Source organism: Lineus longissimus, chromosome 9 (genome assembly GCF_910592395.1).
Source record: "Lineus longissimus chromosome 9, tnLinLong1.2, whole genome shotgun sequence".
Taxonomy (NCBI): domain Eukaryota; kingdom Metazoa; phylum Nemertea; class Pilidiophora; order Heteronemertea; family Lineidae; genus Lineus; species Lineus longissimus.
Genome location: NC_088316.1, coordinates 2,263,796 through 2,386,983, shown reverse-complemented (window position 1 = coordinate 2,386,983; position 123,188 = coordinate 2,263,796). Strand labels below are relative to the sequence as shown.

Here is a 123,188-nt window from a genome sequence, read left to right as displayed (position 1 = left end):
GACATAAAATGGCCGCTGCACGTGACTTTTGAGAAAAGATGGCAAACGATCCCGTAAATGCCGGCTTTGCGAAATGCACGAAATGTGTTCATTGCATCAGACTGCACTTTTTTGGCAAAAATAGAATAGCTTTTGGAAGAAATTGATATTTAGATATGAAAAAATTGTTCAATAAGGTTGGTGAGTCGCTTCTGTAGTTAACGCACGTCCGGTAGTGTGTCTGGTCATTCATTTTTACGCTACTATTTTCATGATAGAGCGTTCGAGCTCGATTCATAATGGGCATGCGCTTCAAGGCTCGAGATCCGGTGCCAAACTGTGAGTTCAGACTGTAAATCTTATCCAGGCCGAATTAGTGCAACTGTAATGTCCTTTGATTTGCCTTCTTTGGTACTCGATATACATGATATAGTGAACTAATGAACTTGCAAATCGGCTTTAATTCAACTCGTACTTTATTGTCTCGTCTCGCCCGTCGACTACAATAACAACAACAATGCACCGTTTTCGCCCCGGCCGCAACACGGGCCGAAGACAGACTGGGGTGGCTCGGGACACCACACCATCCCCCACAAAATTTGGTCAGTGTGTAACTGACCACAATGTTACAGAATTCAATTCACTAACATAACAGGGCTTTCATATGTTACCCAAACATAAAACACAAAAATAAGAGTTGGCGTCTTGTTGAGTTGGGTAGGGATTATCCTCCATCATGTCCATCCTCAGTATTGTCTTCTCCAAAATCATGATAATAATAATACTGAAATGATTTTATAATTATCAAATATAAAAAAACACCATTACTAGCTCCGATCCTGAGCAATAAAATACACAAAACTATAGATCCAAGTACACGCAATAGTACATGAAATGAGTCCTGAGTCCATTTCTCTGCATAGAACAAGGATATACAAACACAACAAATATATCCAAAAATAGTCTTAACATGTGTTGATCAAACACACTAAACGAACAGATTGTCTCTATAGGCTTCCCTCAGTGCACTATTAAATGAATTTAAAAGTCTCTTATCCATTTACTAAGTCCTTATTGCTTCAAAACGAAAATCCTCCTGTGAGCGGCAGATCAAAGGCACCTTAGTACCCTGGCATGAGGTAATGTAAATCTACACCTCTCCCTTCCCGGAGTACAGAGCGTCCCAGGTATAGGGGTGCCAGGTTACAAGTTACCAAATTACTTTTCCGTGGCCTCCATGAATTCAGGAATTGTTTAAAGCTACAAACAGGTTTTCACTATTAAGTCGTTGCTGAGATGCGGTTCAATTTTAACTTTCTGGCGCGCTTGAGCCATCGCATTTTGTTCTGTTGCATTGATGCGGAATCGCGTTGGTTTGTGTCACGCGCGGCGCAATCGATTGACAAACGGAAACGTGCAGGCCTCTGCATATCATTACGTGGTCTTAAGCAATATTTGTTCATGGGTACTTCGTCTGCTGGATCATACACAGATGAATCAATTGAAGAGGCGGTGCCATCCAGGTCTGGGTTTGGAATATCTATTGCAGATTCCCCATCTGGTGGATCTACTGCTCCATCTGATGGTCCCATCCCTGGACGTTGCACGTCGGGGGAACCAGATTGAGAGTTAGGGGTACCAAAGCGGCCCTTCCCTTCTGGTGTATCTAAAGCAGCACCAAGAGGGTCCCTCAAATCTGGTCTTGACATCAGCTTGTCTTGTCCACGAGATTCTGGGGTTTCTTCGCAAGACCTTCCTATAGGCAGTTTCAAAAACTCTAAAGGCATAGTTTCTACCTCTTCTTCAGACTCAGTCTCAGAGTTCTCAGCAGCTGACTCCATTTCAAGTTTCTCAATGAAATCCTTCTTCTCTGATGTTTTATTAGGATGATCATCCACCCGACGTGGCTCATCCTCCTTTCTAATGTAGAAGCGCCGCAAGTTGTTCAGATGGACCACTTTTGTTTGCTTGGTTTTCCCATCGAGAGGCACAATCCTATAGTTCACCTCTGATATCTTCTCCTTAATCTTATAAGGTCCCTTCCATGGCTTGTGGAACTTGTTAACCTCATCTGGCCGAAGATGATAGTCTCTCAAGAGGACTAAATCATCCTGCGAAAAAGAAGAATTTTTCATCTTCTGGTCATAGTACTGTCGCTGTCGCCTCTGAGCCGTCTTCAGGTTGTCCCTGGCATTTCGATATGATGTTTCAATTTTCTCTCGGAGATCCTTCACATATACTGTTGTTTCTGGGGAAGCAGAGCCACATGTAGATGTTCCAATCATAAGGTCAAGAGGTATTTGCATTTCAGCTCCGAAAGTCATTGCAAAAGGAGTTTCCTTTGTTGACTCATGTATACTGGACCTATATGCCATGAGTGCTGATGGTAATCTGTCATCCCAATCCCGTCCCTTTTCATCTACAAGGGTTGTTAGCATTTTCTTCAGGCTTTTATTCAGGTTTTCAACCTGACCGTTGCATTGCGGGTGATATGCAGTTGTCCTAGTCTTCTCAATGCCTAATAAGCTGCACATCTCTCCGAAGATTTTTGATTCAAAATTCCCCCCTTGGTCGGAATGTATACCCTCGGGTGCACCAAAACGCGAGACATATTCGTTGACTAGAACTCTTGCACAGGTGGAGACTTTCTGATTTTTCATTGGCCATGCCTCGGGCCACTTGGTGAACGCATCTTCCACCACCATGATATAACGGTTTCCCCTTCTGGAGGGTGGATTAATGGGCCCCACAAAATCGATATGCAACCTTTGGTTTCGTCTGCCCACTGGAATACTCTGTAAGGGGGCTCTTATTCCCTTGGGTGGTGATTTGCATTTCTGACACTTGGGGCATGTGCGAACAAAGTCTTCAACTAAACGCTTTAAGCCTGGTCGCCAGCAGCGAGATCGAAGTTTGGCATAGGTCTTCCTCATTCCCAAATGGCCACCAGCAAAGCCTTCGTGAGCTTGAACTAAGACTGGCTTTATCAATGCTACTGGGAGAACCAAACGGCTTTGGGTTGACTGATCCGGAGACTTGAAATACAAAACTCCCTCCTCTAGTTCCAACAATTGTCTCTGGGCCCAAACTGCCCGTGTCCGAGTACTGCATCCTTGCAAAACACTTTGTGGAATTATTGTCTCTTTGGAAAGGACATGCTGATAAACTTCGTTGATTTCAGGGTCATTGACCTGAGCTTGTCCAATTTTCTCAGCGGTCCAATCCATAGGCAGTTCCACTGGGGTTGGTACTTTTCTCTGTGGCTTGGACTTTGCACTTGGTTTTGCCTGGGTCACTGCTACACTTGCTAGGTTCACCGACTGAGTTTTTCTGTCCATTGGCGTTTGCTGATCGATTCTCTTTTTGTCAGTGGGCCCACATGATGGGCAATCTCCATGTTGTCTGACTCTACTGGGCTTTCTAGACAGGGCATCAGCATTCCCGTGTAGCCTTCCTGCACGATGTTCAATCTTAAAATCAAACTCGGCTAGGCACTCGAGCCATCTGGCCACCTGTCCGGATGGGTCTTTGAAATTAAGCAGCCACCGGAGCGCAATGTTATCTGTTCGGACCAAGAACCTTTTTCCCAGGAGAAAGTACCTGAAATGCTTAACAAATTTCACGAGAGCTAACATTTCCCGCCGTGTGGTGCAGTAATTATTTTCTCCACCTTGCAAACTCTTGCTGCCGTATGCGATCACCCTTTCAGAGCCATCTTCTTGACGCTGGGACAAAACGGCACCTACAGCAAAGTCACTGGCATCAGTGTCCAAGACAAAGAGACCCGCATCTTCGGAGAAGTCAGGGTATGCTAAGACTGGTGCCTCAATCAATGCCTTCTTCAGTTTGGAAAATGACTGTTCACAGGCTTCTGTCCATTCGAAAATTGCATTCTTTCCAGTCAACTGGTGAAGTGGGGCTGCTATCTCTGAGTTGTTCTTCACATACTTTTGATAATATACAGCCAAGCCCATGAAAGATCTTACTTCACCCACATCCTTTGGAGTTGGCCATTCTTGGACCTGACGTATCTTTTCACAGTCAGTGGCGATCCCGTCCTTGGACACAACATGTCCCAACCATTTCAGACTCCGTCGCAGCAACTTACACTTCACTGGCTTCAACTTCATGTTGGCCTTCCTGAGGCGCTCAAAAACCTCTCGTAACTGCTGAATATGCTGGTCAAACGATGGTGTATGTACGATTATGTCATCCAAATACACGAGACAGTACTCTACCCCCCCCTAGCACGATGTTCATGAGCCTGGTAAAAGTTGCTGGGGCTCCAGTCAGACCAAATGGCATGGCCAACCACTCATATTGCTTAACTCCTGTCACAAATCCTGTTTTCTCTCGATCCTCGGGAGCCACGCCCACTTGCCAGTAGCCACTGGCACAATCAAGGCTGCTGAACCAACAGGACCCAGCCAGTCCTCCAAGTGTATCATCTATTCTTGGCAGTGGTTGGGCTGACTTCACAGTGCACTCATTTAGCTTTCGGTAGTCTACACATAGGCGAAAACTCCCATCATGCTTCTTAGCCAGTACGATAGGCGAGCTCCATGGTCCAGTAGACTCCTTTATGAGATTTTTGTCCAAGAGGTCTTTGGTTGTCTCATCAACAAAATGTTGTTGGTGGGGTGGTACCCTCCGCGGCCTCTGCTTTATCGGGACAGCATCTCCGGTGTTTATCCGATGTTCAACCACTGTGGTGTGCCCAATATCCAGATCATCCATTGAGAAAATATCCTGATATTCCGCTATGAGGGAAATCAGCGTGGCACGCTGTGACCCAGTCAGATCTATCTCGTCTATTTCCAATTTTTTCAACAGTTTTCCAAGTCTTTCTGATTGCAAAGGAGATTGGACAGGGTCTGGGGTACAAGGCGTCCCAACACTGGTTACTGCTATGGAAGCTGCAGCCAAGTGTCCCTGTCCGAGTATGGGAGAGTATACAGGGTCTGGGGTACAAAGCGTCCCAGCACTGGTTGCTGCTATATCAGCTGCAGCCAAGTGTTCCTGTTCCTCTCCATTCTCCCTGGCCCCTACATGTTTGTCGTCCTGATGTCCACTTATTTCTGTGACTGGGTGAAACCATCCCAATGTCTGATTGGTCCTCATCCTAATAGGGCTATCTGTGAAATTGGCCACACGAATGGGGAGTTTGCCATGGTTTGACTTCACCAAAGTACGCCCTGTTGTGAACGATGTCGGGCCCCTTTTTGCTTCAATCATTCCTGGTGTCAGATGACTAGCTTCACCTCCCCTAGCAAGTTTTCCTGGCACAATCATCTCAGTCTGTGCAGGGATCTTCACAGATCGCCCAAGGATGACTCGACAAATCTTAAGTTCATCTCTTTGGTGACGCAATGGGATTTCTTCATTGCCAACCTCCAATGTAGCACTTTCATATCGAATGGTACACTGGTGCTTTGCAAAGAAGTCGCTTCCCAAAAGACACGAGTGGCATAGCTTCTTGACCACCACCACTGGATGACAGTAAACATTGGATCCAATCTGTAAATCGGCATCAACCATCCCCATAATGTGCAAGTCTTCCTCGGTGGCTGACATCAGGGATCCCATTGCAGGTTCAAGGGTTTTCTTGGCCGAATCGAGACGGTCCCATAAATCACTACTGATCAGTGTTACTGCTGCTCCAGTATCCAAAAGCATGGACGTTGACTGGTCGTTTACTTTACCACTCAAATAGAGGCTGCTGTCAGCCAGCTGTATACTCCCAATAGTGACGTGTGAATGCCCAGGCTTGGGCTCAAACACTGTCGCCTTGGGGTTCAACATTGAATTCTCCACCAATGTTGAATTTTCTGCTGGGCTAACCTTGTTTTCTTCTTGGACAACGGAATCTACATGTGGGGCCACTACTGCTTCTTCGGGACTGTGCTGCCCCCCGACAATCCCGCCGCCTCGTTTCCCTGCTTGTTGGGGCAATCTTTGGAAATGTGGCCTTTCAAGTGGCATATGAAACACTCGTTTTGAGGGCATCGCCGAAATCTGTGATCACCGCCGCAGGTTTTGCAACCATCTCCCTTACTGGTACTGTGGTTTCCCTTTTGGCCTTCCAATCGCAAGATTCTCTCATTCATGGTGCTCAACAATTCTAATACCTTGGACATATCGGCCATATCGGAGTTCTCCGCCGGCTTTGGCGCAACGCTCGCCACTTTCTGTTTTGGCTTGGCCACCTCCTGCTGGCTCGACTCACTTGCCCCCTTTTTCATCACTAGTTGGGCTGCCTCTAGTTGCCTAACCTTGCGAATGGCCTCGCTCAGGGTGGCGGGTGAACTCATTAGCAGCTGCTGTTTGACTGCATCTTCTGCTGTAACTCCGAGAAGAAACTGGTCAAGGGCCATTTCTTGTTGTAGTTCGAACCCACTACTTGGGTACGCGTTAAGGGCAAGTTCTTGGAGGGCATCTGAGAAAGTCTCGTATGTTTCATTTCCACGCTGTACTCTGGCCCTCATCTGTAACTTGTAATCCTCCCTTGAGGTATTATGAAATCGCTTCATTAGTCGAGTACAAAAATCCTCGTAGGATAGGCTTTCCTCCAGGTGTAAATTGTTGACCGCAACATAAGCCTGATGTTCTAGTCTTGAAAGGAGTTGTTCCCGACGCTGTTCATCAGGGATCTTGGCTAACTTCACAAAGTTGTCAAACCTTTCCAGCCAAATTCGGAAGTTTTGATTTAACTGGAAATTTTTCGGTGCCTGAATTTTCACATTTACGGCGGTGGTTGAAGCTGTAGTTGCCTTCACTGTTTCTGGCCCCATTTTGGTCCTCATCAGGTTGGTGAATGTTTCCAAAAATTCTGTCATAGCATCAGGATTAGCCTCTGCCCCTTTAGGGGTTCCACCTGGCCTCATCAGTTGCCTCGGGGTAGTCGCCCCCCTTCCACGTCCTATTGGAGTATCCATAATCACACTAATAGACCTACTTTCTAACAGAACACACTTTCTGTCTCCAAAAATAAACCCTTCAGACTTGTGAACTCCCACAAAATAGGCCTGCAACCACAGCTCAGTGGACTTAACCTGACCAAAATTTATTTATTGATCTTGCAATAATCTGCTCCCCACTGACACACTATACTACTATCAATGTATCTGTGACGACATGCCAGCGTATCGAACTCACTTCGGAAACTTAGGTCACCACGATTTCAGAACAGTGCATAATAATATCAAAAACAGTTCACCCTAACCGGCCTCCGTACAAAAACAAGCATGGGGTTCAAAAACAGTTTGTCCTAACCGCAACCGGCCTCCGTACAAAAACGAGCATGGGTTGGTCAATACGAACGCATGTACAATTACAAACGCAGTTTTCGGCTCTATTTTTGCTGTCACGAGTCTTTAACTAGCTTACACATCATGTACACATGCTAAATTACCGTAAGCAAGTTTCTATACGCGTTGCTTCATTGTATTTGACGGCACAAACAGGACAAATCTAGCTGTGGTCTCCCATTATGTTTACATGCATTGCATCACAATACGCGGGTCGAGCGCGGCAACCGAGCGCGATGACACAACCATTCCTGCCCTCAAATTTTAATTTGGGTTCTTTTTAAATCCTATACGCTGTCACCACTGTAATGTCCTTTGATTTGCCTTCTTTGGTACTCGATATACATGATATAGTGAACTAATGAACTTGCAAATCGGCTTTAATTCAACTCGTACTTTATTGTCTCGTCTCGCCCGTCGACTACAATAACAACAACAATGCACCGTTTTCGCCCCGGCCGCAACACGGGCCGAAGACAGACTGGGGTGGCTCGGGACACCACACAACTTTCTCTCATAAAACGTTTTATTTTATTAATGAATAACAAAATATGATCTTTATGAATAAAATTTGACACTTGCTAGTGGATTTTAATTGTACGGAGAACTACAAATGCAGCGTGGGGTATCGCGGGCTTTGTGGTGTTGCGATAGCCTCACAGCAAGTTCCAGAGGCGTTGCAAGGAACGAAGCGCCTCTAGTGTCAAGATTGATCCGGTGCTTACCGATGCGCGGCGCTAGAAATCGAACGCGCTACTTGAATGATAATCTCTTCTGGTAAAGAATGCGGTCTGGTTGACCACCGTTTTAGCAGTGTTTAGACAAATGCACTCAACTCCCCCGCTAATACCCCATTGTCTACAGTCCCTCCAACAGTGAGAGGATTAGGCAACGTACCTACTCCGAGTACACTCCGGAGGCAGTGGACCGGCCTCGTCCTGTCAACAGATCAGGATGACAAAATAGGAGTCTAACTCCGAGTCGGGCAATTTCGTGGTCTACTGTGGTGATGGTGCGGCAGGACAGGTGGAAAAGAGATTCGACCCCCCCCCCCCCCCACAAACACACACAGGGTTCGGACGGACCGCACCACGTTCCCGTTCATATATGATGGTCTTATGGTGTTGCTTCTTTAGAGAGGTTCTTTCTGAACAGAGTATGACCGATATATATTTGTGAATGAACTCAGCCAAATGTCTGTATAAAATGTTCAATATATGCTTGAGAAATTGATATGTGCAAGCGTGTATGCGGTACCGGGTATGAGGAAGGTTTACCTCATAGTCTAGATAGTTTGCGGGGGAGGAGCTATTGAAATCTCCGCATAATCAAACTTGTGTTATGTCTCGCTTTATTTGGTTTCAGTATGGATTAATAGTTTGCAAAATAATGATGGTCAAAAACTATGTCATGTGAACCGCGCAATAGTATTTCTTTCCCACGTTTGGTGAGAGATCAACACAGTCATGATGAATGACAGGAAATTCCAGGGGAATCTTAAAGGCGCTACAAAGTCAAGCCCTTTTACCAGGAGGTAGTTTTGTTATACTCCGGCAGAGGCCTCTACTTGCAAGTTAATATAAACCGGCAAATCGAGAGGCCGCGAGTATCATGTAGGGACTCCCGGGAAGTCCATTGAATTGCGTCATCCTCATCGGGAGGGTCGAGGCCGGTCCACTGTGTCCGGAGTGTAGAATCCTGCAGCTCTGCCGATTTATCGGTGGTGCATGACAATCCCAAAGCGTCCGTCGATCTTCCTCGCAGTCTGAGGGAGACCGATGCTCAACGCCAAAAGGTAGGCATGGCACCTTATTCCATTATGGAACAATAGGGTAGGATAATTTTCCAGGGTACATACTTTACTTTCCCATCGCCGGTGGTCAATATGAAATCTATTTGTATACTACTTGTATTCCCAGTTCGGGAAGTCACACCATCGCACAGTCCGGGTCGTCGTGATCTGAGGAAAAAAATCACTGCACCATCCCCAGCCCTTGCACCTATCAGAAAGGTCAGCCTTTGTCCTTGGCGAAACTGAGCAGCATACCGCCTTGAAGGCGAACAGACGACACCCAGAAAAAAGAAACTTCATATTTTACGCTTCAAGAGGGACGTTTAAGAGTTGGTTCAGGGTCAAGAACATTGATAACGATTGATGGTAAGCCAAAGCCACGTCCATTTCGTAAAGTGAGCAATGCCCGGGGGGGGGGGGCAACGGGCGAATGGAGGCCCTGGCCAGGGCTTATTCCCCGCAGGCTCATGCGATCAAAAGATTGCTGGAAATTTGACTTTGCTTCAGGCTGTCGGCCAGCGGGTTCGCACGCGGGCGAAGTCATCGGGCTCAAGGGTCCTTCAAGGAGAAGGAACCTTTGGGGTATTTGTGGCCGAGCCTCGGGACTATCGCACTCACAAATACTCCAATCAGATTAGAGAACTTTCTGATGAAAAGCAAACTTGGCTAATTCGTTGCTTTTTTATTTCTAATGACTCTGGTCCCATTATTATGGTCGTTTAGACTGAATCTTTGAGTGGAATGACTTCATGATTGTGGCCGAACCGACCCGGGACGCATAACTCGTAAGTTTTAACTAATCGTTCCCTGAGGGGATGTTCTTCTCAGTCCGCAGTCGGGGTAGCATCGAGTTCTTCAACTTCCTCCCTCTCTTTACTGCGATAGATGGTGAGATGTCAACCCGGGGCTGAACATCGACGAAGGAGCGCTACTATTAAACGCCCGGCCCATCTTTCCATCCATCTACCGACTGTATCATTTGCGAAAGCAGGAACGAATTCCAAAATAGAGCAATCTGATTGGTTCAGCACAAATGAAGAAACCGGGCGACTTCATGCTAGTAACCACCAGACCACAGCCGAGGATGAAACGCTACTTTCAGAATGCAAGGGCCCACCCATGACAGTGGTCGCTCAGGCTCACCGCTGTCTCACAATAGAGAGGTTTAGTATCTCGAAGCCCGAGTCTAACTCCTCTCCGGACATGCCAGAGCATCAGCCAATCCAATCGTTAGTGTTTCTTTCGCCACGAGGTCAATCCAAATGTAAACGTAGTTGCGCGTTGAAACTGTGATGAAAATGCCACATGCAAACTGAAATAGACTCCCGAGTCAGGGTTTTTCACTTTACTAAAAAATATTTGCGTTGGCCGAAAACCTTTTTTTGGTTTTTTTCAGAAGCTTTAAAACCGTTACTTATAAGAGTGTATAGTCTGCAGAAAGATAAGAAAAACTGGAATGGCGCATGCCCTTTATCAGACGACACCGAGTTAGGCCTAAACTTTAAGAGAGAAAAAAGCCTAATTGCATTGAGCAGGATAAACTAGGGACAAACATTAAGAAAAATGTTTGGCGATTTACGTCTTAAACGCCGGACATTACTGAGAAAATAATTGCCTGAGGGGTTGATCACCAAGGGGTATAATTTGACCAGTCAGTGTTGTATATACTTTGAATCAACCTCACTTATGACTCCTTTGTCAACTGTTGGTAAAGTTTATCTTCTAAATAAGACAGCAGGAATTTTAATTTTAGGGCAATTTTTGGACCGGTCTCGCCTTGTTGAAGGGATTACGCATGTAATCTCACTCAGGGCGATGTAATCTCGTGCAATTCTATGAAGATTTGGGTAAAACATTGTTCGTATGATTTTCGCTGTTTCTGCCTTCTGTCAATCCATGCGGCGTCCTGCTGTCAAAGGAAGAATTCGCCCAAAGGTTGAAGCGAACAACCGGGAGAGCAATCAAAAAGATACCACCACGTCAACGTTTCATTTCGCGAAAAAGGCAGAGAGTGCTACCCATCATCAATGGTGTTACGGTCAAATCTATCACACAAACATTTTAAGTTGTCCGCACAAAAGGTCCTGAAAACTTTCTCCCCCTCGATACAAAAAATCGAGACCACCAGCGCGAAAACGAGGTCCTGTGTATAATCAGACTGGTATAAGCGAAGAGTATTAGAATATTGCACTAATTGCACCTAAAGACATGTCTTCTTCAGTGCTAAATGTCTGGTGTACCTGCTCTGACCCTCCCAGCCATAAAAGCAACGAACTGAGCATATGGAAACAAGGACCACTGCTCCTACGACACCCAGACCCGTGAATGGTTCCCCACGCGAGCGCACTCACTTGCTCCAGACATAGCCTGACCTGAATAGTGGACATATATACCTCGAAATACCATCACGGCAACTCCTGTATGCCAGCTCTGACGGGGCCTCGCAGTGTCATGACGGAGAAAGAACAAACCAAACTAAAAATCCCCGCATAGCTGTCGCTCGTGATAATAACCCGAGAATTCGTTTACAAATAAAACACTCGCGTAGGTGGCCTGTCGGATGAGCATAGATAGACAAATCATCGCATTCACGACTATCTCTTCCTTATAAGCTTTAAAGACCTCCCAATTGGATGCAAACAAATTCATTATAGGTATAATGTATTAGTTTTTCTTGAACTAATTGGTCAACTTTTCCGTCGAGTTGCCCGCCTTTAATTAGCCTCTCTATCCCCTGAAGACGACGGTTGACCACTGAGCACAAAGCAGCAAAGCAGTGGGTAAGCTTTTTGAGAGAGTTGGCTTTTGTGATTCCCCGGATATCTGATTTGTAAACGTATTCTTTTTCCTAGGTTCGATTTGATAGTGATATTCTGTACCCCTTAACCCCTTTATGTGGTGACCTAATTTGGCCTTAGGCAAATGGAATATATATTCGCCCTCAGTCCCATTCCCTTCGCGAAGGAAACTGTTCAGCGCATTTTGAAGTGACTGTAGAAAAAGAAACACCAGCCCCCGACTCATCTTCCCCGGCTTAAACACCTCCGACAGTCCAATTCGTAATCCTATTCATACTGTCTAAATGGTGATGGACGATGCTGGTCCACTGCGACCGGAGTATACCCCGGCTCCGCTGCTGGTCAACCCCACTCGTCTGTTCGTGATTATAAATCTAAAATGGCCGAAGAATCACGTGATCGTACAATGTATTGCAAGAGGCTGAGGACACATGTAGTTGCGTTAATAAAGGTCCGACCGAATTGTGACATGTAATATAACATGTCTTTCTCTCTGCAGACTGGTGTGATGACGAGGCAAGCAGGTATCGTCTAACAACAAATTCTGAAAATTTGAAGTCTGGCGTAAACAAAATCAGATAGCCTAGTTGTTGCGGTTGACGTGTGGAAAACTGACAACCATAGATTTCGATTTGGTAAAAATATCATCAAGGAGACTCCCACATGCCTGTCAATGGTAGATACGTAAGTTGACCATAAGACCGCGGACCATGGCATTTTTGACAGCAAGCATCCGCCCTGTTCATCACCATCACGTGGACGTGTCCTGGTCAAAAGGGGTTGGCAAGGACGCGTTTATGTGAAACCGTAATGGCCTTTGCTCCACCGCCAAGACTTTTTATTCCTCAGCCATTGATGAATGTCACCGTCCCGTCCAAGGCCTATAGGCACCGCATCCTGGTTCAGACAGCTCCTTGACACGGGGAAATCAATCTTCACCGTAATATCTGACTGCGGCGAGCCATCACAGGTACCGGTACCTATGATCTGAAGTCGTAAAAGGGAGATCTTATTGTAAGTTCTATAACTATGCCTACAGTAACTATGCCAAGACCTGCGGCTGAGCTGTTGTGGTGGATGTGGTAGACCGGCCAGGCCCTTCCCAACACACTAGACAAGTGAGTAAATGTCAGCTTATTCCGTCAGCCTCGGTGGACTATGGATGCCGTACCTGTTTCAGTTAGTTTGGGCCGTGGAGGTAACGGATTTGCCGACTCTAAACGCTAAGACAGAATCTGAATGTTGCATCTCGGAGCAGTTTCCACCTGACTCTTCGATTGCATTCCATGTAATCTGTTCGATTACCAATCAATCGTATTTATAATGATATCGTAGTTAGTGAGCTATTATGCGGAAAGTCACCAACAGCGACCCGGTTTAAGTCGCTAACTTGCCGTTAACTCAATGTTATGTCCTCAGTTGCTCAATAAACCTAACGCCGAGTTAGCGACCGGGCCCTGAATCTATTTGCGTTCCTTGGTAGAATGTGCTGTTCGGCGTTGAACCTGACCCCTATCTCAACCTGATGTCGACTTTGCGCCGGGAAGTTTGCTGGTGAATGAACCTGCCCCCAGGCACTCTAGGCCTATAGACCTTCCCCAGTTCGCCCTAGTCATAGGAAGATCAGATGACAAAAAGTATGGATATGGTGTCGAAGTTCTAGAGGCTAAGGGACGAAATTGCGAATGTGCCACCGCTTTCGTGACGCTCTTTTAAGATGGTTACTTCCCTGCACCTTGAAATAAAGGTGTTCGAGCCTTTGAAAAACCTCCAATGATTTTTCGGCCAACACAAATATGTACCCCGTAGTGGTTTTTCAGGGAAATTAAAAATCCCTAATGGTTTTTGAGATTCCGAAGAGCTGAAAAACCTGACAGATCACGCTTGAGATGTTTTGCAATCGGTGTCACTGAGGGCAGTCCTGTCCTGTAAGACTCGTCCCGTGCACCGACCATACCCCCGATAAAACTAATAGCTTGCACTTACCCCTCAAAGACCCCCTCCAGTGATGATAGTGGGAATACAGGTCCTACTCGCAGACAAAACCAATCCTGGGCCTATTAAACAGTCTAAGGGCCAAAGTGACTGTTGGCTGGCCAATGTCATCCGTGGCAAGTTTCAATGAATTCCTCAATTGTACATTGTTTAGAATCTAGGGCATTTATTTTTCATACGAGGGCGTCTTCCCGCTGCGGTCGCCGACGGGCTGTATACCGCAAAAGCCGCTTGCGCCGGCAATTCAACCGTGTGCAGGTATGATGGGGGGGGGGGGGGGGCGATACGGGGCAAAATGATCAATTTCCTTGTTCGTCCTACTCCTCGGTCAACGTGCATCAACAGATAACTTTCAAAACCCCAACGTGAACATGTTAGTTTACGTGTACCGGTACGGTACGTGGAGATTTTTGGCCGGACATAACGAGTTTGAAGTAGAAGATTTGCCGTTATGCCCGCCATCAGGACCAACATCGAGTGATGACGTCAGATCCTTTATTTCCTACTATATATTGTCGTTTCAAGAGAATTAATCCCGCATTTTGATAAGCCCTGACGTCATCACAATCATTCTCCAAGCGTCGTCAATGGTGATCATCGTGCCAAGTCTCACTCGACCTACTGACGATCAAACTGCGGCAGAGGGACTATGTGACAATTTCAGTGGGTGCATGTAAATTGGACATTTGGCCCGGCGCCCGGGAGATTGCACCACAATACGCCACCTGGTTGCGAGAGTTCCTCTGTGTAATTAAAGATGAGAAAATAGAATTAATTCGTATGAAATGCAGTTTATTGCATTGAATAGAACGAAATTCAGCAGTACATTGCAATAGGAAATTATAAAATTTAACATATTTTTGATAGAAAACAATATTTACAACATACAGTTCAGAGGGGCAACGTAACAACAGTGAAGTTTCGCAAGCTTACGATTATAGATAACGTTTGAAATGCTCAAATCATCATAACTTTTCCGATTCATGGAGGAATAGATAATTGAATATTTCGCCTTGACCGATTGACACACCGCATTGCGAAAAAACTTTTGATCACGAGCTCACAAAATTGCTGAAAACGTACAACGTGAGTCAAAACATAAGCTTGCAAAATCTGACTATTGATGGATACTGACTGATTATGTGTACTGGTCACGTGACCGTCCCGAGGCTACACGTGACACATCTGAACACGAGACATCATGGAAGTGTGTGTCACGGTAACCACGGGGTCAAGGCCATGAGGTATACTCGTCCAACAGGAACTGACGTCATCATGACGCGGCGTCCGCCTAAGCTAAAACAAGCGTTTTCGTCAAGTGTTCTAAATACTCTTGTGTGTCAATTTCGAACCACTTTTAACCCCCAACATCAACCCCCGGAAAACCGGTATCGCCAAATACAAAAATATTCTATATCCGGGTGTTGGTGTCGGGTGTGAGGGTGGGGCATCGTTACGTGATCACACAGACAGATCAAAGCTTCCGGCAACAAGTGGAGACAAATTTTAAAAGAGAGGTTAAGAAACTTCCCAGATCCGACCACACGTCAGAGTGCTTCGTTAACTCTCTGAGGTAAAAAATGCAGAATCTAGTTAAATATCGGGTGTCCCAGAAAAAACGTCCCGCAACATAAATTTGGAAATCCGAAGGATTATACCAGATAAAGCAATGGAATTTAACATGATAGCGTTTTTCCTTGGTCATCCGAAATATGATGATCCGCCAAAACTGTTTTTTGGACAAAAATAAGGCAAGTTGCCGAGTTAGTCCATCGCAAGGGGCTGTTGCCGGTTCTTGCATTTATTAACCTCCCTCCGTATTCAACATCGAAACAGTCGCTGACAATTTTCGAAAATCAAAATCGATCATCTTTTCAAATCTCGTCCAGAAGACAGTACGAACATCTCGGACCAAAGTTTGATCATTCGTTGTATTTTTTTTCTTTTTATGTAACGTTACCATTCGCAAGTGACAATGTGAGATGAACTTAAAAGAATCGCGTGAAAAAAATACCTCAGTGCCATCTACAGTCTGGCTCAAAAGTAAATAACCATCACATCAACAAAATCCGTTCTTATCAAGTAGTGCACTGATTTATATCTGTTGTATACCACCCCCACCCCCTTCAAATTGTCCCATGTCAAATTCCTAATATTACATTGACAGAAAATGGGTGGCTATTTTCTTTTGACTACGACCATCCTGAACCAGAGACACACTGCCTCCGAATTGACAACCTTGAAACCCGTTCTATTCAATACTTAACAAGAAACATGGGAAGCACAGGTTGTGTTAAGTTTCTCACAAAAATAAATGTTCCTACTCATATTCTGATATGTATTTTTACGACAGAACGATGAAGTATGACACCTTCATCTGCAGTACCCAAAACCAGATAGAACTACTGTCCCACGAAAGAAACTGGCTCTACCGCCGGTTTCCACAACAGCGACGAGAAGCCGCGTGGTTTTCACGAGCTTTGGATTAATTTCTTATCCACTTAATTGTCTTGGCAATTTGCAACTTGCCACAAAGGCCTGTGACAACCGTACTGGAATCGATCAAGCCTCTATATTACAAGCACCACCAAGATGTCGGCAAGCATCTTACGCTGGCCTCCACAGTAGTTTATATTTGAAACCTCAGCTGAAACCACTCGGTTTTTCTAAAGGATGAAAATCTACTTTTAGTTCCAAGACTAAAAAGCCATATGAATTCCTCACCACAACATGCCGACGGAGGGAAATCTTTCGTTCGGACGGAACACAGACTAATCAGACAAACGCAATCAAGATTTAAGTCATTTTAAAGCATTTGTAACTAGAAATAAGAAAGCGAGGTGTCCAGTGCAGACGATTTTTAGAGAAGTTTTTAAATTACTTCATCGACGTGAATTAACGTCATTGACGAAAAAAAACGCTGACAGTTGACGTCATACTACGTGGTATGGGTACTGAGGATGATGGTATCGCACAAAAATGACAGAATTTCGTTCACTGTTTGTAACATGTACATGGTGTCTGACGATACAGTCTCATTTCTCTATAATAGAATGACTGATGAACACTGTCCAATGGATTATCATGGATTTACATAGTATATGTAAATCCATTGCATTATTTACATCATTTACATGACCAGACTCACTGGCTGAAATTTTGAATTTTACATCTTTCCTTAATTCTTTGATTAGAATATGTTATGACACAAGTACAACAGTGCTGCCATCCTAACTACACCCAAATACCTGTAAAATGTACAGTATATAATGCACAGGTGAATCGGGTCTAGCATGGTGGAACACACTACATTAACTTTACATGTTTCGCTACCTTATGCATCTCAAATGAAATTTGAAGGACGTCATAAAATGTGTAGTTACAATATATGAAATCTACAGGTGACCTTCAATTTTTATTTAGGATATGGTATATGGATATAGATAGCAAAACGGCAGTGAACAGTTCCTGCTCCGGAACAAACAGTACCTCAACGGTCAATGCACCAGCAATGAAATACCCGTGCTTCGAATCCCCGACCCAACCGCTTCTGCCCATTCTCGCGATGCTCCGCCATCAAAAACAATAGGCCAGGTGTTAGCCAAACACCAATATTACTTCAGTCTCACGGGCACAGCTACATGTACGAGCCTACTCGTCCCGTCAGCCACTGAAATCGCATGGCTCTTACCAGACAGGCAAGGATCGCCGTTCTGCGAGTTGTAGCCAATTTAGGGAGTTGTCGCCAAATCGGGCGAAAACCCCCCGGAAACTCCCTGATTCGACTATGCCATGGAGATACCACGGCGTAGCTCGGTCGGCGTTTAAAGGAAATAGCTTGATCGAGCTGTGCCGACACGTGGTCAAATGCACAGTATTTTTCGGCCGTGGATACTACAGTTATACGAGTATCGTACACGGGTATAGCTGATTCCGAATTCTTCTTTTGAACCAATAGTCGAGTACTGAACAGGAAAGCACAAAATCTGCGAACCCAAAACGGCATGACAGCGCTCAACACGGAACAGGTAATCAACGTTACATGACGTTATCTTCAGCATTTCATTTTAAAAGATAACGCCAGGACTAACGCTGCACCTGTTTAGTTTTTTTTAGGTTTGAGATACCCAGCCTCGTCATTAAGAATTAATTTTATCGAATGATATAGGCCTATATACTGTTGATATGAATGTTCCATAAATAAACACACTGTCCTTTAAAAACCCAGTAAATCCGAAACCATACGTGCAAAGGACAGTTTAAGGCGCGATATGGCACCCTTTATCCTGGATTGTTAAAATAGGGGTCGAAATTACACAGCTAATGCCCATTAGTATTACCCGTGGTGCCTAATGGTATTAGGCTAGGTATAGACATACTGAACTTCCAGCGGTGTTACCTTCGCCCGAATCCTTTGAATCTTTCTACCCTGGAACATTTCAAACGAAAACATCACGTGATATTTGACATCATTTGCATAACCAATGAGATTGCAAGGAATGTACAGGTCGCCTACAGCGCCGCCGCCGCGAACTAACACCCCGGATCTACTTCAAGCCTAGTATTATAAGCCCTGGATAACACTGCCTCTTCGGTCCGTCTGTCTGCTTACGACGCGGGAATAATAAATTGTCCCTTGTGCACCGAATTAAAAGATATTGACCTGCCTCGACGGTTTTAGACGAAACTATTTCAAAAGTCTTACTGAAAATTTCGAGGCTGGCCGATTGTGAAACGGACATTCATAGTGAAATAGATGCGAAAATTGTGTGTTTTGTTTATGGTCAAAAGTGCCCATCGTCGATAATTAAAATTCACCAAGTTCAGAGACCGAAGAGGCAATGTCAAGTCGAAATATTACATGATCATCCGCTTCAATAAATACCATAATAAATACACAATAACTTAATTATAGAAGTAAATAAATAAATTAACCGTTGTTGTATAGAGGCACATAAATACATGGTCGTATTTCCGGTCGCGCATGCGCCGGTAGACGGTTACTGAAGCAGACGATGAAACTTTGATATTGAATGTATACGACGCTAGAGATTGCGGCGCTGGTACATGTTCCACTAATGAGGTTTGTCCACCTATGTGGTGGGCTTTGGTTTTTGGCAGTATAAATGACATTTGAGACACTTTTAACAGGTCATCAGATATTCAAATGTTTAGCGTCTATATCACTGTCTGATTTGTTCCGATGTTTCCTTCGGAGTCTTTGCCGCCAAGATGGCGTCCGGGGTCCATTCCCTACAATCAGAACACCTGTTCTAAAATTATCACTATCAGAATTGTCTTTTGACCCATCGGGTCTGTTTCGGCCATTTTGGCTTTCCAATTCCTTCAACACCTTCAGCAAAAGGTCGAATTGCGACGATTCTGCCTTCTTGGCAGGCGATGCCCGTGAGGTAACAAGTTGTTTAGATTCGGCGTCCATTGAATCACTCACCAGATCTGTTTTAAAACCCGTTTCAGATGACTGTGTATCCATCATTTTCAGATCACTTTTTGAGTCCGAGAGAGTCTCGGCTCCCTCTCGCGAGTCCGAGAGCGCACGCTCGTGCCGGCTGCGCCCATCGTCACCATGATGATGTCTGTGTTTATGTTCCACGCCTAAAGAAGCACCACTGACGGTGGATCCAGACCCACCCTGTTGGCCACTATGCCGGCCCGAGCGAAGCATGGAAGCCAAACCGCCGTTCACACTGGAGAAATTCGACAACATCTCCTTATTGTTTATCTGTATCACCTTAATCAAATTTTCAAACACGCTTCTGAAGTCTGTGGCGGCACCATTGGCTGCACTGAAGCGATTAGATTGCAATTTGAGATCAGATTCTGTCGCTGGTGGTAATGACTCTGCCACACTCGTTGTTGTCGTCGTGCTCGTTGTGGTCGTCGTACTCATTGTGGTCGTTGTGCTCGTCGTCGTTACCGGTTTAGGAGTCGTCACCACTTTCACTTCTACACTGGCCGTCGTCACAATGACAGGAGCCACAGGTATCTCCGCTCTTTTCTTCGCTTCTTTCGCCTCCTTTTTCGCCTGTCGATCTTTCAAGCGCTGAATTCTTAACCTGTCCTTGCAGCGTTTTCGCCGCTTTACCGCCGTCTCTTCATCCACGTAATCCTTGCGATTCTTTCTATTCCGCCATCTTCGTTTACAACTCGTTTCGTTCTCATTCTTACTTTTATCTTTCTTTCGTTCCTTGTCGTCTTTCTTCTCTTTGCCCTCCTTTTCTTCAGTATCCCCTTCCTTCTTATCCTTATCTTTTTTCCCCCTGCCACATTTCTTCCCCTTCCTTTTCCCCTTACAGCGTCCCTTTTTCCCCTTCCCCTTTTTCCCTTGTTCCGTTTCCTCCTCTTCGATATCCTTTTCAGTATCTAACCCTCCCCCAATCTTCCCTTCAAAAGTTCCACCTGACGGCGGCCATGTGAACTTAGTGATATCAAAAGGTCCATCCGGTTCAGACACAACAATCTTTTTGCATCTATTTAATAGGAATTTTGTAAACATCTGGTCCATACGACTCCGATGAGCCGGCCGAGATGTCCCGTTTTTATTCAGCGCCACGAACCAGAATTTCGTTCCTTTCTTTTTCCGTCTTCCTCTCCGTCGGTCGCTCTTTTTACTGTATTTATGGCTGGAGTAGTAATTGTAATGATTATCCTCCTGGTGCTCCTGGAATACACATTCATCCGTCATATTCGGCTGAAAAGAGAAAGCAGAAACGCGGGTTAATTACATCAATAAAACACCTTACAAATTCCGTCAGCATTAATCTCAGTGGAACCCAGTCGCCGCGAGGCTCGTTTTCTCGATTATTAGAATAGCGGACTGACTTGAGATAGTTTCTTTTAAAAGAGACTATAGGCATATGCCAGTTAGCTCATGTTAAGCCACACGAAGTCGCAAATAGGGGTCTCTCTACCTATCATGCAATCGTGTAGAGAGCATTAACGATAAATCGAGCCTTGCGGCGGTTCGGTTCATTACATTCCGCGGAAATTTTCTGCTAGCTCAATATGGCACCTGCAATTTGTAACTATCCTGTAAAACCAAGAAGATATTTTTAATGGCGATACGAGCATCCTGGGGCACAGGTTTACCCGTAACTTGAATCAATTGCTGTTTTAAGCTTCCTGAAAATGACGCACTTTAGTACGGATTGATGCAGGTGCAGCCGGTCAAATAGACTGTGTTACAATCGAGTAAAATTATTGAAGATTCTAAATGACTGTGTGAGCCTGTCGGCGACGAGTTCACTGAAAGGATGTTTTGGCTTGTGTTGCGCTAAGTTTGAAGTTTTGCGATAGCGAATGAATATCTATAGACTGTGCGGACCTTTTTCACTTGGAAATCGGTGTGTGTTAGGCTCGGACTTCAGAGTTTGTATTTCGTTGGTGACATTGTTTCGCAGATTGGCGAAGCGCGGAAATTTAGAAAAGGCGTTCTAACAGTCCTTGCATTATATAGTAATTATACCCATCTTGTGTTGTTGTTTTGTCGAAGACTGGATTTTTTGTCAACAGCCCTTTCGGCGATTCATTGAAGCCGTATTTCCCTTACATACCATGTCCCGTTTTCCAGCTAAACCTATACTGATCCGTGTGGAAAGGGCATAGCAAACTTTGAAAATTAAATCTCCTGTTGGACAGAAGGTTTACAAAGTGATATCACAGGCCATGCTTGTCACCCGCGCTTCTTAAATCATTATTTGTCGTTGACATTTAAAAGCGTTGAAATCATGATTTGGCCATTTTAAAGGAATCCGTCATGACGTATGAGAAATGTGAACTTGTTAAGCTCTTATTTAGACACTTCCTTAATTCATTCATAACTCCGACACAAATATGTGTGCTATTAATACAGGTATATATCATAGGCCTTTGAACAGTACATACAGCATTATTCAGGAAGCGCCAGCCCTTTGTGGACTGGCGAATAAACATACAATGAAAATCGGGCCTAATAAAGCTATTGTATTTCAGCCAAACTTTCATTCATAACTTTTTCAGGCTATTCTGTGGCGCTCCTCAGTGCTTTGCAGTGTCTATGGCCAAGCCGTCATAAACCGGCGGATGCATAGGACTTAGCCCAGAGCGCCCATTCAGAAATGTTCAGCTTTTCATTGAGAAATCTAAACGAAGTCCATGCGCCTTTTATTCCTGTTCCATGATGTACTTGGATGGTGGCCACGTGACAAATATCGCAGACAGTCATTCATACATATCAATTCATGCAGAGAGTGCAGGACTATGTAATGTTCAAGTAACTCAAGTGTCAGAAAACATTTTTTAACGAAAGATAATCAAGAAAAATTATATCCCATTTCACATACATGCAGGCTTGCCTGCACAATTAAAAACTTAGTCCAAGTTGACTCCTTCAACTCATTGGTGTCCTTGTCCATGTTTTGACCTGAGATATTTAAAGGTCTAATACAGGCCTAAGCTAACTAAGCCTGTCTCCCAAGGGCCTGGCATTTAGTCATCTAAACAAAGATGTCACACGCAAACAACTGGCAGATGACAGTCAACAACCATCACTCATGCGCAATGAGGGTTTAGAAATCATGAATGAACTGCCGAAGAGTGCAAGCGGTGCTGATGACCTTTGGTGGTGAATTAAGACAAATATCAGAGAGGAATTCAGTAAAATGGAAGAAAAAAATTGTTGACCGTGCAAAGGAAATGTAAATATCTGATATCAAAATTCGAAAAGGGACTGATAAATTTAAATGCTGTTGGTCGACTTCAAAAGGCCAGAATCCAAATGGCAGTTGAACTGAAATTATGCTATTTTCTTTGAAGTAGAATAATCTTAAATGTGGCTTGTAGGATAAACACATTTTGGCCATGGTCAACTGAGTGGCCACTGCCAATGGCTCGAAACTGCATTGCCCGACATTCCAAATGAATTGATTAACCCGGGTGAAAGTACCGTCCCTCCCCGGCCATCAAATTTTATTAAACGTTTTATCAAATGTATTTATAAAAATACATGCACATTAAAATTCACATAGTATATACTTTAAGATTCTTTTTTAATGATAGTGAAAGTGGTCGATATATGTTAGAAAGGTTGAGATGTAATTGAGTCGATGCCTTGCTTTTCAGAGTGACTAACAGGGAATAGACAAGTATGTCCTGTGGTTCATGAGATATGTACCTTAAGCTTACCGTGCCTCGCTAGACCATTGTATTCCTTGCATACATATACATATTTTGAGACGGGCCTATAATATGCCTATTATACCTAAACGACTAGGAATTCTTTGTCATTCAGGTCGGTTCACCCTCGCAAGCACTCCTTGAAGTATTGGCGTGTACAGATGCTCTAAGACTGTCAAAGAAAGAAGGTCACCACACCGGAAAGACGAGTCTAAAAGGGATGCACTGTCTATGAAAGACCGTGCCCTACGCTTTGTCCTAAGGGTATGGCAAACTTATTTATGATATTTCAGTGGAGAAGGCAGACCAATGCGCATTGATTACTGCCAACCTTATATTATACATGTACTGCCTAACTTAAAGATATTGGCTACCAACAAAAAGGATAAGGCTCGCTTATGAATATCTACTGACAAACATGTCGGTCATCCAATCCAAGATATACATGTAGTCAGCTATGATATTGATATAAATGTATTTGACATGATAGCACAATCGATTTTAAACGAACCTTTGTTAAACCATTCCGAAAGTAACAATCATTTTGGAGATGCGAAAATGCACTGAATGCCTCGTTTAATCTGAGCAGGCAACATTAGGCTTCTTGAAATATATCGCCGAATCTAAACCATTTTTCTTATATTATTAGACCAAACCCAACAACACTAATTGTAAAACTCAGATGACGACGAGGATGACGAGGACGACGACGGTGACGACGATGAAAATGGTTATGATGATCATGATGATGTTGAAGATAAAGATGATGATGATGAAGATGATAATGATGAAAGTGATGATGATTTTAATGACGCCACAACATCTTCATTAACATACTGGTGCGAGTTTTGGCGAACCTGCCGATTTTTTCTAATCTTAATCTCGGATATTCTGAATGTTTTGCATTACTTTCCGACAGTCGTCGTTACACAAGTATTTTTCTGAGTGAAAAAAGCGAGTTGACGCCCAATGATAATAATAGACTGAGAGAAGTGTTGATTAGGAACTGTAGATCAATGTATTGCAAGTAACGTTTAAGATGCCGAGTTCCTTCCGGGAGCTATTCGTGGCAGTAACATAATGCAACATTAGCGCCAATCTACCGGCCGCATATTATCATTACATTCTGAGTTATTCCTCCCACCTACACGCGCTCCCACAATCAGGCAGCGTTTGTAAAAATATGAGAGGTTACTAGTATCTTATACAAACACCTGGTCATAGTGCGCTAGCCCTTCGTATCTTCAGCTGATATCTACAAGTATGGCACTTTTAACCCTTACAGTGAATTTCGCACGATCAACATTCGGTTTTAGCCATGCTTTAAGAAAAAAGGAAAGTGCGTGTTCTCCTAAAGTAGATTGTTTACCAGTCGGGAGATAATTATAGCGAACTGAAAAATTAAGTCAAATAAGTGCTAATTTTGTGGATTAGTACATACTGCTTAATCACCTAAAGGTAATGCGCCCGCCCACACAATAAATGATGCATGTGATTACCCGTCTCTGTTCGATCAGCACGATTGCGTGGTCCTTTAGGCCGCCACCCCAAACTAATGCTAAGTCAAGGTTTTGTCACCACAAATCAAGGTTTACTAATTACCCATTTCACCCCTAGAAATCAATAAAGGTTTTTGACCTGATGTTTTTCGGCCATCACAAGTTCTCCAATGTTAATGAGCGTCCAAAAACCTCTGGTGACTTTTCATTTTGCCCCAAAAAACCTCCCGAGGGGTGCATATTTGTGTTGGCGAAAAACCCTAAGGTTATTATTTTCAATGGATCTGATTAGTCCGACGTCTTCAGCTGACAACTCCAGTGGTTGTCTAATTACCACCAGTGAGAATTTTAATCAAACACTTGAATTTTGCATGTTCCTCGTTTATTACTGTTCCGTCCCTCTTCCATTTTTTATATCGCCCCAACCGCCACCGATGCAGACGTCGATGAATAAAAGGCGCTCATTTTCTCGATTGGTCTATATCGCAAAACGATTTTACATACTGTACCGGCGCACCGGCCCTAGATAAACAATGTTTTTTCCTTGACATAGTATTTTAGACTGGTTATTCGTTCCTTCAGGCTAAAGACAGTAGTGTATATACATGAATTCCTGCCATAGGCTTAGTTTCCTAGAGTATTATTTCAGGATGATCAGATATTATATTGAGTACACAGGAACTCGAGGTGGAAAACTATGAGGAAGTGATCGTCGGGAAGAGGCTTATTATAATTAGCAGAACGACCGAACACACAGGACTGATCCACGAAAAAAAAAATCAACCTTGAACCATGAATTAGTACGCCTGTGTAAAGCCACTCAATCATTGATCTTCAGGTCTTTAGAAACGAGGTTAGGCAATGCACTGAGCATGTGGTAATTTATTTTCAAACCAGAAACGATTTTGGGTCATCCTTTTTGGGTCATCCATCCTCAGGGAGTCTCAGGGGCAAGATGGTGATTTCACTTCAACGAAACTGTTGAAGCCAGAACTCAGCAACCTTGAGTCTGGCACGATCGCCACGACTCAGATCCAGACGATGAAGGCCCTTAATCCTCCTTCGGAACTGATGTAAGACGATCAGAACTCTGGGTCGGTTTAATGGGCTAATTTGCAATCCAAACGATTTCTTACGAGATCTGTTTATCAAAGTAAGTATAGACGGAAGGTGTATTCTTACCAATATCCTACTTCAGCTGGCCAATTTTAAGTCAGAATCACTTGAACAAGAATTACCACTGCCTGCTTCATTCACAGTTGCAAGTTTGTGTTGTGTTGAGTTAAGGTTATAACAAACCGGAGGCTCAGAAAAAGGCGGCTGCAATTTCAACTGAGGTGAAATTGTGATGCAACGCAGGGTATTGCAGCAGCGCGCTATACATGTACGTTGAAGGACCGGCGCGACAACTTTATAACATCTCGACAACAACAACAACAACAACAACAACAAAAACAAACTAGCTCTCCAATCATGCCGTCCGATTAGAGCCGAGTTGCCTTTACGATGAAGGAGAAATGCAAGAAATGTACCAAATATACATTATGGCTGAATTGTTTCATTGCCGACCGGCAGACGATTTCAGATAGCTCAGATTCCGTGTCTGTTTATCTTGGAGGGCATTCTCCTGGGTATTATTCATTGGTAATCGCAATAAAGCTAGCAAGGCTGCGAATGTCTGATAGCTAACCATGTTTCGTCAGCAAGGCAATATCAGCAGGGCGATTTCGGCACGGGAATTCGGTGATGGGAATGAATAGGTTATAGGCCGGTTTTGGTGAAGAAAGGATAGTTTAGATGATATTGGACCGACAATGATGGTATGCAAATCACGAACTCAGATGAAACTAGAACCACAACGATGAAATAGAAGTACAGGCGCTTACTTGTGGCTTTTTGACATTCCAACAATTACAATCACAAGCTATCGCCGGCGTTCTTCAAGAAAATCTTCTTTAGGGGACAACTTTGGCGTGGGATTTAGGTGCCCAGGAAGATAAAGTGATGGGAATCTGTGGTACTTTATATTCACATCATACTTGGTCAAAACCAGTTTTTCACGATACTTTGGCAAATCTTTCTAAGGAAAAGCAATGAAAATCAACGCCGCAATAGCCTCATTGATATTCATCATTGGCCGCATAGCTTGGTTGTCCAGGGTCCGCAAACTCCCCGGACCCCTAACAAAGGGGCCCCACAAAGCAAACAGTGCCACGCTTAGGTCAATCGCCGCCGTAATCGTGCCTTCTCCGTTCCCACAAAATTTGTAAGCGGTCAAATCACAAACTGTCAAGCTTGGCATCGGCCATGAATGACAACCAGAATCCGTCCCACCGCGCCGAAGCAAATCACAGGATTCCACAAACTAATTATGGACTGTCTATTCTTGCTCGCAATTGTACCGATGTGAGAGTGTTCCTAGCGCTCTGTTGACACCCCTTATCGTAACGATGAATTAACTAGACCAAATTGCTCCACCATGGTCCACCTTTGATCTGATACCCTCGCCCGTGTACCCATTTAGCTCCCTTGTCATCCTTAAATTGGCCTTTATTTTCGCTGCCAACTTTGCCTCCCTAATCGCATCGATTCTCACACTTTTGGGGGAATATTTTAAGGTGTCTACAGATTTGGACGGGGAGTTATGTAAACTTTCTCCCGGGACTGCGGTGGGTCTCGAGGCAGGGCGACTGCCTTGGCTGCCTGGTCACGAAAAAATGGCCCAGAGTTTGTATGTCAAGATCGCGCAGAATATGTGCTTACTTTCAATTTGAAAACATAAAGGACACCAACAACCCCAATAATGACTAACGGGCGTCAAAAGTCCCTTCCACAAAACAATTGATTGATTACCGACAGATCTCGAGCTAGCATACACCGCACCATCGGACTGAAAAGTTATTGCAAACGCTTGCAAATAAGTCCGATTCGTTTCCTCAAAAAATCATCCGGGGGTAACCAAGCTAATATGACGTTCAATACCTGTCATTAGCCAAGGTTGTTGTCTAAATAGAGAAAACTGCCTTAAAATATGGGGACAGTGATCGCCTCCGATTAAAAAGTATTCAGCTAATTTAAAGGGACGCTTTTTTGCTAGTTTCCGCTACTTTCGCTTGATTCGATCATCGCTGGCACTAAAATAATACCACCAAATTACCATCTGGGGACAGAAACCGTCCCATAGGACAATTCGAATGATGTTATGCAATAAGACAACATATTAGTCATGACTCACGTCAAATTAGTAGTGGAAGTAAAAGTCGTCAACAATGGGAAAGTTATTACCTCTTGTGGGGGAGTAGTATTTTCAGCGCCAGTGTAGAGCATGGGGCGAAAAGCAAAGAATTCGCCCCTGAACGAACTTGACTTCATCACCGTCCACGACGTAACCAAGGCCATCATTTGAATAAGCTATTCAGCCATAGTTAGTCGATAGAGAAAACCTTTCTACATAAACTCATGAGGAAGTAAGATTGTCTCAAATCTTATGAAACTTCGTCGCATGGTGTTTGACAATTGATCAAGGCACCATGTCCAAGTTTGTTTCCCGCCGAAAAGCCCTGTAGTGTTTTACCTAAATATGCCAATTAGTTCAGCATTGGAGAGATCCTCAAGGGACCGCACGACGATTGTACTAAATTACATATCAATATTATGTCGGTTTAAGGCAAATACACTGGGAATGCGTTCATATAGGAGTGTTTTAGGTCAGACTGCGTCTTATATCCACATATGTGTCCTCACTGAGGCCACACGATGGAAAGTTTTAGTTTGTCGCGAGACAGACAGTGAGTTGCTCAGACAGCCTCAGCCTAAATACCAGTAGTGGACCTGCGGCCTTGAACGATCTTTTACAACAGTATAGAAGCAAGTTAGTTAACAGGACTTTGACTACTATTCTGAGCCAACCACATATTTTGAAGTTGAACAACTCAGAAGGCAGATTCCAAGACAAATCGCAAAGTTGGACCCCGCTTTAAAAGAGCCAACATTGGAATCCACAGTGACTAAGAGTTCTTCAGGTGTTGGTATTGGGTGTTAAACTAAAATATTGCTCAGCCTGGCCTATAATGCTAAGGACCATGTACTAGATCAAGCCCAGCTTTTACGGAATGTTATAATATTTGTACCCACGAATTCCTCTCGTCTGAAAATGTGGGGAATCTGATAGGAAAGAACGCAATATGTCATTAATCGGTCTTCCAACGCGTCACTTGACCCCCAAAATAATGGTAACCTTTATTGTTAAGGCTTTCGTCACTTTTTCCTCATGCGTCTTCCTGCACCAGGCTCATATTCATGAGTGAAGACAGAATGAGTGGTATGTAATGAGAAAGCTTAGTTTAAAGAGTGTAAACGCTCACGGATGTGGTCTGGTCTGGTCTGGTCTGGTCTGGTCTGGTCTGGTCTGGTCTGGTCTGGTCTGGTCTGGTCTGGTCTGGTCTGGTCTGGTCTGGTCTGGTCTGGTCTGGTCTGGTCTGGTCTGGTTCGATGTACATGCTTACGTTGCGTGTAAACGTCCCTATTATATAGTGTGATTAACCAATTGGTTGACAAAACGAGAAAGATACTCACATGGCCATATAATATTCCCTTTTTATTCATACAGAGGTAGTTTTTGCTGACTTCGCCTTTGATTCGCACTAGCCCTATAGCCGTTGCTAATCCTATGAACTGTACTATACCTGAAATGAGAAAGAAACACATCGCGTAAATGATTGGTGGAATGATAATCATGTTTAACCACAAAGATAACCGTTTTTGAAAATCTACCAAAAAGAAGAACGAAAGAAGAGAAACTAATGTACATTCTGATTCAAGGGGTTATATAGTGAGGAGTTGTGTTGGCTGTTCTTGAATTTCGCTGTTCTGCAATTTATAATGAGCCCAGTATATTTTGGTTGCAAGAAGCACAGTTAGTAGACAGTATGGCCAAGTGAGGAGGCGTTTTGGCTGTTCTGGTATTTCGCTGTTCTGCCATTTATAATGAGCCCAGTATGGTTGTGAAGCATAATATTTGTCATAGTTGAACTTTCTACGGTGTTTCTTTACGAATTCAGTTTGTTACCCATATGATGTCCTTCTGAGCGCAAACTGAATATTCCTGTTTCCAAGGACGGACAAAATGTCAGTCCTGAAAGTTACAATTGCGAAAAGATACCATTCAAGGTCGTCAAAGAAAACTGTCAACGCTTGGAATAGGACCGCCTGATGTGCAACTTCATTGACATTACAATAAATACTGGGTCGCAATTTCTTCCATATGTACAAATAAGGTTACAGATATAGATGGTAAGTACGTCAGATCAGAAGATGCAAATGCACATCACGAACATTCCCGAGTGCTCAGCTTCGGCCTTACTCGGGAAAGTATATGTGACACCCGTCAGCTTCAAGATGGGTGACAAAGCATGGGTATCCTTATTACATACGTACAATGTGAGTGGTCATATTCAGTTTGCCTTCGTTTCAACACTATGTACACGAAATATACAGCAATGGTAACAAGGTAACGAAATAATAAATTTCGGCAGGTCAGTGTACCTTCATGCTCTTTATCGTATTATCTGTTAAATGAAGACACCACCTTTTCATACCAAGTGCCAATCGGTGTATTTATGGTTCTCCTTTTCTTACCACCCATGTCTGCAGACATCCGTCTGATTGTCAAGATTTCGCTTTTTATGAGATCTTGTGAAGAAAACGTTTGGCGCGTGCTACCCGTTCTGCCATTGTTGCCGCGCATTGTGTGACTTGTTAAAGGATGACACGGTTAATGCATTCGGCGGACGCTCAAAGTTTCATAAAACGATATATCATTATCTCCCCGTAAAGAATATAAGCATTGATTCATAATTGTCGAAAATATATACCTAACCTAACCAATGGTTAAGACAGCGTCAATCAAAATCAATGAATATTGCCTGACATGCCAAAGGTTTGTAACGACAAAATACGATGCTGTTTTTCGATTTGGTTTTCCTTTTTCGATTTGTTTCACCAGATGTTTCAAGTAGATAATCAGCAGACAGGGCGTTTCAATTCCTGACCCCTTGATTTTTTTAGCGGAATAACTACAAATACATACCGTGGCGCATAACTGTCAAGCTAAACACAGCATATTTCAAACCGCTCCGCCATGGCATTTTTACCCCGAAGACCTAAGGCACGCTTGCTTGGGCCGTGCAAGGGAGCACTCCAGTTGAGACATTGTCCCAAATGTCGGGTTCTCTTTCATGTAGGCCTACTGATACCGCCTTAATCTTATAAATATCAATCGAACAAGTCCTTTGACTTGTGTATAACTTGCAGTTCAAACTGACAATAGATTTCTATACTCTAATATGAAGCGGCGCAAACATGAATGCAAACCGCTATCATGGATGCGTCGTAACTTACAGGGCTCCGCTCATATTCTTGACATCTAATCATTCATGGTCCCAAGTTTGAACTGAGGGGGGTGGCCTTCTGCCAGGACCGTCTGCCAACTCTCCAGGCTACTGATATATGACCAAAAGACGCGCATATACAATACATATACAATTCAGCCCAGTGTATAGCGAAACACCCATTTGATCAAAGGTATGACAATGCACATTGTACATTTCGAACATTCAGAATGCACGATATTATTTGAACGAATATTGTACCATTTCGGGCATCACCTGATGGTGTAATGTGCGTGATATTGTGACTTTACTTATGACCAGTACTGGTGTATATCCGTATCAGTATATTTCAGCAACAAGACTGACCGAAGGATGATAAGAAATCAAGTTTCACTTCACTTTCACATACGTTTTGAAATGCCACTACAAGCGGGTAACGAAAGAGACGAATGCGACTGAAACGCTACTACAATTTTCTTGAAAATGATGCAACGCATCGACGATCAAAGATACCTAAACCTCGTCTGCTTCAGCTGGCTTCCTGCCAGTGTTTACATCTTAGACGTTGGTCATGTGACCCGCGAAGATGGCAGAGTCAGATGTTGAAAATAATGGATAGCTGTGCCCCAGTGATTAGTTCTTTATCGATCCGTCCCATTCTGTTGATGACAGCCAATCGATGGCAATGGCACATTCCAGACAAGAATGTGATGTCACTAAGGCCAGGCGAGCAGCGTTCTTCGCAGAGCAGCGAGAGTGTCATCACAGGCAAGATTCTCTGTGGTTCGTATCACAAATATCCCGTAATATAAACTTTGAGGCGCATAAACTGGGCTTCTTGCGTTGCCAAAGACTTGAGTGCGTCAACATGTTGGAGTGTCAGCATTTTTGATGTCAGAGTAATCGCCCTTTTCTAAGTTTTCTGAAGCAAGACTGGCGAGAGGTCGACCCACAAACCAGTTTTTGATTGCATCTTCTGATTGGACGAAGAAGCCACCGGTGTCCAGGAAATTTAAAAAAATGATCTTGTGATTGGTTCATTTGTAATGTCCTAAGTGATGATTGGCCAGAACAGATGCGATCAGATCAGAAGGCTAACATCTGCACTTTTAAGAATATGGGTTTTTGAAAAATCTTTTCAGGACTGAAACACAAATAATATGAGCACACTGAGGTTTTCAGGGAAAAGAAAACCCAGCAAGGTTTTTCGCAAACCTTTCAAGTGTGCATATCTGTGTTGGCTAAAAAACATTAAAAGGTTTTCGAAGCTCAAAAACCTTTTTTTTTCTGAGAAGCGGGTATTAGCCCTTCTTATCTGATTGGCCCATATGACCACGTGGCAAAGACATCACAGGTATATCCTATGTTAAGAAAAGAACATTCCGATTTTTGCACATCTTCCAAAACTTGCGTGAATCGGGGTATAGCAGTCTTGTGGCCGCGCGCCAATCTCCCCGCGAAGTAATGTCATGATGTTGTCCCTGGTAATCGCATGACATCGATCTCCAGTGAAGGGTGGCTAAAGGTTTTAGAAAATAGATACTTCCATCATTAGGTTATGTCTCTCGAGGTAGTTGATTTATGTGCTCGTTTTGATCATGAAGAGATGCTGGGTTCGCCAAGGGATACTGGCACGACATCTTAGCAATTTCGTGGATTATGTAGCTACCAGCGAAAGGAATACATATTGGCAGTAGAGTTGAGATGAACGATCAGAGTTTGGTTCGGAATAAATAGAGCATTAACTCTTCCTGGTCTTGTGGACAACATAGGTCTATTGGTTCACAACTAAACGAGCGACTTAATATCATAAGGCGCGGCATGGTTATACGATGCATTGAAAGGTATAGGTATGCGGATGTCCTTGAAATGCCGGGGTCCGCATACTGGCGGATGCCCTGCATCAGTGACACGGCCAAGGAGGTCCGAGAGGAGAGTCCGCAAACGGGGCTAAAGTCCCGGGATCACGCCCGCACTCGCTGGGCCCACGCTGCGATGAGACCGTCCAAAAACATTACACCGCGCTGTAACGATGTGAATGCCGAGAATAACTTTAGACAAATATTGTTAGAAGATTTTAAATTAGTTGGAATTGTTTTGTCAGGAATAGTATGACATGAGCACCTCCGTCTAGCCAATGTATATTCAATATGAAATTATTATTCCTCATGATATTGTACTTGTGTGGGAGCTGAAGTGATAGTGTAAATGTATATCTCGTGGAGGTCAGGTGTGACATATTTCTGGTCGACAATATTCTTTTTTTTTGTTCCGCATGCCACGCGCTGGCCCAGTCCTGACTCAAAGTTCTTTCGTTCAAAATCTGTATCTGCATTTGAATTTGAGGTACACCAAATGATGTTGATGTGTTACATGTATTACGTGAACTGTTTTGCAAGTTGGGCGCTTCACTGAGGTGAGAGCATGTGACCTTACTTATGACCCGGACCGTCCAGAAACAATGTCTGCTTTTCGGAACTTTCAGCCAGTGGGTTATTTTGGTTACCATCGTCTTAAATCTGCCCTTTAGGTTGGCAACAGATAGGAACATTTCATTCCCAATCACGCCGAGCGCTGAACAATGCTGGCAGTTTTACTATGATCAATATAAGCGAGGGGACACAGCGTACCCACTGCGCAACAAGCCCCAATATGGAGCTACTCTGCCCTTTCTGGCCCGCGGACGCCTCGGGACGTATTTTGGTCCGAGACGGTAAACTTATCCGAGCAAACTGTGACACACGAAACGCACGGGCGGCTCTTTAGCTCTTATTGGGAGTTTGTTTGAACGGCTCGATAGAATACACAGTAGCAGACGATTTATTCAACTGAGGTGCCGAAAAGCGTGGCCAGTAAGGCACCCAGACGTACCGCCATTAAAGCAAGTTTGTTCAACCTCATCGCAATTTCCTCTCCGAGGTTTACGAAGTTAAAGCTTGGTGGAGATCTGAGCGCACCGCGGCCGCGCAAAGGGCTATAGGAGATCGGGTGTCTCATAATCCTTTCCCGAGTCCGTGGGGTTTGTTGCCCCAAGGTCCAGGAGCGGCCAAGTCCGACCTGCCCGGGCATGGTGCGTGACCTCTCCCGGAATCCACCCCCATTGATCATCAGTGAAATCGCAAACTTCTATTGCGAATACATATTAGCTTGGACTTGTTTTGTTGGTTCGAATCAAGCAGAGGAATTGTACCACAATGGTCCCTAGCTTCTGATATGATCGGGCCCTTAAACGCCCACATAAAGGCACCATCACAACATAACTCATTCGGCGAATGTGACATTGGTGTGACCTTGAGGACTTTTCCCTATAACTTGCAAAAGTGCCAAGTATCCTGCTTTCAGTACGTTACTTGACATTCAAATAATGTTACCTAAACTGGGTGCAAGGGTCTCAGATACCAGCTCCAATAACATAAAACAGGACACAAATATAATACAGTTATTATTTGTCCACTTTTTGAGCCAAGTCAAACACTTGCTTTCTTGGTATGCGGCGGTATTGTGGTCGCTTCAAGAATGAAGGAAGATACGGCAAGCGCTGGTTAAACATTTTGATGACCATTAACGTGCGAGTTGTTGCCAATCTGCACCGGTCGTACCAGCACCAAATCACTGAAAACTCAGTTGGGGTGTCGGGTGCTCTGGCTACCTCCTGCAACCAACCATTTCACCCCGGCGTACCTTTGACGTCCTGCCGACTAGCACAGGGCCTCGAGCTATCCAACGAACTAACAAGGGCCTTTGAGCCCCTCAAAAACAATTTACTTAGCGCTTTGCATTCCGAATAAGGTTTCTAAGTTTTCGCATTATTTCCTTCACGGTGAACTGGTGCGTTTTCTTTATAAGTTAATAGTATTTTGGGGATGTTTATATTGGCGGTTTGCTGTTAGTCTATGAAGGACCTGCGCCAACCCAAGTTAATTTACACAGGCTTATAAATACTTCCCTTAATCTGCAATGTCTTTCTAGACCTATAACCTAACACAACAAATTATACACCCTGTTTAGCAGGGAAAATATTGATACGTTGCTTGTGAATTATTCCTCCATTAGACAAGTAGATAAATCTCGCTTCAAAGGACTTCCCCTCTCGTTGGCACGCCGCGGACTGATGACCCGACCGACCCTGACAGCCAGCAGCCAATCTCTATTACTAACAAAAGTGAGACAGATGAATCTGTTTAAGCCCGTAAACCCGTAAAATTTCTTCTCCCAAGGTGCATGCAACGTCACTCTGGTCAAAATAAGTAACGCTTGACTTCCGGTGCGCATGCGCACAATGTATCATAGTGACGAACTTGAAGTTGATGTACCTGTGAAGTTACTAGATATTTACAGATATCGAGAGATCGTGAAAGCCACAACTTCAGACTGTCGGCTTTCCCTCACAACCTCTGAAATAAGCTTCTCGGAGCACCAGACGGAAAGAAACTCACGTCAAGTTGTTTTTGTTGTTGGTGTTATGATTCGTGTTACAAACAAGTGAATCTGATCCCAGGAGGTGTTGTAGTCAATTTTACAACACCTGGCGCGAGATACCTCACCGGGACATCATAAAACAAGAGTTGTTTTCCAAAGAAATGCAATTCGAATTACAGGTATCTCGGCGGTATGGAAAAAGTGAGAAAGAGTGCTGATAGTAAGATTGCTCAACTTGAAAGACTACAGATGTAACGTTTTTTGGTGTTCCCAATATTTCAGTGTCTCTATACAAGAGAGAGCTAGAGAGTCCACTACGACTTTTCAAAAGGGGTGCAGAGAAAAGCGGGCTGGACAGTGTCAATTGCAAGAGTCGGCGAATGGTAGACGAATACGCATACGATCTAGCCCAAAATACTATAGTCTGCCCGCATTCCAATATGTTGTTTTGACCAGCAATTCAAAACAAGGTCCCAGAGGGGCTGAAAGATTTTTCAGCACTGGATTAAGCTGGTTTTTTAACAATAAACATCAAATTAGACCGCATACATGTCATGGAATTTCCAAGTCCGTTCAGAAAGCAGCAGGATGTAAGTGTCCAAATGTCTATTGATGTCGCTCGATGTGGTATTAAGACAAACTATTAGGTACACAAACCCATTAAGTAAGGCACCGGCATTGCGGTGGAAGCTACTTATATATCTAATATCGAGTAACCGACAACGTAATGCAATTAAAATCGGCATTTATGTGGTAATGATTATGTAATATTGTGTTATGATTTGGTATGTAATAAGTTAAGTCTGATCATATGTATAATGGATTACGTGTCGACTTCTTCGTGCAGTATGCGACCATGGCCTCATATTTCTTTCTTTCTGATGTGTATATATACCGAAATTACGTCGTAAATCTATGAGATATTTTGGATAATTTTCATGAAAATACGATATTTCTGAAAAATTGCCGCCACGTTCTGGGTTGATGTGATCGCTTTTAAAGCAACCATGGCCGTTTTCATGTGTTCGAGGTTGCAGCTCTGACTGGACTGCAATCCGTACAATTGGAGACATTGGACGCACGCCTGGGACCACGGCTGCGAATATGAGGGATCTTTTCACTACATTCCTTGACAATTTCGCCCTGTGAAACATTAGGCAAGGCCAGGGGCGAATTTGCAAGAAAAGGACGACTGGAACAGACTAATCCGACCGGCCCACGTCGGTCAGACGAAAACAACACATCCTTAGACGTTTTCAAATTAAATTGTCCCGCTGAGAAGTTTTGGCTGATCTGGTTGCACCTCCCACATCGAATGCGGATCATTTCGTGCCTTCTGGACTTAAAAAGCAGTTCCCTTGGTACCCTGGTGAGGCCTTTACAATATCTAATAGCCTCTGACAAGTGGTACAATATCCTAACTCCGCGACAAGCGCATTACGTCCACGAGTAGCGTTCTTACAACCCTAATCCCACTAGGACATTATTCTTGTGAAAAAGGCACAAGGTTAATAAGCGCAGGGTTGAGCAGAATTCTGTCATTAAAGCGAGAGTTACGTTATATCTGCATTTAGCGTGTGAATGTTACCATTAAATACTTTAAACAAATTTTGAAGCGCCGAGGGGAAAATGAAAAATTATCAAGAGGTGCATTAGTAGTAACACACGTTGCATTTTTAACATTGGGAACATACCACGTTCTCGAACAAAATGCTGCCATTAGGAATAGCGTGTAGCTTATCAGAATAATGATCCATTGCCAGCTTTACTCAAGTCTGGCCTTGGCCTAAATGGCCTAAATGATCACAACAGTCTCCCAATTCCCAGGCCAGGAAGCAAGTGAAGAAAACATGAAAAATCGGGTCTGGACCACGCAAAGGAACTTCAGTTCGTACAAAAGTCAACGCTTGCGATAATGCAAAGCCAACTGTCCATTATAAAGAACATCTTGTAAGCGTCCTCAGCTTTGAGAGGGCATTCATCTGCATACGTCCTCCACCCTCCCCTCGATCGGCTGAAAGGGTTAAAGAAACCCGGAAGACTAAACAGTTAGCAGATGGTAAACGGCCGTGTATACATATCGGTGAAAGATGTGTTTTGCTAATGTCTGGTGGTAAAGTTAGTTGTCTTAAGCATGCTTTTGATTGTAACCATCATCATTTACAGGCTCTACAACTGTTGGCCTCGGTACAATAAAAACATTGAACCTACCTGCTCGATGTGAAGACACACAGAGGGTAGACTGACTTACCTTCGCCTAGTCTACAGAAAGCGTTTTTAAGTTTACCCGATTGCGCGCCAGCAAACTTGCTGTCCCCGTTTACTGCCATAGCATGTGAGGATATAGATACGTGACAAACCAGACAGAATTCAACCGATGTTACGACAAATACAGGATGCTTGTCGTATTTGGAGATTTACCCAATGAAGCTCTCGTCAGTCTCCTCAGCACCAATGTGTTTTTAGTATTGCTGTGTATACGAGTACGTGTACGACAGGGTACGATGCAAATCCGATCTGCAGAAGTTGGACGAATGACAGAGCATGCACTTGAGGCAGCAGTACGCGCTTACCACTGGGTAAGTTGCAAGTCTAATCTGAAGAAGTTGTGACGAAACACAGAGCACGCACATGGTGCAGCAGTTCGACAGTTTACCACAGGATACATGTATACAAATCCGACCTGCTGCAAAAAGTTGTGACACACGCATCGATCATTGAGATGATCGTGGAGCAAAACTCTGATGATCTCTCACAGTTTTACGCCACTTCCGTCGATGGGAAAGACTGGAGTAACAAAAGACAGCGACGCTAGTGTCAGTATCTCTTGTCCAGTTTGAAGATTCTTGTAACATTGTTTTTGCTGGTTGAGAGTTGGGTCACCACATGTCTAAACATCAATACACAAATTACTCGCACTGTTTCCGCATGTTTTGTCATGGGTCTCCTTGAACGAACATCGTATGACTTTCGTTGGGAAGATATGTTTTTTGTGGATTATTGCAAGAACAAGGCAAACCTGCGCTTATACAGGCTGCCGTCTCAGGGGAGGTTAAGTGTGACAAGCCATGTCTTCTTGATGTGACAGTTGACCATCAGAATGTCTGCATGAAAATCACCTGATGGAAGGAAAGGACGATTCTTCTGCGGAAGCTAACACGAGTCATTCGGGTGCCAACCTCTGGCTGACCAGGAAGAATATTACTTTATCTAATACATCTGATTTGCGCAAAGCAGTATTACAAGTGATACCATTTCGATGGATGCAAGTTCTGCATCGAACTGATGAGATACTTCAAAAACTTTACAGAAAATATTAAAGAAGTCTACATCAAGGTTCATACTAGTAATAAGTTAGAAACTTTGCATTTACGTGGTGTTACCTTCTTCGACTACCTGCTCTAGCTGGGGGAGCTATCACTCAATATCAAAGCTTCGCCGCCTCCAGGGGCCTCGCTGTATTATAGTAATGTTATTTTTCAGAAGGAAATCATTAGGCAACGAGATGGCAACGCTTTACTCCATTAGTTTTCCTGGCGCCCAGAACCCGGAACATTACTACTATGCCAAGAAGTGTACCTGTAGGAACCAGCCACGTTGTTAAGAGAGCACGCTTGCTTGGAAGCTCATCAGAATTACCCGGGTCCGTAGAATTCATAGAGCTGGTAATCGCTATTCCAAGCGAAGGGAGACTCGCCTGTGACCGTGACCACTGCTCGGGAACCACTGGATTGGTGTCCCTTGGAACTGAGAAACTCCAAGGAAATGGAAGAACATTGCCACGAAGGCATGAAGAAATGCAAAGCATTGTCCACAAGCCGGAGACTGACTGTACGCTTAGTGATTGGCTGTGTTAACCTAACACAGATTGATTTGAAGGAAAATTGCAGCAGATAGCAAACATTGTCCAGTTAGAGGAACTAAAGTGTAGCATACATATGGGCTGCCATATAACACCAAAAAGGTATGATGCCATTACTTACACTTGGTAACCCCAGCTGGTAACACCAAGAGTAAGTTCAGAAGTTGATATCAAGAGCATCAACCTTCTGTTTTGCTTCTCAAGGTCTCTATACTGCAAGGCCACATGGCGATGCGTGACGAAGCATGATAACCTTGTCGTTCTGGCTGTCTGGTGGTGGCTGCAGACGGCCATAAAAGTAAGAACCACATGGGTCACTTGGTTCAGTCGCAATAAATCTTCTGAAGGCAAAGATGGAGCCAATATGGTACTTGAGTTCTCTACTCCTTGGCGCGGATGGTGTGGCGAATGAATCCTACCACGGAAGCTACAGCTTCTTTCAAAACCTAGAGCTACAACTCGTTCCAGGTTTGGTCACATCGTTTTCAGCAGCCAACTTCTTCGATGCCATGTCCTTCAAAAGTGCTGAACAAATTTTAGAGACGTATATTAGATTGGCACAAACGCGTTTTGTGCGTTGCCTTGACCAACACAGTTGGACTATGAACACTGATACTCTTTCCTCACCAACTCTCCTTTGCTATGCTATAATGTTCCTTAGATATATCTTTCAGTATCCGAGTCCTTTTAATACATCTGACACTGTTCCATCCAATCATCTGCCAGTGTTATAGAAGGACATGGCCAGTATCTACTTTGCATTGGCTGATGTCGATGTCCTTCCAACGTGTTGGAGGTTTCATGCCTATTTGTAGGCTCCAACTTCTCGTCAGGGGGAATTGGCGAAGAGAATCAAAGAACAAGAACAATATATCTTATTGACGGAGCATGGAAGGTATCACGCGAGCTTCAGGCTGATGGCTTGGACATCAGGCAAAGAGCGTTAAAAATACATTTTGGCTTCTTTCCTCTGTCCTGCGGCTCTTGGTCGGTTTTCATTGACCGTCAACGCCAAATGCACAGCATAGCCGTCCTGTTGATAGGAAGTAGCTCCTGCTTGTTATGTTACGCTTAATCCCCACGCGCCACCCGGTCAATAAGCTGCGTCTCCGCATCCCCATTAAATCCGTTTAAAACGACGGTTAACGAGACTAGTAATCGAACGAGTGGCACTCGCACCGGTGGAATGGTCGGTTAATGTGCCAACTGATGGCTATAGACGCGAAGCATCTTTATGAGGATGTAGCTTCGGGCTGCTGGTTAGGAGCATGCCTTTGTTTGTAAACACCTCCTTCTTGAAAATGGTTCTTTGCGGTTCAAGACAGTCTAATCGACATGTGGTTAGAGGATCTTGCTTGAACTGAGCAGTGAAACAGTTATGAGAGGTCGAGAAAGCGTTTGTTTTGAACTTGAGGAAAGAATCAAAACACGTATTGCCAAATAACTTCTTACTGAACAATGTATTTAAGAGATAACGAGTAGCTTTCAAGGGTTCATCTGATGATTAAGTGCAACGAAAGTAAATGAAATACATAAAGGCGGGAAACAACTGAATGGTCACAACGGAACAAAGCTTTAGCCACTGCATGTGGTCATCCCGCAGATGCTATTTTCCAAATACTGGTAGGCATGACCAGTTTTTTTCCGAATTTCGTTAAGCGTAGTTCGGCAGTTTGATTATTGCTGTGGTGTATCACCACGATCATTTTAAAAACGTCATTTTTGTCAAGTGCATCCTGAAGCTCAGACCAGCACTCGGCACTAACGACCGAGCTCAGTAACGTGTGCGAGGGGAGGAGGAGGATACGACAGATCTAATTTGCGAGGGGTGTATGAAGTGATGCCTTGTCACCAGTGGTTCCTGTGAGGTTAGACAGAACGCTCACTGAGGACGAAACTAAGTTTATTGCATGGGCTTCATGGGAGGGAGGGGAAAGAAGAAGGAGGAGAGAAACTGTTGCTTAAAGGGTACTTACTTAATTCGCCTGGGTTTTTTGAGAATTCGCCGTCTACTGTTCCATTTGTATGGATCCTAAGAAACGACCCAACACCCGCGTACATCCTGCACGGTTCACTGGCACGATTTCTTCGCGCCCGTCGTAGTAACCGCTTGTAATTCCTTAATTTGCGTTCCCTTCTTCCCATGGTCGGTGCCTTTACTTGAATAGTCCTAGCTATGTTTGGTATATGTTCACTAAAATGTAATCCTTGGTTTGGTTGAGAAATGATGGGGAGTGCGGTTGTAAAGCCAGGAGAGGCGACTGGACTGCCCGATGACAGAGACACTCCATTCATGACTTTAACCGTCCAGGGGCTTGCACAAAATGTCGCAGAACGTTGATGATAATCATTATTTTCACCGACTTTCCAGTTCAGAGTGTGTTAAAATGAAGTAAGTATCTCTGTAGTACGAATCGCTTCTTTTCATAGCGCACCAAACGCAGTCCCAATTCACGCGTTTCAGAAATGTAGAGTCCAGTTACGCCGCTAGGCTATGCTCCAATCGATCAATAGCAGACGACAATTTCGCTCTTGGATTCTCTAAATATAAAATGGAATTTCAATGGATTAGTTAAGGTATATATCACACATTGTCAATTGCGTAACATGATTGATAAATGAAATTTCAAAGCTTGCCGACCCAATGGGGTAAGATTGATAAATAATAGGAGTGATCCGTAATTAAGTCGGATTTACCTTTTGTTTTTTATGCGTGAGCGGAAAGTACGGCCACTAAGGATAAAGCGCACGGCATGCTTTGTCTATATCAGTCCGTTCTATTAAGGAGGTTATATGCATGACATAGTGGCAAAGTCTCTAATAAATATTCACGCGCGGCACTAATTAGCATGCAGGAATTCTCTGGTTGGTCAGTCTGGTCATTTCCTTATGGCGTCGGATATGCTTGTGCCTTATGGGAACCCGTCGGTGCCTTATGATTTTAGTATAGAGCACCATTCGCGATACAGAGTTTTAGTAAACGAAGACAGGTCCTTATCCTGAAAAGTGCAAGCCCAACCACCCAAGGCAGCAGCACGCAGTCACACTATCAGTACCGCAACAATGTAACCCTATTTAACCCAAATTAGTCCATGTCAGATTTTTTCTCTAATGACACCATGGAGAGAAAAAGTGCTGTGCCGTTTGACACCAGTATAGTAACCGCATATGACGAATCAGCCATTAATTAATGATGGTAATTAATGACCTCATTAGATGAGAATACTTGTCTAGACTTCCGTGCGGAACAAAAGGAAGAGACGAAGTACAAGGTCGGGGAAACTTCATACTTCTCATCTTGGCCACCATATACCCTCCTAAATCATTCACGGAGGGTGTCATTCCCCATTTGAGGCAATGCGCGGAGTGCATGGCCACCATCAATAAGGGCTGTTTCCTGATGACAGTTTATAACTGATACAAGGCACGTGCGTTGGAAATCGGGCCGAATCGACATGCGTGCATCGCTTTTACGTACAGACGCACGGTTAGAATTACTACCCAAAATCACAAATAACGTTTTCGACGCATGACGCGCGTAAACAAGACAACCAATCAATCAATCAGAACAAGCTCTGACGCATGACGCACATTTAGTTACAACCAATCACCACCGTGCTAAGACGCACAATCCGCCAAACTCGCCAAGTGCCGAAATTTACGAAATCAGCGCCTCTAGTGTCAAGATTGACAACGCGGGTGATTGGACCAACTATACGCGCGCGTAAAAATAGAAGTAATGAAATAACGCACCCCTGGCAAATTTATGAGCAATTGCCATGCATGATGAAATTATCAGACATCGCGATTCTTAATACGTATTTATCACAACGTTTGACTCAAACTTTCCAAAAGCGACTATTGCGCAAGAAAGTACACAATGCCGGTTTGTCGGGCACTCAAATGAAAAAAAAATTAATATACTGGTCTTAATAACTACTATGCGTGTGACTTGTTGTCTCAGTTTCATTCCCTCAAAACTCAATAACCTACTCAGTACTAATCGACTTTCGTTATTGGAAAATTAGTGGAATTTGGGTTAATTTCGTTGTACTTAAGATACCAGACGTTGTGAACAGTTTTTCTTTAAATCTTTATTTGAACAGTCATTCCTTTGTCGTTCACTCAAACTTTGATCAATAAATAAGACAGCGTACTGTGCTTATTTCAACTTTTAGTTTCAATATATTGATTTGGTGTTCATTCATTAAAATAATGACGTGTGAAGCGAGGACGGAAATGTTAAACCAAGAAAGTCAAACAGTTAATAACACATGAAATATTAAAGATTCTCACCCGAATCAAACATATTTCCTACGAAATGTGTTTAAAAGTGTGTACTCCCGGCTCTTTATCAAATTGGCCACTTTGCGGGATCAAAATCATTTAAATCAGTATTGTTCAATTCAATTTCATTGCTTATCAGAAGGACAATGTTGATTTGATTGTAAAAGTGAGACAAAGAACTAATTTGGCGTGGTGGACATTGACCCTGTCCCTGACATATTTTATATCGTTCAATGACACTTATAACCGCGTTTTATGAAAGTGCATGCGTTTAATCCCCCAAATGTCGCTTCAAGATTTGTACTCGGAACCAACTCCACAACTATTATATTCAAGAAGAGATAAAGATTTATTAACAAAAAGAAAAAATCTAAAGGTTTACCTTTTATTTTTGAAGCCCTATTAGTGATATTCCTGAGGTTGTCAATATATATCCATTAGATGGAATGTCATAATGTAACTTGGGTAATAATCCATAGAATTATCCAACCGCTTAGCACTGCGTCGAGTTCAGAACTAACTGCTCACATTCGCAGCCAGCCGACTAACCTTTCTGCTAAATCAGCTGATTTGCATTGTGGGAGACTAATCTAATTGGGTTGTGCTGCGCATGCGCGGTGCGGATGTAAACATGGCGGCCACATTCGTTCAGAGTTTGAGACGATCCGCTTACAGATCTTTATTGCTCAGCAGGCGTTTATTCTTACGCCAAAATGCCAAACTGCGGCCGTCAATACTATCTGTGATATCTGCTGCGACGACGGGTGCTGCTGGTTATTGGCTGGTTGCTAACATTTTCGAGAAAACACCCCTGTCTTTAGCGGTTGTCGAAGCCAAGGTAGGCCTGAACTTTTGACATATTTCCAACATGCATTCAGGCCTAGCCCCTGTACATAATGTACACTCTACATTGTAACATAGTGTATACTGCACATTTGTACATGGTATGGTATACACGTAATGAATAAAGTATTGGGTGGGTATACCTGTTCTAATGTGTGCTTTACAACACGTACAGTAGTCACTTTTGCAATTCGTTCATGCGCTGTCAGTGTCACTCGCATGTCAATTGTCATGTTGAAATATGCTCAAGACTGACAGACTGTCAGGCGTGGATCCAAGAGACGCACTCCCCCCTCCCCCATTCAAATCATGAAAAATCTTTTCAAGTAAACATGAAGATGAAGTTCAGTGTCGGAGTGAGTGAGCGAACCCCCACCCCACCCGCTTTTCCTGTCTCCTGTATCTGCCCCCGACAGTCAAGCCTGAAGGATGGTTGGAGGTTTAGATGGCAGGGCACTTTAATATCATGTGGCCATCGGCATCACTTTGATCATATGCTGTTGTCAATATTTGCGCTTTCAGTCTTCATAACCAGCAAATACCTAAAGAGCCCCCATCCCCTCCCCCCCCCCCCCCCCCGCTCAGTTGAGTGGTCTGTCTTGGTAATATCCTGTTCTTAGTTCCCGAGTGACCTACCATTTGACAAATTTTACCTTTGGTCAAATACTGTAGTAAACACCTGTAGATTGTCTCTTTCATTGTCTTTACGCACTTGCTGGTGCAATAAATACATTCTGCACTAGACTCATATTGTGTATTTTCTTGTTGTCGTGATTTGACCTATTGCCTCTTTAGCCAACAGAAGTTTGCCCCCAGTCCAAACCAGTTTAAGCCATGTATCAAACTGCTCTGCAAATATAAAGTAGTTGACCAGAACTTTATAATGGTCAGTTGGTTGACCTCTAACCCCTGGGGTTAATCTACAAGCAGAGCTCCAGGGCAGACAAAAACTTTTGAAAGATGTCATAGCCTCATGCTGTTCATCCATCTTCTCAATTCCATCACTGCAAATTCGAGGTACGCGGTCGAAATTGCAAGAACTGAAAATCATCAAATCGATTGCCGCTGAAAGTTTCCTGGTCTTAGTTTTAAAAGAGTGTGACCTAATATCTTTTGAACTGAAGGGTGTGATGTCATCGTCATAGTGGTGTGTACAGTCAGAATCATAAACAGGTGGTTGTAGGTTCAAGCCGCTTTGTTCTTAGCTAGCCTGCTGATAAATTCAATTCATACAAAATGAACATGCATGTTGATATTGATATTTTTAAAAAGGACACACACAAAAAGGGTTTGAATGCTTGACATTGTTTGCCTGAACGATTTCTGTTGGTCAGTTTGACCCAAGTTCTTATCCCTGAAGGTAGGGGAAAAATTAGCCCGAAATAAGATTACCATTTAGCAAACAGGAGAAGGGTCCAAGGACACCACTCAGAGCACAGATGAACAGTTGGTCATGAGTCAATTCTGTTGTCCACCCATTTCTATTATTGGCAGCGCTATTTTCAATTTGAACATTAATACAAAGCATTCAGTCAACTGACCCATCTTTTGTCACGAAGCCATCTGGTCTAGTATCAGTACTCACTGGAATCGGAGTGACCATTTGTTGTGGTCAGTGTGACCGCTTGTTGTGGTCAATGTGGGAAATGGTCAAATTAGAAACTTGTGCACGATTCATATTCATAACTTTGCCACATGTGCAATGCTGAAGGAATAGTCAGGCTATTTTATGACAGCGGCTATATGTGATGGTCAAGTGCAAATAGTCAAGTTAGGAACTAAGCGCAAAAATTGTGGGCAACATGGCAATTTGGAATATCATTATCAATGTGCTGGAAGACAATGCCGTATGCACATGACAACAAACATAACAGAGTCTCCACTTAAGTAACCCCCCCCCCCCAAAAAAAAGTTCATGTTATGATGCTGGGATGAAAAAGGAAACATTTCCCTCCCCCGAAATCTGAGAGATGGGCAAGTGGAAGGTGTCAAGTGTATAGTACCCCCAGGTATATGGCACGGCTTAACCCGCCGGCGATGTTGGAATTCCTTTATGGCCCAGTGGTTGGCGTGTTGGCCCCAGAGTGGAAGTTAAGCAACGTTGAGCGCGGTCAACCTTTGGATCGGTGACCGGCGCGTACAATACATCAAGTACTGAAGTATAGAAATGTTATGTATGGTGTCATATCATCTTATACTTACATAATCTCTCATCGAGCATCCTCACAAATGTCAGAATAATTTCACATCATATGCAAGATACAATTCCAAATTGATTATTGAATTTTAAAAATCCACGTACGAATCAAGTATGAATAATCCTGGCTAAGAAATATGCAATTTTAGCACTGTAGTACTGATGTGGTCACCCAACCTCCCCGTTATGCTAACACTTACAGCGCTAACCTCTATTTGTTCATCGGTGGACAATACCACGCTCTTATACCAAACAACTTCCATAATTAGCCTATTCTAATTAACAGTCATTTTGGGCACACTCCAATTTAAACCAAAATCGTAATTTCTTTTAAGTCTGCGTCCCTGGGTTTTCAGCTCTGCGTGAGTCATCGTGGTGAAATTAAATGCGCTCGGAGGGGTTCAAGAGTAAATAAGGTTCAACCCGCCCACACGAGGGAGTGTTTGGCGATTACTGACTGCGTTCTTCATACAGTCGTTTATGTCTTAGGGAGGTCAAACTTGTATAGCGCCCCGGGGGTCCCTCTGCCACGCGCCAGGCATTGTCCCACCAGCAAGCAATTCTATGCTGTTCCATATAGTGATATTTTGCTCATGTGGCACGTTGAAATCTTTTTTTACCGCAGGCCGAACTTCATGCTGGCATTGTCATGCTTTTTCGTTGCGGATATTTCGTAAACAATTTGGCGTAGGTCTTGCGACATACTGATTCTATTGCGAAAGCGTGCTGCGAGAATCGAAGATTTGCAGGCCTCTGAATTTGTTTCAAAAGAGCACATCATTTTTTGCTGAAAAATGACACTCTTTACCTATGATCAGCAACCATCCAGATTCCCAGGACTCCTGTGAATAAAAACTTTTGCAAAGTAATCTGTGATGGAGAAATACCTCCGTGCTGGGAACATTCGTGTATGAGACTTTGAAAAGAGAGCATTATTTAATGCTGCTTTATTATTTATTTCAATTGAAAACAGTTGTTGAGTTCAGATCAATTAGGATTTCTTTTCTTACATGGCGAACCGATTTCACCCCATCTATGATTGGATACAATGTTAAATAGCAAACTTAAAGATGATTTTCAAGAAGACAAGGGCATTTGCAATTGAGATGATGTTGTTATTCAATTGTAGATGAACTGTACTAGGTTTGGGGTGATTCGTATTAAAAAAACCCAAGTGGATATTCAAAACTTGTTGTTTTTTCATTTCCAGTACATAATTTCAAATAACAAAGCGCTTCGCAAACTAGTGATTTTAGTCGCAGCGCACCCACCAATCAGCGGCTGCATTTCAACCACAACTGTCCTGTTGTCATGGCTACTGGTACATTGTAGGTTGCAGTGACTAAAGTCACTTGTTTACGCTGTGCTAGGTTATCAAAACTGAAAATACGTTGTGGGCTGAAGAAGTGTTTTTCGGGCAATAGTAGGACTGACGTGACACTGTACACCATTAGATGCCTCAGGGGTTAATACTGCACCAGGCAAAAAGTGTACTTTGCACCTCAAACGTGGCTTGCCTCACTTGCTTACTTATTTCCTTTAAAAGGTATGACATTCGTACTTACTGGTGTCCCAGGATAATAGAAATGCAGTTATACACAATGCCATAGTGCAGTTATAATGATACAAATTTGTTGAAACTTGGTATTCACAGTATTTATCTTCATAACGGCAAACTGGTATTTATTAAATATGTATTTACGCAATTTGAAATTTTCAAACTCGAATACAAATTTAGAATTTTTAAGGTAGCCTAGGCCTTAAAAGAAGAAAGTATGTAGTAATTATGACTAATTTTCACCAATGTTTCCAAACTGACCTTAAATGGTAACCTTGTCGCGGAGGCATTCAAATGGAAATTGCCTCATTTCCTTCCACCGTCCCCTCTAGGTCTGAAATTCTACCCCAGGGAGGGGTAGGCTATTAGCCATAATGATTTAATGGCGGACAATCGCCACAGATTGCGTTCCGGAAACTCTGTCATCGGCAAGTTGTTTTATACCCACCCAGATCAATTTCGGTTTTCATTTAAGTAATTGGTTTGAAAATATGTGGAGATTGATTTCTACCTTTCCGCGGGGGTGTAGTCGGCGAGTATGACGTCTTTATTCTGTGGCATTAACCCAGTCTGTAAAGCACCACACAAACAAGAGATTTAAATCGCTGCAATTTGCGATTATAATTGCGGCGACAGTCCAAATCACAATAATCAACGATTTTTTTCACTGGCTCCTGGGATGACCAACGCATCATGCAGTTTTAGAAGTAGGCATTTCTGTTGGAATTAGGCAACAGTACCTTGATTCTAGCAGCTGATGTAATGTGATTTTTGTCAGGCTCTGCCGACTAGGCCAGCAGTAGCAGCAAGACGCAGGTGCGAGGTAATATTATGGACCATCTGACGTTGCTAATGGGGTCTTCCAGGCCAGCAGTTCCACCTTGGGTCATTACTCATCAAGGCACCTCATACTTGCAGCCTCGTGTTGCAAGTTACACAATTTGTGACAGAAGTCGGAAAAATATAAAAATTTCAAGATAAAAAATGTGTATGAATGAAAGAGTCAAAAATAATTTTTTTGCAACATTCTTCTGTCAAAGATAGGGTGCCTTCATCCTCTCCCAACCAATGAATGATTGCCAAAGTTATCTGTTGTCCAGACTCAAATATTTGACATCATAATGTCCCATTTATTTGACCAAATTTCTTCATCAAATATCCAATATAACATGTCATTGTTATGAGATTGTACAGGATGATTAATCAATGTAAACTTGGTCCATGTTTCAAGTATTTCAAAAAATTCTCTAAAAATGTTGTTGAAACAAAATGTTTCAAAGTCTAACGAGGAACTTTGGTAACAACGCAATCTATTTTCCAGCCCATGTCAATTACATTCACAAAGGGTTCTGTAAAGTGTATTGTATTGAACCGCTAACTAAGACTGCCACCTTTTGGTCATTAAGTCCCTCATTGAAGAGTAATGATTACTTTTGCTATTGTCAGTGACCAATGATGATTATGATGAAATACATTGTGTAACAATCTATGTATGAGTCAATAAAGGCTTACAACATAAATAAGAGAGGTTTACTTACAACAAAATTTCCACAAAGATCTGTCAGAATATCTCTTAGTAAAATCAGGTTGTGACAATGTCTTCCATAAAGACCGGTCAAAAAGTACAATGAATAGCAAGGTCAGGTTGTGAACGTGTCCTCAACAGGTTAGCCATCCGTCTGTATTCCTAGAAAGCCACTGACCATGTGGTTCGTTCCTCATCCCCTCTTCCTTATCCCCAAGATTTCATAATACAGTAAATTTAGAAAGTGTCATCATCACTCAGGTGCCATATTTGGCAGTGGGTAGTCTCTTGGTTCTTAACAGATTCCTTAGAATCAGCTGGGACAATAGGCACCAAGGCAATTCAAAGAGAATTGAGACTTGCCTGCACACGAATATTCAGGAATCTATTGATTAAGTTTAAGAAGCTGATAACAATGCCATAGGACCCAAACAGAAATTATGGACTTTTGTGCTTTTGTAGTGATATTGCTTATCATTGTGTAATGTGGTAAGATTGGCCTGGAAAAACCTCCTAAGTGGGTATTTTGCAACGAGTCCGTACATGCCCGCCGTGGACTCCTGTGGTCGCTTAGCATTGCCTGATTCCTAACAAGATTGGTTCAGAAGCAGCGTTATAATCAGGAAGCTACAATAACCAATCAATGTGATTAGTCAGATTAGTTTTTGTGAAGTTTGCCGGTGCTTTGATTTGGTTAATTTCCTCCCACGCTCAGGGTTGGGTGCGAGCGGAGCGAGTCCTGACGTGCTGGGAGGTAATGGTATAATTCCTTTGAAGATGAGGAAGTACGTTTTCACTTCCGTCTGGTTAAAGTGATCTGATCCCAGCCACCTGGTTCTGACTTTGCCTTCAAAAGACTGATTAGGGATGATTGGGAAATCAATGTTTCCAAAACAGGAAGTTTCTATGAGGCAGCGGTAGTGCAGTGAAAGAGAGTCGGCCTCATGATCGAGAGGTCGTGGGTTCGACTCCCTGCCCAGTTACCTATTTCTGAAGGCACTGGAAGAAGGCCTTAGAATCAGCCAACAAAAATGGATTTTTAAAAATGAATATTTCAAATGTAGGTACAATATCACTTTAGTGAAATCCTTGTGAATCAATGAGCTGGGTTTGGGTCGGTTTTGATGATAATCCGTTTATGTGTCATAATGTTTGACCACACAGTGGTAACCCTTGCACCATACCCCTGTTTTTCACAGGGTCTGTCTGTGGGAAAAGTGAGTCAGGCCCCATGAAATGATTTTTGCATAAAAGTATATTCTAAAGAATATCAACACGGCATAAAAAAGTGGCCAGTTCAACATTTTGTGAGCTTTTGGGTAAAACTATTTTTGAGCTGCTTTGGTGAAGCGGTTTGGACTCTCTTCTAGTGGTCAAGATGTCCCTAGTCTAACCCTCACAGTCTGCGTGAGACTCTGGGCAAGTCTCTTTACCTATCTTGCCTTCCTCCACCCAGGTGTTAAAAAAGGATACTGGTCAGAAATATTCAGATTGTAGTGCTGATTGAGCACCTCATCTACGGTCTACCAAAAGGTTTCAATGTAGACGAAACCGGGGTTAAAGTGTAAAGTCGAATGATAACCTATATCTGAGTAAATATAAGACTATGAACCTCAAACTTTAAACTTTTTTTCTAATGTCATTTACAAAAAAGAGTGTTCTTATAAAAATGTTCGCAATAGCTGCGCTTACACCACGAAATATTGGTGGACCAATTGCACTTACACCACCACATTGCCGCGACAAATTGGTTCGGCAATCCATTGCCGATACAAATTGCCGAGCGAATTTGTCTCACCAAGCTTGATGGTCCAAATTCGCCCGGCTTTTTAAAAGCTCGGCTTTGTCGTGGTGTACGCGCAAATGGATCGGCAATTAGCTAGTTAGATGGTTCGGCTCCAGGCGGCGCTTTCAAAATGGCGCTTTCTGCGCATGCAATTTATTGTTTGCGCGCCATCTGTAGCCGGATTTTATAGCTGCAGCGCTGGTGTAAGCGCTTGGTGGATTTTCGATGGTGCGGCATTGGTTCCCGAACCAAGATTGGTGGTCCATTTTCAGGTGGTGTAAGTGCGGCTATACTCTCTGTCTCATATTGCCCTGTTGTTGTAAGATAATCAGTCCACATCTCACAATCAGACATATCAGAACCTTGGAAACACTGGCTGGTAATTTATGGTTACCTTGATATAGTTGCAGTAGTATCTCAGTCTCAGCGATTTAGAAACGGGAAAACAACTCAAAAGTCTGCAAGACTCAATAAAAACGGACCTTTTGATGTTGTTGGCCTGACAATTTCATCACCTAACCAAGAGTGTAGTGTTTGATGGCTGTCCGAAGTGGCCTGAAATAAATGACCGAAATGAATAGGCCTCTTAAGCCATGTATCACACGTAGAGCGCTAGACGTCTTGTGAGAGACCGCTTCCCTGTCATTGATATGTTGAACAAACTGTGGCAAATTTGTCGCAGGTCCGCCACAACAGTCAAATTTTCTCACGGAAGTTCTGCTTCCACATTGAGGAATATTGCACTCGATGGGCTTGTCGTGTGTCTCTAACCTCAGATAATATGCGGGAGGTTATAGTTCCAATCCAGTTAAAATTTTATCGAATTCTAATTCTACTTTTGGCGATATTGTTAGTCATTTATTGTCCGAGGGCGGAGGTTATTCCAAGGTACATTTCCACTTGTCCTTCCGGGTGACTAGAATAAACATGGTAAACTGTATTACATGGCATTTTCCGTGTTGAGGGTTGAATCACTCGTGTGGGGGTGGGGTACTGGAGGTGTTTTGATGTCTAATATTAGCTAACTTGTCTACTTTGTGGCCATGACTCAGGTGAATGAGTCTTTGGATGAAGTTCCGTTTGATTTGAAAGCTGTTGTTGAAGGTCAGCTGGACATTTATACCTAAAAATAGCAAGTAGAAAGTGATTTTTTATTAACATGTTCATCGCCTTTTCCATTTCGCCACCCCGAGAGCCCCAATTTGTAATTATGTTAAACCATGCATAACCTCAGCTGGAATTACAAAATATCCAGCAGGAAGATCCAAGTTTACTTTGTACTCTTCCTTGTTGAAGTCCCCGACTGAGAAAAAATCGGTATTCGGGGTGTCTTCCCTCCAGCAACCAAAAGAGACCACAATTTGTTACAAGCCTGTTCAGGTTGTTAGGGATTATAGTTTTTTTGCCTGTGTGGCCCTGTAGTGCCCTAAAACATTTCCTGAGATATGTACACCATGAAAACCACAATCCCCTTCTTCCTTTGCTGTTAAACGATGCAGAAAATTCTTGTGAAAACTTGGGGAGATGAAGAGGAACTTGTGGGATGTGCGGAGGTGGAACAGGTAACATTGAGTCTGCTCCATTCATGAAAGCCTAATCATATTTTCCAGTGGCTGGGCAAGGAGAATATCACGCCTGACCATCATTCAGTCTAAGGTGTCCTCAGGACCTCTCTGACACCCGCAATCGGCTGAAAGTGATAATGTCCAAGCTTATGACACTTTTAGTTATTTCTGCAAACATCATCTGTCGCGTTCTGAACGTGTTGCGAGATTTGAACAAATCTGCGATAATCTCCGATTCGTCACCGTGTTTTCCTTCCTGATGGCGTAGTGTTTGCTCAGGGTATTCATCCTCTGGGTGTTTCTATACGGTGACGACGACTGGCCCGCGCCCTGAAGTCACTGGCACCAGGCACCATCCCACTGAATGTGGGCTTATCCGTAATAGCCCATCCCTTGTCGTACTGTCGTGTTTCTTGTGGACTCCAACAATTTTCAAAGTCTTTTCAGTAATTCAAATATGTATCCATGGCTTACTTTTGTTTTCCTCCATCTCATTCCTTCATGTTGAGTATCAAAAACCATAAATTGACCATTTGAAAACACAAAATTCATGCTTGAATAACAATAAGTTCAGCTGAATTTGAATGGAGTTGAACTTTTGTGATGTTGAAAGATGTTTTTTCACTGATGTGTACAGGATGTGTCAACCAGATGAACCCATTTTATTCCAAATAAATCCATAAAGTGGCTGTTTTCTTGTTTTTCCCGAATATGGCAATCTGACTCACCAGTGGCCCTCGGTAATTGGGGTAGCTCTTTCGCCCTCGGAGCTTGAGGTAGCTCTTTTGCTCTCGGTGATTGGGGTAGCTCCGTCCTTTTGCAAGGTGACTATTAAAGGGTCCTTTGCGGCTCATTAGATGTGTTTAGGCAAACAACTTGACTAAAATGGTGATTTTACTCAAGCAGTCGCTTTGTTTTCGGTGGTGATCATCCAATGTTAGATCATTATATTTTCACTCGTTCACGGTCCTTTTGCCCTGAGCCTGTGTCCAGACAAAGAAGACACCAGGGTTGCTCCTTTTGAGGCTACGTACATGATTAAATTTGTGTGAGGTCTGCCAACTAAGTGACACCCAATTAGATTAAGGAACAGTTCTATAGAAATTGGTGGGAGATTTGGGTCCCAAATTAAGGTAGTTTGTACTTCATGAGTTTAGTTGATCTGCCGCCTTTGTATATCCTTGGTTCTTGTGGAATTGTGTATTTTTGTAATTGTGGGGACAATCCATTATAAATGATCATTTAGGGTTTTAAAAGAGGGTTTTCAAATTGATGTCTTGACTGGGGGTAAGGGCGTTAGGTACAGTCTGGTCGGGCGATCGGCTGATCTAAGGTCACTTAAGGCACCTTCCAGACTCTTCTACAGGGTACAGGGTCACCCAAAAAACAACAAGCTTCCATTAGCCAAACATATGGTGTACATGTATGCAGATCACGTCAAAGCCAAATAACTGGAACTGTCCAACTAAATGTCACCTTCTTCATTTAACTGATAAAAAGTTTTAGCTTCCAAATCAAAATAAAGTAGAAGCTGGTGCCAATATACCTTTCATAAACTGAGTTGCTGAGATAGCTATTCCATCAGCTGGGGACTGATTTGATTTATGTCCCCTCCAGTGTCCATATACCTCCAAATCTGTTATTGTTCTAAAAGTAAACTGAGTACGCTCGTACAGTCACTAGCTATTCTATGAGCTTGGGACTGATCTGATAAATGCGACCGCCGGTAATCGATACACCTCGAACTGGTATACCTCACTGAGTACGCTAGGACAGTTATTAGCTATTCCATCAGCTAAAGTACATTCAGAGTGCTAACTATCATTATTATGCTTGATAAACTGAATCTAAATCTTTTAATAAAAAGCGCATGAACTCGTCAAAGAAATTCCTATCCTGAAATAGGCCTTTTGTGGCATTTTCGATTTGTTGGTTTTATGTAGAACAAAAAAATGGTGTACCAAAAACGGCATTATTCAGTTGACGGGAATATGCCTAAAAATCTACGGTAAACTGCCAAATTTTGTAGAAGTAAAAAATGCCCTACATTTACAGACATGCAATTTTTTATGGCATTGCAGGTCGCTTGGGTGGAAATTTCTCATATTGTTGCACTTGATGTATGAAAATGAACTGAAATGTACTAAGAGCCAAAGGAATGCTTATGTCAACCGATTGTATGACTACAGTTTACCTTTATGTATGGTAATATTATTTACACAGAGTGTATGTCTTTATTAACTGTAATTTGTTTGGTTTGGGCAATGTCGGCGGGTAGGCCTATACATTTGGGACTCGGGCCTCAGTATGTCAACTTGCCCGCTCATTGTAGTTTCATGGCCAGACACCAAAAGTTCACAGAACAAATTGTGTTGAACTGGTTTCATCTTTGTGCGCCTGTCTATGCTTTTATTCACATCGTCTTAGCTTGGTTTAGACATATACTGCTATTGTACTTCACTGTGCATTCACTTGTACTTGCACCTGTACATTTCGTCGTATACTTAATGTGTAGCCGTCAGTAATGTTAGTACAGGCGCAGAAGTGGGTGCATTTAAAGGCCCCGGAAAAAAATAAACTGCCCAACTTTTCATGCGGTAGCTGCATTAGTATCAGTGGTTGATGACGTAGGCTCATATTCATTATGACTTCACAGCAATCAGAAAGTATGGTTTAGTTGTAATTCTACCTTGACAAACCTGCCAAACTGCTTAATGTCATTTACCTGATATTTGGTAAAACACCCATCTTCTGACTGGTTAGTATGGCTGACATCAACCACTGTCAACTATCGGGTTCTGGAAATCTATCCTCGAGTTCAAGTACCAACTGATGTCTCTGCGCAGTATACCGAGTGCAGTGAAAAAAGTAATGATATGGATTCTCAACTGGCTTGTCGAAACAATGATTACAAGACGAGTCTGCAATGACATGATTTATAAATAAATGATAATTCAACCCGCTGCAACCAGTCCTTAATCTACAGTGATATATATTCCTCTCTCTTTACATTTGTTTCCAACAGCTGCACATATATTTTCATTAAGAGCTTCCTTCTGAGAATTTCAGGCAATACCAGCTTCGTGGGCTACTTTTGGTATTAACATCCTAAAGTTTAATCAATTTCCAATGATTCTAACTTGTTTTATGGTCAGTCTTTTCAACTGTGGTCAAATGTGATGAAAAATGGCTACCGATTTACTCAAGCAGAATGGGTATGCATACACCCCTAACGAATACACAGACGATAAATTTGATCCTGATCTAAAACATGTTGGACACATCTCGCCTGAATCAAAATAACCAAATTTCATACCTCCAGCTGAAGTAATTCTCAAACAGGCCATCACAGAAGCATCGCAGCACAGCAGAGTATGCACTTCAAGCTTTCTCAATGACACCATCAAAAGGTCAGCTTCCCAATGACACCATCAAACGGTCAGCTTCCCCATTGACACCATCAAACGGTCAGCTTCCCCAATGACACCATCAAAAGGTCAGCTTCCCCAATGACACCATCAAACGGTCAGCTTCCCCATTGACACCATCAAACGGTCAGCTTCCCCAATGAGACCATCAAAAGGTCAGCTTCCCCATTGACACCATCAAACGGTCAGCTTCCCCAATGACACCATCAAAAGGTCAGCTTCCCCAATGACACCATCAAACGGTCAGCTTCCCCATTGACACCATCAAAAGGTCAGCTTCCCCATTGACACCATCAAATGGTCAGCTTCCCCAATGACACCATCAAACGGTCAGCTTCCCCAATGACACCATCAAAAGGTCAGCTTCCCCAATGACACCATCAAACGGTCAGCTTCCCCATTGACACCATCAAATGGTCAGCTTCCCCAATGACACCATCAAAAGGTCAGCTTCCCCAATGACACCATCAAACGGCCAGCTTCCCCAATGACACCATCAAACGGTCCGCTTCCCCAATGACACCATCAAACGGTTAGCTTCCCCAATGACACCATCAAAAGGTCAGGTTCCCCAATGACACCATCAAACGGTCAGCTTCCCCATTGACACCATCAAACGGTCAGCTTCCCCAATGACACCATCAAACGGTCAGCTTCCCCATTGACACCATCAAAAGGTCAGCTTCCCCATTGACACCATCAAATGGCCAGCTTCCCCAATGACACCATCAAACGGTCAGCTTCCCCATTGACACCATCAAACGGTCAGCTTCCCCATTGACACCATCAAACGGTCAGCTTCCCCAAGGTCAGCTTCCCCAATGACACCATCAAACGGCCAGCTTCCCCAATGACACCCTCAAATGGCCAGCTTCCCCAATGACACCATCAAACGGTCAGCTTCCCCAATGACACCATCAAACGGTCAGCTTCGCCATTGACACCATCAAACAGTAAATCCAGAGCCATATCAGCTATTTATACTCTAAGCTCCCTATGATAAAGTGTCCACTGAGTTTGTAATGTCCAGATAAATTCGATGTAAATTGATATTTGGGTTATGGTTACAGGAATAACAATGGTTAATTATCTGCAATAACTTATTATTTTTATGCAATAAATCCGCCCACACTCTATTGATACGCCTACTATTGAGATTGCCTGCTTTTATAAGGTCATTTTGGGCAAATATGTGGACTTGTTTTTTGTAAACTTGCATGTAATCATTATTCATAAGATGACATGATTGTTTTTGTGTTATCACAACAAGACACAGTAAACAAGCTACTGCCTTGCTCTGATTCTGCGAAAATTTGCCATAATTTGTCCAAAAAACTGCAGGGTCGGCATATTTCTCCAGCAGTGTCCCTGGTCATCTAAATTATCAGTCACACAGAGCACTGTACAGTTTGATGCTTTTCTGGAATAGGACAGAATTTTGTTTGAGAGAGAGACTGTGCTAGTGCTTGATTATGAAGTGCCTCAGTGCCTGTACTGCTGTGAAAGGAGGGGGGGGGGGGGGAAAGGAGGTACCTGCGTTAATGTCCCGTTATAAAAAGGCCTTATACTGATCCTCATTACGCAATTTCAGCCCAATCCCTACACATCCACTGCTTGTCCCAAAACCTGCTGAAATAAGGGTGTCTATCTCGAATCCGGACAGTGATTTTCTGCCCACCCAACCTCTCCTGATGGCCATTCCTGCACCGCTGGGTGCGGTCTGCAGCCAAAACGTGGGAGTATATCGTATATCCGCATTCATCAGCAGTAATCAGGTATAGGGGACATTTAGAGGATTTCACCAAGTCATTAAGTCAAGTCTTGTAAGTTGTACGGGGAATGATCGCTCTTCTAGTGGGTGGTTGACATTTGTCTTTTTGTTGTTGTGATATTTGGAACAAACGTCTTTCCACCTCTCTACCATTTGATACTTGCAGACGGAAATAACGATTTGAAAATGTGATTAGCTGGTGTGGTACTTTTTACTCGCGTGTTGAAAGGTAACACCCTCGTTTGTTAGAATTTTGTGAAGAGTCCTAAGTTACCATGACAATTTTACATCTGAGTGTGTTGTCTCTGCTGGTTTACGAAAGAGTGTGAAGTGAAAAAACTGCTAATGAAAGGCTTTCAGATCAAAAAATAAACTGTTTTTGCATATTCTGTGGATTATGACATGCGAAGGGAAAAAATTTTACTGCCGTCAAAATATTTCCTTCATAAGGGCAAACTTGAACACAAGGAAAACACTCCACTCCATTGTAATAGAAAAACAGCAAATTGTTTTGACCCCTTGTGACCTTTTCACCTTCGTTCTCCGAGACGCAAAATAAAAATTTGAGAAGTCTTTGAGAAGAGATAATGAAGGTTGGTTCAGATTCTGGATGGGATGCCCAAGACAATACCCGCTTCTTGAAAAACCAATTGGCTGCCATCACAATGAGCGTAATTATACAGACCTGAGAGTCCATTGTCTCATTTAAGTCTGCAGAAAATAATTTGATTTTAATTGAGCTGTGGAGAACAGTTCACAAACGCGAGGGTACCCGCTGAGCGAAATTAGTACACTGAAAGCACCAACTTTGGCGGATATTTGAAAACCTGTAATTATCCCATGACTAAAGAAGACAGAGATTTTGCAGTTCATTTTAAAACACACTGACTTTGAAATGAATGCAGGGTTCTTGAAGAAGGCAATTAAAGGAGAGTGGGACCCTGGCGTGCACAAAGCCATCTAGCCACTAAAAGGTCAAGAAGTGATTTCAGAAATCCTGAAGCAAATTTGAGGGGAGGACAAACCCGCCTGAAATTGGCCTCAGCAGCTGGTTTGTTGCCCTCACATTGCCCTTTTAGATGGGCACAATGTGGAACACTAGTTGGATTCTTAACACAATAAGATAAAGGGGTCAAAGCAGCTAAAAGTGCTGCACCAATTTCATAGTAAAGTCTTTTGATGGTTTCAACTGTAAGAACTTTGTCTTCTACCTTCGATACTTGCCATCATACTTTCAAATCCATAGCAGCTACAAAGGCAGGCAGTCAAGGTAGGAATCCCCACATCTTGGTCTTCAGTTCAGCTCAACTTGGCCACTTATTTGGCCATCGGGCTGAGAAGTTGGGGACAATCGTGAGTATGTGGGCTAGAATTTATATGGCACTAGCAAGTCACAAAAAACCTCCTTTGGTTCAGGACTAGCCAATCATAGGAGTTTGTGTGGCATTCTCATTGTTTCAAAGAGACAATTGCCACAGTCAATGGCACCCTCTGTTTGACGAAGTATTTCCACGTCATTGGCACCGAACGGTTGGGCAACAGAGACGTAGATATACGTCATTGGGTAGCCAAGGTTTCAAAATAAAATGCAAATTTGTAAGAATTTTGATCTCATTTGAGTTTGAAATTGAAACAAAACAGGATAAGTCGTACAGTATTATAAAACCTCCGATTCCCCCCTCCCTCCTCCCCCATCCCGGCATGTCGTTTGCTAGAGAAATTATGTTTACTCTGCATCAAACATCTAGAGCATCTTGGCGCCTCCAGACAGATCTTGCCTAATGAATAACTTGCCACGAGACGAAGATCAATGAATTGGCTATCATCATCATCATCGTCAAATTACACCTAGATGTTAGACCCAGGTAGGAATGAATTGCTATAAAGTAAAGTCACATTCAAAAGACAGGTTGATGAATTTTGGGGGAAATCAAGTCAAGAACTGCTGATGCAGAGCCAGAGCTAAAGCTTCAAAGCAAGAAGGTGATCTGGACTAGTAGAGAAAGGGAGACAAAACTGAGAGCACCTTGGGGGATCAAAGCCCGGGAGAGGGGTGGGGGCGGGGGTGTGCTGGGGAAGGAAGAAGTTTGGGCTTCTGTAATGGCCTGACACCAGGCCATAATCAGTTGCAGACACAGCCAGACTTGAATCGATGAAATATTGATCATCACGTTCTTCGATTGCTACCAGGTGATGTTGGTCATCAGTAGATCCAAGGTGATGTCGGGTCACCTGCCATTCGATAACAAAACCCTGCTAGGTAAAGTTCTTGACGAAGGTATACCTAATGAAATTAGGTCATCGGATATACTTAATCTGGAGATTAATTTGGTTGGACTCGTAATCCAAGGATGTGGTTGTGATGTGGGTGTGGCCACACCCTGATCGTTATTGGTTGTCCGAGTAATATGGATGTCTCGTATAATTTACTTTTTTCCCCAATAATTTCTTCTTGAATTGACCGATAAATCGTCAACCCATTTGACACCCTGTGAAATATGAGTCTGGGCTTCTATTTTCCACTTAAGAGCTCAGAAATTTCACACTCTTAATTTTGATGGAGAACCCCATTGACTGAGGCCGCTCAGAACATTAGTCAACAGGTCTATGTGAGCACTCGTCTAAAGTTACAACTTTTGCCTCGTGGTCATGGCACTGTTAGGGATAGAATCTGCCACTGTGGCAAAAAGGGCCACCCTACACCCGAAACCCTATAAAATAATAACGTGGCTCCAACAGGGCTCTAGTCCAGCATCATCGGCAGCTGGAGTCGAGGGACAACTTTTGACATTATCTGTATGAAAGCCTGGAATGTTAGCTCAACCAAATCTGTTGGCTCCTAGGGCCATAGGATCCGATGACTCTATAGCTTGGCTCTTTCTCTGTTCTGTACCGCTTGCCCGGTTTGTCTGTCTGAGCCCTGTAGGCTTGCTCTCGATAAGCTCCTTTATAAACTTGCACCGCTAAAGAAGCTTAAATGAACACTATCATGCTCCATGATTCCTCTCAAGTGTTTGGCAGCAAACAACCAACATTTGCCAAATCACATTTTTGAAATTTTATTCGAGGTTTGAGGGTTTGAATAAAAAATTACTGAGATATCATCTGTTATCTTTTTCCTTTTTCCTATAAAAACATTTTTCACTTTTTTCTGACCTCATAAAGAAATGTGGTCCATCATCAATTTCTCATTATTACCCCTCCATAAAAAGACATTCTCACAACAAAACACCAGAGAAAAAGATGTTGAATTTTGTCTTATTTTTGGTAGATCTGGACATAGCCACCCCTGGTAATCTGGGAGACAACACCAGGGTGCTTAACAAGGCAATACATTTACATTTCAAGGGTTTCAGAAGTTATGATTAGCTCCCTTATTTGTCCGAATCCTTTGCTAATTGATTGAATGTTTAAAATGTGTCTGTCCAGCCTGGCACCCTATCACAATAGCCTCGCCATCATCGCATTGAAATGATCAACAAAGACATTCAAACTTCACCTATTCAAAAGGAAATAGTGAAGAAAGATTTGAAAATTCCGCTTGGATTTGACACACAAAAGATCTGACTTAGCTAAACTGGTCCCGCTGCAACAGCAAACTGACAATCGCTGCGGAATCGTGATTTTCCTGGAGGGATTCTGACCGGGTTCATAACACGTGCCGAGCATGTCATCTCATTGTCTGCCCATGCATCGTGTGTGTGACACTCCTGTCATCGTTGTCATCTGTATCTCCATGATGATAAGATTAACCATTGTCTAGGCTCCGCAGACCCTGATCAAGGGTCTTTTCAAGAGATTTCAGCGGATCTTCTCGCTCCCTACAGATGTATGCCCTAGCCCTGACCCGATAAGTGCCGGCTAAATCTCCGCTATTATCGCCATGCTATAGTTTTTGACTGCAAGCTTAGCAACAAAATGGGCCCTCGCCAATTACAGCTATTGTGCTGAGATACTGATTCGAGAGGGTAGAATTTACCAATTTAGCGAATTGTGGAGCTCAAATGATTTCTTGGTTTTCTATTATCATCGAGGCCAGTCCAATTCTCTTCCTTGGTCAGCAACCTGATTCTGAAAGATCTTTGGGACTGTGAAAGTAGCATGAGTTCAGGTGGGGGGGGGGGGGGGGGGGGTTGCACAAGTAAAAAATACTAGTATACTCCAAAGTTGGTAGAATATGACTGCAAATAGTCAATTCCTTTGAAATACTATTTGGAATTTTGGGTTGGCTGGTTTGCTAGTTGTGGTATTACTATGCTTGTTATCATTAGATTTATAAAGGAATTTGATGACCCCAATGCCCCTGTAAAGTACTTTTTTTACATCCAGAAGGTGTCTATCTCAGAAAGATATTTGCCTTGCCTTGGTTGACATAGAGACGCGGGACCATCTGGCCAGTAGCAGCAGTAGCAGTCGCCCTGCACCTAATTAGCCGACAATAGGCTAGCAAGCAAGTGGGTGGCAGTGGCATCTTTAGGGACAAGTTGCTGATGCCCTTATCCGACAAGAATCTTGTAATTTCATCAACCGCTTATCTGTTGATTGAGCCTTGAAGAGAAATTAATAAATTCGGAATGTCGGGTAATTTTGGTGTACCGCCCAAACCTTTACAGGTTCATCTGGTGAGTGGTATTGGTTTGCGGTAATTTGGTTAATTATTTCTTCAGGATGATTTGCATTGACAGGAAGGGACAGTCAGTGACTTCTATCAGAGATTTGTGGATTGATTCTGCTTTGTAGTATACTAATGCTGACATCTTCATTTGTGTGTTTATGGGGGGAGGGGGCAGAAAGCAATTCCTCAAAAGACATGGTCAGTGACACAACAACCTGGTTGTTCACGGCTGTAGTTTTAATTTTATAACTTAATTAATTCCATTATTGGTGTATCTTGAAAATAAAATGATTTGGTTTTGACGGCAGGGATGGAAACTCGGCGTTTAGCCTACTTTGCAAAAGCTGGCGGAAAAATTTAGGATATACAGTACTGTCAATAAAAAAAATCAGAAAAATCTTTTTAATTGGAAAAACCGATGAGAAACATTTTTAAAATCTGCAAAAATGAAAATTGTAAAAAAAAATTTCTTGAGGAATTTTCATTTGACAGTAGGTTTGAGTTGTCCTGATTTTGTAATATTTGAACTGGTAATGGTTTGGGATGTTAATGGTAGTATTGTGTACCTTGCTGCAGGAAAGGTGGCTTTTCACTTTCGAAAAAAAAATCCAGCCCCCGGTAAAAATATTGTCACAACCCCCTAGCAGTGGTTTTTATAAATCTAAAAGCTGGCAAATAATGCAGAATTGATTTTTTTTTCTATAAATGCCTTAACTGTTAGTGATGCCTCTCAAACTTGTAGGGCTGGGGCCATTATTGCCACTCAAAGAGGGACTTCAGAATTGTTTGCAAACACATCCATGAAAGGCTTTTTCCAATGGTAAAGTGTCAAGCCTCTGGCCATGGGGAGTGCATTTAAATGCAGTGTTTCTTGGTATGATACATTCTATTTCATACTCGAAGCTGGAAAAAATATCACTTCTGGGCATTATGAATTTTAAACTGATTGCAAACAGAACTTTTCTTTTGAGCAATAAAAATCAGAAAGAAATATGGCCCAGGGGATCTGCTTGTATTGTGTGGGGTCTGGAGTCCGGGAGGGGGGATGTGTTAATCGTTTTTGAAATGTCTGACTTTTTTGTACATTTTTTGTATCTCAAACTTTCCTTGGCTTTGGAGGCAAAAACTGTTGCCTGGAGTTGTAGTTCCTAATCTTTTGTTATCTGTCTTCTTCAACATGCTCTTATTTAAAATAATGGGGGCATCTCAAGTGTTGAAATGTGAATTTGGGCTTTTCAGTGTTTTCAATGATGTTACTAAGTCTAGTAAACCCCTTATGACGGGCTTGTCAAGTGTCCCTACTGCTCAAGTCTCTCGTCTTCCCAAGTAATGCCCTTGTTTGCATCAAGGGATGGCCATGTCCCTCCTTTTGAAGCGCCCTATTTGTAACTTGTGTCCCTTCTTTTGAAAGATCCCTTGTCTTGTGGCTGGCACGGGTGGCAGGGTTCATAAGGTGGTGGCCCTCGCCTGGCACGGGCACCTGCCCCAATATCATCTCGACACAGACAGGTGTCTTTTCAAAAGGTCCCTTAGGTCTTCAGATGAGCAGAGGGGGCTCAAATTTGATAAATGTCTTGAGTGGATTTGATTCCATCCTAAGCAGAGTCTAATGAGGTTCACTAATGTAATGATGATATATGCAGACAATAACCTGGTATAATTGAAATGGAATCCGTTTTTGATTTCACCTTAAGTAAGAAACTCATTCTACATGACGATGTGAATGATATGAACAGTCTACAAGTCTAGCTGGGATGAGACTGACATTATCATTGTATGGATATAGCTGTGCTATTATCGCCCTGATTAAGGGTAAGGGACAAAGGGCTACCCCTTGACAGGACTGGGAATCCCTTACAGGGGTCGAAGGCAGCTGGCTTTTTGTCAGAAAGATGGGAATGGGGATATGTCTGTTATCAGAAAACTGGTGCAGCATCTCGTGGAGACAAAAAATGTTTGTTAATGCATGCTTTGTTTGCCGGTAAGGAGTTTTTGCCTGGTGGCATATGTGCATAACGGCGAAATATGGTAATTATATTGTTGGATGAGTTTTGGACGGGTGGCTCCTGGAACCTCACGGCAAGGTCATGAACAGGACAACCAGGGGTAATGTCTTCTGCAAAAACAACAAACCTCAGCTGCTGTGGGGTCTTGAAAGATGATTATTGGCCATGTTGGTGCAAATTGTTTATTTAAGTCAAATCGGCCAAGTTTGCCTCGAGTTGGAGTGCAATAAGCAATATGCATACAGCAGTCGGTTTGAATGGTAATAGAAGTCTGCCACCTAATGATGAGATTTTTAAAAAGGAGACCGTTTTAACAAGGGTTTGCTGCCTTCTTTCCTATTCAAACTATGTGTGTGTGCATGCTGCTTCACAGATAAAAACCGGCAAAGTCAAAACCTGATGAACATACAGTTGGGGGTCTCATATTTTGGTCCACGTGGAAATCATTGCCTGCCTGGAGTAAGCCTAGGTAGCCAGCCATTGACTCACAAACTTGCCCATTAACCTAGTATCGGGACTAGTCGGAGACCTCCCGAGGTGGATTGTGGAGCCGCAGTCCGCAATCATCAGTCTACAATCATCACCGGGCCAGGATCATAACTGATATAGATGTGATGGTTAAGTGTTTCAATTGGATTTTGAATGATATCAAAAACTGTTTGACCAATACAAGAAGCTTTAAAGCTAATCACACTATCAACTTACTATGGGTCGTTGTTGGCCTATTTATGTTTATATATACATGTATATTCACATCATTTTTAACATTTTTCAAAGCAAAGAACCAAGATAAAACTTTCATAAGATTTTATGTTGAACTCCGACATTGGAATTCAAAATCTCTCTTTTCTCATCTTTTTAGGATGCCAAAGATGAGAAGCCAACGGTCACCATCCGCGAGAGTCGTTTCCTTGCGTTTGCCTCGGTCGAGGCAGAAGGAAACGCCTACATGACCCCACAAGACTTCTTGGAGTCAGTCACAGAGGAGATGCCGAGAGGTAGGGAGACATTTTAATGTTCATATTTACTGTATATTTTGCTTCCTTTCGTCTTCTGATTAGCTGTCCTGACTACACTCTTCGAAATAAAGGTTTTTGAGCTTTTGAAAAACCTTCGATACTTCTCTGGCCAAAACTGATATGTACTCTGTTGAGGTTTATTTCTTAGAGCGTATTTTGACTTTTGATAATATTGGAATGATGCAAAAAACAAATAGATTAGCTGTGAAGCTTTTTTCAAACCAGTCACTGTCGATCCCAACCTTCATTCAAGAAAAGTGGCATGCTAGTCAGACTGGTAGGCCACCTCAGACATCGGTACAAATGAACCATACCAATGGCTTTGAACTGCTTATGATCTCAATCAAATAGGAGCGGCGATAATATTTCCTGAAATTATTTATAAATCGTTCACGCTTGTTATGATCATAATAGGACGGTATTTCTTCCCGATCATGCACTTTGTAAACCTCCCGAGAATTCAACAAAGCGCACCATAACAGTCGTTGGCAGGGTTGAATAGTGATGGTTATACCGGAATGTCATGAGTGACAACGTTTTTGTGTCGAGATAGCACTGCTGTTGAAAGTTTTGTGATATCGCATTGTCAACATTATGATACGTACATATGTTCTTCATCAGATGGCATGATTAGAATGATAATTTCAAGGTTTACTTGAATATTGGATGAGAACAATCTTTTGGACAAATTTTACTCAGATAATCCTCTTCTGGTCTTTGTGTTGACCTTGGGTTCATGAATGAATGCACTGTACTAGATGTCACTTCCTATCATGTCAGTGTCTCTATTCATGACATATTAGGTGAGAGTGTTGATCATTATCTCATGTTTGCATCATTATCTCATGTTCGCATCAAATACATGTAGTGTGTAGTGCATCAGACTATATTTGTTGTTATTATGATCATTTATGTCAGGCAGGCACAGTTTGCGAAGAGATTTCACAAATCTGTGAACAAACTACTGATATTGATTTGAATGTGGTGTTGCGGCAGCTAGACTTATTAGAAGGATATAATGACAAAACAGCATTTATCACGACTTTTACCATGTCGGCAATTTTGGCAGAAGCAGGGGCTGGATTGATATGTGAATCTTAGCCATGTCTCACAAATCTGTGAGCTAATTACTGGTGTTGACTTCAATGTGGTGTTATGGCAGCTAGACTTATTGGAAGGAGATAATGCCAAAACACCATTTATCACGATTTTTGGCACGTCGGCAATTTTGGCATAAACAGGGCTGGGTAAATATGTGTATCTAAGCCGTGACTAGAAGGTCATGCACTGGGCTGTTGATTGTGATACACCCTGTATAGAGTACCAAGCCCCGATAGCCAGGGTGTCTATGACAGTGTATACGTATGTTGACCAACCCATCCGGACAATTGCTAGAAATGGGAATCCTGCCTCAAGGATATGCACCTAAGGCTAAAAGGATGGGTATATGGTGAACAAATTTGTTTTAGTCAGGAAATGCTATTGATATTTTATGAATAGCAGGATATTTGATTTTCCACCTCCAAACAGCCGGGTTATTGACCTATTTGCAGGTCCTTGCAAGATGTGGTAGCTGACCATTGAAACAAACAAACTGTTGTGGTGGACACCTCCGCAAGACTGACCATTATTGTTGTCCATTAGGTAAGGCTAGCTGAACATTACAGTAATGAGCTGCCGGTTGAGGTGGAAGGGCATTGGGCTGGCTTGGGGACAAAAAGATCTCGGTGCCGGAGAAGCCCAATCCAAACATTATGCCTTTATGAAATGCACATTTTGATACCAACCATGGAGCCCAAAGTTCCCTGTTTTAGCAATCCGATGTCAGACTGGGAAGCATCACTATATCGTGTGTGCGGTCCGTTCACCTTTGTGGTATAAATCTGACAGGCAAACTTGGTGGAAAAATGATCCGAAGTTTGCTAATCACAGGTAGTTATTACCAGAATTATACGGGAAGTATCTCGAAAAAGGCCAACAGGTGTTTGTCTGTGTTTGTAATAGCTGAGTCACCATTCGTTACCACGGAAAATTTGAACCATTTTTGATTAGTGATGAGTCTAACCGAACTTGTAGTTCTATTCTGCAATGTTAGTTGTGTCAATCTTTGAAAATAACTCAAACAAATTGTAAGAAAAGGTTTTATGTGCTCTCAACTAAAACACCCTGTCTGTTCGACTGATGGAACGTGAAGGTGTCTAGTGGTGTTTGTGACAAAATATCTGCTACAAGAGGGCAGAAGGAATCAAGCCAGTCTTTGCAACTGCTGTAAAGTTCTTGACCGCTTCTTGGAAAGTAAATAATCAGCTTGCCAGAATAGTCCAGTTTGCAGTCAATGGCTATCATGTGGGAATCGCCAGATTTTGGTAGTTCGCCTCTCATTTGAGAGTCTTGGACGAGACACTGCAAAGAATTGTTTTTCTGCTTAATATCCTTACCCCCGTTTCGCGATCGGCTTCGGAGAAAATGTTGATTCATTCTAGTCCTGGTGATGGTATCATAAGCTGGTGCGTTACAGAAATATTGGGGCTTCTGTACTAATTACCAGAACTAATACGATATCCTACATCGTGGCAATTTCAACATTTCTTAATCCATTTTCCTTTTTTCGTTAAAACATGTTAAAGGCCTTCACCATTTACTTTATTGTCGTATTCTCTTGTGCCATTGGTAAAAAGAAAGAAATGAACATTGCCATAGTGCAGTTATTATGCATGCAAATTTGCTGAAACTTGGCATTTAAAGAGTTTGTATCTTCACTTGGTCACTGATCACAATAAGAAATTTTCAATTCAGATTCAATTCTAAATTAAAGTTCACTTTAAAACACTTGAACAAACAGAGTAAGTATGGCTTACACCTAAAGTGCAACCACAGATTCAGGTAGTCCTCGACCCTGCCTTTTCTCACAAATCTTTTTTCCGCATTATTTAACTGTCTGGCAGTTCAATTTGGTGGAACCACTATAAGACTAGTATCATACGTCTTCATCACACTTCCAACCTTTTACTAATCAATTCGTTAGGAAACTCTACAAAGTCGTTAGGCGCTGCAAAACGATTTTTAGTTTCGCAAGTTGAAATCATTTTGTTGAAACGTATTGCACTCAATACCCCTTTGCTAGAGGTATCCTAGAATGGGAAGAAGATGAAAATTGTGTATTCTAAAAAGATTTAGGCGCAGTATGGTTTACAGTTAAGGAGAAGATCTTTATTCTAGCAATGCTGTGTTGATGTCAAACAAAAACGTTCTTAACAAGGCCTTAAGTTTACAAGTAAAGAAAAGGTGTCGGATGCAGTTGGTGAAGATGTTGTTTCTTTTTGTAATAACCACAGGAATTTCCATGGGCGGTCGTGATAACTAGATACACCCACTCGTTACTCTGGGAATGAGAATACCGTGCACCAAGGTTAGCTGTACCGATCGGGCTAATCAAAGTTAATAAGGCCTACAGTTGTGGGTGAAGGTTTCAAGACATTTGTTGAGAATTCACTTCAGTTCTGTCCGGGTTGGCAGCAAAATCTCTCCGGCTGCTCTAACACTAAAACCATTACCAACTCTATGAATCTGTCTGGGTGCTAAAGGGGGAAAAAATGATTCTGTCGGGTGCTGCGCCTGGACTGAAAGCATAGTGAAGAACCCTGACATGGTCTTGTTCAAGCCCAGGTAACCTTGTTGGACCCAGCTCTTTGACAAAATTTGCGTGAGCACCATCCGATATTCACAGCCATTGCACAAAGAGTGACGTGATACCAACTTCACAAACCTAATCAAAACTTTTTAAAGCCTGTTGTGGGCAAAGGTTTCAAGACCTTGATTCTGAGATGATATGGTCTTGTTCAATCCCAGGTAACCATGTTGGACCAAGTTCTTTGACAAGGTCTGCGTGTGCACCATCTGATGCTCACCCCCATTGAGATTTCAGCTTTTACCTCAAAACATAGGAAGCCTCCAGGGAACCAAGACTGATGTGAAATCAACATCATGAACTTGACCAGTCTGGGCACCAGTCTCCAAACCATTGTTGAATAACAGAGAAGAAGGAGATTTGCATCCTGGAAACACTCTGCAAACCACTTTTACTCCTTGCTGAACTCTCGGTTATCAAAAAATCCTTTTTTGTCACAATCTGTTGCGATAATTTTCTCAGAACAAAATTTCTCAGAACAAAACTAACGCTGGAGTCAAAATGTCCAAGTGTGCACAGTCATGCTTGAGAAAACCTTCAATGGAGTCTTTGTATTTGCTTTGCATTATCCTAAGCCCCATCTACTCTGTCCAAGTGTGTAGCCTATTCCTGGAATCAACCATTCCATTTGATACCGTTACTAGTGGTAGGCAAGCAAGATTAGTAATGGGTATAGACTTGGCGTATCCATCCTCAGACATCTTGAATCCACTTCGATGACAACTTTTTCTCCCTCTTGGCATCCTTCAGACGTTTTCCTGATACAGAAATTGAAGTACAGAACTCATGCTGGTGCCAGTAGACTCTTCTTTAGAATGTCCGAATATCATGTTAGAGTCTTCGTGGCAGACGCCTGACCAACAAGAAGTGGGGACGGACCCAGAACCTGATAAAAACTGCTATCTTTCATTTTTTGTGGCTAAATATGCTCGTGGGTTACTCTTTGAAGATGCTGGATAACCTCATCAGCCTTACTCAGGCCAGCTTTAGAGCAGTCACAAAGCCATCGATGCCCACCCAGTCTCTAGATTGGCCTACCTACAGTTTAGTCAATTGCTTGGCTGTTGGACTTCTCAGTCAACCTTCTTGTCTGCTGCTTAAATGATGAATCGTCGTTACTTTTTTTGTGGCCACAGTATTCAGCAGCGGGTTATTCTATCAAGGTACCTTGTAACACTTGGAAATTCGATGTTCGAATTTACTGGAAATTGTCTTCGATTTCACCATTGTCCACAGAGGGTTCTCAGGACTAACGGACTGACGTTGTTCTCGTCCAATCTCGCAACTTGCCTTTACCAGTAAGTTCGGAGCAGTCATCCAGTCATTGATCAATACCCTCGCATCATATGTATTCAATGGTTTGGGTGACTCTTCTGCCATCAATACTTTCTTGCAGACAGGTTATCACTATTTGAAGAGTTCTTTCCAAGTTATTGCCTCTGGAGCCAAAACCGTTGACCTATCAAGACTGTTGATGTTGTGGCTGCTTCAAGTTGGTTGTGTTCAGTGTTTGTTGTGATTCGGAGAGCAGGCTCTGTGCCTCCTGTCAAGTCTCGGCCAGCAGTCACTTATGCCTTCACTCTTGTCTGCTGGTTATCACTGTTTGAAGAGTTTTATCCAGGGCCCGGTTTTTCAGAACAAGTCGAGCGGCATTGCTAGCTTTTTGGTCTTTGGGAAGGGAGGGGGGCAAAATGACACTTTTTCAATTTCAGCCCAAATCACGTTAAAAACCAAGTCTTTTTTAAATTTGGGGGAGAATCTGACAAGTGAAGTGCAACCCTCGATACCTTATTCCCCGTTTTACCTTTGCATGGCCTTGCTAAGGTCAGATAGGGTATGTTCCTTGCATCGTCTTGCAAACGGGGCCTAGAACATGACTACTCCGTCAAAATGATGGAGTGAAATGGCCTGATATGTCAGGATGTGTACCTTGATGAGTTGTAACATTTGGCACATTCTTTTGACCACTCTGGATGCCATTCTTGATGGATTCCTCACACTCGTTACCAAGGGGCCATTACCTGACTGAAATTTTGTGTGAAGAATGCCATGTAGGACCATTCATTTAGTATATAGGTTTCATCTGAAACGTATCATACTGAGTGACAACTTACAGCAAAAGAAAGGTTCAAAACATCTTTTCAACCCCACCTGTACTTGTGATTATGCATAAAGGGGCCTAAAATTTACAAATTCTGTCCCCCTTGTTGCCTGGGTACAAAATATACAGTCCCTATTCCCTTTGGTTGCAACTACAGAGTACTCCTCAAGGCGGTTTGTCAGGGCGGCCACCTTACCTTGGAAGGAGCCACCCTACCTTGCTCTAGAATTTTGAAAGGGGTTTCTGTAGGGCCTTCCCACTTTAAATTGTTTTCACCCTACCCTGTGTTGCACACTGGTGGCAAAACTTCTTGAATATTAAGGGTACTAACCTTGAAAAAACCTGGTAGAGAGCACTGAACTAGAGTTTGAGAGAGCCCCTGCTTCCATGTAGTTCTTTGTTTATTGGCAAGGTCTAATCATATTCACCTGTCAGATTGTCTAGGCCTATTAATCAAAATAACACCAAATGGATAACACTTTGTGAGACTCGCAGTCTCCTGCACAAAGTACTCTAATTTATCATCCCCCTGAAATGCCATCATCTTCCTGAAATGCGCAGGGGCTGAAGTGCCAGCAAGGGATGCTTGAAATATTCTACCTATTGTAAAATGATTAAGGTCACCAAGTGCAATAAAAGTGACAAGCATAATCATCTCCACTTAAGCAGTTTCGTTAACCATTTGACTCTTGGCCACTTCAATATCGGTGGCACAAGATATCTCATTTTAAAACGTTGCACCATACCTACGGGAAGCTATTTGAAATGAAATCATGCTTTAACACTGAAAACAAATGAGACATCACCTTGTTCTTTTTCCGCGTTCAGAATTTTTGAGGTGCACTTCACACAGTCTGTCCAACTTCTTTACCGGAACCTAGAGAGGTCTGTCACATAGCCCCAGAGCTTTGTGGTCAGGGTGGTGTCCTTTGGCCAGTTTTCCTCTCTATTCTTCATTAGAGAGCAGGTCTGAAACCACATAGCCCCAGAGTTTTGTGGTCGGGGTGGTGTCCTTTCGCCAGTTTTCCTCCCTATTCTTCATTAGGGAGCAGGTCTGAAGCCACATAGCCCCAGAGCTTTGTGGTCGGGGTGGTGTCCTTTCGCCAGTTTTCCTCTCTATTCTTCATTAGGGAGCAGGTCTGAAGCCACATAGCCTCAGAGCTTTGTGGTTAGGGTGGTGTCCTTTCGCCAGTTTTCCTCTCTATTCTTCATTAGGGAGCAGGTCTGAAGCCACATAGCCCCAGAGCTTTGTGGTCGGGGTGGTGTCCTTTCGCCAGTTTTCCTCTCTATTCTTCATTAGGGAGCAGGTCTGAAGCCACATAGCCCCAGAGCTTTGTGGTTAGGGTGGTGTCCTTTGGCCAATTTTCCTCTCTATCCTCAGACACCTTCATTTTCAGTGTTTTGGAGGATCATGACCAGGTTGGGAAACCTTGGGGGCAAGCCTCGAAATTTGTTTCAAATGTGCACAGCAGTGTTTGCCATAAAAAGGGCACTTCTGCTAGTTTCGTGAAAAAGGGCACACTTCAAATGGACATCAATGAAGAAAAAGCTGCCTTTGTGATCGAAGTAATTTCATGGGCAACAAGTCAACTCAGAGGAGGGAAAGAAGGCATTTGCAAGGTTTGCCTTCATGAAGCCATTATCCTTGGGGTAACTTGTAAGTGATTCATCAGTCAAGTAGGTATATTACAAGTTGATTAGAATGGACTGAACTGGTAGTCTTGGGGCAAGGTTAACCTCTTTAACCACCAATCAAGTAGACCCCGCACTCGCCAAAAAATTCGACTAGACAAATGATTAATCTTCTCAAACCACTTTGGAAAAAATCAAGTATTTGGTCTGATGATAACATTTCATGAATCATACAAAGATGCAGAGGTTGGCTACCTCAATGATAGGGAAGGTTTTCATGTTTTTGGAGACGATCGGCTGCCAGCTTGTAAGATGTACTTCATTTGACTCCGTTTTATCAAGCAGACGTCGAATCCTTGCTATCAGCGTGGCTTCATGCTCTATCAAATGTGAGAGGGAGGTTGGTGATCTGGGTCGAGTCTGTTTCCAACAATAGTCATGTGTTGGCAAAGGGTTTTGGCAAAATTTTGCTTTGATGTGAATGTAGTAAAAAAAATGAAAAATTCCAATCTCGGTCACTGATTTCTGGTGTTGCTTCTTGTTCTTGAGGATTGAGATGGTTGCGTATCTCTACCGATTGTTGATTGGCTACATTGTTACAGCTTAGCGATGTTGAGAAGCCCTGAACATCTTCTGGAAGATTGTCGACAGGGGTTGTAGTCTAGAAAAACCATATAGGAACTGCGGTTGCGTTTCCTTCCTGACTTCTTAACTTCATTAGATGTTAGATCTAAATGTTTGCCTCATGGTGGTAACGAACATAGTAGATCCTTCCTCATCCCAAGTCATATCACTGGCTCCGAAATGTTAAAGTTTACTCTAGTAGTAAGTCGATCACACTAACTCTTCATTTTATAATGGTGTTCAATTTGTGAATCAGACTGAGAGTAATTTGTAGAACGGCTTCTTGAGTAATGGAGCTAACTGTTGCACCTGAGTCTTTGCCTTCCTTTTGATCCTGGATTTACCAATAGCAAACACGTGGCCTACCATCGAGCTGTCTGGGGCTTTCCAGGAGCTGTCTGCGTCTGGAGGCATGCTACCAAAAGATGAGTTCAAACTTTGAGTTTTTCTTCGAGGAGATGGCAACTTCGGCCTGAAAGTCAGTAGGTGCGAAACGTGTTTTGGACCTTCCTGCAGCCCCTTGTAATGTAATGCGGTGGATTTGTCTAGGGCTCTCCCAGAGCTGTCTGCATCTGGAGGCATGGTACCAAGACCCGAGTTCAAGCTTGTTTTTCGAGGTACAGATTTTTTCCTTGGGCTTTCGTTGAATTGTCTGAGTCTGGATGCTTGGTACCAAAACACTTGTTTTTTAGGAAACACTTTTGCCAGGTGCTTTCCTGACATTACAAGTGAATTAGTCTCTTGGTATCCCCTTAAAGGCCTCTTGTACATATCCAGACGCTTCCTTGTGTTGAGCCTATAGTGGTAAAAGTTCTGGTCCTGTTAGGTTTATATGATTTCCAAAAATGGCATAAGCATTGCCCTTATCCCAAAATATGGACGAAGGGCAAAGAAGGATCCTCTGGTCAGAGGAAAAGCTGTACTGTGCCTAATAACATAGAGATTTCGTCGGCACCTCTGATCCCACACCTTGTTCCACTAATAAGACAACTTTGAGCAGCTTGTTGACCTTTGCTGTGAGCTTAAGATGAAGCGGTTTATTGGTGTTGCCGTACAGTCATAAACAACACCATCACTTCTGATTGTTTGTTGGAGTTCCTGTCTGGCATCACTTTTCTTTGGCGGGGATTTGATGGATGTTGGGAAAATATGGAACAAGATGAAATAATGAAATCGATAGTTGGCGTGAAATAGTTCCACTTATAGTTCAAAACGAGACATTTTCCTGAGGTATTTGGCAAGACAGGCATGGAAATTTCCATTTACATGAGAATTTAGTCAACATTCAGATTCGATGGGATCTTTTCTTCAAATCGGCCCCAAACTTGACCCAGTTTCCCTTGTTTTGCCTCTGTCTCATTTTCAAGGCTAACAAGGCCTTACAATATTTTACAACTTTTAACAACTTGTCGCTCAGTCTGTGCCCCAAAGCTCTTCAGGAGTTCTTCTAAAAGGCAAGGCCTACTCTATGGAGAGAAGTCTCTAGGCACAAAGATGACCCTTTTGAAGTTGTGATCTTTGGATTATCGATAAATTTATCAATGCTACAGTAATTGGCATGTTAGGATAACAGCCAGGCCTTGTAATCTGCTTTATCTTTGTCAAGTATGGACTTCGTCTTCTGCGCAGGCCGACCAAAGGCAAGCAGCCTTGATTAATGGTTTATGGTGTTGATTTACTCATCACCCTGATGGTCGGTGCTCAAATCTTGTGGTTAGAACTCAAGTCTCAGTACGAGAAAAGAATATGTGTATCATCATCCAGGCACTTCAATGCGTAAGAGTTTAGACTTTTTTGCTTTGAGAATCGATTGCTCATGAACAGTGGGTCCCGATTCAGTTTAGTTTTGTATTTTCTACTCAAAAGCTTTCCAAAAGCCATGTCTAATGTGTTGTTAATCACACATGTAGGACAGATATCATCACCAGCCTAAGGTTTCGGAAGTGCCATTCTAATAGATGGATATCTGACCACGTCCATCTATTTTGTTATGAAACTTCCCCAGGTATTCTGATTCGGGAGTGATATGTGTGGAATTAGCCCCAAGGACGCGGCTATGACCTCTGCCATGGCTGAGTGAAGGGTTGGGGTACCTGTTTTAATGACTACATCATTACAGGGGAATTTCACCACCTATGTCACCTGACACCTTATTGACGATCTGATGTTCCGAAAGTGATCAATGTACTGAAAGAAAACATTGAAGACAGTTGATGATGTGGTTGATGAACTTATGGCAGACTCTGAATCAGACGATGGTGATTTGCCGAGTGATTTGGAGGATTATTCTGACGAAGGTGACACTGTAGATCGTGTAGATTCAAAGCATGGCTCGCCTGTACATATGCATGCTGCTGTAGGGGGTGACCATCAAACTGAAAAATATTCAGAGCTGAAAGGGTTAATAGAGAGGTGTCGTGGGCATAACCAACATTATTTTTGAAATGGTCTTGACATAAAGTAAGCAAAATGTCCTATTAAGCTGACATTTACACTTGGGGTTTGACATTATGCTTGTTTCAATATATTAAAAGGAGATGTGAGTATCTTGCTCAAAAATATCAAGGTGTATTCCTGTTTCGCCTATTCCTGTTCCGCTTATTCCTGTTTCGCCTATTCCTGTTTCGCCTAATTCCTGTTTCGCCTAATTCTTGTTTCGCCTATTCCTGTTTCGCCTAATTCCTGTTTAGCCTATTCCTGTTTCGCCTAATTCCTGTTTAGCCTATTCCTGTTTCGCCTATTCAAATGTATTGCTAACCTCCCCACAGACGTAGGAATATGAACCGCCCCTTACTGACCGACCAAACCCGAGGAGAGCCACATATGTACGCATTGACGAACGCATGTTACGCCTCAAAAAACAATACGTCAATGGAGAGAGGGACATAATGAGTTACGTTGATGCCATCAGTTACCTTGTCTGACATAATATCATGATATGTATTTTCCACCTTGTTTGACTTTATATGTGCTGTACCTACATGTATATTATGACATGGGTTTTACAGCTGATTTTGATCAAATAATTATGAGAATGTACAATATTATGTATTTTTATCAAAAATTCATGAATTCAGTTTTCATAAAATAAACGACTGCTTTACTCTACTTAATCTATTAGTTTTTACTGTGTGTCAGTATGGTCCTATGGTCCTATGGTCAAATAAGTCCCGGACTGTCCCCGCTTTCAAGGTGACTCTTTCAAAACGGTCATGGCATGGTTTGTTAACAAAGTTGATGGCATTTGATTAGTCAAATTGTCATCACATCGTTAACATCATCCAATTGTCCCCTCACATTTTCCCCATAAAATGGACATGCATCCCTAAGGTTCCCCGTGGGAGAGTCGATTTATTGTAGGGGTACTGGAAAGTAGGCGAAACAGGAATAGGCGAAACAGGAAATAGGCTAAACAGGAAATAGGCCAAACAGGAAATAGGCGAAAAAGGAATAGGCGGAACAGGAATAGGCGAATCGGGAATAGGCGAAACAGGAATTTTGTAGGCGAAACAGGAAAAGGCGAAACAGGAATAGGCGAAACAGGCATAAACCAATATCAATAGGGATTAGGGCAAATCAACTATTGATATTATCTGTATCTGATCGCCATTGTTTTGTTGTTTATTGGTCTGACTGAGGTTCAATTCTGGGTGTTTTGATTCAAAATAAGTCGGCCTAGTAACGTTTTCAGCATTTTATTGAAAAGAAAATTGTTTATTATGGCATTGTCTGTTCAAGTCTTTCATGTTGGGAGGCTGAGGCTGAATCACAGGAAGGCCAACTCCATGGCCCTCGTAGGAGATTTATACCATTCAGGGCCTTTGAAGTTACCCAACGCGTAATATAGTAGCGAAGATTTCAATCAAATTCTTGAGGGCCGTGTGCATATTCTTGACTTATTGCGAGATTGATATTTCATATTTATATGTTTCCATCCTTTGAGAAAATATCAGTTTCACCCTGTCTGTGTCAGTACATCTACTTTCGTCATATCAGTTCCGAAGTACGCAGCATTTATGATACGCGTGCCCAAAATACGGACAAATTGTCAACAACTAAATATTTGTTGCTGTTGTTTCTGACCCCCTGAAGTGCTTTCTGGATGTTGAAATGGTCAAATCTGCTTCTAGACGATCTTAGTGACACCTGAATTCCATCACACCTTCATACCTTAGAACTGAGGAAGATTTTCGGTGCAGAAAAACAATGTTTGGTGCTGAAGTAACGAAATCTCAGTAAAATAGGCTCAAAGTAGGGAAAGCAGGGTGTAATAATGTTACGTTAATAAAACTGTGAAACGTAATGAGGGCTGACTTGTCCCGTACGCGGATTAGACCGTTGTTATTGAATGTTGCGTCAATCAGTGTCAATACCGTTGCATTGTCCTGAAGTCGCTGCGTCATCTGTGGATTCGGTGACGTCGGGGTAATGTTACGTTAATGTTAAGATCGAAACTGAGATCGGCATCTGGATGCAATGCTTCTGTGGAAACATGTAAACAATGACATAGAATTCAGCCGAAAAGCGAAAGTTTTCACTGCAGAATGATTGAATGAATGTCCCGCATGCAAATCTTCTGTTCTACAGTGAAATGCAAATTGGAGACCACAGAAAGTCTAATTGACCAGATCCAATCTGTCGGCTGTCAAAGTTCCGCAGTGGAAACATCGGTGTCATACACATCTGAGGTCCGGGTTCGATTCTCGGTCGGTCTGGGTACACTCATGTGAGAGAGAGGGCGACTCTCTTCGACAGCGGAGTCTCTGGTTTCCTCCTACTTCCATCACAGTTGCCCAATATTTTTTATGGAGCTAATCATGTTTTCGTTGATGCTCAGCTCTCAACTCGATAATCTTATTCCATCTGTTGTGATAATATGAGTATGGGGCAGATGTTGGACTTCTCTCATGTCTCTTGATATGATAATTGGATGACATCTGAAGCATTATGTAATCTGGTTGAACTCTTGCTCAGGGTCAGGCAGGATTTGTCCTGAACTGTTGGGAGGACAAAACAGGAGTTGGTCCTAGGGGTTTCTCAGGCTATATCATGAAGACATGGTGATTTTGAAGGAGGCTAAAGCTCAATAAACAAGCGATTATTGTGAGCGATTTAAATCACTTCTTTGTGATGCGCTTAGTGCATTATTTTCTAATGTACAGTAGAACCTCTCTATTGAGGACACCCTCAGGACTGACAAATGCTGTCCGAAATAGAGAGGTGTCCTGATTAGAGAGGTTAAATTGAATGGAAAGAACCAATTTGGGACCAAAATTACTGTCCGCTGACGGAAGTTACACTGTATTTTCATAAGCTTTCAGTCACGCAATGTCTTGGCTGCAAAGTATGGGATACTGCTCATAAAAAGTTGCAAGTTATGTTTTGAACTAGGTAACCTTACTTCAAATGACAATACTCAGTTACACAATGCATCGAACCTGAATGTGACCACAGGGAAAATTCCAATATGTTCATGAAATGATTATCCGTTACACAAAAAAAGTAAAATAGTATTATTCGGCGATTACGAGTAATTCCACAAAGGATTTGCCAGTACCTGAAGGCATGCTGGTGACCCGGGAAATGGTTATGATCGGTGCAATCCTGATCTCGATACAGCGGAATGTCAGAAAGAGTTGAGAGGGCGGTATCTCATTGTGAGATTAATGATTATTCGTCTACATTCTGGCATTTTTAATCGGAATTCTTCCCATTTATAATCGTTTACTTTCCGTTATTCCACTTGGCCACAAACTAGCTGCATACCTTATTAACCGTTAACCTTTTGGAGCCCAAGTTTCCACAGAAATACTAGCACATAACGCCAAAGTTTCTGGAGCAATATGCTCACCAGTCTCATCCAAACTCAGTCAAAACATGTCTCGACTTCATATAGCATCCTTTTAATCACCGAAGATGTCAACAGCATCGACTACGCCAGACCACCTCATTTCATCATCTCACAGCATCCCGTCGAGGTCCATTCATCACTGCTATCGGCAGTGACAGATAGTGAATCACTCAGTCACGCCAGGCGCGACCATCTCAGACCATCTAAGACCCGTCCTGTCCAGCCATCCAAAAACCATGGGAATTTCACACAAGTCTTGTTGGCCAATGATTTATGTCCTCACAAAGATAACATAAATTTTCACAGGTCCTCTTGTCATGTCATTTCAGCATCTTTTGATGCAGATGTCATAGCGGATCATCGCACAAAAGCTCGGCAACAATCCCAATAGTCCACACTCTCAAAGCACAAAATACATGAAACAGACAGCGATTCTACCCGATGTCAGTCGACTTTTATATGTTTGATCTGCTATAATGAACTTAAATTGACTGCTACAGGAGCTGCCTTTATCATTGTCAGCGTTAACCTTTATTTAACTCGCTGACCAAGACTTTCCCACAAGAATCGAGAGTTTTAACAGCAAATTGTGACATCTTCATCTCCATTTAAACGATACGTTCCATCATTTGTATGATAGGGGTATCTCACACCGGTCGGACGCAAAGGGCGGAGGGTGGGAAATGGGAGAAAAAAGCAGGGCTGGGGGTTGGCAGTCCAGGGGCTGAGGTCAGAAGATTCTACAAGATCTAAACCTTGGCCTGACCTTGTTGCTCGAAGCTTTTATTTTGATTTCAGGCATACAGTCTAACTTAATGCTACGTGGTCTGAAAAGAAGGGGTGGGCCATGGGAATATCTGACATTGGGAGTGGGGAATCCAGGGTCCAAGGCCGATGTGTTTTAGATGTATACGGCCTGACCTTTTATACTATATTCCTTGAAAAACTTCCCGACAATATACTGAGGTGCTTTTTCAATGTTAGGTTATCACAAGTTGACAAGGGAGCACATGGGTGGGAAGATCGTGGGATGAAATTTTTGAGACGCATCAGCCAAGGCCAATCTGAAGATTTGAGTGGCGTCTTCCTTGAAGTTCGTTCCAAATGTATGGCAAGGACACGACCTGTTTTATTTGTTTGCCACAGACTTGTGTCCTTGTGTCTGGTGTCTATGCCAGGGCAGGTTTAGGACCCCACTAAGTGAGTAACGTGAGTAGCTTGCGTGGACTCTACCTCTGGCCAAAGCCTGAGTAACTAGGCCAATAAACGCAAAACGTAAAAAACGCTCATCCCGCCGTGGAGGAGGAATACTCCCTGGAGATCAACAACCCCAAGTGCAGAGCAGACACTGAGGAAAAAGAAGAAGAATGACCTTGTGTTTTGAAAAAAATGAAGACCTTACAGGGTGAAGGTTTAAGTCATTGACATGGCACATGAAAGGGACTGACACCAACATGAAAAATTTGGACAAGATGTTTGCACTGTCTTGATCCTGTTTGTTGATTGTGTGCTAGGAAAAAATATGTGGTTTGTAGAATATATACGGTGCCAAGGCCAGTCTGGCCAGTCCTTTCCTGTGTGTAGGCTGATGTTTTCACCACTTTAGGAACAGTTAGTGGTGTTTTGATGAAAACTTATCATCATGCCCTTCCTGTTTTTACAACAGCCCTTGTTCCAGCTAACATGGTCGCCCAAAATCCCGTAAGTTTGGTTGACAATCAGATAAATGAGACACATTCTCCGTAAGACAATCCGTTTGTCTGACTATAAGTGAAAACACAGGAGTCATGTTGAGGGGAATTTCAGATTATGTTCCTGATCACCACCCTTAGGAAGTCGACTACACTGGCATACTCGTACTCAAACATTAAAACATTTTTATTGCGACTTCCACATTTCGAATCTGGCAGGCCTTTCAATTACGTGGAGACCTCAACACCCTGTATTTTTTTAGCCTATTTTGGGGGACATGTTTTTTTTTGCTTTTTAGCTTAATTTGGGGACATTTCATCACGCCAATTTGCCTGAATAGCGACGTCATAAATCAAAGTTAGTGACTGATATCACCACATACACCTGAAAAATCATAATTTTAGGGTAAAACTATAAAATTAGGCCATTTGGATGAGATTTGGTTATGTTAGGGGTCAAAAAACGCTTCAGGGGGTCATTTTATTTTTAAAAAAAATAAATAAAAAAATTGGGGGACATCCTGTACAGCCTACACCATTATACGGTGTAGGAATCATGTAATTGAGAGGCCTGTCTGGAATACTTTTAGTGCATTTGTGGTGTTTGGAAAGGTATTCATTGTCTCAAAATGTACGCAAAAACTATGGGATTATGCTCACTGTTGGTCTAAAATATTTTTTTACAAAATCCAACTCTTCTGCATTCTTAATCTCAAATGAAAAGTCCTGTTCTGGTGGCTAATACTGCTGTCATCATTGTCGTAACTACCATCTCATCACTCGACACATCAATAACATCAAATGGAAAGGTCACATCAACCTTTGCCCTGTGCAAATGGAAAAGTCTCGTAATTACATACAGCAGGCATTTAATCCATGAAAACATCTAGGAGGCCTGCTGCCCAAACAGTAGCAAGGTCATGTACTTGGGCAGACTATTTGTTCATCATGGATAATGCATATTTTTTCATTGACTTTGACAACTAAAACTTAGGGACTCTGTACCTAGGTTATACTTCTTTTGGGACTTTGATGCGAGTCAGTTCCGAAATCGGTTGAAGTTTGAACAATTTTTGTGCCATGAATGAGTACCGTAGCTGAGTGGGGTATATGTGACTCGCTCTACCAAAACTAGGCGCTTGTCGCATCTGAACTTGACAGGTTGATACGGACTTGTTGTTCATTTTCCTATTGTAGACCTTTTGTGAAATCTATTACAAACTGATTTGGTTACATTTCACCAAAGGTCTACAATAGGGAAATGAACAACAAGTCCGTATCAACCTGTCAAGTTCAGATGCGACAAGCGCCTAGTTTTGGTAGAGCGGGTCACATATGCATTAACATAAAACTCAGACTCCTGGCCGGGCTCCTTGTACCTTGTGGCTTTTACCAGGGCAAGCTAAAGACCCCACAAGGTGAGAAACATAGCTGGCCTGCAATTGACTCTGACCAAAGTCGGAGTCCTGGGCCAATAAACCCAGTTGGGACCTTACTGCAGTGGCATGTAAAAATGCTCATCTCGCGTTTTAGGAGGAATATTTCCTGGAGAGTGTTCAAATGATGTTCGAATAACTTTGTCATGGTGGAAAGTTTATCGTGTTACAGACACAAAAACCTACTTATAGGATAGTTTCGTCCACCTCTGCGCTAACATGAGCAGCAGTAGTGTCACCTGGTGTTGAAATCGACACCTCCAAGTACAGAGTGAATGTTGACGTGGACCAAATGTACTGAATAAAAGGACAGGATGATAAAGTCAGTTGACATAAAAGTATGTTGTTGACCTGTCAACCTTTTGTGTCCACGTCAGCCACAACAATTTACCATCACGTGTGATTCCTCAGCAACTTTTCGAAAAGTTGTTTGATACAATAATCGTATTGATAGTTTTTGCTCGTTAGACCAATTAATGAAACCATTAATTACTCATTGGGTCATTGACCTTTGGATCCAGACAGCAGTGTTTTTTCAGGTCACTGTCGGCATGTTGGACTTGTTAAAGGGGATGATAATAGTTGCTTTTACACGAGGACGGTTCTAGCCCTCCTCACCTCGAGCCACTTGAAGCCGGATCACCTGTAACTGGCTTTGCGCTGTCTACACGGAGACGGATCAAATCGCCGGCCCTAGGTCAGTTCAGGCCACTTAAACCACTAACCCGTCGCATGGTGGCGCGTGTTTTCATGAACTGCTATATACCGCACTACTCGATTTTAGTACCGTGCGCAAAGTGACTCAAGGCCAGATCGGTTCTACACGAGAGATTAAGCGTCTTGAAGTGGCTCCAACCCGCCTCAAGTGACTCGAGACTGCAGTGCTAACGCGCCTCGGGTCAGGTCACTTGGAGACGGTTCTGATTTCGTTCTACACGGTAAAAATTATCCTGACCCGCCTTGAGCTGGCTCGAAGCCGGTTCCAACTGTCCTCGTGTAGAAAGGCCTAGTGCTGCAGTTGCACGCCATGTTCTTCAGTAATTTGACAACCAGTTGAGCTGAGAGTAATGTGCCCAGCATAGAGTGATGAGAACAAAAAGCTTGATTGTCCAGTGGGTCTGATAACTATGCTTGCCAAGGCTGCTTCTTGTTGCTACTACCTGCTTCAGATGAGAGACTTTTGTCACATGCGATAATCATTGCATGTCTCTGCGACAGAATCTCTCTCTAGAAGGAAAAGGTGCACCAGTGTGATTTAGGCCACTTGCCAAAATGGCATGCCATTTCTTTCTATCATACTAGCAAGTGTTTACCCTTACATTTTATACTCAGTGCCTAAAAAGGCAGCCAAAGTGTGTTTTTGTGTGTGCTCCAACCATGAACTAATGCAGTGCGGTGCCTTGAGCATTTTCGCCTCACCATGGACTGCTAATTGCCGCAGAGACTAAATTGATAGTAATTCACAAATAACTAGATTCAGGCAATGAATATATAGTCCACCACAAGAATGTCACAAGGCTTAAAATAGCATTCTGTTTGCACTTGATGAGAAAACAATGCAATGCTGTCACATGATGATGTGTTCTGATGTCATGCAAATAAGAATGGTAACATGTGACGCGACCTTTACAAATCGTTGTATTTTGGAGTATAATATTGCGGGCATTCGATGGTTCTCAAACAACCTGGAATTTGATTTCCCCTTTAACCCTTTCACTACCATGGTCAGTGGCTTGCTCTGTACCTATCTATACCTTGCAGAAAGTGTAACAGAGAGTTGCGATCTTACCTTTCAGAATTTGTTGCGTTTGGGTGACAAGCATGCATCGATGAAGAAAAAATCCTTCAAATTCATTCTTGGTGGACTCCACTGCACCAGTGCTGACATCTTGGGGATCAAGACAAAACAGACTAGTTCATTTCATAGAGGAAGAGAAGAGTCCCTGCATGTGTGTCCTTGGGCAAATCATTTTAAAAGAAGTCTATAGGCATGTGCCAAGTGGGCCAGACTAAGTTACAAAAAGTCACTGATAGGTGTCACTGTACATTGGCACTATTCATTCACGCTTGTACAAGGAATGCTATTCCAGTGTTGTCATTCAGACTTGGCAAAGCGTCCCTCGTGAGTAGTTTTTATTTTGGCATTCTTTTTATGAATGAGAAAACTCAAACTGGCAAAATATGGCTTCGTCGTGAGAATGCGTCTCAGTTTAACCTCACAGACATTCTCGTTTAATCGAGTAAAAAGTAAGTGTTGTCGTATTTATTCAAACCTTGACTTCAAAGTCTTCACAGTGTCAAGGAATATGCTATGTCTTGTACTGCTCAATGTTTTGAAATTAAGTACTGTAAACTTTTTTGTGACAGGGTTTCTTCCGTTGAAAAAAGCCATGTACATCCCGAATCCCGACATGCAATTTTGGCTAATCCTGACGCAAAATTTTAGCCACTTCTGAATCTCGCTAAAATATGAGTGTCTGTCTCGATAATCCTTGCCGTATTTTCGTCTGTCCCCGTGTCCCGAAAAAGACCATTCTCCCCTCATAACCATATTTGCGTACGGATGCACCATCATCTCCACTTCGGGCAGACGTCCAAATGCGGTAATTTGTGTAAATCGTTTGATCCATTCCACGAAGACAACATAAGTCGGCGAGAATGAGCCAGCAATGAAATAGACCCCTCGTGATTTAAACCGCCAATAATCAAGTCATAAACAGGCGACTCTTACCCTGAAACGAGCGGTATCCACCGACGTGAACTGGATTTATTTCATAGTTTCTTGCCCCATCAAGTTTATTTCTGCTTCTGCCTACTCGGTCTGCCTACTCGGTCTGCCTACTCGGTCTGCCTACTCGGTCTGCCTACTCGGTCTGCCTACTCGGTCTGCCTACTCGGTCTGCCTACTCGGTCTGCCTACTCGGTCCGCCTGCTCGGTCCACCTACTCGGTCCGCCTACTCGGTCTGCCTACTCGGTCTGCCTACTCGGTCCGCCTACTCGGTCCGCCTACTCGGTCCGCCTACTCGGTCCGCCTACTCGGTCCGCCTACTCGGTCCGCCTACTCGGTCCGCCTAATCGGTCCGCCTACTCGGTCCGCCAACTCGGTCCGCCTACTCGGTCCGCCTACTCGGTCTGCCTACTAGGTCCGCCTACTAGGTCCGCCTACTCGGTCCGTCTAATCTCATCTGCCTACTCACTCTGCATCAGTTTGTCCTTTAGTAATAACCATGCAATACATAAAGCTTAAAGGATTTCGGATAACCCCAGATCAGAAACGAAACTCATTTTTGCGGCGCCTAAGGTCAGAGCTATGATATACCAAACGCCATCACAATTATTACTGGAGAAGTGATATGGAACGACATCGATATCCGTCGGCGATTATAACGACGTTTTACATTTGATTCTGTCATCCCTTGAGATCCCACATCATTTGGATTGCTGCTGATAGACTATCTGTTGCGAAATATACTCATGAATATACAGAACGCAGACATGTACATTTTGGCATCTTTTAGGTGTTGTTTTGCCTATCATATGAACGTTTTATGGTTTTTTGCCGTATCAAAAAAACCCAAAAATTTGGTTTTCTATCAGCTTATTTTATTGGCGATTAATCATAAATCTCCTAGTTTTTGTTCACTCAGACTGTGGCCAAAGCTAATGATAGTCATTACAGGGACACCTAATCACACTCCCAAGTTGTTTCTTTATGACATTGATATTTTGCTGTCCACTGTCACATATTTTTCCAAGCAGGTAAATTCCTAAGGGTGATACGATACTCTAGTCTTGTGTGGACTGTCTGTGACAAAAAACACAACTGTAATGTGGTGACCGATTGTATTCATACCCCAACGACTGTCTTGCTCCTGATACCACGGACGGCCTGTTTTAATTTGCTGTTCGGACGTTCCAAACAGTTATACAAATGACCGATCTAATCCTGTTCTGGCCAGAAAAATATTATCTAAGTGTTACCAAAGGATAGGTATGAAAGTTCCCACAAAAAGCCTGACCCGCCCGCAGCAAATGACTTCCAACCGCTCATGCACCATAACATTTCATCACTGTTATGGTACTTCATTCCGTTTCAGTAATTTGAAAACACCATAATGACCGGCCTTATGCCACGCAGGCAAAGCGTTACCCCATTCTAACTAACTCGAGCTGCAAATCACTGTCCTTAAACCGTGCGATTTGACGATTGATTACCACATCTTAGTCTCGCTTACATTTAATAACAGACCACTGTCCAGGGTGGGAGTTTTTACGATTATGTCGCTGTTGAAAATAATGTATACATATACATATGGTTAATCGAGGAAATTGTTGTCCAATCAGTCGGCTTGACTTTCATCTCGTCTTTCGTGCCTATGGTATTTTCAGCTCACCTGGTTGAGCCTGTGTCATGACGTCCGTCTTCAGCTTTCTGCAATATTGAATCTTTGTGCGATTTTGAATCATTGTGCGAGTTCGAGTCTTTGCGCGATTTCGAATCTTTGTGCAATTTTGAATCTTTGTGCCATTTTGCATCTTTGTGCCATTTTGAATCTTTGTGCCATTTTGATCTCTGTCCTTCGGCATAAATGGTGTGTGCTTCGATCTGTTGAAATGACCTGTGTTGAGCAGTCTCCAATATTGTCACTAGTACACCTAGCGTAGGCTGGTATCTGCCAGAACTTGAGAGAAAAATGCCTGAGGGTTAACAACCCAAAGTCGTAGAGATACCTCTGGACAATACGTCAAGAATGCGTCCCTGTGTCATCTTCATTATAAATGCAGTGCCACTGTGCCACTGTGCCACTGTGTCACCTAGTTCCTTTAGCATTGAAATCCAAGTAGGCCTACTCTCAAGGTAAATCAATGGAAGATCAAGCCTTTACAAAGACACAGACAGGTCACGCCATGGGAACTTATAAAAGCTTCTCCAACATCAAAAATCAAGTGACTGTTCAGTCAGGTCGGTGTGTAGCTGAATTTAGGTCATATACACTTTTGGATAAAAAAATGAGTCCGCTTCGACATTGTTACTAGCTCAACAAACAATATTTGGCAATTTGTAATGTGAAGTAGAAGGAAACCGGAGATCCGGAGTAAGCCTACATCGCGATTAAAGAGAGTCGCACTCTATACCACATGAGTGTAACAGATCAAACCCGAGACCTCATAGGTTGAGTTGAGAGCTGAGCGTCAACAAGGGCAATAGCTCTATAAACAATACTGGGTGATTGTAGTGTAAGTAGGAGGAAACCGGATAACCCAGAGGAAGCCAATGCTGTTGAAGAGAGTCGCCCTCTATCACATGAGCGACCAGGAATTGAACCCGGTGTGCAAGGGATAGTAGTCCTAGGGCTGATAGTCCGTGTAACAATAGCCCACATTGCCAAATGTTTTGGTTAGGGTTAGCGGTACAATAGATCATGCTGCTTAATTGGTCAAATACAATGCTACCGGACTATGACTCCAGGGGGACTATATCCGCTGTCACACCGGGACTTCAGAGGTGACAGGCACTAATGTTTATACCACTGGCCACTCTGACAGCCCTCATACCTGATCGGTGCTGATAAGTTCTGACAAAAGAGCTATTCAAGCTCATGCCTGTAGCTAGGCCTTGTGTAAAATTACATATTATGTTAGCAAGCTATAATTACTTAGGTCAGACAACATCAAATTACTCGGGACATTAGCATTCTGCAGAAATAGTTTTGTGGGCCTGTTGATAGTACAGGGCCTGGACGCTTTAAATAAGGCGTGAAGTTTCGGTAGATGGTATCATGAAGGGGTCATGACCCATTAGGTTAACAACCAACTTGGTTAAATACGCACACATTTGCTAATCATACTGTTTTACACTCTTTTACTCGTCTCAAAAGAAAAATAATGTTACCTTGGCCTTGTGCCATGAATTTTACCAAAAAAACAACATTTTGTAGTAAAAGATATATTTTTCAATTATTTGGATTGATGTAGTGTTATTGTTGTTTTGGTAAGTGACAAAGTTGAACTTCGATTTTGCTTATGGTGAATAATATATTGGTAGTTTTAGTTTCAGGGGTCAATAAACCTCAGGGCAAGTTTGTCAAGGGTTCAAAAGACTTGCTAGTTGACCTATAATATGGACTTCACTCGAAAGTTTTGGGTGAAGGGGTGGCCTTCCGGTTGCAGCCAGCGCTCAGGCGGGCTGCATATTGGAGAACATACAGTTTGAAATAAATTCTTTGGTAAATTTTGGCTGTTCTGGAACTGCTGGTGACCAGAGGGAATTCCAAGCAAGATATCACGAACGATTGCTCATGAATTGACGTAGATGACCACGGACGAAACGTTTGTTAATCTTGTCATAAGGGCGATTGACGGCAGACCGTATCATGATATGTCTGTGCGTCATGGCCGCCCGCAATCCCGTCGTATCTATATCATAACTTAATCTATATGTAATTATTCGTGGAAGTGTCGAAGATGAGGCGGGGAAATGCAGCAGTTCACGGGAAGATGGTGGAATATGTATCATGGACTGTTTCATCATCTTTAACCCTTGCCTTGTCTGGTTTCGCAATAGTGTCGCTGACCTTGAATACTCGTAGTTAGAGCTAGGTGTGATAGAACATGTAGAAATGTTCATATAATGCTAAAGTTACTTTCTAATTGTAAGGTACCGATTTGATAAGTATGCCAGATATGATGTGCAATCCAGGATAAACTTGCACACTTGGTGACATCAAGGTGACATAAATTTCAATGTACTCAGTCTTGCTAGCATTTATGCAAGTATCAATTCGTGTCTTGTACCCCCCCCCCCCCTCCTCAAGGGTACGACACCTTATCACCCTATAACGACATCTTAAGGCTCAAGCATCACCCTTTTTAGCTCACCTCTTAGCAGAGGTGAGCTTATCCCATACCGTGGCGTCCGTCGTCCGTCGTCGTCGTCGTCGTCGTCGTCGTCGTCGTCGTCGTCGTCGTCGTCGTCGTCGTCCGTCGTCGTCGTCGTCGTCGTCGTCCGTCGTCCGTTAGCAGGGCACGTTTCGTAACTGTTAGAGCTATTGAGTTGAAACTTGGTACACATGTACCCTTATGTAATGACACCTGGGAGACCAAGTTTCGGTCCGATTCGTTTCATGGTTTGGCCACCAGGGGGACAAACGTTAAAAGTGAAAATATGCAATATCTCCCTTAATAGTAGTCGGGAAATTTTGAAAAAAATATGGTAGGTACTTCTAGCAAAGGTGCATCATATATCCTCCGGGTTTTTGATTTGACCTCCTTTTCAAGGTCACAGAGGTCAAATGGTGTAAATTAGCCGTTAGGATGTAACGATGGCACGTTTCTAAACTGCAATGACTATTGATACCAAATTTGGTACACATTTACCCCTCAGTCAGGTGATCTCAGGGACCAAAGTTTGGTCCAATATGATTCACCACTTGACCACCAGGGGGCAAAATCCAAAAACCTTAAAAATGTGATTATTCCTTAACTTCTTGCCCGATTGCCACCAATTTGATATCATGGGTACATCTAACCACCATACAGTATATGTCACACAGGTTTTTAATTTGACCTTCTTGTCAAGGTCACAGAGGTCAAATGGCGTAAATTCGCCGTCAGGCCGTAGCTATGGCACGTTTCTTAACTGCAATGACTATTGATCACAAATTAAGTACACATGTACCCCTTGGTCAGGTGATCTCAGGTACTGAAGTTTGGTGGGATCTGATTTGCCGTTTGGCCTCCAGGGAGGGGGCCAAATCCTAAATTCTTCAAAATGCCATTATTCCTAGTAATGACTTGCCCGATTGGCACCAATTTTATATCATAGGTACATCTAATTCTAACAACCATTCAATGTGTCACCCGGGTCTTCTTTGATTTGACCTACTTTTCAAGGTCACAGAGGTCGAATGTACTGTAAATTGGCCATTTTGGGGAAATTGTAATTGCTTGGACCTACATCAAACCTAACACTACATGACACAAGACCATGCTCTTTGTCCATCTTTCCTCCACATGAGGTGAGCACAATGGCCCTGGCCATTTCATTTCACCAATGCTACTTTTTCTTTCGTCAAGACATCACCATCAACAATATATCAGTTATCACCATCATATAAAGTAACCGGACTAATTTTACTGGGTAAGGCTGTATGTTCGACAAGACATCGACACATTAGCATCCTTATTCTTTCCAGCTTCGCCAAATTTTCACTAAAGGAAAAATAAATACTACTCAAGCATCGGCAAAGATTAGTGGTGATAGCTTAACTACCCTTGAGGAGGGGGGGTACAAGAAACGAATTGATACTTGCATTAATGGTGACATCTATTGATGGAGTGGATCAACGCCACCAAGGATTTGATTAATTCCTGACGAAACCCATTTGCCTGAATGTTTTGTTCATCATATTATCACAACATTTTGCTATTTACCTGAAAAGAAATTTGCATGTCCTCTGACTTTCCTTGTCAGATTTATTGGAATTATGGTGAGATATTTCACCGTTTTAGACAATTGCTTGACACTTTCCTTTGACCTTACAATATTTGCACTGCCCTTTGCCAACTTTGGTCAAAGAAAAACATCCAGTCCGTGCAAAAATATGTCAAAGGAATTATAGAAGTATTTCTATCTAAAGTCAGCTATAAATCTTAAGTGTTGTAATGAGGGCAAGCTTTTTAAGAGAGGACCCTTGTTATACAGTACCTCTCTATTAAGGACACCCTCAGGACTGACAAATGCTGCCTTAATAGAGAGGTGTCCTGATTAAAGAGGTCAAATTGAATGGAAACAACCAATTTGGGACCAGAGCGAGTGTCTTTGACAGGGAGGTTCTACTTATAAGAGAGGTGTCTGCTAAGGGAGGTTCCACCGTATTGGCTTAGATTATTGTTCATTGCCCAGGGGTTTGGGATGTCCTGACCTTCACAGAGAATATACTAGCCTTACAGGGTGTGGCAATAAAGTGAATCTTGATTTGTCTGTTGAAAAAATTGTGGTTATGGATTTTAATATTTTGGTCATAACGAAACGCTGTCTGCCTGTTTACATCAATTTGCAATCAACATCAAACCCACTGATTTATACCGTTTTTTCCTGCAGAGGAGAGATCTTTTTGTTGCACATCGCAGCAGTTAAAATCACAGGTCACAGTAACTAAAATCACTCCTCTGCGCAATGCTTAAATGTCTTAAGTGCAATATTGTTCTTGCTGTTTATTGGCAGTGTGTAAGAACGTTTAAAGGGACTATGAACCATTTTGATATTTCGATATTGATGTCTTTTTGTTGCTATATTTGCAGCTCGTGGAAGAAGACGAGTGCTATCCCGGTACGAAGTTGAACAAACCTTGAAGAATACACCACCACTACATAAAGGATCGACAAAAATGTTCCGTAACCTCAATGACAAGGGTAGGTGTCATGTGTCATGCCTCGAACCCACAACTCTCCGATCACAAATCGGACAATCTCATACCTTCTCAAGTAACAGTTACTGTAAACAGTTATGAAATCACAATACAAAGGCAGCCAAGTCAATAAGTACACCAACAGTGGAAGTCACAATTCGAACCATCTTGAGAATATAAAAGTCTGTCCTTCCCAGGACGGAACCTTTTCATTTACATAACATGACAACATCGAGTGCTTTTCCTCTCGGTAGGAACACTGTTCTGTGACTCTTTAATTGCTGGAGACATTGTCGAAAGATCTTCGGGGAATTGTGATGAGTATAAACTTGTGAGCGGATTACGTTTTGATTGACATTTGAAGTAAGTTTTTCGGAAGCGAAAAAAACATGATGTTTTGCTTGGGTTGTTTGTAGTGAAAATAGAGGGGAGTCATCTAGAATTGGTTGGCTTCCGTATAGACAGGGGAAAGTGTCACCGCCACCTACTGCATTAGGAAAACACTGTGCTCATTCTTGAGGGCTGAATTAGGAGGCCTAGAGGAGGCGTGATTGCGTAAGATTTGTTTCGCTAACTTTTTTGACGGCCAGTCAAGCCTAGGCCAACATGGTTCTATTTTGACCCAACACCTCTATAAACAAGTGAAGAATCGAACCGAATTAGATAGTCTGTCTGGCACCTCTGGCCGTCGGATTCTCACTTAATGGTCGGGCGTGATCTATCTTGTAAAGACGGCGGTCAAGTTTCATCGAGAGTGCTAAAAGTTTTGCCGCCTAGCTGCTATTTATGATGGCTAACGTTTACACACTGATCGAGTTTGATGACTGCTTTGTCGCAAACTTGGATCACCTAATCAAATTACAACGTCGAGGATTTTGTAACGTAACGACAAGGACAACAAGGCCTTATTTGAAATCCGATGCTAGATCAGCAGCTCTGGGAGGTTTTGCGGTGTCATTAGGAGAGTTTGCCTTGCTAGGGAGTCCCCCAGAGGCCGTGCCTATTCACGGGTTATGTTACGGTCTGAGTCAGTTGATCTTCTTGAGCGAAATAGAAGGGGGCAGCCCCTCAAGTTGTCTCCCTGTCTTTTCTCGATTACACTGGTCTGCAAAATGTTTGTTGTGAACAGGCGAAGTCAGAGTGTGGTTTGAGGAATCGATACTGACCTGGAGGTGTTAGTTGTAACTTAAAACTGGTAAGGTGGAGCTTTAATAGAGTCTCGTCTTCATTGATTTGAAAAAATATTCAGAAGCTCGGGCCAAGTGCTACCCCCTGGATGGTTGCCTGATTGCCAGGGGTCAAGAAGGGCTATTTCTGCCCCTTACCCTGGATGGAGTGAAATAATAGAAAATTAGTTCGAATTTCCTTTCAATGGGGCGATGTTTGAATGCATTGTTTGTGTTGCATCCCTGGACCCGACGGAATAATCACTGACCACACTCCGATATCCCGAGGACAACGTGACCTAATCAGTCTTGCACTAGCTCCAAGGGATAATTAAACCGGGCCTTAGGCCTTTTGGGCCATCAAGAGTGGTAATGTAGACGTCCCAAATCTAAATATGCTTCCACCATTGTGGTCATCGGCCAGGCTCACTATTACGGTCATTTTGCCAAACCTCCCAATACGGTTTCCCCAAAAATGACGAGGTCTCGTCCCCTCCCCATCAGACAAGCCTTGCAGCTTGATCCTCCCACTTTAGGAGTTTAATCCATGGGGGTCCCTCTCAACAGTTGTTAGAAGAATATTGGGCACAAACTTCCCAGCCCGTATTTTCTTTAGCAATCAAGGGAGGTTTTGTTGGCGTTCTTTAGGATTCGAAATGGAGTGATTTCGATTCCGGGTGCGTAGTTTGCTATGGGAAAGCTCCGCTAAGTAGTTTTTAAACCTTTCATTGCCCGCCCGGGGAAATGACAGTGGTGGCGATGAACCGGCGGTCATTATCAGCCGGTTTGTAACCACAAAGCGATGTTAGGGATCCAGCCTGCCCACTTGCGTAATCGCGAAATATTATTAGCTGGCAATGCTGCTGTTATCATTTGTTAATTTGCGACAATGGTCGTGTCTATTTGGAAACACGCCCAGCCTAGGCAGCTGCTCACACGATTTTGGGAACGTACGTTCCATTTTTCTCCCACAGATTTATTTATCTTAACCTGCGATTGACCTATCAACGTGAATTTATCATCGCGAAATGATTTTGCACATTTGATTTTCAAAACTACAGTAGAACCTGTCCGATGAGAACACCCTTGGGACTGACATATGCTGTCCTTAATAGAGAGGTGTCCTGATTAGAGAGGTCGGATTGAATGGTAACAACCAAGCTTAGACTGGGGAATAAATATAAAGCGCTTTGAGAATGTTGTACGTTATAAAGCGCTACACAAGAACTTGCATTTATTTTATATTTTTGATCTGTATGAGAAAGGGATTTTTGATTGGGATTGGCTCAGAGGAAGAAAACTTAATATTTGATGAGATTGCAACAAAATCACCGATCAGCAGAAAGTTTTCAAGCTGAAGAAACTTGTGAAATCAAAATCATGCAAATCAAAATACGAATGATGAAACTGCCACGTTTTGCATCTGATGCGGGACGGATGGATCCTCTGGACCCACTGACGCATGACTCAACCCTAAAATCACATCATCTCTATCGGCAAAACCTTCTCTTCCATTCAGGTTGTGCACTAACTGGATCTAATTGCGCCCTCATACCAATTAAACCTTTTTTCAACCGATGTTTTCCAAAGTGTCATTCGACTTAACTGCCGCATTCTTCGCTTATCACGCTAATGACGCTCTGAAGTGGTGAGATTCACTGCGCAATTCCCGAACAGAAGATTCTAACACTCTGAAGCATTCTTTTAAGTGTCGGAGTTTTTCTTTTAACTGTTTTGTGTTATTCTGTGATTCTTTCGATGACAGATTACTCTGCGATCTCCTCCCTGTTCATTGTGGCTGGCGTCTAGACGGGCCCTCCGCGAGGGTCTAGGGGGGACCTTTTCTCCCACTTGGATGAACAAATCAAAAACGCTTTAATTCCAATCTGGGGTCCCCCAAGTAGAAAAATGAATCACATCCCTCGATGGATAAGTTCACATAATGTCCTGAAGTCTTGATGAAGCGAATTAGGATCCAGAACAAATTCAAGTTAACTTTTCACGGTTTAGATGATCCAACATGGCCGAAAATATCTGGATCTGTTGATTGGCGAATAGGATGATGATTTTAATAGGTGTCTTGTCATCCTTTTGAGGAACGATTGGAAAGGTCATTTGCAGAGCTTTCTCTTCATGATTTACACTCTGAAAATTACTTTATTTAAAGAGTTTAGTTTAAATAAACTTTTTGAGGAAATGCATGAAGATGGTGTGAAATCTGAGGGTGTGATATTGTGTAAGAAGTTACTTGTAACTGTGATTGGTTTTCTTCTGGGCTTATCGCTGAAGAACAAGGTCTTGTTGCATCCAACCTATGATTAGTTTATCACGTCCCCTGCGTCTGAACCGACTGTCTTTCGTGGATATTCTGCGCAGTTCTTTCCAACAGCCTTCCTGGTTAACCTTCGTGAATATTACATCAAGATCAGTTACGCATAATACCCCGCATTCCATCTTGCTTTCATACATACATTCATGTATCATTTATAAAACCGCGACACATGTCAACGCACACTGACCGGCCACTTATCAACGCGGTTTATACCGGCACATCTAAATGGGATTTGGGCGAATTTGCTTGTTTCTTGGGTTGGCTGCTTGTCCTGGTAACGCGGTGATAATTGAAGAAGTCCACGGTCCTGGCTACTTGATCTTGAAGTTGTCATCGCGAAACATAAATGTCTGGCGTTGAGATGAGATTAATGTGAATGGGCCACACATGGGGTTCGACGACAAGGCCCATTCATCCCGAATCCCGGACATTTCTCTCAGAGCAACTCGCGAGATCATTTGTCATACAGAGGAACGATCGCTTTAGAAATTATACACCCTTGTCTCGGCTGGCGAGGTCGTGATGGACTTTCTATTTCCATCCCATTATATCATCACCCCTGCCAATTGCTACAAAAGGGTGCAAAACGACCGGGCCTTTTGATGTTTGAGCCATTTTGCGCTGCTGTCAGATTCAACCGCAGCAAATTAACATGGCTTTGTCGCTGCGTCTGAATCAGGTTAGGGGCTATCATGAATACCATGGTATTTTAAACTCCTCAATTCACATCAAAAGTCCCGGAGTTTTTCCTCATTCTTTACCCATTCTGAGGTGTTTTCAATTTGCGGGGAATGTTTGCCCCACCCACTCGTGCAGTGGTATGCGATCTTCAGCCAATTTATCTATTGTGGGACCTTCATTAGTCCGTATAAAAAACGTCAAGAGGATGCCGTGATTCCCAGCCCCCTTTTTCAACTGATTAGCGCATTATTGAGCAACTCTTTGAAGTCTAGTGGAGCGAGTGTGAAGTTTTTTTAAGTGAATGGCATGAAATTTAGATAAAACACGCATTTCTTTTGTTCGGGTGAAATCAAAAGTGTTAATTTGTCCATGATTAGCAGACGCTTTTTCCTTGCGCTTCATTAAATTATAGTTGTGAGGTCGATTAAGTTTTTGTGGTTTGATAACAGAATGAAAGATTTACTATCTAAGGAGTGATTTATTTGTTAGTAAATGTTGTGACTTGGCGATAGATGCTTCATTTAGCATGTTGACTGCCTTATGCTTCGGCTAAGGTGACTGGTGTCTGTCACATTTAGCGCTTTCCTAGATTACATGGTGGCTCAATTTTCGACAGTTTCTTGGAAATTTGGCAAATCTGCAATGTTTACTTATTTTTGCATGAGAACATTCTGAATTCTCTCTCATTTCAGCAACAACAAAATTTCAGAAAACTTAAAAATCTTTCAAAATTTTTCATATTTTGCTAAATTTGCTCTGGCAACAAGTGACTGGTTTTAGAAAAACAGGCCACTTTTTGTGACAATTTGAATTTAGTCTTGCAAACAATCTGACGGCTTTCAGTATCGATAGAACTTCTCAAAGGTTACAACCGCTGGTCTATATCAATACAAACTGCTGAATCAGTTCTGTGACAGCTCCCCCTATCCAATTGACCATCAACTAACCTTGAGGTGTAAACAACTCGTCGTTATGCGTCCATCTTAAAACGAGGCCACCAAGTCTAGCCGCATTTGTTGTCCATCCCTCCCATTACTGAATGGTGCATTGTGGACCCTTTAACAGTGCCCTTGAGTCGAAGGCCAAAGTGTTGAAAATGTTGGTTTATTTAGAAACAGTTTCTTACAAAAATATCCTTAATAGACACTTTCAAATTTGTTTGTAATTCACATTTTCCGTGATTCACATTGTCTTAAAATACCCCCTCCCCCAATATGAACTTGAAGGGTTGTAGCCAGGGCTAGGGGGTCAAAATGCTGACCTCCAGGATATTAGTAGAGACACCTTTTGGCAACTTGTCAAACTTAATCTGACAAACCTATTTGCCTACCTTAGAAAAAACCAGCAGCAATTTTGAAAACAATGTTTTTCAAGTTGAAATCATTTCCGTGAAAAATCACCTCTTTTGATAGTGTAAAAGTAGCCGCAAATCAAATAATATAGAATGCGTTGCCTTACTAGTTACTTTATGAATGATTAATAAATGTAATTCATATAGTTGTCTGGCCAATTATGTGGTGGTGGTCATGGCATGGCCAGGAGTACTGAGTTGACCGTGGAAATGACATGGGGTGATAGCATCGTTCCTTTGATGTTTGAATCCTTGACCAGCCGCCATTATATCCCATAATGTCCGTGCGTCTAAATAGCCGTGTCAGCCATTGTTGATGGGACGCCCCTCATGATGAATTGATACATCTTCATCTTGCAGTTGTGTATAACATAATAGTATTCGCGATAGTTTGATTTTGAAAATATTTCGTAAGATTTTGAATTGAAATGGAATGTGTAGGTGTGCGAGTGTGATGAATAGACTGTCAGAGGTCGTGGGGTCTAAAGTACCGCACACATGAGCTATATTTGTCTCTGCAGCTATCACTGCTAGTATGTGCGACAAAATATCTCTTGTCTGCGGGTAAGATTGGTAATCGACGGGTTTGAAACTTTTAAACTTGAAATAGAATGCAGAGCGATTGGATAGGGTTGGAAGAGTTGAAGGGTCAATTCTCAGTCTGTTCTAGCACAGTGTTTATAGCAATATGATTCATGAAATATTTGGTCCGGTAACTCAGAGATTTGAAATTGAAATAGAATGCGTGGGTGTTGGTGAATAGTCTCTCACTAGGGTCAGTGAGGGGTATCAGACCCTGAGTCACCCCAGCTATGATCTACGCCCCCACATTTACCCAAATGCTCAAAGTTTCTGCAGGACTTTCAAAACTACACTTTTGATAAGGAATATCTTCACCAAACAGCCCATTTGTTGAAAGAGATGCGATATGTTAAAATGTTACTTTCGCATCTTAAAAATATCCCAGTCTACAGCAATGTCAGATGGTGTTCTACTGTCGAACATCTGAACTGTTTATAAAACGTGCCACAAAATTACGTATTCGGAGCAAGAATGTGGACCCTGGTCCTCGCCTCACAGCTCGGTAATTAGATCCTCTAGCTGGAGGGTCTCTGCGTGATACCCCTTTAGATTCGACCCAAACGTCCTGAAACTTTCCAAACTGCGCAGTTGAAATTTGGGGCCTTGCCACGGAAACTTTCCATGTCCTTTTGACATGGAAGTTTGGCTTGCTGGACTTGACCAAACCACACCTCCAGTGTCCTTTAGACATTTCCCAAACGTCCTGAAACTTTCCAAACTGCGCAGTTGAAATTTGGGGCCTTGCCATGGAAACTTTCCATGTCCTTTTGACAGGGAAGTTTGGCTTGCTGGACTTGACCAAACCACACCTCCAGTGTCCTTTACCTAGACATTTCCCCCAACGGAATGCGCAGTTGTCTGCCACTTTGATACGCCTGGCGTCCTCAGCTCGGCCTCCTCGACGGAGATGTTGGTTGTTGAGTGTTATGTAAATGTCACCAAAGACCAAAGCAAACCTCCCACACCTACGCCGCTAATTAAATCAGGCTAATTACTTGGACGCAAGTTGCGAAACGATGTCTCGTCTGGGCAGCTGGTGAAATTGACATGGTCGTGAAAAAATACGACGAGAATGTCATTTTCAGTACAGTTGTCCTTGTTGAGGAGAGACTTCAACTTCAACTTTATTTCACGGTTTTGTAAAATTGTTGATGTAACTATTTTTTTGGATGTCGGCAATGTGGTGAACAGTTTGAGAGTGGGAGGGGGCATGTCAAAATGAAAGTGCTGGTATCGGAAGTTGAGTGGTGTAGTTTCAGTTGCCTTGGCTCTGCATCAAGGAAGTTGTGGGTTCGAATCTCTTCTTCCTCTGAACCCTCGGTACACACAAGCCCAGACACGCGATAGACGCTTCTGGAACTAATTTTGAACTTCATGATTATTTCTTGCCGGAACCTCTTCAGTTGCATTCTTCTGGTGATTAAAAAGTCATCAAGACAGATTTGGTTTCTGATGGTGGCATTATCCTGCCCAAACCCTGCAAAAAGTGCATTTTCTTTGTCAAAGAACCCTTACCGACAAAAAGCGCAAAATACCATAAAATGTCCCCAACAGATGACTGTATTATAAACCAGGATTTTAATCTCATAATCCAGATTAAAATAAAGTGTTGACTCAGTCAATTTGGGTGGCCTGGTTTTCTCCTGAGGAATTTAATGAAAAATATTCTCAATTGTGTCCGAGTGGGCTTTAAAAAGTCCAGTATTTGAGGTGGGCGTTTTGCCTATCCTAATCTGTTAAGATTAGAATTAAAAAATGTTTACCTCGAAGGCTGTGGAGAAGACTGAGAGGGTATGTTTATTACTACTAGTAGCTACCTTCCAATGTTCCACGAGTTGTCTGAACTCAATTGACACGAGTTCTGCTCAGTTCGTTACCTGAGAATGCGGAACCAGCAGAGTGATACGCTTGATTTTATCAGATAAAGTACAAAGTACATGTGAGATAGCCGAAATGAAATTATCACTTCTTGTGAAGTTGTGAAATATTCTAGTGAATTCTTCGATGATTTGCACCGAGAATTTCAGTGCGCATCGCGAATACTGGGTCACTTGTTGCACTTGAGTGGGAATTTTAACCCTTTCTCTTGTTTCCTGTTGAAAGCCACTAATTATGGCCTAAGGCGTTTGGTAGCAAAGGGATGTCAGTTGTGATTACGACTGTAGAATCTAACATGGGATCACACTATGGTGGAAAATTGCATCCTTGGTGTAGTCTGAAAACTTCACCGACAGTTTGAACGTGTTTTATAACCCAATTCTAACGAGGTCCCTGATGATTTCTATTAAGGAAGACAAAAAGTTTAAGTTGGGAAGTATTTATTTCGAGTGTTGTTTCTGTTCCTGATTGACACCTCGTGCTGTAGGCCTACTGAGAAAATCTAAGCAATTGAAGTAAAAAAGCCAAGTATTTCAACTTAAGTAGAAAACAATCATGGCCTTCCGCCTCAATGTCCTGAACACCAAAGTGATCAAAATATTTGTTCTATTTTGATTGGCCTTTGGCGGAGTCGACCAGGACTCTTTAAAATATAAGGCCTAAAAATCACATTTCCTGTGAGCTATTACTGAATGAATAGACCAATTTGTTCAGATTAGGAGCGACATTTCCACCCCTGCTTTGATCTTTATTAAGAGCTTCTGTGTAATTAGTTAATCGTTGGTACTGCACTGGTTCACCACAGGTCCATTATTCCCCCCGAAGAAAATCCTAGTCTAAGCTTCTCCTAAGCTGTCGAGCCTTGAAAAACATTGACATTCTTGTCTTGGCATTGGTGCAGTATGATTTCTGACCCCCCTTCTTTGGGTTTTCGAGGTGAGGATCAAAGTTACCACTGAGAGAATAGACAAGTCAATTCATTAGCTGATTTAAAGGCCTGTGCTGTTCATTAAAAATTTCAAATTTGTAATTGAATTTGAAACTTTCCAATATGTAAAAACTTTTGAATATGAATTTCATCATTGCCATTGTGAAGACAGATCGGCGAATACTTTGAATACCAATTTTAGCCCACTCGATGTCCATCAGTCATGCCATGCTCGGATGTGGCCAAAATATGCAATCATTCAATAACACCTTCCTGAAACATCTACTGCAGAGCCACCTGTTGATAAGTTATGGAACTTATACCAATGTGTGGCTTTCAAGTAACTGTTTTAGCTCATCTGGAGGCTGATGACTAGGTGAATATTTGTTAAACAGCTTATCAGACTGGAGCCTATCTCGGTTAAGTGTCTTGCCAAAGATTACAATCTCTTTTTCTGATACCATTTGAATCAATCTCTCTTTACAGGTTTGCTCTCCTACACAGAATACCTTTTCCTTCTATGTGTCCTTACAAGTAAGTACAGTGTATTGTTTTCAATTGAAGGTTTCCCCTTTTGGAAAATGTCATTATGTGCATATCTGGCAGATTATGGAGACTCATTAGGAGTTTCTGTTAAAATGACATAATTCCGAGGCTTTTGTGGGGCAGCGAGAGTTTCAAGCCACAGAAAAAAACTAGGTCATTGCAAGTGCTGCCACCTGGCATAAGGTTGCTGAAGCTTACTGTTCTTGCTTCTGAAGTGAGATCATGCTCAGTTGTCCAAAAGAAGTTCTAGGTCATTGCAAGTGCTGCCACCTGGCATAAGGTTGCTGAAGCTTACTGTTCTTGCTTTTGAAGTGAGATCATTGCTCAGTTGTCCAAAAGAAGTTCTAGGTCAATGCAAGTGCTGCCACCTGGCATAAGATTGCTGAAGCTTACTGTTCTTGCTTCTGAAGTGAGATCATGCTCAGTTGTCCAAAAGAAGTTCTAGGTCATTGCAAGTGCTGCCACCTGGCATAAGGTTGCTGAAGCTTACTGTGCTTGCCTTTGAAGTGAGATCATTGCTCAGTTGTCCAAAAGAAGTTGGTCTCAAACTAAATTGGCATTATTGAGTCTGGTGGGATAACTGAAGCAGTGAGCGCCTTGTTAGATTTGATGTTACTGTGACTTCCATTGTTTTGAACAACAGGACCCAACATGGTTTGAAAGGGATTTCCTTATCCAGGTTGATGTGAATCGAAAGACAGGTTGTTGAGTTTATGACCTGGATGCCCTCCAATAGTTTGAAAAAGTATCACCAAGCCATTGCTTTTAAATGTACAAATCCCCGGTGGACATAATTCTAAGTATCAAGCCAACTTATAAGAAGAGACCAATCACATTGATGCTGATTTGTGGCAAAAGCTGGGCGTCTTGGCACTAGGCCTAACCTTTGTTATACGTGTTGGTCACCTATTCAATAGATTACCGCGCCCAACATTGTTAACTTGTAGCTCCGGGGCCAATGGGCAAACCAAGAAGCCATTCCTCCTCTGCTCGCGGCAAGTATGGATAAAAGAAGAATGTATAACTACCAACTGGTTAGATAGACTAGCGCTTAGTTCTAATTTTGAATATAGGGGGCTCTTTGTAATCAAATTTGCCCTAATTCATTAACTGTTGAACTTAGCGAATTGCTTCTGCCTGAATATTTCATTACAACCCTGTAATAGATGTTCCCCGCAAACAAAATGTGTTACTTGGGCTATTAATTAAAAACAAATTTTTGGAAAAACAATTGAGAAATGTTTGTGGTTTTGCCCTTTTACAAAAATAGAAGTAGCTCAGTTGTTATAGCAAGAATCAGGATGAGACAGGTATCATTTTGTTTGTGTCAGTCCTGCCTTTAACCACAACTCTTGCAAACTGCTAGGGGGTCAACTGCAACTGAGCACCATGCCATTTAAAAAAACACATATTTATGGGGTTATTTTGAGCTGTTCATTCTTCTCTTATCTATACTTGCCGGCGGATTTAACGGTGTCAGATAACCGGGGGTACTGTTCAAACCCCTGGACTAGGTTACCTGGGGCTGCAAGCTTCTTAGTCTTGGGGGGAAGGCTCTTCGGTAACGCCCTCTTTCCTGTTCCTTTACAGAACCAAAGTCCGGTTTTGAAATCGCCTTCAATATGTTCGACGCCGACGGCAACCAGCGGGTCGACAAGCGAGAATTCTTAGTGGTGAGTTGAACGCCGTGGTGGCGTAGCGCAGCTGTCTTCTATAACCTGTCCCTTTCTAGTTGGTTCAAACACCATAGGTACTGTGTCTGGTCAAATAGAATGAGCTGGCCTCCCTGTCAAGACCACACACACAGCAAATCTATAAGGAAGTTGGGCCAGATAAGGCCTACTGCCCTTCATCAAAAAACAAAGTTGAAATTTTTTTGGCTCAGCTCATCTATTTAGCACCCACAGTGATATTCCCCTAGTGCTTTGTAGATATGCTGATAAAATGTGTAAAAACAGTATCTTCTGAGTTCTGCTCGCTATCAGGATTGATAAATCCAAGTACTTTGATAAAAACTTTAACCATTAGAATTGAAATTTCTTATTTTGTATGAGGGGATTGTTTTTTCACTGTCATCAAATTAATCAACTCTGGATGATGGGTTTGTAATTTTCAGAATAAGAAATAGGTAGCAGCACCAAATTGTTATTAAGAAGGTATTATTTTGTAGACCTACGAGTGCATGGTTCTTTACTGTGAAGTTAGATGGTGTCAGAGATCCTCCATACTTAACAGCGGAACATTTGGACTTGGCAGGGTTTGCGTCTATCACTTCTCTCCAGCGCCACCTAACCGTAAGCTAAAGAACTATGCACACATAGGTCTACCGATTACAGCAACCGTGTTAAAACTGCGATCGCAGCGAAGGCATTAATGATGCGACGTATTGATTACGATCTGATTAAGTTACTTGTATCTTCTGCTCTGCGATCTTTTGCACTCAGCTGGAACGCCTAGTCCACAGTCGGCGTCGGGGTCCGTTGCAACTCGATCACGACAGATACGGAGACGGAGTGAGTCTAGAATCATCTTGTACTGTAGTGGCACTTAACTCAGCATGGATCTCAACCCCGTCCCCAAGGTCTAGCCAAATTCGGAAACCTATGGATTCTACACCTCCTAACAGAATTCGTAATGCCTATTCCATTTGTCTAATCACTCTGTCAACATTCTTATAATGACCTGCAGAGAAGCAAGTTTTATTGCAGAGATGTGCAATGGTATTTATTACATGCAAGAAAAATTGCTTGTCTGGAGGGATATTTGTGGGTGCTTGCACCGTTATATTTATTGCATGCGACAAAAATTACTTGACTGCAGGAATCATTGCAGGTGCCTGCAACCAGACTTGGTCATCTCTGTGACATGTGATAAATATCAAACTGGTTTAATTTTATCGCACGTTGCGGGACTGATCGATTTTGTCCACAGAGTAGCTGTCTTATTATTGCCCAACATGGCAATAAATGACACACATCCCTCCAATAAAAATTTGCGATTCTTTTTGGCAGCAATGCTTGATTAGTCGAGTTAAAACAGGGCAATTTGAAGAATTAACAATTACGTCTTGACTTGGCTGAGGTTTGCACCAACAATCAATCTTGCAATCGTGCAGTTTTCCCCCTTGAGAAAGTATCCAAAAACTTCCATGCTGAGCCGAAGTGATATTACAATCATTTTTTTCCCAGATGGATTGTTTCTTTGGTCGAATGCAGTTGTATTTTTTCTTCCAAAATTCGTCGAGTTTTCAGCTGTTTTGCCATGTTTCTTGAACTTTGCTGTTTTTATTCTGTTCCGTGTGAAGATTGGCTGTCAACTATCAATGCTGTCGTTGCCGTAAATTGTTTCCAAATTCTATTTCCTCACGTTTTTTTTCTCTTCGGTTTATGTGTTTTTGTGACGTGAAAGGCATGATATCAACTACGAATGATAAAGCTTGCAAACAGTGCCACGGTGATGGTATGTCACTGCGGGTTTCAGTGGAGAGCTGATGCATATAAAGTCTTTGTATAAAGGTCACAACTTAAGTGCAATTTTATCCATTCATTTCCATTTCCATTTGCAATCTGACAATAATCTAATCATCACATGCAAATTAAAAACTGCAAAGTTTCATGCTGTTGAGATCATTTACATGACATCATCTCGCAAAACACATCATTTTGGATGTCAAATTCACGTCATTCAGCAACCTGGCACAATTTGCCATCAGCTCAACAGTAGGGTTATAAAAGAGTGGCGACATCAGCCGGGATGTCATCCACGGGTGGTGCACTATGTCAGCAATGGCAAGAAGGTCAAGGACATGGATTGACGTCCAAAATGGATGCCGAAATGACGTCACTGAATGACGTCTATCACTTTATTTCATCTCTTTCCATTGGATCTTGTCAAAGGACAACTGCCCTCTCGTTGATATTTTGTAAACTCTTGCCAATAGATGTCTCTGCTAACAGCAGAGACATGAAATTATGCTGGTGTAGTAGTCTTAATTCTGTCAAGTGTCCATCGCTAATCAGCTAACGTATGGTGAAGGATTCAGATATGGGCCTGAATGACCTATGTAACCCTCAATACCTCGGTGATTGGGGCTAATATTCCTCTATTCCCAGACACTTTATCCAAGGACAATTGAAACTATTACACCAGGTATTTTTGCCCCTCATTGTATAGTGTCAAAAACTTATTACTTCAAAGTAACGAGTTCTTGATAGTGTTTGATAATCGTTTCTTGTCCACATATTTTTTCAATTTCTACATATCTATTCACCTACATTGTTTTTTCCTGTGTTTTTCAGTTAAATATGATAATAAGTGTAAGATATGTTATCCTGGGGCTGTTTGTTTATAAACGGAGCCCTTTTAGGACGTTATCCATGTCCTGTTCAGATGGGATAGTCCCCTATAGCCTGTTCAATGCCAGATCCATTCGATGTTGAGCCTGTCAAAATCTGTCTGTTCTCGGTGCATAGGCCCTATTATGGCCTCTAAGAATAGTAATTGGTAGAACTATATCTCTTTATGTTTTGCGAGTACAGTAGAACCTCTCTATTATGGACACCCTTGGGACTGACAAGTGCTGTCCTTAGTTGGAAGGTGTCCTGATTACAGGGGTCGAATTCAATGGAAATTCGAATGGCTTGGCATTGAACATGCTTATTCCAAAGCCACCTGCTGGAGAGCCAGAAACTGAACTATTGGGACAAGTTTGGAAATATGTGATCAGTTCTGACAAAGGTAGGGACTTGTTGCATAAAGAGAAAAGGAGAAAAATAGAAAAAATGTTTGGAGAAAAATTCAGCAGCTATCATATTCCAGTTCACTTTGCTCCCAACAGGTGGCTCCACTAGCTATGTTGCATTTTGTGTCAATCATGTCGTTTAGGTCCTTGTAAATACAAGTTTCCCAAGCATACTCTAAATAGCAAATATATTCCTGCAGGCCCCGGTTCCGGTAAGAATATCTCCGACCATCCTGTGCCATGGAATTTCCTGCCCTTTGGGTCGAAGGTGGTAAAAGTCCCGATGCAGACCTGCTTCCAAGTCCTGTAATTGGCGATTCCCCTTAAACGCCACCTTGGGAACCCCCCTTTCTATAATTAGAAGTTCTCTAATCTCTCTACATTTTACCCACTTTAAATTTCAGCCGTTTTTCTCAGTGAGGTATTTCCCCAAATGCTCACTGAATGAACACCTCATGTTGAATAAAATAAATCATGCTAATCTTTCTGGAAGGGAACAAACACTGAGTTTCTAATTCCAATATATCTTGCCCTGCTACCTATTCTGATGATCAATCCAGTCAGAATGCTATCGTCGCAGGTTTCTTGCAAAATTTTCAGCACTTATATTTCTTTCGTCACCTCGTTTATTTTCAGTTGCAACGGCTGATGAATAAGTTACTGAAAGAGCGTGCTGTACCAGCTGAGCTGCAGTACCCCTATCTGTCTAAGCCAAAGGCAGTATCAGTGCTATCAGTATGTTCCTGTTTTAACCCTTGGCATTTGCAGATTGTCAATGCTGATAACAAGCTGTTGTTTGCCTTTTTCGGTACGCATGAAATCTACCTCTGCCGTTGCAGAGTGGAAGAATGTCCACCTCGTGATTTAGGGGTAGTGAGTTATGTTCTCCCTTTACGCTTAGCCGGGGTGAATCTTGAGGAGAGGCGAAACCTTGGTGGTCAAGATGTGGTCCATGAGACCAGGGGTGATTTCTTGAACTTGGAACAGGACTGCGGTAAAAATCTGTATTCCCACTCAAAGAGGTACATGTAGATTTCATGTCATTCGCTTCCCTGTCGCTCATCTTCATCACAAAGTCATAACGTTCCAGAGTTGTTTTGTAAACACAGTTTGTTCTCGAAGTATTCTGAGTTGTTTGATAACGATGCAATCTTCAAAATTGTGTGACTGTGGAGTGAGGTACTGGTAACGTGTTTGATTGAAATAGTGGCCTAACATTTCAAAAGATGTTGCTGTGTCATTGAAAATATTCATGTAGTCACGTGAAGATACGACTAAGATGGAGGTATAACTGATTTGGTCCATTTGATGGTATATAATTATTTTGTGGTGACCTGTTTTCCTGCTGTGTACATTTGTCTTCTCTTCACTTGCCTCGCCCTCAGATATCAGGGGTCAGCTGCATGCTCCTCCCCTTGCATACATTACAGACCTTGGGGTCAACAGATGGTGCTTCACGTGTTGAGGTGCACAGATGCACTTCACCCTATCAGAACGGCTCTTACATCTTCCCTAGCAACGCAGTCACTATTGTAAACAATCACTGCATTGGCATACACTCTTGACTTGAGTATGTGGAATCGAAGGGCCGAATCCTCCCTATTTTGGCATTAAATGACTTTTGTGGAATAAAAATGGAACTAAAATTCAACCAGTTTACACTTTCATTGCCATTTTGCCATTAGTCCTGGCTACCCTGCTTTCACTGAAGATGTTTAGAACTCTACCTTTTCAACACTGACTGATACTGGTCTCCTTTCAGATTCCCCTGACACCAAGCCAGCTGCATCACCTTTTGTTTTGATTGACCCCCTCGTAGAGATATTGTTTCGTGTTCTGTTCAATAATGTTGTGCGGCTACACAGGATTCACAATGTCATTTTTCGTCGTCATGTCATGTCATGTTTTCACATCAGAATCAGTTAGCAAAAATGTTTGTGACAAGTGCCATGTGACACGTCAGTCGTGACTCGTCACATGTGACACATCGACCATGACATGTGACACGTCAGCCGTGACTCGTCACATGTGACACATCGACCATGACATGTGACACGTCAGCCGTGACTCGTCACATGTGACACATCGACCATGACATGTGACACGTCAGCCGTGACTCGTCACATGTGACACATCGACCATGACATGTGACACGTCAGCCGTGACTCGTCACATGTGACACATCGACCATGACATGTGACACGTCAGCCGTGACTCGTCACATGTGACACATCGACCATGACATATGACACGTCAGCTGTTGCATGTGACACGTCAGTCGTGACATGTGACACGTCAGTCGTGACATGTGACACACCGGTCATGACATGTGACACGTCAGCCGTGACATGTGACACATGACATGTCAGTCGTGACAAGTGACAATATGAATCATATGTAAACACACATGATATGTAAACACACACATGATATGTAAACACACATATGATATGTAAACACACATATGATATGTAAACACATATCCTGTATATTGCCTTCATTTGACTGTTATCTAGCATTGTTTGTTTGTTAGGTGGTGGTCACCCATACTCCTGTGCTATGCCCCATTTTATCCTTGCATCCTGTAGACTTGAATCCGTAAGGCCAATCCTGAATTTTGTGCCCCCCCCCCATTTCAATTATCCTTTTGTTGCAGTGTAACTTAACTTATCTAGTGTGATCTTTGAATTAAATATGTGAAATAAGGTTATTTTAACTTTGTGATGATTTTGTAAATATACTCTGTGATAAAAGTTGAGTCATTGATGACCTTTTGATAGTCTCTAAGAAAGTTGTAATTGAAAAGCAGCACGAATTTGTGAACACGATGGGAGAACCCACTGTATTGAAATGACTGAATTTTATAATTCTAGGACGTGGTGCCCTCTATACTTAACATTTCTTGACATGAATATATTGAAAGTTTGGCTAAGACATGTGCAAAAACATTTTCAGACAATGTTCAGCTATTCTTCATGAAAGCCGTGTTATCCAAGGGTGTTCAGCCTGACTTGGACATTTTCAAATTCAATTTCAATTTTTTTACAATGGTGTTGGCCTTTAAGTGAGGTGTGAGCAAAAAATAGACCACATGGTCATGCTCCGGAGTTGAGTTCCTCTCTGCGGGTCTACGATGGCGAAATACTTAGTGACTTCATGCTAAAAACCCTTTGAGAGCACTGCTTGTTTGTACATTAATCCTAACCCTTAACCCTCTGTGCTTTTTGTGATTAATTGAGTTTTTCGTGACGTTCTGTATACTTCCAGCTCTCCAATATCTTCAATCCTGCCACGTCCACTGAAAACATAACCGAGTCCAGCGACAAGAAACAAAAAAGTATCTGGGATGTACGTGATTTTTTTCCCTTCATCCTTTCTGCTTCAACAACTTCGGAGGTTTTTTATTTGAATTATAATTTGAATCTGGGGGCAAGACCGCTGCCCTCTTCTTTTCATATCAAAAAAGCCTTTTCGCATGAAATGTACACCCCTTTGCGTATTTTCATAAAACTTCTTCCGATCTCTTTAATAGTCATGCTTCTCTGCTCCGAAAGCTCACATTTTATCTCATTTAGGCTTCCTGTCAGCCCAACACGTCACTGATACTTGGATGGACCTTAGGCCCCATTATTTCTTTTCAATGTTGTGCCCATCCCCTGCACGCGCATAGTGATTCATCAAATAGATCCTAAAGCGATAATCTCAGAAGCTATTTCTAGGCAGATTTTGAATAAAAATCACTGAAATTATCAAAACAAATTGTTTGAAGGTATATGTGGGAGAAATTATGTTTTTGGTGGCCCCTGATATTAAAATCGTTATATCAAACCCCAACAGAGGTGATGGGCTGCCACATAGACCTTTAAAAAGACTTCATCACTTTGCAACTCGCTTAATACAATCTGAGTACAAATTTATGTGATTTAACTCTATTTATAATCCTTATCTTTTTCCCATGGCACATGAGCATGTCCGCTTTCATCCTCAAATAGGCCACAGATAAAATTCTGACAGAAAAAAAACGTCTTCAAAATTTCAATAGATCATATCTCGACTCTCCTCGAACCTTTCATGTCACTTGTTAAAATATTTTCATGTTATTTCTTTCTCAATATAGACCGTGGCAATTATGGCCTTGGCTGAATAGGTTCAAACCAGACATATTGAAATCTCCGCATTCCATTTTCACAAACAGGAGATGTTGGTGCATAAATCTTTAAGTGCTTTCTTAAGCGGCCGCTTCTTAAAAAGTGGGGCGTATATTGTCATGTTTCATGGGGCGTATATTGTTAGATTTTCATAAATGCAGTTCCGGTGTTCTCATCCACCTTTCTATGTTTGATGTCTTTTTATGTTTTATTTCCTAAAATTCCTATTAGTCCGTGGTTTTGTGTTAATTGTACTGCCTGTTGTTTACGTCTATCCTCATAAAAAATTGTCGGGCGGCGCACATCTTTCAATGAACACTTTCTGTGTACTCGCAAACGCGAGAAGTAGCCGTTGACGGATCTTTTTTCTCTGCCAGCTGCACGTCACAAAATACCTCGTCACGAAACTACAATGCATGGTGACCTGCTGTCGATTCTGTATGGACAGACTTGAATGAAAAAGGAGATTGCGTTTTTTCTTCGAAAATTGAAAGGAAATTTTGAAGGTTGGTTTTGACGGACCCAGTGCAGTTGCTCAGTGTTCAGGTCACCGGAACGCGAATTTCAAGGGGGGAGTCTTTCCCAGAGAACAGAACCCCACTCTTGAAAATGACATTTACATCATTTTGAAGGAGTTCTGATTGCTCGACATGTAATAGGATTTCAAGTTCTGGCCAAAATGGTGGTACCTTCGGTCAATCCCTAAACTCATCTCTTTTGCAGCAATGCATGAATGCAGCTTCATCAGTCACTGGGTTCTTTTGGGAAAGTATTGAAGTAGAATACAAGTATATACATGCCACTGTAGAAATTGAAATATAGTCCATAAGGCCAGAGTTTTTTTATTAGTTGGTTCTCGGATTTTTCCCCCATGACTTCTATAGAGGAGGGCGAAAAAAAAATAAAAATAAATATTTTTATTTTTTTTATTTTCGGCAATTTTTGGGGCGGCGGGCACAGAGAATTGAAAAAAAATGTTATTTTATTTTATTTCATGTTCGCCTGTTTTCCCTAGCGGCGGGTCCGCGAACCAACTAATAAAAAAACTCTGGCCTTATGGAAAGGATCTAGGGGAAGGGAGGTGCTAGACCTTTTTAAGGCCTACCCTGTTTTGATTAAATTGTATTTTCTTGTGCAAAAGATAAATATGATAGAACCGCTCTATTAAAGGGAACTGAAACCGCCAAGCCAGTTCGTATGACCTCGTTTTCATTTCCCGCGTATCGGGTGATCAGAACGAGGCATGAATGAAACATGGCGCCTAGCTGTCAATCATTGAGTGACGTCACTACTATGGAATTTACTACGAAAACTCATGAATGAAAGATCGCATGACTCACGTGATTCTCACATGATTCTCAATAATAACAAATTGAACTGCGCATGCTCGAGCACTGGGGGCGGAGCTACAAATCTGAACTCGAATAGGAAGTTGGAAGTTTGACTTTCTCGGGCGGTGAAAGTCGAAAAGTTGAATAAATCGCTCGGCGGTTCCAGTTCCCTTTAAGGCCTTTAAAATGGCAGCAGCAGCTGAGCTGTGCTGGACTTCAGTAAGTCCTCCCCCTATTTGTCATTTCCCTATTCAATTTGACCTCTGTAATCAGGACACCTCTCTTATAAGGAAACTGTTTACCAAACTAATGACAGAGAGGTTCTGTTGACACAGAAATATGTCCCAACTTGAAGGTGGTAATAGCCCATGACTGATCTCCCATATATTCCAAGTTTTTTCTTGTACAGAGGTTAATGTCTTTACTTTGGGCAATTTCCTCAATATGTCACAAAAAGTGTATGAAAATGATATAATAGGATAAACCTTCCCCTGGAACTTGCCATTCAACCAAACAACAGCTTTTTTCTTGGTCCTTTGGCAATGTATATAGCTTTTGGTTAGGTGAAGAACACATTGAAATACTTTTAAAAGAATTTTCTGATTTTCTTTGAGAGTTGGATGTTGATATCACACACCAGCTCAAATATCCCGTCTCTGCAGACTAGCATTGTTTATTGCTCATTGTAGCAATAAATATCACAAGTCTGCATTAAAAATCACATGTCTGCGATGCACAAGGTTGCATTCTTTGCCAGTCTTGTAGCATTCACCTAGCACGGCTGAGGAGATAGCCATGATGTCACATGTTTTTGGTAGCCCCCTGTCATGAACCCTCAGCATAGGGCCTATTTTCATGGTTCGTCATTTTCACCGCAGTTCTAGGTAATACCAGGGTAGCTGTCTAGAAAATAGTTTCAATGCAGACTGTTTATAAATTTCATAGCCTGTACAGTTAATACACTGTAGAATTATTTCACCATCTCCTTGAAACATGTAAAGACCCCCCCCCCCCATTCAGTGGCCCAATTGTCACTCAATATCAACAGTGTAGTATATTTTTAAAGGTTCACTGTCCTCTAGTATAAAACAATATTGAAAAGGGTTTTGATATAATCCAAATTAGTTTGTTTTCAGTCAACAATAGATTTTTCAGAATGAATGCATAATTTCCAAATGTTTCACATTCCTGCTTCACCACGCATCTACTGTGTTGACATACTTAAGCCAGCAGGGGGACCTGTACAAAATGCCTGTTTTACCTGTGATTGACACAGACACACCTCACTTGGCTTAATGACGTTGACACAGTACTCATGCATGACACCTTTGCATCACATTGTACAGATCTACTTCATTTTCCATTACAGAAATACATAAATGCTGTAGGTATCACTTAGTGGGGTCACTGTTTGAATGATGTGCCCGCATACTGATGATTAAAGCCTCACTGTGTCCAGTTCCCAAGGTGTATTCACACTCGGAGTGCGACCGTCAAAAAAGTCTTACATATGACACTAGTGACTTATGCTGAATCATATTTGATTGGGCTCTGCAGCCAAAACACAGAATTCTCAAAATTATAAAAAGTCAAAAAGACTTTTCAAGTCTGTCGCACAAAATTCTTTGGAGTGTGAATTGACCGAATTATAGAGTGACTGAAAATACTTCTGTTCAGGGTTAGTCGTTGATGATCTTCAACATCTTGTGTGTGAATTTGCTCTTGTGCTTAGAAATGCCAGTGTTTGCAAATTGTATGCAAAAATGCATGTCAATGATGGATACATTGAGTAGATACTGATTGATGCCAGTATGGCTTTTGCTCGATTTGACCGGATACCGTACGGCTTTAATTCACATTTGCTACTCATACCTGTTTGTCATGTATTGTACATAGATCATCCAATGCACTGGCCCACATTGTTTGTTACAGTACTGGTCAGAAATAACATTCATTTATACAGTACGCAATGCAAGTTAGTCCTGACTAGTACTGTAATAGTTCAGTAGATGTAGTTTATCATGAAAATTCCACGATTAGTTTGGTAAGACCCCATTATTGTAAGCCTGCAGTCAGAATTATGATTAGCAGTCATCCAGCAATGTGTTCTGAGTAGCGCTATACAAATACTAGACATTATTATTATATATATTATCCCTACACCCATCCACACCCTAATCTGATGACGTCCCAAACGACCTGTGATTGGACTTTGTGTATAATGTTGTTACTCGCATCATTAACAGTTACTGTAAATTGGAAAATTTTCACGTTTTTTGGGGGGGGGGTTCACAAAAATTTCTGAAAAAAATAAGATTTTCACAAATTTTCTTTTGACAGTTTACGAAATTTCTCGGGTTTTTCCGATCAAAAAGGAATTTTTCACAATTTTTATTTTGTCTTAAAAAATAAAACACAATTTGGTGGTTTACAGTAGCAAACATATGTCTTGTCATTTCCCTGCTTCCATCTGTTATAATATGCCATCTTGAGTTTATCAGAAATATTTGTACAATTTTGGTTGCGGGGGCCTGCAATGTTCCGTCATATATGCATTAGTTCAGGCCCATGACATGAGTATGAAATTGCACTGGCAGTGAAAGGGTTCTTGAAGTGTTATTTTGTTTGAGAGGAGTGATCGTGTGAATTTCCCTCTATGTCATGATCACTACTTTGGGTCATAATTGGTATCAATTAGAAACAAGAGTAAAAGCAAAAGTCTCCCGATCAATTTCTGATAAACTCGATCTTATCAACCTTGTCTTGTGCTGTTGATGATGTTAAATAATTAAATAATTAAATGGTTAAATAATTAATGTTAAATAATTGCATGAAATGCAGTCGATGTCACAAGTTGACATTCTCCCTGTGAAGTAGCTGTTTATGGCCTGTTCACACCAGACGTTGAAGGCGGAAACACTGTTCACTGGCAGTACAGTGGTGGTGCTAGTGTCCAGACTCCCACTCCCACTCAGAGGTGATTCCCTTTCCGCATTTTACATCATCAGTCGCCGTGGGGGTTTCCCTGCCTTTCTGTCCTTCTCGTTTGGTGAGAATCGGCCATGAGAACCCATGAAGATTAAGATTGCGTGTTGCTAACCTTAACATTCACACATTTCCAATGTCAGCCCTCTTGAGAAAAGCTCTCTGACTATTTTAGAGGTTTTCCAGCATTATACATGTTTCCTGAAATTTGTGGCTTACATTGGAACTAACTTTTTCCCCCTTGTTCGTCATTAAAGGCATTCAAGTGTGTTGGTCAACCATGACTATCTCCCTTATCCCTCCACCATAAGGCCTAGTTTCCCCTTATGACATCCTATTTCGGACACTCAGCGCCCCATTTCTGGAAAGGTGTATATAGGGACAACAACCTCGACTCCCAGAGGATGACAGAGCATGCAGTGTTTGACTCTGCATGTGATATGTGTAGTTTTTTTTGTATATCCATGCAGATTGTTAAAGGAATGCCTCCTAAACAAAATTATTGCCCCTTTTACTAAAACTTTTAAAGCCTTTTTCCACAAAGTGATAAAAAACACTACTGTAAACCCTAAAATATATGTGGCCATTTTATTTCACGATTTGTGAAATTTGCAAATTTTGCATACTTTTAATTTCACGTTTTGACCAAACCGTAACAGAAATTCAGTTAGATCTTCTTTTGCACTTGTATATATTTTCGTGTTTATCTGTCAACGTGAAAAACACGAAAATAGACGGCAAATGAATATTGCCGGGTTTACAGTATATGAGATCACTTACTTGCCCATTCCTTGCCTCCCAGATGTGAAATAACAATTCCCCAAAACCTTTGTAAATCTTGTTCAATAGTTCCTCTCCCCCAGGTGTTATTTCGGAAATATAGATAATACCATCTTGAAAATATAAAGTAGTTTGATGAAACCCCTCCCCTTAATGAATTTGCCCACATTTGTGACCCGTCACAGCAAAACCAGGCGCATGTCGCACAGGAGATGAGCCTAAATGACACCAGGAGGTAATGGAAGAAATTGATGTGCTCATATTTCACAAACGGCAGGCAATAGAGAATTGAACAAACAGTCCGTCTCAACCTGCCAAGCTCAGAGCGACATGCGCCTGGTTTTGCTGTGACGGGTCACATTTGTTCAAAACAGGTTTTGTCCCTGACGCTGGCGTTGAGTTAACTAGGCGTTAAGTCTGAGGGCTTAACTGAACAAAAAGATGCCAAGTTGAGGGTCAACCATAGAAACCACCATTTTGGCTAGAACTTAAATCCTGGAGCATTTTATAGAACTCCATCAAAGTGAAGTGAATGGCAATTTCAAGGGTGGGAGTCTGTATTCTAGAGCAAAAAACGAAATTGGCATTCACTACGTTTTGAAAGAGGTCTAATTGCTTGACATGTAATAGGATTTCAAGTTCTAGCCAAAATGGTGGTACCTTTGGTCAACCCTTAAAGCCAGCATTAGTGACAAAAAGTGTTATGGACAACCGGGCTCTGAACCAGGAATGTGACTGATTCCTAGTATGTTTATTGTACCACGAATAGACGGTAGCATTTGCCCCCTTGAGCCACTTTTGACAAAACCTGGTGTGAACCACACTAAGTGCCGACATAAGGCCGAAGTTACATAGACCTCATTCGTTCATTTCCCAGGACTCATTTTCCCCTTTTGCTTTCGTTCCCCTGTAAAAGCACGGCCTTGTGGCGTGCATTCACCGAGGAATGAAAGAAAAACCCGGAAAGTGACTCGTGGTTAATGAACGAATGAGGCCTATGTAACTTCGGCCTAAGGCACTCTACGGTTCATATTTTATGTGGATTACCACACCGATTCCATCATAAAGGTCTGATGCCATTACAGCGGTCAACTGCTGTCTCTTTCACAGGCGTTGGAGTCAGTTTCTGTGGCTGTGCCAGAATTTTACATTGGAATTAATCCAACGCCTGTGAAAGCAGCACGGTGTCTCGTGTTCTCTGCTTAGTGATAACCAGCCTCTTCACGTGTCTTTTACGATGTAACGTCACATGTTATGTCAGATGAAAACACTGTCTTAGGCAAACGTTACATAGAGCTTCACGCTTCACTCCTCACACCTCATGCTTCACGGTTCACTCGTGAACCGAAGAATTAACAAGGTATTTCAATGAGCCCTGTTACATAGGAAAAAATGAGGGCCTAAGTTGAAATGCCTTGGAAATTCTTCGCGTCACGAGTGAACCGTGAAGCATGAGGCGTGAGGAGTGAAGCGTGAAGCTCTATGTAACGTCTGCCTAACGCACCCTTGTAGCACTTGTGACATCAATGTTTATGCTTGTGCCCAAGCCGGTTGGGAGGGAATCTCATCACAATGCATTAATAGTACATTCAGGGCTCCAATTAGGCAAGACAGACATGACTGAATTTGCTGAAATTTCCAAGGTGGGTCTTGAATATGGCCAACTCCGTCGAAAAAATTCAAGTTGATGTCATGTTTTTACCAACCTGAGTGTTTGTCGATTTCATTAATTTCAATAACATGACAAGGAGCCAAGATTTGGCAAAACAGTTGGCATCGATAAAAAAGATCACTCCTTCATGACTTGTACATTTTGAGCAGTTTAATCAAATTTGGACTGCCTCAAGGGGCCTGATTCAAGGCCTGAATTACCCTGAAATGCATTGAAAAACTACTCTCTTCAAACCGGCCAGTGCATATGCCCAGATTCCTGACAACAATCCTTGTGAATCTCATGTAAAAGAGAGGACAATATTATTAGTATCTTTGATGTATTATCGACTTACCAATAGATTTTTTGGGTTGATTATTTTCTTATTCCCTGTTTTGCCTATTCCAGTCCAATGACTCCACCGAAATCATCACCGCCGAGACAACGCTTTTGGCACATTTTTTTGGCCGTCGAGGCAATGACGTCCTTAACTACCAGGATTTTGCGAGGTAAGATAAGAAATAGAAATTCTTGCTTGTCGTTGCCCTCGTACGATTTGGCTGGTTCATTTTCCGGCATTTGTATGCCGTAGAAATGTCAGTTCATGGTGGGGAATGGTGGGATGGCTTATTTCCGAGGGGATATCTGTGATACCGGCCATGGTGTAATCCCAATCAGGACTGGGAAAAAAATCTAAGTCCGATAAAATTTTAGAAGAAATTTCTCAAAAAAATTTTTTTTTAATTATTGAAAAAGTTTTGGACTTAGAAAAAATTTGAAATTTTTTTCGGATTTGGACATTTTTTGAAAATTTTTTTTAAAAAAAGTATTTTTGTGTTTATATATTTTCTGACTTTATTATTAAAAAAAACATTTTGAAAAAACTTTGAATTTTGAAAAAACTAGAGGCCCAATCGCCAAGGGCCTGGCACTCAGCTGACATATTTGAGGAAGTTGACATGGCATGCATAGGCATACATGTGTACATAGTAATAATTCATGATTGTAGCAGATTGAATTGGAGCGCATTACAAATGCCAACATTGATTGATTGATTGATTGATTGGAAGCTAAAATATGATGGATCAGCAGGGTCAACCGCCAAAATTGTTCCTTAGAGGAAGGGTTAATAGCCATCCTGTTGTGTTCTTTCCAACTTCAGATTCATGGACAATCTACAGACGGAGGTGTTGGAGATGGAATTTCAGGAGTTCTCGCGAGGAATGGCCACGATCTCCGAGAGTGAATTTGCCAAAATTCTGATGCGTTACACGAAGATTAGTAGTGACGATCACAAGGAATTTATTGACAGGGTCGGAGAGAACATCAAAGAAGACTCGGTAGGTCTGGGGAATTTGTGATTCATGAATTGGTTTGGGGAATTGAGGGATCTTTGATCTCGATGGCTGCCATTATACACCTTTCCAGAAATGGGGCGCTGAGTGTCCGAAATAGTGATGTCATAAGGGGAAAATGGGCCTTATGGTGGAGGGACAAAGGAGATAGTCATGGTTGACCAACACACTTGAATGCCTTTAATGACGGACAAGGGGGAAAAAGTTAGTTCCAATGCAAGCCACCAATTTCGGGAAGCATGTGTAGAATTTGTATTGGAAATGGGAAACTATTCTCACTTTCAAGAATTTTGAAGACAGGGGTTTGTGTGCAGGGCCGGAGAAGCCAATATTAACCCCTGATTTCCTCTGGATCGAGGATGGCTGTAACATTACGGCTTATGGATTCTTCCATTTGCCCATAGAAAGCAATTGATGATATTATGCAATTGTCCTGGGGAACTCTTGGGATTCTTTGATGTAGCTTTTGTAATGTACTTATACTCCGGTTAAAGGTAGAGTTCAGAAAACCCAGAGCACCGGGTCATGTGAGTATGCATTGAAAATGCATTGGCTAATAAGACATGGTGCACACTCCAACACCTGTAAACAGGCAAATTTGCCCTTTTTTTTTGGATTTTGCAAATAAAAAAATTTCGATCAAAATAATAATTTTTGGGGGAAAAACTGAACAATATTTTGACAATTCGCCAAAATAAAAGTTCAGAATTTTTGAAATTTTCATAAAATTTTCTCGAAATTTTCATAAATCGCCAAAAAAAGGTAAAAATTTAGCTGTTTTAAGGAAATTGGCTGTTCACATTGTGCGGTTGTCAGTGTCTAACAAGGAGTGTGCACAAGTTTAGCGGTAGCACCATAAAACATGACGCTGTCTGAAACTCGTTTAACCAAAGCAAGAATTAATAAAGATTAAGAATTTGGAAGCTACCCCTAAGTATCTTAACTAGCATGAGGGGGAATTAGTGGTTGAACGCCCGGGTTATACCACGGGGTCGTAGGTTCAACACTCGGACGGATCAGCACGGTTTCATCTTCGTGTCCTTGGGCAAGACACTTAACCCAACTTGCTTCTCTCCACCCAGGAGTGAAGGGGTACCAGGCTTGCCTGGGAAATTAACCTGCGATAGGCTAGCATCCTTTCCAGGGGGTAATACTCCTACTAACTTAATGATACAAAAACCGGAATAAGCTCTGGCCGGATGAGCCGTTTGCAGCTCGGGCAATAACCAAGCTATCCTTAGCTTTAACCATAATACTCACCTCAAATAGTTAAACTCATTTAGTAGTGATACTTGGGCTGATAATGAAATGGTATTTTATCGAGGTTCTAAAACCCCTCTCAAGAATGTTAAGTTAGGAGACCGGGCCTTCTCCAGGAGTGTTCCCAGGCTTTAGAATAGCCTTGGCAGTGACATTCGAAACAGCTCATATCATACATTCAAGAGACGGTTAAAAACTGAATTTTCAGGAAGTACTTCTAGTACAGATGGTAGGGCGCTGTTGAACAGGACTCTTTGGCCTGGAAAGTTGCGCCATAGATGAGACAATTTGATTGATTGATTGATTAATACATTAATCTCTGACTTCAGGGCATCACGTTCAAAGAGTTCAAGAAGTTTTTTCAATTCTTGAACAATCTGGATGACTTTGTGATCGCGATGAGGATGTACACCTTTGCTAGGCAGCCAGTCTCACAAGGTCAGTTGACTGTGGCTTACGATACCTTTATTGTTCTCACCGGTGTTGGCGATAAGAAGATCTTGTAAATAAATGCCTGCACCACGGTCATGCCTTTCTTCATGGTAGTCACAGCTGTGGTTGATATGATGGTGTCCAAGGTACTTCTGCAGAGAAGTCGCAGCTTTTGTCTTCACGATGATATACAGTAGAACCTCTCTTAGCTGCACCTCTCTATTAAGGACACCCTCTCTATTAAGGACACTAGTTTTGGTCCCCAATTGTGTGTTTCCATTCAAATCAACCTCTGTAATCAGGACACCTCTCTAGTAGGGACAGCTTTTGTCATTCCCGAGGGTGTCCTTAATAGAGAGGTTCTATTGTACTTTTCTCTATGTTTTCCAGACGAATTCCAGCGAGCCGTGAAAGTGTGTGTGGGCTATGAGTTTGACCCTCACCTGGTGGAGACCGTCTTTCAAATCTTCGATGCGGACGGCGACGGTCATCTGAGTCACGAAGAGTTTGTCAGTCTGATGAAGGACCGACTCCATAGAGGGGTCCGGGTGAGTATGGGCTAGAGGGGTATAGTCGAGGCAGGCTACCTCTGTCCGTCTGTCCGTCTAGTTTCCCGAACATATCTCCATAACCATTGATGCTGGGCTTCTCATCTTGGGTGGTATGAAGATCTTTTGGTGCCATTGTGCCTTTTGATAGTCACAATGAATTGTGACCGACGCTCGGCCCCACAGTGACACATTATATGTTAAAAACTACTTTTGGTTATATCTCATTAAACTCTGCTAGCTCAATTCATGAAACTTTTGCTGTGAAATCACAAATCTCTTTTCGTTTTCTAGGCCCACCTGCTCAAAGATCAAGGCCGCTGGGACATGTTCAAAGGCTGCGTCAAAAACGAGATGAGAAAACCTTGAGCGCCACCTGCCAACTGAAAGAAGAAACAATGTTAACCGTTTAATTTAGCTGGCTGTGACTTTACTTATTATGCTAACTGTAAATGCCCTTCTGTGGGTTCTTATGCCAACATTTAATGCCCGACGGTGGGTTCTTATACTAACTGTGAATGCCCTAAGGTTGGTTCTGATGTTTACTGTGAATGCCCTCCGGTCGGTTCCTATGTTAACTGTTAATGCCCTCCGGTTGGTTATTTTGCTAACTGTTCCACATCAGAACAGAATTGCTATTTTGCACTCTCTATTCGTCCCCTTAGTGACTGGAAATCTTCACAGTGGCAATGTCTATGTATCATTTCACAAATACACAACTGTAAAAATTGACAATCTTCATTCACACGGCTATGGTAAGCATAATACATCTGTAATATTGTTATATATGAAATAAACATAGCGACGAGCAGCTCGACATTATACTATGACTGTGAGTCTGTTTGGAGGGAAGAAGTCAATTTTTGAATGACTTGAGAATTACTGCATGAAACGGAGCAGTTTTGGCTATAATTAACCTATTGGTGGAAAGAGGATGTTGGTTGAAGGATGTCTAGCCTCTCGGCAATCTAACAGTTAAAGAATTGAGAATGAGGGTGGGAAGTTGTCTGAGGTCATCAAGGGGAACGAAGGGCTTAGAATATAGGGCATTTCAGGAGTGGAGGGCAAGTTGTCTGCAAGCGATAATAACACTACGCTTACACTACAGTTCTTGGCAGATCTGAAGAATTTGAAAGTTTATTATCCAGGGGGTTGAGAGAGTGATATTAGTGTTGATGCAGGGTATGAAGATTTTTTTTCGGAATATGTTTGACAAAAAAGAGAATTTTGCTCAACTCTTTCGTCCTTTTTTGAAGATTTTTTTTCGAGGAATTTTCGCAACAAAAAAGGAGGATTTCGCTTAAAGGAGTTGTGGATTTATTCCTTCAGTTTGTTTCCACTTCTCCTGTTTCACTAGTAAACTATTTCCCTACAAGTATTTTGCTGTTTTTCCCATTTTCTTTCAAATCTGAGATAGTAGATACACATGATGATTATGTTGAGCGTGCACACGTCAATGACATGGTGAACGTGCCCTGCCTGCCAAGTGCAGCTGTGGTCAGACTTTTATGTCACCTTGATAAGATCTTTTTGTTGCATAGCACTGCAGCAACTATTATCGCAGGTCACAGCAACTAAAATATCGCTCATCTGCACAGCACATGATGGTCAATGCAAACAGAATGGTACAGGGTGTAACAAAAAATGGATTTAGTGTTCCATAATATTCGTTCTGTTTCACTTTTATGCATAGTGTATCATTTCTCTGAAAAAGCTGCAGTTTTGGGAAGAGTACCCTGTTTTTGATTACACCCTGTACAATTCGTCTCTGTGGTATAAATATGTATATGAGATATAATTATTACCCTTTCTGCAAATAAAATGCAGTTGATAACGAAGTTAAAGTCTTGTGTTTTATTTTAGTGCAGTTGGCGTAAAATTGCAGATTATGGAATATTGTGGTACTGTGTTTTAGTGCAGTTGGCATAAAATTGCAGATTATGGAATATTGTGGTACTGTATTTTAGTGCAGTTGGCGTAACATTGCAGATTATGGAATATTGTGGTACTGTATTTTAGTGCAGTTGGCGTAAAATTGCAGATTATGGAATATTGTGGTACTGTGTTTTAGTGCAGTTGGCGTAAAATTGCAGATTATGGAATATTGTGGTACTGTATTTTAGTGCAGTTGGCGTAACATTGCAGATTATGGAATATTGTGGTACTGTATTTTAGTGCAGTTGGCGTAACATTGCAGTTTATGGAATATTGTGGTACTGTATTTTAGTGCAGTTGGCGTAACATT

At 42.3% G+C, this 123,188-nt stretch overlaps 2 protein-coding genes across 14 annotated transcripts; one reads left to right on the top strand and one right to left on the bottom strand.

The window, feature by feature from the left end:
• Nucleotides 1–14,694: 14,694 nt before the first annotated feature.
• LOC135493747 (putative uncharacterized protein DDB_G0280555) lies at nucleotides 14,695–44,013 on the bottom strand. The gene is made up of 4 exons (XM_064781290.1): nucleotides 43,884–44,013; nucleotides 41,191–41,755; nucleotides 29,120–29,229; nucleotides 14,695–20,583 (listed from the first exon to the last, which is right to left on the bottom strand). The coding sequence occupies exons 2-4, from the start codon at nucleotides 41,507–41,509 to the stop codon at nucleotides 19,027–19,029; spliced, it is 1,986 nt and encodes a 661-aa protein (XP_064637360.1). The 5' UTR covers nucleotides 41,510–41,755; nucleotides 43,884–44,013; the 3' UTR covers nucleotides 14,695–19,026.
• Nucleotides 44,014–44,112: 99 nt separating this feature from the next.
• LOC135493131 (calcium uptake protein 3, mitochondrial-like) lies at nucleotides 44,113–122,781 on the top strand. 13 transcript variants are annotated; one of them, XM_064780071.1, is made up of 16 exons: nucleotides 44,113–44,339; nucleotides 65,658–65,793; nucleotides 92,142–92,252; nucleotides 101,653–101,700; nucleotides 102,660–102,707; nucleotides 103,303–103,385; nucleotides 104,157–104,225; nucleotides 107,090–107,188; nucleotides 109,721–109,801; nucleotides 111,325–111,366; nucleotides 117,757–117,857; nucleotides 118,511–118,692; nucleotides 119,202–119,230; nucleotides 120,293–120,401; nucleotides 120,786–120,943; nucleotides 121,238–122,781. In XM_064780071.1, the coding sequence occupies exons 1-16, from the start codon at nucleotides 44,133–44,135 to the stop codon at nucleotides 121,310–121,312; spliced, it is 1,578 nt and encodes a 525-aa protein (XP_064636141.1). In that variant the 5' UTR covers nucleotides 44,113–44,132; the 3' UTR covers nucleotides 121,313–122,781. The 13 variants fall into 13 exon arrangements, with proteins under 13 accessions (XP_064636141.1, XP_064636145.1, XP_064636146.1 ...); XM_064780075.1 differs by lacking the exon at nucleotides 102,660–102,707; XM_064780076.1 differs by lacking the exon at nucleotides 104,157–104,225.
• Nucleotides 122,782–123,188: the final 407 nt, after the last annotated feature.

Excerpts from the sequence above, each read along its gene's own strand:
- LOC135493747 (XM_064781290.1), bottom strand. The coding sequence starts at position 41,509 with ATGAATGGAGTGTCTCTGTCATCGGGCAGTCCAGTCGCCTCTCCTGGC. Across the intron at positions 29,230-41,190 it reads AAAAAACCCAGGCGAATTAA|GTATAGTACAGTTCATAGGA; the intron begins GTAAGTACCCTT and ends TTCTCATTTCAG. Across the intron at positions 20,584-29,119 it reads AGGGAATATTATATGGCCAT|CCGAATATGACGGATGAATG; the intron begins GTGAGTATCTTT and ends TTCTCTTTTCAG.
- LOC135493131 (XM_064780071.1), top strand. The coding sequence starts at position 44,133 with ATGGCGGCCACATTCGTTCAGAGTTTGAGACGATCCGCTTACAGATCT. Across the intron at positions 92,253-101,652 it reads CCGTAACCTCAATGACAAGG|GTTTGCTCTCCTACACAGAA; the intron begins GTAGGTGTCATG and ends CTCTCTTTACAG. Across the intron at positions 102,708-103,302 it reads CCATTCCTCCTCTGCTCGCG|AACCAAAGTCCGGTTTTGAA; the intron begins GCAAGTATGGAT and ends GTTCCTTTACAG.